Source organism: Phaethon aethereus (genome assembly GCF_964289735.1).
Source record: "Phaethon aethereus genome assembly, chromosome: 5".
Taxonomy (NCBI): Eukaryota; Metazoa; Chordata; class Aves; order Phaethontiformes; family Phaethontidae; genus Phaethon; species Phaethon aethereus.
The window spans coordinates 50163378-50307556 of NC_138579.1; the positions used below are offsets into that span (position 1 = coordinate 50163378).

At 42.9% G+C, this 144179-nt stretch overlaps 1 protein-coding gene across 4 annotated transcripts; it reads left to right on the plus strand.

Moving 5' to 3' along the window:
* Positions 1-25863: 25863 nt before the first annotated feature.
* Positions 25864-83287, plus strand: PAMR1 (peptidase domain containing associated with muscle regeneration 1; the record flags this gene model as incomplete). Of its 4 annotated transcripts, none has more annotated exons than XM_082001093.1 (12): positions 25864-25936; positions 37672-37848; positions 38581-38709; positions 45016-45130; positions 50796-51013; positions 55003-55110; positions 73203-73403; positions 76033-76245; positions 77868-77934; positions 80105-80337; positions 81732-82027; positions 82751-83287. In XM_082001093.1, 12 exons carry the CDS (start codon positions 25864-25866, stop codon positions 83285-83287), a joined length of 2367 nt encoding a protein of 788 aa, XP_081857219.1. The 4 variants fall into 4 exon arrangements, with proteins under 4 accessions (XP_081857219.1, XP_081857220.1, XP_081857221.1 ...); XM_082001094.1 differs by having other exon boundaries at positions 73233-73403; XM_082001095.1 differs by lacking the exon at positions 73203-73403.
* Positions 83288-144179: the final 60892 nt, after the last annotated feature.

The following is a 144179-nucleotide window of genomic DNA, read 5'->3' on the forward strand; positions in this document are numbered from 1 at the left end:
GGCTCCATGTTGTGCTTACCACGTGCTGCACAAAGTGTGTCTTATCAGGAATGATGAAATAAAAAAGCATAAGAGTGAGTCTCTCCCTCAGCATTTCTTGCATCCAGTAGTTTGGCAAGACAGGTAATGTAGGTGTCAATTTCTACAACTGACCCTACTGCATTTCCCCTCTGCTACATCAGCTAAACCACTTAGCTTCCCTGTGCCTCAGTTTCTCCATTTGCAGAATGATATGCTCTGAAGATAAGTTATTTGATAATGTCTAAAGAGGTCTTCAAGTTCTCCTTGAGATCTGAGAAGAGCTGCTGGACACTCAGGAAAGTCAACACAGTAGAATTTTATTATTTTTGTTGCTGATATACACCGTCATTTCACATAACTCCTGATTTGTGTAGTCCTGTGTCCTTCTCATTGATCTCAAACTAAAGATTGGAAAAAAGCAAAAAGTTTTGGGAGGATAAATGAGCTTCCCCATCTTTCAGACCAGCTATAGCTCATTCAGTCTTCATCCCTGCTCAGCTCCCCCTTATCACATTTGAACTTCCCCAATATTTGGTGGAGAGGAGGAGCAGCACAGACATTACAGAAAAGAGCTCTTTTTCCACTGGGAAACATTTTTGTTTTAATTTAGCCCAACATTTTTGTTTTAATTTAGCCCAGTCTCCTTGCAAATTACTTTCTGCCTAGATGTGAAACTTTCTGTAAACAGTTTAGTGAGAGTCATAAAATAAACGCCCCAAAGAAGAGAAAAATAAACATAGTCATGAGTTACTGAAGTGAGTGCTCTCTTCCTCCTGCTTTTTGTTAGCTATCACAGGAGCTGATTTTCCACTGAGTCACAAAAAAACAGACCAGGGAGATTACAGGAGGCAGCACAAACAAACAAAGGCATCATGGAGAAAATATACATTTAATTTTTAAGCTTTGAGATGGATTTGAACAGACATCTGAACTTCCTCAGATACGGAGTGGCACTAGAGACACAGCTTAATGTGATCTGCCCCACAAGAAATGGCAAGTAGTGGTGCTGAGGAGCTGAGCTCGTCCTGGTGTCTCCGGGCTGGACAAGCAGGCACACGGGCATGTGTGCTGTATCAGCCTCCCTGTTCAGATCACCAGGACCAACCCGCACCCCTCTCTGCCTCCCTGTCCTTACATTAAAGGTTGTCTTTAAGGTCTTCATTAGGATTTTGGGATCACTGAGGCAGACACAGGCATTACAGGTCCCTTCACAAGCTCTATATTCTGGGACAGAACTAAGTGTAAGAAATACATTGCATTTCTCTAGTTGCCCCTTTACACAGTTCCTCAAATTAAGAACCAGCATGGAGCAATGCAGCTTTGTAGAGCTTACATCACCACAAACACTCTCAGCACACTGTACTGCAGTGTTATGCCACTGTATGGACAGGCAACTTGGAGCAATTACACAAAATTACTTTTGGTGCTCTCTTGTCTGCCTGCTAGGGTGAAGGACAACAAGGACAAAGCCTATGTGAAGACCTTGGGCCTATGTTCTGTATATCCTCTCACCAGGAGCTGCAGCACTCAGAAGCCCACACGAGGACTTTGAGAACTTCCTGTCTCGTACTGCCAAAACCAAAGAAATCGCAATATTCATTAGATGAAATATGCAGCATGAGGATGATGCTTAGGCTGTGCTTAAGACTACAGCTGTGACATGCTCAGTCAGGCTCATATTATGAATTCTGCTCAGGAAACAAAATAATATTTACTATGCAACACCCATCTTAATTGCTTTATTATCTTAAAATGTCAAGGTTGAATCTGTTCATGGTCAAATACTCTGAAATGTCCAAAGTGGTTAAAATGTTGTCAGTGTACCACTAAGAGTCTCTACCTAAATGCAAGTTATTCCATGATTTATTGTTTTCAGTAGGGCCTAATGGTCAGAATACCAACATAGAAGTAAACAGCTCAGCTCTCTCAACACTTGTCTATATGAGACTTCTCCCGACTCTGGATGAAATGAGGCCAAGGATGCAAAAGGCACATGAAAACGAAGTGTTTAATTAATAAGGTGTTGAGCAAAAAGAGTCACAGAAACAAGGGAGGTCAGGTTCTTCTGAGAACAAGCAGAACAACAATTTGGATCGTACCTCTGCCACATGCAGCTTGCACAGGATTTGTGTTTGTGGCACACAGGGCTATCACTGTGTGTGGTAAAGTCAAAATCACACAATCAAAAACAATCCTCATGATGAGAGCTCTATAGATTAGGATGTCAACTTTGATATGAGATAGTGACTGCCTTCTGTGCACATGTGCACTATATCCAGAAGCCAAGGGGAGCCAAGAGCCAGCTGAGACAATTCCTGGAGCTCAGAGACTTTGACACCCTGTATTCTTGGATGCAGTTGACTGTGCTGACAGCAGTGTAATTGGCAAAAAGATTACACCATCTGGGGTCTGGATCTTTAAAATAAAACAACAGAAGATGGAATCAATCTTTGCTCCAGGAAAGCTGGTTGCCTATAGGAGTTCCCTTCAGGCAGCCTTGGTAGGAGAAGAGTTGTGTTATTAAATTTCCAAGATGTTTCTATCGGTGAAAATCCAATCATTGACTTTAGCTTGGCTATTAACTTGGCTGGTGAGGGGGCAATTAGCTGGGCAATTAGGTTGGCTGGTGAGGAGGTACGTACAGAAATCATCTGTAGCCTGGCACGTACAGAAGGGAGCTCAGGGAAGAGAAGGTGTATCCAGGTCTCCCCCCTGCCAACTTATCCAAGGGGTAAGTCAGGAGCCCTGCCCTAATAAGAAACTTGAGCTGAGGATTTCCTATGTGCAGCTTCAGTACATGGTTGTATGCCTCTAATCTTTGTGAAACTCTATCTGTCATGGATCTTTATTTAGGATCCTCTTTAGGATCCTCTGTAGGGCCCTTTAAAATCCTCCTTAGGATTTTAGATGTAACTGAAGGTTTTCCCCTCTCAAACCGTGATTTGATTTTCACAATTGCAGTTCTGCTGTGCAGTGTCAGACAGCATTGCTTGAATGCACATCTTGATTTTACAAATGTTTTTATACCCGGCTTGGTATTTACCGCAGGCTCTAATTTGACTTGCCCAGAAATGGGCAAGTTCACTAATAGCCAGGGAGCCCAGAAATGGAGAAGATCCAAATTGCCTTACTTAGCTCTCAGTCTTTACTAGTTACTTGTTGTGCTCCTTGTTGGCCAATTGAATAGACTTCATTACAGATCCTGGCAAAGTTAGAGAGATACAATGATGTGAACTGTTCAGGTAACAGAAATCCTAGCTGGGGATCTTTTGAGAAGGTCAGGTGTTGTCCACCAGTCATTTTACTGGGCTGCCCAACAAATGTACCTGTAATCCTTGTTCTGCTGCAGACCCCCTTTGTGCTATGACAGAGTTTATCAACCTCTACTGAAAAGTCTTCACAGGGAAGCCAGACCATTTGCCTGCGCTTTTTCAGAGCAGTGGGTCTTCACTGTCTTCGCTGCTGCTGCAGCAAGTTTCTGCGTTGTTACACAGTGCTCTGGTAGCGAGGCTTGGGGATTCCCACTTGCTGAGGAATGGCACAGCTGATCAATATTTTCTACTTCCCTAACCATTATTTATCCAGCGCTCTCAGTCTTGCTGCTGTCATTAGCCTTCTTTTCTCCCAAGAAAGTCCAAATGAGAGACTTTACCCTGAGGATTTTACTAGTTTCCTGTTTTCCAGAAACATTTTTTTCCTTTCATGTGCAAAGTTAAAAAAAAAAAAAATACTACTTCTAGTGGTAATAAAAATAAATCACGGTAGTATGGTGAACGAGTTCTTTATTGAAATTCCTTCCTTGCAGTGGTTTTCCCTGTATAGCAACATAACCCATGAGTATTAGACAGGAAGTATTCATCCCAAACCACAAGAAAACACAAGTGGGTAGAAACCAGGAAAATTGATTGAATTTAGCACCTCACTTCCCAATTTGTTCTCAATAAAAGTTCCAGGAATGATCTTGAATTTACTTCTCCTCAGAATCCATGAGGCTCATGAATAGAATTTGAATGAAAAAAAGTGTTCAAAATTTAAGAAGCACCGTAGAAAATGTTTGGGTTTGCACAACATTGTTACTTCAAATTTAGTTTAATTTCCCCCACTTTTTATATTATTTGCATTTTTTGATGTAATTTCCTGATACATTACTAGTATGCACTGCTGATTCTGATATTTTACAACATGAAGTAATACAGTAGCTGAAATGTTTTACTATTTTAATGTAATTTAGTGAAATGTATGTTGATAATTAGCTGTAGCTGTTAAAGCTAGTTAAAACGTCATGCCATATTCCCTAGAGTATTTTGTCTTATTCTTTCAATCTGTGCTGCAATGTAACAGATTGACACTTTGTGCAGCATAAATGATTTGAATGCCAGGGTGAGTCAACAGCAATGATTTGCAGAAAGCAGTGTTAACAATGATGTAAGACATACCTTAATATTAGTGGTATTTTCTGCTTAGCTCATATTTTCCATCCCTATATCAGCAGACACTTGACTAAGACAATTAAATATCCATTCATCACTTCTGTTTTCTAGATAGGCAACCAGAGGCTCAGACCAGTGCAGTGATTTCAGGGCAGCGTTAATACTTGGGATCTGCATTTTGTAGGTACTGTCGTGTTTTTTCTATACCATTGTTTTCTAGAGGTTTGCAGGTGCTGCAGGCGTCCAGCACAAGAAGCAACACAGCACTTAGACTATCCAACCAAAATATCCCTCTGAACTCTCTGGTATTCAGGAGAAGATAGTTCACTTCAGAAGGCTCATCTTATCTCTCCTCATACTCTGGCCATTTCTGGTCTCTTGAAGGACCCTTAATCTCGCTCATCCCTGAGTGCCAAGAGCAGACTTGACTCCAGTTTTATGCAGGCGGCAAAGGTGGGATGTAGCAAAGGAGGCGCCTCTGGTGTCACACTTCCTCCCAAGTCCACTGCATGCCAGCAAAGACCTTAATGACAAGCTGGGTCTAACCACAGATCAGCACCTCTTAAAGGGCTGGCTGCGTTTCTAGTGCCTTGGACTTTGGTTCAGGCCTAAACTGAGGAATTTCTTTTGTCTTTGAGTCATCATATTCTTGAGTGGGTGACACATTCTCTCAGCTATGGCTCAGACCAGGCCCTTATATATCAGTCAGCACTTCAGGTGTGGCATGTTGGCCTTGGCCAGCTCTCTTGCAGGTGCAATCTGGCACAAGCATTCCTGACACAAAAAAAAAAAAAAAAAGCATAGCATAGGGATTGCTACTATGCCAAAGGAGGGCAAAGGCCTGTTCCTCTCCCTGTCCTTGAAAGGCCAGGTTGACTCAGAGGAATGAGATGATATGCACAGAGGTCTGTTTGTTTCTTCCTCTCCTCTCTCGTCCACTCTCAGCTGTGCTGCTATTCCTAGACACAGGGACCTAAATCTGAGCCACAGGCATTTACATGGCTTAATATTTTTATAGCAACAAAAACGAGTTTCACTTTAGCCAAAAGTAGCTGGAAGCCCAGGTCTGGAACTGTGCTGATGGGGTAATGTCTGGAAAAAAAAAAAGGAAATCATGGAAACACTAAATGCTATGGTAACCAGAGCAACAAACAGGGCTTAAAGACACAGGCTCAGCATTAATTTAAGCTCTGGGAATTAGAGAGATGGAAATATCAGTAGTTTATAATGCTGTGTTTTATCTAGGATGAGGAGATGGGATCCTATGCCCTTAAACAGTAAGTTATATGTGCTAGAGGTAGACAGACAGGCAGCATCCTGCTGCAGGCTGCTGGCTTTCATCAGAATCCCTTGGCGACTCAGCTGACATTACATGTGGAAACAGCTCTTCTTACATTATCCCTTTTTCCTGAGCCTTCTTTCCAATCATGTGCTGTAAATACAAAGGAGGGAGCATATCTGTGTAATTTGTTAATCCAGTGATAGGAGCTGGCTGAGCTGCTGCTGCCAAACCATCCGCTCTTGAGTCATGGAGAGATTCCTCCCTTCCCCAAAGAGCAGAGATTTATCTCCAGTGACATCTGACTCACTCTGTGCTAATTGACAGCTCCCTGTTGAAAATGACGTATGTGTTCAGGATATGCTGGGTTTTGTCCCAGTTTATCCCGGCCCTAATGACACTTAACAGGTCTCCCTTCAACCCCTAAATCCCTGGCAAACAGATAATTTCCATAGGTAAGCCTTCCGACTTCTATCACATCCTTTGAGGATGTTTTTCTTGTTCTTTTATTTTCTTTTGTGGATCTGAATCTCTAACCATCATGGTACAGTAATTTCCAATAAACATCTGGAAAGGAGAGACAGGTAAAAAGTAGTCTGAAAGTGCTCAGTGGAGGGCAAGGGCTTTTGAAGTTGGGACACAGGCTTCAGCTCAGCAGATCTGATTTTAATGTGTTCGTACTTCTGCCACAAGTTTTCTTGATCCTTGACAAGGCATCCCCTTTCACTATGCCTTCAAGCTCTGAAGTTGCTATGTTAGAGAGGCCATAACCCATATGGGCAAGGAATCTCTCCTGTGTGCATGTACAGCATCTGCCACAATGAGATGTCAACCCAAGCTGAGACCTGGTGAAGCTACTTCCATATAATCACCAGGTGAATTTGTGTAAGGTATTGACAGGCTGTTCCCTTGCAGCACATCACATTGCAAAGCTCACTGCCTGGATTTCCAGACTCCTGGAGCTGCTACCTCCTAATGATGTGTGTATAATAATTCGGAAGTCATCTTTGTGAAACAAACATATTTACTTGTAAAAAATGGAGTAATTCTCCACTGTGTGTTTGACTTTAATTTAAAAAAATGACATCACAAGACTGTGCTTCTCAGCATCCAATGGCAATGACAACTGAATCTCAGGCAAGTGACTCCATCTTTATTATTCAGCTGCTCTGAGCCTCTCTTCCCCAGACTGGCCAATTACCTCCTCCTGTACAATGATATTGTGTTTCCCCACCGTCCTTGCCCTTACCCCAAGGCCTTACCCTGTGAGCCTGTCCCAGGCTGTGAGGAGTCGTAAGGAGGAGACATATGGCCTGAACATCTGCTGCTCTGGGGACAGGACAGGCTACTGCAACACACAGAGACCCCTGTGGGTCACAGTGTGCATGATGTGAACTGTCTGTTTTATGTGTGTGGTACACAATGTTTGTGTAACACACTACCTGGAGCACTGACTGCAGTGCAGCAAAGCAAGGAAAGTCATAGAAAACCTGCCCTAGCTTACTGATGTTGTTTCTGTGTCCTGGCTGCTCAGGGTTTGGAGAAAACATGTGCCAGGATGACCAGAGGGGACAAAGAGCAGCAGCAGCAGTAGAAGGAGAAGATGAAATTTCATCAGTGTGAATTCCTCCCTCTGAAGAGCAGACTGAGGAAGCAAACTCTCACCTTCACTGTGTTTCACAGGGCAGGCTAATCACGGGGGACATGAACAGGACAGTGGCTGTTTCTCTCCCCCCAAGCTATCCTTTGATCGTGGACTAGTTCCTTCATTTCTTCTTGTATAATTTCCCCTTTCCTATAGTGACAGGATAAGAATACCCTCCTTTGTGAAGTCCTTTGATATCCAAGGAGGAAAAGCATCACATAGAATTACAGATTGTCAGATTTACCAGCATCACAGCCATCTTCCTCTTGGACAAAGTCTCTCATTTGAACAAAGAATTGTTGAATAACTCTCTCTGGTGTCACACCGAAATATATCTGCTTTCATTGTACAGAAAGAGAGTTGTGTTCCTTCATTCAAGGACTTTTTAAACTTCTCAATGTGTATCCTGGCAAGGCATCATGAAGAACTGGGTACAAGGGTAAATGAGAATAATGACAACCTTTTTGACTTCTGTCTCAGTGGATTTGTGTTCCCTGAGTTTCAGCAATTTCCAAGTTTAAAAAAAAAAAAAGCAGTTTATGGTTTTCACAATTTCACCCAAGTTTCCTCAGAACTGAGGACCAGTGCATTCCTGACTAAGGGATCCTTTTTGACCAAAGTGCTCAGTTTCAAGTCTGTAATGTTCATTCCATGCAATTTTGTATTTCAGCTGAGCACATTTTACACAGCTCTGTTCAGGACTAGGCTCTCATCTTATGCCAGCTCCTAGAGGACAACATAGTGCCAGAGCTTTCAGCCTCACTCGCCTGCCTATTTGGTACACATGTGAACAGCTTGCCTGTACTAAGCATTGGTAGAGTACTACTCAAGGTGCAATGGAAATCTCTGTGACGCTATTTCCTGATGCAACCCTGACACATGTTGCATGGAGGTAGAACCCAACATTTTTTAAATAATAGCCAGTGGGATCAGAGATTTTATTGTTCACATGAACATCTTCTGAAGACTGAAAGGCTTTCATTTTTCACGACATCAGCTGTGTGCCTCTTGTATCTGGAAAGAAGCCTACAGACCCAGAGCAAGAGAAATCGGCAAACTCTTAGAATCATAGAACCATTTAGGTTGGAAAAGACCTTTGAGATCATTGAATCCAACCATAAACCTAACACTGCCAAGTCCATCCATGTCCTAAGCACCACGTCTACACGTCTTTTAAATACCTCCAGGGGTTTTTAAATACCTCAACCACTTCCCTGGGCAGCCTGTTCCAATGCTTGACAACCCTTTCAGTGAAGAAATTTTTCCTAATATCCAATCTAAACCTCCTCTGGTGCAACTTGAGGCCATTTCCTCTCATCTTATCACTTCTTACCCGTGAAAGGAGACCAACACCTACCTCCCTACAACCTCATTTCAGGCAGTTGTAGAGACAGATAAGGTCTCCCTTGAGCCTCCTTTTCTCCAGGCTAAACAACCCCAGTTCCCTCAGCGACTCCTCATCAGACTTGTGCTCCAGACCCCTCACCAGCTTCATTGCCCTTCTCTGGACACGCTCCAGCACCTCAGCATCCTTCTTGTAGTGAGGGGCCCAAAACTGAACACAGGATTTGAGGTGCAGCCTCACCAGTGCTGAGTACAGGGGTACAATCACTTCCCTACTCCTGCTGGCCACACTGTTTCTGATACAGGCCAGGACGCTGTTGGCCTTCTCGGCCACCTGGGCACACTGCTGGCTCATATCGAACCAGCTGTCAACCAGCACCCCCAGGTCCTTTTCCACCAGGCAGCTTTCCATCCACTCTTCTCCAAGCCTGCAGTGTTGCATGGGGTTGTTGTGATGCAAGTGCAGGACCCAGCACTTGGCCTTGCTGGCTCTTGTGCTGCAGTGAGTGGGCTGTCATTTGTGTCAGAGCTCAAAACTGGTGGCCATGTACTGTCAGGCTAGCCTGGGCTGCGGCATCCTGGTAAGAGTTAAGTTGAGCTTATTTGAATCAAATTCAGCTCTTTTCCCAGCTTTTGGAGATGATCTCAAGAGGAGAACAAATGGTCCATGCCTTATCTTTCCTTTTCTAGCTATAAAGAAATTCTGAAAGAATTTTTACTTTACAGATATTTTGAGAGAACTTTTCAGCAGACACTTTGCACATGAAAAATTCAGATCTTGTCTCTCCTGTTTTTTCTGATAGACTCTCTGGACAGCTTGAGAGCTAATAGGAGTATGATATCTATGATACAGGTATAGCATGAATAGCTGAGAGAGAAAGTAAATTTTATCTAGGCTGTTTAAAAAGGTTTTTTTAGTACATGTTTAATGCAACCCCCCTATAGACAGCTGGAGAAAAAAAAAATCCAATTTGCTAAAGATTCAGCTCAGAGTGCTCTATACAGCCAGTATCACAGATATCCATACAGTTTCACACCAAAAAGCAGTGAAGGTGAGCCTTGACCTTTCTGATGCTTGAAAGGTTAAAAACAAGAAGAGAATAGAGACTTTTCAAGAGGGAGAAAAAGTCATACTTTTCAGGCCTTTTTTTATCTGTCTCAAAAAGGAACAAGAAGAGCATAGACTTGCACTTCCTTTTGCCATTTCACCTTTCTGCTTCTGCTTATAGCTCAAGGAATGTCAGAAAAGAGCCATAGTCAAAGCAGAAAGAAGTTTCTGGCTGGAGAGTCACCAAGTGGCAAGCAGCCCAGCTGTGTGTCTCCCCCTCAGCCTTGAGATGCCGACCTTGCAACTGATTCTGGGCTTGAAATACCCCAGAAAGTTTAAAGCAATTAATAAAAACAAAACAGCAATTGCTTAGACAGCAGGGCTTTCTGGGAGTACTGAAAGTTCTGAACAAAGGCACATCATCCAAACAACCACTTCTACCAGTTGCTTTGCATATCTTGTACAAAATGACAGAAAGGGAAAGCTGTGCCAGATGTTGCCTTATGGTGTTTCACCAAGGGTGGGAAGTAGTCAGACCTCTGCCTTATATCCTGCAGAAATTAGCAGTGTTGTGGAGAATTAAATGAGGGAATACAAGAAAAGGAGGGTGCTTTCCTCATAGAGAAGTGGAATCCTGCAGATTTTATCCCCAGAAGACCCGAACACCTCATCTGAGTTCTTAAGCCAAGCTTTTCAACTGTTTGCATTTAATTTTTCCAGGTTCCTCACTTGCCACCCCAAGATTTGATCAGCAGGAGAGCAGGCACTGACAGCAGTAACAGAAGCCAATGGGAGTCTTCTCTGGTACTATTAGAAGAAACAACAGAATTTAAAAGCAAAAACCTGAAGAAAGAAAAAAAGGTCTAAACTTCTCATTTTGGACCATGGAAACAAATACATTCCTGAGCTTAATCTGTCAGCCCATCTGTCTTAGCCCCTCAAATAAAAAATGAGATACAGTCAACACCTCCTTGCTCAGAGCTGTGAGAAAGCATTAATTGTTATGAGGCAGGAGGGTAGGATACTTATTTGAGTATATTTAGAAGGAAGATATTCACAGTCAACAGCCCGAAACCCACTATTGCCATAAACAGGTTAATTACCTTCATGTCTGCTTTTAGTCAAAATCCAGTTAGGACATGTGCACAGTTATCCCACAGAGATGCTGATATCAAGCACACTTGTTAAAGTACAGTTTACTATGGTGTATGGGGTTTAGTGTAAAGTCATTAACAGAGACTCACACATATATGGCAGCGGGAAGACATGGAAGGAAGCATAATGCATGGGCAACTGGTCAGAAAAGAATGGTCCATTGTAAAGATGTTTAAGTCCCCAAGAAAGTGAATCAATACATATTTTAATGAAGAATGATCAGGTTCCTGCTGGATAGAAAAGAAATAAACTAGTTTCAGAGAGAGGGATTGCATCTGCCTACACCCCCTGGAAGGCTTCAAGGGGAGACCAGGCTTGAGAGCTGTCATGGTCTGCCCAGCCAAGTCCTCCTGTGGGTTAAGGCTGAGGTGAAAGCTATATGATCAGAGACCACCTCTGACAGGGGAGCATGGGGAAAGGATGCAATGAACTGCTGGGAGAAAGGTAGAGAGAAAGGGAAGGACAACATAAGAGGGAGTCCATCCCTATTGAATCTCAAATGTTTTTTTCATTCCATTGTTTTACCTTTACCTTTTATAAATTTTGTGACAACATTTTCTATTTTGAATCTCATGAAAAAATACTTTTATTTGTAACTGATCTTATTCTGGCTTTAATTAAGAGTGATTTCAAGCCAACTGGGTAATAACAAGGCACTTTCACCCAAGGCTATGCCAATTTATAAATTGGGATGCTATGGACACTTCAGTGGAATCCCTCGCTCTCCGTGCATTCTCCATGCTGTGCCCCCAGAGGATCCATACAAGCCCGTTCACAGAGAGAGGAAATAGCTGTTGTTATACCAAATGATATGGCTGGGAAAAACTGATGAGCTTCTGGGCTCACTCATGCTTGTGTGCTTGAAAGCTTGTGTGCTTTTTCACTTGGCCTAATCAAGAATTTTCCTCCTCCTGAGAACTGTGCCATATTATTGGCCATGTGATTTTAATCATGCCTTTTCCCTCTATTACACAAGAATAACATGTTTAAAGAGGCTGAATTAGGACAGAAAAAGCAAAGGATAAGAAAAAACAGTGGCTAATCCCTTATGCCAGGAATATGAGGTAATTACACTTCTGGAGACATCTGAAAACTTTGTAAGCCTCACATTCGTTAGGTCAATTTAAACCAGATTACGACCTTGATATGACAGTTCTTCCCCTCAGGACAGTGCAACAGCTGTGGCTGGTGAATGTGTTTCAGTCCATCCCCATTCAAGAAAGCATTTGAGGATCCATTCAACTGTAAACATTATCCTTATGAAGATAAGCATCTATCTGAGAGCTTTTTTGACCGTGTATGCTCCAGCATAGGATGGGGTTGCCTGTTTCTGGTGCAGTTCCCCACACCAGCCAGCCAACCAGCTTATGACTGCGTCTCCTCATATGGTGCCCTCTCTTCCCGGTTGTCTGAGGGCACTATCTGTAAAGATGCTGGGCTACCCTCTTCAGCAGGCTGCCATTGAGCCCAAACTGCCCTTATGGAAGTGTCACTGTGGCATCTTTGTTGCTGCCATCTGTAGGGTACAGGAACAGGAGCATCTCTCCTGGCATTTCTGCTTGGAGGGTGTTTGGGATAATATTGTAACTCCCATGGCAAGGAAAGTAAACACTCTGGATTGCAGAATACAATGATTTACTTAAATACAAGCAAAAGTACAAAAAAGTAGTGGACAAAGTAGTGCAAAATGCCTGTATCTTCATTTTCTCTGACAGGCATTTGGCTTGAACAACGAATGAAAATTACTTCGTTCTTCAGTCATGGTGTTTCTCTCTCTTTCACTCTTCCTTGCTACAGAACAGCTTGTTTTGACTACTACGTCAGGAGAAGACCTTCTGCTGTGAAAACAGAAGCTGAAAGGCCTGCTTTCCATGGCACAGCAGTTCTGGAAACCAGGGTTCATGCTTGGGACTGAAGCAGCTGCTCCAAAGCAGGGTTTCTGCCTTCAGGTAAAGGTACTCACAGAATGTGCTATGGAGTTCACTGACTCACTGGTCCAGCACCTATTTAGTTCTGTGCTTCATTAATTAAAAGTTATTTTACACAACATGTGAGATGGGTAAATCAAAGGCAATTCGTAATGCTAAAAGAATCTCTCCAATACTGTGTGCCCAAAGCTGCACCCCAGACAAAATAACTGTCTGGCAATTAATACTCAGAACACCCATGTGTTAGTTTCTGAAGAGTCAAAAGAGAGTACAGAAAAGGTAAATGCCTTTCATGGGAAACCCACCATCTAGAGATTAGTCTTCCATAAATACATTCCTTATTCTGGGGAACTGCAAAGAATAAAATAAATAACGATGCATTTCTGTGGAGGCTCAAATTAGATGTTAGTTGCCTGTGATCTCCAGGGAGTTCATATTTATTTTGTTGAACATTTTACTAACACTGGGAAAATATTCTCTTTTCCTGCACATTTGCCCTTTGTCATGTTGCCAAAGCTTTACAGAATGATGAATCATTCTTTAGTGACAGTAGTGCTATTATTTCTCATTTGTAACGTACACAAATTTTTTGGTGCAAAAATTTCAGACACCTCAGTGATGCTGCAATGAGACCTAATGCCTGCATAATTGAGCATATGGGAAAAAAATGCATGAAGCAATATTAAAAAAAAGTCATGACTCCTGTGGTAAAATTAGGCAATGCTTGCACCAATCGCTCATACCAATAGGGCTGCATGTATACCTGACAGTGAGATCCACATCGTAAATAATGGGCAATTGCATGGTGAAGACAGAAGTTCAGCAGGAACCATCTGAGGCTGCAGCAGATGAGGACAGTGGTAGCTGTGCTGATGCTGAGGAGCTCTGGGTATTGTAGGACAGAAATCCAGTGAATTTACATGAGAGTAAAGCAGCAGGTAGCTGGTTAGCTCAGTTAGACTTCCGTGCAGCCCCTTCTGAGGTGCCTTATAGAAGGACAGAAATGAATTTAAACTATCATGGCTGAGAAACAAAGTATATGGGTCAAAACTGTCTGAGAGATAGCAAGAAAGAGTAGGAATGAATGTTTTTTCTTATACCTGACAACATAGGTGTAGTGAAGTATCTAACATAGATGTGAAGCCATATGTAGTTTTATACACATATTAAAGAGGGGTGAGCTGAGATCTAGCAACTGTGGCAGATATAAGGTTAAGCTGATCAGTCCAGCCCAAGGAATGTCTACAAGGAAATTGCAAAGGGTCCAAGCATAGTCTAAACAAGGGTCTAAGGAAGCAGACAACATGACAAGCAAAGCTCAATACAAGCATCGGAAAAGTAAGTTACCCCTGCACTTCTCACTTATAGGTTAGTTTTATCAGCTCAGGCAAGTGAGCTGGGTCCTGCTGTGGGCAGGCGAAAGAGGTGATGGTTGCAGTAGCAAGTGCATCCCAGCAAATCAGCAAGTAGGGACAGAGGAGAGCATGATCAAAAGAATGATGTGATGCTCTGATCTAATCAGCAGGGTGGCCCCTGTAGGATACTCACCTCATCCCAATCACTGTGTTTCAAATGGATGTTGTGGGACTAGAGGATGGAGACTAAAAGGGGAGAGGCAGAGAAAAAACATTAAACTGGTCTCCTGGTAGCAATTAAAAAAAACATGAGAGTTGTGTTACAAAAAATAGTAACCTGTTGAATCAAGAAAATGTTAGAGAGGCATGGTTTAAGTGTTTGCCTTGGTTTTTAGGAATCAAAGCCTAATTTAATGAAATAGAAGGTGGCCAGGTCAAATCTGACTAGAGAAATGATTTTTGGTACAACATGTAGTTTGATAAATTATCTTTGTCACTGCATACCTCTGGGAGAAAAATCTTAGCAAGTTTAAAAGGGGTCACAAGCAGTGTTTCCCGGGGCTCAGTACTGGGGATGGTCTTTTTTAATACCTTTATTTTACCTTTACCTTGTTTAATCTGGATGAGGGAATCAAGTCCTCTCTTGGTATGTTTGCAGATGACACCAAGTTGGGCAGGAGTGTTGATCTGCTGGAGGGCAGGAAGGCTCTGCAGAAGGATCTGGACAGGCTGGATTGATGGGCTGAGGTCAACTGTATGAGGTTTAATAAGGCCAAGTGCAGGGTCCTGCACTTCGGTCACAACAACCCCATGCAACGCTATAGGCTTGGGGAAGAGTGGCTGGAGAGCTGCCCAGCGGAAAAGAACCTGGGGGTGCTGGTTGACAGCCGGCTGAATATGAGCCGGCAGTGTGCCCAGGTGGCCAAGAAGGCCAACAGCGTCCTGGCCTGTATCAGGAATAGTGTGGCCAGCAGGAGCAGGGAAGTGGTTGTGCCCCTGTACTTGGCACTGGTGAGGCCACAGCTTGAATACTGTGTTCAGTTTTGGGCCCCTCACTACAAGAAGGATGCTGAGGTGCTGGAGCGTGTCCAGAGAAGACCAAAAATATTGAACGTGTTTGTTCAAAACAAATCCTTCGTTTTCAGTTTTTACTGTGACCTTATAAAAGAATCTTAAACTGATTAACCTGTTTACTCTGTGCCTACATACAGAGGAAATAAAAAAGTGTTACCAACTTATTTTGGAGTAGTATTTATTAAGGCATCCTGATTTATGTTTTCCCCTCTTTCTACAGTTGATATGTTATACTTCAAAGGGAAAGGCTTTAAAAGAAAGCAGTGGTTCCACCTTAGTTGTGATCATGTGGAGGAAGAGGATGCTATAATATTAAATACACTCCAGATAGCCGGGAATATGAAGATGTCTGTTGACTGCATCTTATTGTTCCCTTTTGTTTGTTTACACTGTGGTCCATGTGGCTTCTTTTGGTTGAGAAAATCATAAAATATTTAAAGCAGCTCGTCTGTGCTGGCCAGTAAGGCTTTACTCTGCTAAAGCAGCAGAGAAGGGCTGGCACTGAAGGTCAGATCCTCATGTGGTACTTATCTGCCACCCTTCTGGCATCTGTACTCTGCAGAATTAGACAATATTTTGCTTTATGATGAATAGTAACCTGAACAAGTGCAGTCTGTCCCATGAAATACAGGTTTGCAATGAAGTCAGTATTGCATTATACTTTTTTATATGGCATGCAGTCCTCACAAAAATTCACCAAATTGTGTTTGGGTTCACCATATCTAACACCAGACATCCTAAATGTCAGTGTTTACCTAAAAGGCAGTAATCTAAAAACCCTTTCTAGTGCATGGAGAAGAATAGAAAATTCATCCTAATGCTGATTTTTAAAAGAGTGCTAATAAATCACATACCAGAAGTTTCTAGTTCTGTCTCCATTTATAATGAAGAGCACCTAAAGCACTAACTCTGATATCTATGTACAATCATCTAACATTTGGTGAGATGGATGATATCCTCATGTCTGAAGTGGAAGATCCATGAAAGAGTACAAAATACTAGAGGCCAGGACTGAGACATGTTGGTTGAATTGCACCTTAGATCAGGAATAGAAGATGAGGCAGGAGAACCAATTTTCACTGATTGAAAAGAAATCCTATCGAAAGAGCAGAAATGCCATGTATTATGAAAAGGAAAGTGATTGCTGTCAACCTTAGTTATGCATTGTAATATACCGCCATATGCAAGAATCGCATTAAGTTGGTCATTGAGTTGCTATTGTAGGCTTCTGCCCAAGAGGTCTTACGTATAATGATGTGTTTAACAGTTGTATGTTTAGAGCAGAGAGATAAAAGCTGCACATGAAAACTAATTAAACATTTCAAGGTGCTGCTGTTGGCTTCAGCCTTGAGATACTACTCTTATTAAAAGCCAATGCTTACTAGGTGACTCAGGAAAGATGCAGACTTTATAAATTTTAACATGCCAAAACATTTGGGAAACACAGCTGAGGACATCAACATGAGAAGAATTTCCCTCAGAGATTAAATAGCTGGATGTACTCAGTTGTGCTCCTGTTTTTGACAGTGCCTACTTCTGAAGGCATAGAAAAAACAACTTGGGATAGTTATAACACAAACAGGAAATTTCTGCTTAATGTTTGTTTTGATAATTTGGGAAAATCCTTGTTTGTGATCACATTTAATACAGGAAGAAATATTATATATAATTTACAATTTTGCCTGTAGTTACATAACTGAGGGCAGCAGCTGCAGTAATGATAGCAATGCTCCACATGTCTGGAGGTGTATGAAGTCCAGCCAGCCCAGGACTCGGGCAGAAAGTTTTCTGTGTGACCCCTGACGTCACTTCTCCCAGTTTCAGTTATGGTTATCCACTAAGACCTTTAGGTTTCAAATACTTAAAAAAGTGTCATTTAGCCCAACTGAATTCAGTGGGATTACTGGTTTAACCAAAGTTAAGCACATGATTAAGTCTTTGCTACATCAGAGCTTAAAATATCATTGCAAACATTGCTATTTAGTATCTTCATGGATATTTTAAACAGAGCTATACCATTAACTTGACTGAACTTTTTAGCTCATGTTTTTTGTGTATAGAGTCTTTTTCCTTGATTAAGGAAATAATTGGCTGATGTAGTTGTCAAGCCACTCTCCATGATACTTGATAAGTCCTGGCAGTCAGGTGAAGTCCTGGAGACTGGAGAAAGGGAAACATTGCACCCATTTTTAAAAAGGGTAGCAAGAAGGACCCTGGGAGCTACCAACCTGTCAGCCTCACCTCTGTGCCCGGGAAGATCATAGAACAGATCCTCCTAGAAGCTATGCTAAAGCACATGGAGGACAGGGAGGTGATTCGACACAGCAGCATGACTTCACCAAGGGCAAAGCCTGCCTGTCCAATCAGGTGGATTTCTGTGATGGAGTGGCTACGTCAGTGGACAAGGGAAGAGCTACAGATGTCATCTATCCAGACTTCTGTAAGGATAGATGACATCTAAATTGGAGAGGTATGGATTTGATGGGTGGACTGTTGGGTGGATGAGGAATTGGTTGGATGGTTGCATCCAGAGGGTAGTGGTCAATGGCTCAATGTCCAGATGGAGATCAGTGATGAGTGGCATCCCTCAGGGGTCCATATTGGGACCAGTACTGTTTTAATATCTTCATCAATGGCACAGACAGTGGGATTGAGTGCAGCCTCATCAAGTTTGCAGATGACACGAAGCTGAGCGGTGTCGTTGACATGCCTGAGGGATGGGATGCCATCCAGAGAGACCTGGACAAGCTTCAGAAGTTGGCCCATGTGAACATCATGAGGTTCAACAAGGCTACGTGCAGGGTCCTGCACCTGAGTCGGGGCAAGCCCTGGTATCAATACAAGCTGGGGCATGAAGGGATTGAGAGCATCCCTGCTGAGAAGGACTTGGGGGTACTGGTGGATGAAAAGCTGGACATGAGCTGACAATGTCTGCTCACAGCCCAGAAGGCCAACCGTATCCTGGGCTGCATCCAAAGCAGCGTGGCCAGCAGGTGGAGGGAGGTGATTCTGCTCCTCTACTCTGTTCTGGTGAGACCCCACCTGGAGTCCTGCGTCCAGCTCTGGAGCCCTCAGCACAGGAGAGACATGGACCTTCTGGAGCAAGTCCAGAGGAGGGCCACAAAAATGATCAGAAGTATGGATGACCTTGCCTATGAAGAAAGGCTGAGAGAGTTGGTGTTGTTCAGCCTGGAGAAGAGAAGGCTCCGGGGAGACCTTATTGTGGTCTTTCAGTTACTTAAAAGGGGCTTATAAGAAAGATGGGGACAGACTTTTTAGCAGGGCCTGAAGCAATAGGACAAGGGGTAACAGTTTTAAAGTAAAAGAGGATAGATTTTGACTAGATATAAGGAAGAAATTTTTCACAAAGAGGGTGGTGAATCACTGGAACAAGTTGCACGGAGACGGGGAGTTGCTGTTTAGCTCAGCAGGTAGCTAAAATAACCACAGAGCCATTCACTCACCCAGTCCTCACCAGCAGGATGGAGGAGAAAGCTGGAAAAAAATTAGAACTCGTGGGTTGAGATGAAGACAGTTTAATAGGACAGGGGAAAAAAAGAGAATAATAATTAAATAATAATGATAAAAGAATATACAAAACAAGTGATGCACAGCACAACTGCTTGACACCCACTGACTGATGCCCAGTTAGTTCCCGAGCCACAGCCTCTTCTTGGCCAACTCCCCCCAGTTTATGTACTGAGCATGGTGTCATATGGTATGGAATACCCCTTTGGCCAGTTGGGTCAGTTGTTCCAGCTGTGTCCCCTCCCAGCTTCCCGTGCACCCCCTGCCTTCTCTCTGGCAGGCCAGCATGAGAGGCTGGACAGTCCTTGACTGCTTGGCAACAACTAAAAACACCAGTATGTTATCAACATTATTTTCATCCCAAATCCAAACCACAGCACTATACCAGCTACCAGGAAGAAATTAACTCTATCCCAGTGAAAACCAGGACAGTGCCCCATCCCTGGAAACATTCAAGGTCAGGTTGGATGGGGCTCTGAGCAACCTGATCTAGTTGAAGATGTTCCTGCTCATTGCAGGGGGGTTGGACTAGATGACCTTTGAAGGTCCCTTCCAACCTAAACTATTCTATGATTCTATGATTAACAACTTGTAAGTCTTCTAAATCTCCCTGTCTTGTATAGCTATAAGTAACAGAATTATACTAAGATGCATTTGTTTTGTGGCATTAGATACACAGAAGAGGATTTCCTGATACAGACATATCCTACTACTCGCTGAGCATGCATTCCTGAAAAATGCAACAGTTAGTGATTTCACAGATAGCAAAACAAATTTTCCCATAAGATTTAATGTAAGCGCAGTGGGTGGGATCTGTGCTTCAGAATTACACATCGTTTAAATACTGAGGGACAGTATGTTACAACATATGATCTTTCTGATTCATATTCTGATACCACTGCCTAAAAAAGAATAAAAGAAAAATTATTAGGAAACATTTTTCAATTTTTTTCCCAAGTTTTTAAGTGAAACATTAACAGTGGTCTAGCATGCCAGAGTTCAAAGATGACATGGAGAATGAATATGTGGAAGCAGGATCATTGGGACTGTCAATTGACACATCAATGTCTGATAGGGACAGAAGAGGTGGATGAGATGCTACTTTTCAGCAATTTGCTTTTCAGCACCTGGTTTTGGACTAGTTGAATATTCTGATGACTTTTTTTTAAATAAAATTAAAGACATGACTGCATATTGGCCTGAGATTTTTGATCAGTTTGTCTTTTTATATCATGAGATCAAATTTTGCAATGCCCTGGTGACCTTGTCCAGTTGTTCTTAGAATGCACTACTGCTCTGAAAGATCACTTCATCTACTAGTTTAAGCAATATTGCTCTCTCTTTCTGAATAATTATATTTTTATTGCCTTTGTCATCTTATTCAGGTCCCCCCACTCTTTGTCAAGGTCAGTCAAGTCAATCAAGGGAGAAAGACAGAAAACCTGGGAAATTATTAGCATAAGAGGATGTTAAATGATGGATGGCAGAACTCACAAAAGATGCATTGGGAAGATACATGGCGTGTTACTGTACATTTCCTGGTTATTTACTTGTATGACTTGTAAGACAACTGTATAAAAGGTGAATGATTTCATTACTCCTTGTAATTAGAATTTCACAGTTGTTCCTAGCTAGACTTTTTCACAGAACATTCATAAGGACATTTTGGCAAATTTGACCTACAGGGACAGAAAAAGTGAGCCTTAATTTCAGTTTTTATGGGGATCAATGAAAGGAGGAGATCACAAAAAACCCTGCACTTCAAACTAAGCTCTTAATTTGTTCGACAGCACTGCTGAAGTCTTACATCACTCCATTAAACTGCAATGCAGTTATAGCTTGTGTGAATCATATTTCCAGAAGTGCTATACTTTTACATTTCCAGTTTGGAAAAACAGATGTTCATCACCTCTGAAAAGCTGACCTTCCACCAATTACTTCCAACATACATTTTTCGGAACTTTATTTCATGCACACATTCATCTGGCTGGACTTCATGCTGCAGTGCTGGCCTTCTAGGTGGAGCATGGTTAGGTTTCTGTCTCATAATCATATTCTCTTCCTGGCATCCATGCTGACTCACATAACTCATACCCAAGATCATAAAACATAAGCCCAACTGAAATAAAAACAAAACAATTGCTAATTTTCTGTGTCTCTGTTGTTTTGGTGATCAGTTTGAATCTGCTTTACAGACTAAGTTTTATTCATTAACCTATAAAGCCTTATTTATTAACCTATGAAGCAAAAATGTATATCAGAAGAATGACTGAACCTACAGGTTGCTCATGTCCACACAGGGCAGCCCTTTTTTGTTACCTCCTTAGACTGTACTATCAGGGTCTGGCTGATTTTTAAGTAAGCTTGACCACTGGTTAGTTTTGATTTCAAACCAAATCTTCCACCTGTTTCTGTTCTTGCATGTTGCTATGGTGAAGATCATCACAGACGATATACAAAGGTGAAACACAGAAGGATCACAGAAATATATGGCCATATTTTGCTGATCACCTGCCCAGAAATGTAATTGGAATCATAAACTTTAAACTACCTCAATTTTTCTGACAAAATCTTTTTAACAAACACAAGCATTACTGTTGCCATTACAAGTCCCATTAGGCCAGGGGCTGTAATGAGTGCTGGCACTACAGCTCCTAGCTCTTTTGGCTTCTCCCGTTCTCACTCATTTAGCTTTCCTGGACTGTGATGCCTCAGTCACTGAGGACTAGCATCCCACACAGAGATGGAAATAGTTTGTGGAGCTCAGGCCAGAAAAAGCTGTACAGTGTCCGTGCCTGTAGGTGCCTGTGTAGATAGGCTGGCACAATTCTACTGTGGTTCATAAATGCTGGATATTGCACTGCACACATTTGGCAGACCTTGAAGTCCAAAGGGCAAAGTATACTCTTAATACTCCTAGAAACTTATAAAATGTTCCTCAGATGTTACAATAAGGCCTGGGATGCCTTTCAAAAGCTGTGTTTAAAGGCAAACACTTTGTAATCTCTCCTCTAAAAGGACCTCCTTTTTTTGACAATAATGCTTTGAGGTGAGAACATTAGTACTAATCCTTTATTAATTGCTCTTGCTGCTACTCTTGAAGTTCCAGGTCTGAGTTTCATTTTAACTTTATTTTCCCTCTGAGATACAAGCCCTTTCCAGCCTCTCAATGGGTCCATTTTCTTTTACAATGTCTTTCAAATGGTTTCTTCAGATTTTGTTTGACTGGGATGGGTATTATTGGGCAGTCACTAAAGTTCAAGACCTACCTCCACCAACCCTGCTGGGAGCACATTTGAGCTCAGATGATCCAAACTCTTTCTTTGTCAGAAGACTCCACTAGTTTCAGTGAGAATCTTGCCTGTGAGAAGAGAGAGAAATGGGCTCCAAAAGTTCTTGTAAAAAGGATGTCCTGTGAAGGCATCCAATCTGTAGTAGCGTAAATGACTAACATTGAAAATCACAGATTTCCTTCCAGCAGAACCTCTCGAGCTTTGGAAGGTCACCAGGGCCATTTGGGATTGAATCATCTAAGCAGAAGTCACAAAAGAAGAAAGTTTTCTGGTGATGTTCCAGTAACAGAAACAAGAGATTTCAGTAGTTTGTGAAAATGGGAGGAAATAAAAAGTTCACTAAAATTTCAAAGGCTGAAAACAAGTCCTTCTGGCTCCAAGACAATGATTTTATTTCGAGTCCAAATTTATTTTATTCAGAGCTATGCATTCATCCCTAGTTATTCTTCACTGAGTCCACTCAGGACAGTCCAGAGCTTCAAGTACCATATGGGGGCAAAATTACTGTGTTCCTTTCTTGACCTGCCATATGAACCTCAGCTCACCTCCTGCATCTCAGTTTTTCCCCACTATAAGATGGTGATTTTCTTTCTGTTCTTGCAGACTGGACCATACAGTGTTTTCATGTCTCAGATTTGTTGGCAGATTATTAGAAGTACAAGTTAGTGGTATTAATTACACATTAATTATTCACTCAGTGGTCAATTATTAATTATCAAAGGGCTCGTTTTACTCTAGGTTGAAATGGATTGCTAGGTACTTTAAAATGACTATTAAAATATGATAATTATCAATTTTGCAACACTCTTTTACAGTTCAGTTTCAGTGGAATGTAATTTTCAAACCTTTACTTAAGTATGTTCAGCAATAGGGCAGATGACACAAACATTGCAGCCAAATGCTACAGTGAGATTCCTCAGCAGCACAGACACATGGTTAAAAGCTTTTAGCTTTCTTTCATGGAGGATTACATACAGCCTGAAATATTTGGCCAGTGCGATCTGCCTGGTTTGGTCCCTGCCTCTTAATAGGAATGCAAGAAGTGCATTCAGGATCACTGTGTAAGTAGCCCAGAGTCATTATGGGGCTAAAGCAACACCCCACCAGACAACCTGTGTAAATAGGCCATGGGCAAATCTGTGGGATCATGGCTGAGTTCACTTCTTTGGCTACTGAGCCATTCTCTAAGGAGGCAGTGGATCCATCAACTGAACTCATTTTGCAAGGTGCCAAGCTAAGTTAAGCACTGTAGAGTAATGCTGAGTGCAATTACATGTCCTGGTGGCATAATTAGCTTCCCTCAGAGACAAGAAAAACAAAAAGATGTCATAGATCTACCAGTTTTCCTCTTTAGTTCACTCCTCCATAAAACAGAAAGACTACTTTTCTACCCTAAAACAGGTGTCCCTGCAGAGCTGCTCCTTGCACAGAACAAAGACACAACTTCAGCTACTCCCGTTCTACTGTGTTGAATGTCTCACCACAAGAACTGGCTCAGATAAACAAATAGTTGTGGCCCTTGTGGGTACGATTTCCCCAAAGGTTCTGGCCTTCATAAGAAAACTAAGTATTAGGCCATGTCCAGCCTTAACACTCTGTTTCCCTGCGTCCAGCCTCATTCAGTGCTCTGGGATTTCCCAGATTTCCCAAAACCAGATTTTGGCTTATGTCCTCATGAGACTCCCCCTCAGAGATATCTAAGCCTCAGATATCTATAAGCCAACTTCCAGTCCTAAAAGGACTTACTAGGTTAAATAATTTAATTGTTTACTAGAAATAAGGGCTAGGAAATAAACTAATCATGATTCCACAGACATTAAAACAGTTTTGTTTTTCTTTGTGAAGAGGTGAGGGCTCCCTGTTTTCACTCTTTTCATCTGGTTTGGGGCGTTTCAGGTTTTTTCCTTAGTTTTTTTCCTCCTGCCACTGACCAGCAATGGCTTGTTAAAGGAACCTAAAGCTAGAATTGGGAAGGAGTTTTGAGCACATGTGTGAGTGGACAGAAAGGATGAGGGGGACACCAAGGCAGGGTTTCTGGGCTCTAGGGCACGACATGCCCATTAACCTCTGGAGGAAAGTGGTAACTAAACCAGTGGGATTTGGAGAGCTTTGGTAGCCTTCTCCTGAGCAGCTGAGCACCCAGAGTGCCAGCCGGGCTGGCTCAGTGAGGACTGCTCACATGCTAGGATTGGCAGAAAAGCTTTAGTCTGCTTGTTAGGAGTTCTGGTTTCAGGTTGCTATGGACCATTGTTGCAATGATTCCTGTGCCTAGAGAGAGATTTCCACTCAACAGGCTTGACATCTATCTATCTCAGGTCTGCTTATATTAGTATTCCCAATGGTGGGTTTGCATTAGTGTTAAGAGATTTAGAAAAAAAAGATGATCATGAATACTTTGGTATTGCTTTGTATGGAAGGTACACAAAGACTACAAAGACTGTTCACAGTTAAAAGTCAATAGCTTGGTAGACAGACAACCATAACCTAGGGAGATGTCTGGACAAAGGAATTCATCCTATGAAAGACCACCTGAAGATGTAATGGATTTTCCACTGCAGTAAACTACTCGAGGTTTCCATTGGCTACTGCTCTCAAATTTTTGAGGTTTCTCAACATGATTAAGAGCTTTACAAACAGCTGTAGGTATTTGTCAAAGCTTTTTGAGATACTTGAGTTTCTACTCCAAAGCAAATGCTAATATTTCAATTTTTTCCCCCTCACAATATATGTAAATTTTGAAAATTTGCTACAGAAATGAAATTGAGAAAGTCTGATGTAGAACTATGAAACATTTCCTCTGGATAGTATGGAAAAATTGTGCAGGAAAATTATTAGGAAAAAAAAGTATACTGCTGTGAAATATGGGCTGAAGATCAAATGAAATCAGTAGCATGTGCTAATAGAAAAGGCAAAACAAAATGCGATACAAAGAAAAAATCCAAATAAAATTATCATCTCCTTTGTTTGGATTGAATATTTCCTCAATAGCAACATGTTCCGACAAAACATTTCAATTTTGCCAAAATTGCACTTCCTGGCAGAAATAGACTCCGTAAAAAGGTTTTGACTAGCTCAAGCATGTGCATGCCAAGTGATTCCTTTTGTGTTTTGTGGTTTTCATCCACTGTGGAGTGAACTTTTAGCGAGCCTCGTTCATTCATCTGCCCCACCATAAAAATGCATGGCTATTTTAAGCATGTCGCAAAGTGGAACATGTCACTTGGCCAGGCTGCCCAGTCATGGAAGTGCGGGCCAGGAATCTCTCTCTGCACCCACCCCACACCCAGCCCTGCTGTTAGGGGCAGCACCCCAGGGATGCATGAACCCCTGCAAGCCCAAAGGCAGCATGTAGGAAGTGCCTCCTTCTGGAGATGTCTGTAACTTCAGCTCACCCACAGCAACTGGGATGACTCATATAAATAGATATTCACATTTCTGTTTTTCCCTCCCTTTACTTTATCTTTCCCAGATGAAAATCACTATCTCAGAGCTGAACACTGCGCCAAAAAAAAACATCACAAAATGGATTGGCTGCCAGAGTCCAGAAAGGGTTAAGGCAGCAGTTGGAGAGGTTTGGGGTGACGTCGTGCTTCTGGATGCCTGAGAAGTCTCTTGAAGGTAGTTCCCCTCTGGTGAGGATGGGAGCGAGCTGAGGTCTGAAATCCGAGATCCCTCGCAGCCTGGAGCTGGTGAGGTCCCAGTAAAAGCTGTTTGCCTGCTTTCCCTTCCCGAGCAGTCACACTGCTGCACTGGCCTGGGCAGTATGGAGCGAGCGCCCTGGACACATGTAGGACTCGCTCTTCTCCAGCTCCTGCTCATCTCCTGCTTGCCAAGAGGTACCGTAAGTAAGTGTGTGCGTTCCTGGCACAGCCGAATGATTCCTTTTCCTTCAGTGTGGTCAGAGGGGTTTGATCTCATGTGCTGTCATGGAAGGTAGAGAGATCTGCAGGGACGGTAATAATAGAAAGAAGGGGCTCTGCTGTATTTATTTTTTTCTTGCCAAGATGGAGTGTGTGTGTGTGGAGGTTTACCCAGAGATGATTTCCAGGCAAACTTAATAGCCTTAAAGAGAAACAACTGGCTGGATTTGTTTGCCAATGGCCATCAAGAAAAGGGTATGCAATCACTTCGCTTACTACTGCTTTATTTTCTCAACACTCAGAGCTAAGGAAGTGATGATAAAAAGAGGCATTTAAGTCTCCGAATTGTAAAGCGTAATTTGTTTAGTTTGGCAAGACAGAGGCTTTCCTCTCCAGCCCCAACACCAAGAATGAAGGCAAGAGAGGAAAAAAGTGAAGGAAAAAAAGAAAACAAAAGCCACACATTGTTTCCGATCTGGGCTTTAGTTCTGCCAATGTTATTCTTTTGAAGGGGAAGCCTCATTAAAGCAGAATGATCTTTTTTATACTCAAGCCTCACTCCATTTTCTGCTGAACCAGCATGTATGGTTTCTTTTTGATAAGGTTAAGCAAAAAACATTTATTGTTGAGTGCAAATTTGCTGTTGTTATGGCCACGATGTGGGCTGTTTACACCTGGAGGTGGCTGGAGCTGCTTGCAGCAGCTAGCTGTCAGCATTGCAGGCTGCTTTCTTGGGAGCTGCAGCCCTAAGGACTGGGAGGTGAGGTGCCCTCAAATCACCCACCCTTCAAGCTGCCACAGATTGTGGCACTCCTGGCAAGGTAAGTGCTTCTTACTGAGGGAACTGTCAGGTACACAGGCACTCCGATTGCGATGGCTATAAATAGTCGGTGTCAGGCATGTTGTTTCAGAGCCCACCTCACCAAGGGGCCATGGTAGAGGGTCTGGCTCTGCAGTGCCCTTCCCTGCCAGCCCCTCGGGACCCAGGGTGCAGATGACAGGTGGTGACCAGGGATGTCTGCCTGCCAGGCTGGTCACCAGCACCTGCAGCCAAACCTCAGAGACTGACCTCCTGCCAAAGTTTCCCCCTGGGGCATGAGCACAGAGAACTTCTCCACACGTCCATCCCACATGCACCAACTTGTCCCCATGGTGGCCTGTCCCTCAGCCATGTGCCACCTTGCACACTAGCCAGGCGAGGTGTCTCCATGGCTCGTGCTGGGGTGGCACAAAAATAGCCCTGCTGGTGGCAGAGCAGCCCTAGACATGGGCTGCGGCTGTCAAGTGGCAAGGTGGGCAACAAATCGCTCCTGCTGCAGGGTCTCTAATGGTGAGAAGTTGGTCTGCAGGGTGGGCAGGCACTGGGCTGGGGACCCCCTTGGCAGCAGTAACAAGGGGAAACAGGAAGAAGGATGATGGGCAATGGGACACAAGGGCTGTGAGCTTCGGAGGGATGATGCCGGTTTCCTGCAACACCAGCTCCTCACACACCATGAGCATTGCAAGAAGGGCCTGGGGGACACATGGAAGAGAACCGCCTCCCTTACCCCCTCTCCTTCCTTACTGTGCCTCCCCTGCCCTGCTTCTGGTGGAGCAGCCAGCGTGGGCATTTGCCTAGAACACAGCTGGCAGCATGAGGAGGTGGCCGGGAGCAGCAGCTGGAGGGGCACTCAGAGACAGGGAGTGATTCAAAAGTGCAGTGGCCTTAGCATGTCAGGGCAGGTTGGAAAATAGCATTTTGCCTCCTCCCCACAGATGTATCCAATTTTTATCCATATTTATCACACCCAGTTGCACAAGGTCTGCTTCAAGAGTTGGGGGCAGGGGTTGGGGAGGTCTGGGAATTGATTTTTGGAATAAACCTGAAGTGCAAGTGACTCATATTTCCTTCAAAATATATGTGTGCTTGTGTGTGTTTCTGCCTATCTAAACCCTTCCCAACCTCTCTTCCCCTCCCCCTCCAGCCTGTCTAGAGAAGTGGAGGCCAGATGCACTCATAGACACATCCAGATGCATTCAATCTCAGCAAATGGGTTACTTCAGTTCACGTTTAGGTTCCTAGCATGGGTAAAGGCAAAGAGACTTGTTTTTTATTTTGGAGAAAAGCAAGTGGGATTACTCACTCTCAACCCTGAGGGCACCTCAAGGGGATCGCAGGAGTTCCTGCAAGCCTGCCGGTGCCCAGGATTTGGCTCTCTGTTGGCCCAGAGGGAGCCCTCACTGCAGGGCCATGCGGGTGCTGCTGGCATCATGAGGTCCCTTGAGGGCATGGATGCTACTCACCTTCCTGCCAGACCAGGGACATGGTGCAGGGGCAAACAGGGAGGGAAGCCGTAGGGCAGGGAGGTAAGCTATCAGCAGGGACAGAGGGCTGGCAGTCTGAAGGCATCTGCAGTCCTTGGTTAGGGCTGGACTACACACCCTGGGGGAGCTGTAAGGAGTAAAATTTGAGATGAAGGCTCAGGAGTTTTGCTGCTGTGTGGACTATTTCTATCTGGGCAACATTAACTGCAAGTAAGCTGCCAACATGTTCCAGGTCTCATACTGTTACAGCAAGCAAGCACTCAAGACAGGCCCAGCACCACTCCTCCGTGTATATAACACAAGCATGTTCTCGTGTTATGCGGTCATGAGTTTCAATACTGCAGCTGCTTCTTCTCCACAGATTCCCAAATAATCTCCCCTGTTGCAGAAGTCTGTCTTTGCCCTCCAGATCCCGTTAGCAAAGGCTTGGCTCTCTGACCTCATTGATGCTGTCACTAACTCAAAATGCTACATTCATAACCTGTTCCTGTTCCTTGTCTTGCAGCACAGAGAAAACAAAATCTCTTCCTGTATAATTTTTCCGGCCAGAATAAGCTCCTCTATCCCAGAAGGAAATCAAGGCCTGAAGGGTAATGTGGCAACCTCTGAGTTTTAGCCTTACCCTTGCTATTTTATCCTGTCACAGCCCTTCTCAGATGAAGACACAGTGCCAGTAATAAGATCACAAATGCCAGCTCATAATTACAGAGAAGACACTGAAGGAGAGGGAGGTTTAGGGCAGACTTCTTCAGGTTGCTTTAGATGCTAAAAACATCCTGGCTAGTGGCATATATAGCCTGTAATTTAAATCCAACTATCACAAAAAGATACAATAAAAGGAAGCTGTGTGGTGTTTTGGGGGCAAGGGAAAGATGCATGCAGAGGAGGACAAGGTTTGGACTGGAATTGGATCTGAAATGTGGTGGAGGCATGAACACCTGGTCTGTGGGCCAACCGGCCTGTCCCTAAAGGTAAAGGAGGGGATATAAGGGTTTGGTACAAGAAAATGGGGACAGGAGCAGAATTTCAACTCTGGAGGTGGGGAGCATGGCTCTGTTTTGCATGTTACAGCTTACCACCAGGGAACAAGGGCTGCTGAAATGTAAGAAGAAAGGGAATGGGAAATTTCCAATAGGAACAAGCATTCTACCCTAGAGCTACTTGTCAGTTATCTTCACAATGGGTAGAGCAAGCAAGAGGAAGGGCTGCAGGGCACACAGGTTTATTGAAAGAGGACCGGCTGGACATCACAACTGAGGCAACCTTGGCTGAGGGGTAGTGGGATTACTGAGGCTGTAACATGTAGAAAGACTGTACTGTTTTCAGTTAAGACTGGAAACAGAAAACCCCAGAGATATTTGTATTAATGCTGGTTTTGCATTAACTCACCATTATAGTGCTTAGATGGGCAAAGTCTAGACCTCACAAATAGGAAGCACAATTTTTATTTGGCTTTCCTTTTAATGACACCGAGATACTTGACTTTTATCATGGACAACGCAAAACAAGACAGTGTGGAAAGAGGTACAAGCTTTGTAAGTCACATGGGAAATCCTGTTAAGGACCCAATGAAGACCTCAAAAATATTATTGCACTAACAATTCTTCTCTCCTTGGAGCAGAAGTGTTGGGAGTTTATGATTTGTTTGCCATAGCCTAGTTAAGAATAGAAACTTACAAATGTAAAAAAAAAGATACTACTGTAGGAGCATGATGAAGCAAACCAATTGCCTATCAGAAACAATATCAGGACTATTTATTTCTGAATTTATAGTTACTAAATGCTATATGACAACAGGAAACCTGGAATAGAGACCCTCCTATTCAAAAACATTAGGGAGACCCCAATTCCTGAATCAAAAGAGAATGTGCATTAGCCTTTTTTTCTGTATGAAACATAATCTGAATTGTTCAAAAGGTAGAGCTTAAGACAATAGTGGTCTCATCCAGCAGAACATGGTTGTACTTCACTAGACAGGTTTTCAAGGCATTCTTAAACAGAATATAATTTCTGTAGTAGTTCAGTCTGCTTTCAACATAACCCTGGATTTGGGATTTAAAAGACAGTTAATGCACATTTATTAAGTGGACAGATTCAGCTTAATATAGCAGATTTCTGCCTGTGTTCACCCACTGCTTTGATTTTTTTAATAGAAATCCTTTCTTTTTTTTTCCCCCCACTCTTACTGCTGTGTGAAAGCATACACTCATGGTCAGGGAAGGATGCTAACTACCTCTGTAGGACAAGCAGTCTAATTATTCAACAAAGGTCTGCAACCCATAAAGTAAGTACACTGAGTAAAACTAAAACAGGGATGCATTTTAGCTCCTCTTTTAATTAGCCCAGCTGCTAAAAAGAATAATAGGTACAAAATTTCTAAAGAGAAGCAAGTGTTTTTAGAGACAGCAGTATCCCTTTCATTATCTTAACACATCTATTAGGAAAACTGGCATCATTTGCACAATAGGTTATCTGAGACAAAAAGAAGTTAAGAATAAAGACATGCACTTTCTTTCATTATTAATGGTTTAGGGTACACTCTTTTCCAAAAGCCCCAGTAAAAGCCTCTTAAAGGGAACATCTCTCTTCCCTTCTGAGGTCTATTCCTCTTGGCCTTACTGAAATCAAATGGAGAGCTTTACTGGTCATCACAGTGGAGCCACAGTTTCACTGAACATGTTCCTCATTTCCACCTGACAAATTCTAGATCTCCTGTGTGTTCAGAGCTCTTCTTGTTGTTAATGTTAACATCCACGTACATGATACCTATGAGGTGGGGCCCAGCTTGCACACTTGCAGAGCTGAGTAAGAAAGGAGCAGGATAAAACAGTAATAAAAATGAGACAGACCTAAAGAAAATGTTAGCTGTTACTAGGTTTCACCTCTGTTGGAACTATTTTGTCTTTAAATGAGAAAGCTTGATTTCAGAATTGTTACATGGCCAATCATTCCCTAATAAGATACTTAAGAAATTGCTCCTTCAAACTCAAATGCTCATTTCTTCTGCAGAAGGCAGTAATTGTTTTTGAGCATCCTGCTGAAAAAAAAAAATGCAATCAAATAAAAAGGGGCATGTTCTCATCTGTGGAACATGAACTGGTTGAATAATCACTTTGAAAAATTAATCCTCTATGGACTCTAATTTGTATATGTTCATATCTGCTCTTATTTCCATCAGTTCAGACCAAGATATGGATGTCCTTATAAAGCACCTTCTTCCATCTTTCAGGACTTCTGATAAATGCATATATCCAGCAGGGTCCCAAGGTGCTCTCTCTTTTGGAGGATTGTAGAGCACATTTAGGTTGTAAACTTTTTTTTCCCCCAAGGACAGATAGAGATGGCAAACTGGTTTTCTGCTGGATCAGTCCTCTGGTCCCTCCACATAGCAGCTAATGCCAGCACAAAGATAGGGAGTGGGAACAGGAAGTCAGGGAGAGAAGGGAGGAAAGTGTCCCATCTCAGCAGCAGCATGGACTTACATCAGCTTTAAAGCGACTGCAGCCTAAAAAGGTCATTCTTCTACAGAAATGGAAGACACAAGAGTTAATTTGTGTAATTGGGCTTGCTTCAATTCACCTTAGTTCTTAGCCATATATTTTTCCTAGCTCTCAGGTCTTTGGAAACAGAAATCCTCTTTCTACCTAGCAAGGTATCTATGACTGACAAATTCACCATGGCAAAAGACAAGTGTGCTGAAGCTGAAGTTTTATCACGATGAGCTGCTTGACCCACCCCTGAGGCAGCAATGTGCTTGTGAATCTGCTCCTGAATCACCAAAGCTTTAAGCCTGACCTAGTAAGACAAACAAAAACTGAAGTAGGTTTACTTGAATATCCCAAGATGCAAACTGCAGTTGGTTAGAAGCTCACTAATACATGGATCATGCTTTATTTGTTTCCACACCCGCAAACCCTTACTCACAGGTTTTCCATAAACAACCTCCTTGAAGGTGAAAGTTAATAACTCACTACATTCTCTACCACAGTCTTACATTTCATCCACAGCCCCATCTCACAGGAGTCTGTCTTCCTCTTTCCTTATTTCTCTTTTCTTTATATGGCTGAAGAACATTTTGCCATTATTTTAGTTTCCTTTGCAAGGTCAAATTCAGCTTGGCTTTTTGGCAGTTCTTCCTTTGTCCTCGAGCTCTAAGACATAGCTTGCTTTGATGATCAGACTTTTTGCCATCCCTGATAGGCCTCTGCTTTTCCCTTCAATGAGAGATTTGACTGGGCTCTTTGTATATCCCACAGGATTCATCACTATCCTTTCCAGCAGACCATATAGCGAATAGAACTAGTGCTTTACGATGGTCTTATCCTTGCAGCTATTTTTTATTATTTGGGCTTCCTTTTTGAACTTACTGGCATAAGAATAAGTAACATATCTCCAGTCTTCAGGGTGAGTGCTAATGGAGCCTTCACTTATCTTCTGACGGGACTTTCGGCTTTTCAGAATGGTCCAGTAAAAACTACCCTTTTGGAAGGCTGCATTTCCACTCAATTTATTTCAAACAATATTTCTGTCAAACCTCCATCACGACCCTTCCCAAGTACTAATAAAATAATTACTTGTGTGGTTTTTATCACCTCATTTTCCAAAGTCCTGCAGTTTGTAACAGGATAGTATTTGAGGTTTAGTGAGGACAGAAATGGCTGAATCATATGTGTGCCCAGAGCATGAGGGTGATTGATAGGAAAAACAGACATGCTTCTGTGAGGGAGATGATGACTACATCACTAACTGTTCAAGGCCCTCTGCTGCATACCGGGCTGCCCAAGTACATCTTGGCCAAGGAAGTGGCATGTTTTGAAAAGGTAGAGCAAAAATAAGAAGCAAAAAAGGGAATTCTGGGCCACAGAAAATGAAGAATGTGTGTGAGCCTGGCAAGTCAAATCAGATCTGGATTTGCTGCAACTTCGTGAAGGAACTGAGTAGCAGTAGAAGCTTGATAGTCCAGTAGATTAAAACTATTTACCCTTTAAAGCTATTGCAGCACCATGAGTAAACTACTTCCACTCCTTCCCTTCACTGGCTCCTGTGGGTTCATGGTATAGCGGCAGGCAGGCAAGCACCACCTTTAAAAAGGCAAACACTGAGCCGAGTCAAAATCAAGAGCAAAGGATGAAAGTTTTGCCTTTGCAGTCTTGAGGATCTGTGGAGAAACTGAGGTCCTGTTACTGACAGGGGAATTCAGTAAGCATTAAACTACTCAGCAAACTGGCTGTACATTTCATTTGGTGCCAGCTCCTCTGTAGATGCTCTTCATCTGCTTTTCAGCAGGTCAGCTTCCAGTGCCAGCTCAGCAGAGGCCAGAGAAGGATCAGCCAGCCCACTCCTCCACATGGTCCTGCTGTATCTTCTCCTTGCTGCGGCTCATCACCTGCACACAGGTTTTCACAGAGGAAGCTCAGGGCCCACCTGTTAGCGGAGAGGGCTCCCCAAAGTGAGGAGCCTTTGGCACCTTCAAAGCCTCGGCTCAGCACCAGTGAGCAGGGGAGGTGGCAGAATCACTGTGATAATTGCCATTGCTGTAACTCAGCCCTTGGACGGACGCTGCTAACAGGGAGGACATTGACAACATGCCCTCCTATTGCCATCTTAAAAAATTAATCGCTGACAGCATTTAGGATCTGCAATGTGCTATAGGGACTAGGTGGTCTAGCTAGGTGCAGATGTCAGTGAAAAGCATGAACATGTTGCCATCCGAACCTGAAAATGCATAAGAATTACCAGCCACCCTGCCTCTGCCTCAGTACTCACCTCCCACTTCACTTGTCCCTCCGGCTGGACTCAAAGCATCGGGTGAAACATTGCATTGTGCTCTGCCAGGCTCCCAAGTTGAGCAGGTCTTCCCGCTGGCACCTTCCCTGGAGGTTCACATGCCTTCCCAACACAGCCATTTCTTGCTTGGTTTCCATGATCTTCAGCTGCTTCCATGTGTGCTGTTTATGCGTGGATTTAATAGGCTTTTCTTCCATCATTAAAAACACATAAATTAATCTACTGTTTATTTGCCTGTCTAGAGACGTGTTTGTTCTTTTCAGATAAATATTTTGCAGCTTCTTCCTGCTTCTCCCAAAATCAGGTCAAGCCACTTTCTGGACTCTTTTTGATTCTGGGAGACACAGCCACTGCCTGCAAGCCAGACTGCCTGCTTTGGAGAATTATCAAAGTCAGGCCCACAAAGCACCCCACAACTATCTCTGCCATAGCTGGCCAACGCCTGGCTTCCAGTATTCTACTCAGTCAATAAATTTCTGCCTGCTCTTCTCTGCCTCATTCTCTTCTGGTTTGGGGTAATAATGGCCAAGTGTGAGTGTGGGGAGAAGCCAGTGGTTACCATTCCCTAAACATGCAAGGGGATGTGGGGTTATGCCTCTTCCTCCCAGGAGCCCGAGGCTGAGCTCAGCAACACAAACAAACATTCATTACACATGCTAACAGCTCTGTACATCTCCCTCATATTTCTGAAGGAAAGGTTTCCTTTGCCTTATGTTCAGTAGCCTGGAGATACTTATGCAAAACAAAAGGAATCCTACTGTTATTAAAGAGGTGCAAAAAGTCTTCACAGAAATTTATTTAAATAGCTTCTACAAAACTTCAGAGTAATAGATCTCATGATTTCTGTGAAGAAAATCCTAGAGAGTATCACTTCAAAAAAACTCTCAAATCCACAAATTTCCTTGTCAAGGCTATATATGTTGCCCGAACTGCAGTACCTGAGAACTGAAAGGGAATTAAATTGTCAGTAAATCAAAACACAGTCTATTTTCATTGTCTCAGTTGAGACAAGGGCAAGAAGTGAGCAAACAGCATTTCTACAAGGCAGCAAATTTATTTTTACCTTTCTCTAAGGGCCAAGATCTGCTGCTTCCATCTTAACACTAAATATTACCTTAAACTCAACTTACGCTACAAATACACCCATCCAGTGCACCAAGAATAAGTGTGACATCTGCTTTTTGTCACTGTTGTGTACACAAGCACTACATATAAAAATAAATATGCATATGCAGACATGTACACTCTCTCTACACACATACAAATACATGCGCAATATTTTAGGGAAGCATAAAACAGTTTAGGTTGAAAGGGACCTCTGGAGCTCATCTGGTCCAGCCTCTCTCTGAGAGAAGTGCTAACTTGGAAGTTACACTGTGTTGCTCACAGCCTTATCTCACTAGGTTTTGAATTCCTGCAAGGATGGAGACATTCTTGTGCAACTTGGTGCAACTTTGCCCGTGAACATTTGGATCTTTTTACAGGCAGCAAATTCTCTTTGGCAATTTACAGCTACAGCCCAAATGGATATAACCATTTTATTAATAAGCTTTAGCAATCTTGAGAGAAATTAGATCTCTAGCTTGAGTTGGGAATCATGAGAATTTGAAGGAAGCTTTGCAAAAACTCATGAGTATTGGGTAGTTACTTATTACTTAGACTTTGGGGAGTCCTTCTTCAACAAGGAGTGAGACTCCTCACCACCATACACCACAGAAACAGCTATTTTCAGTCATGTATGGTGAGATATATCAAACTGAGTGTCAGTTCTACTAAGATAATTAGATACGTAATCAATTTGCTTTGGAATCTGAATCAGATACAGTTCATAGATAAATGGCTTCATTAAAAGACAATAATAGCCATAGGTTAAGAAGTCCCAACTTGGACAAGTTGATTGACTGCTGTTCTGGGAATTAGAAGGCATGAGTTTAATTCCTGGCTCTCCTATTGTATTTCTCTGGGACCCTGAGCAAAGTCACTTCACCTCCCTAGTGCTTCAGTTTTCCATCTAGAAAAAGGCCTTTGTAGAGCATGTTGAGATCTACAGGCAAAAGGCTATGCAACTGCTAAGCACTAAGGTTATTTTGTTGCAAGAATTTATTATCAGAATAAAAAATGGCAGAAACTTATCGAATGACAGATGCAGCTTTCTTTTTCTTTTTGGAATGATTATGGCAGTGGAGGGGGGAATAGAAAGGTTTTAGCACAAACAGCAGCCTGGTTTCCAAACTCAGAGTGGTGGCGGACTGTCCCTGGTCGGTACACCAGGCACAAGGGAAAGGCTCAGTTCTGAGGAGCATGAAAGGTTGAATTTCATTTCCCAGCCAAGGGGGAAAAAAATGAAGAAACAGTTTGGTGGTCTCTTTTTTATGGAGCCAGTAAATATCATTAAGGGGACACGATAAGCTTCCATGAACCAGGCTTCATGAGGCCATGGAGAATCAAGTGAGACAGAGCAGCAAGATTCAGTGGTAGGGAGCTCCAGCAGACACAGTAATTAGGTTATGAGGCACAGTGAAACAAAAAACCGCAGTGTGAGAAGGGAGCCAGGTACAGGCATGGATGGGAGTTCTGCTCCTTAGAGATGCATGGCTTGTTGCAATGACAAGGCAGCCCTGTTACTCAGAGTTTAAGGAAAAAGGATGTTATCTAACCTCAATGAAAAAAAAAAAAGGGAGGAGAGAGGGAAGAAATAGTCTCCTGTTTCCTTTATGTCTCATCTTTCTAGTCTGCTCTCTCTCTCTTACCATCAAACTCCATGAAAGCAGTCATCAGGTCTGTCAGCTCATTAGGAGACATGCTGACAGTGCAGTGCGCTCATTAGATTTCACTTTGTAGGACTTAGCACGCTGGTGGAGAAAGATGGGATCTGCACTTACTGTGGCAGTCCGGAGTCACAGTCTGAGGTCATTTCCTAAAAGGGCACTTCCAGCATAGCTTACATATCATCATATGAGGTTACGCTAAATAGTAAAAAGATATTAATAATGTTACCATATTAGAAATGCCAGACAAAATGAAACTTTAAAAATAATAAAAAATATTGTTTCCTTTGGCAGTGAAGCCGAGTGTAACACCGTGTGCTTTTTGAGCAAAAATAGGGAGTGAGACCCACTAAACTCCAGCCTCAAAATCGGCCTCTCTTGGTGGACACCCTAGTCTTCAACAGTAGCAAATACACAAACAGAAATATGACCAAAGCATGCTATTATAGTTTAAGTAATCTATACTATATATGAGACTCTAAATCATTCCTGTGATCTGAAGAAGAGTTTCTTATGTGACATCACCCTCTGTGTTTTTTTTAAACTTTTTTTCTCACCACAGAAGTGGGAAGGCTTTGCAGAGAAAACACTGAAGTGACTCATATTCCTTCCCTCTGGTCTGTTTGCCTCCTCTGGCTGGCACTGCAAAACTGCCTGTGTGTTCTTTAGACACCCAAACCAAGCTAACGTTTTGGCTGTGTGTTACCATGTAGTTTGGAATTTCCTGGTCCAAAGACCACAGCCAGCCTCATACCATACATGATCTGACAAATCACTGAATAACAGATCCTGTCAATCCTCAGCAGATAATGGATTATCTCCATGTGTCCCCTTTTTTGTCCCCACTTGCAGAGTACACAGTGATCAATGAAAACTGCCCAGGTGCCGAGTGGAATATCATGTGTCGGGAGTGCTGTGAATATGACCAAATAGAGTGTATCTGCCCAGGACGGAAAGAAAGAGTGGGCTACACCATTCCCTGCTGCAGGAATGAGGAGAACGAGTGTGACTCCTGCTTAATCCACCCAGGTATGTTTAGGGCCACACTGTGTTCACACCATATTTTTGGCCAAGGCATCAGCACGTAATGCTAGCTGCTGGGGGAGGTGAGGGCTGGCACATCTCACCGGGGCATGGGATTGCCCCGCACCTCCTCAGGAACTTCCTCTGCCACTCTGCTGACAGCAGCAAGACCCTTGGCAAGGTGCCCCTGCAGCAGGTAGCATTGCTGCCAGAAAAAAACACTTTCTACCAGCAGTGTTGTCCTCAGGGCAACTTGGGCAGGCTTGGGAGCTGGGTGATGTTGCAGCTGGCTTCATACCCGAAGTGTAGGTGCTCTGGGACAATTTGCATCCCCAAAGCAAGAAGCAAGAGATGACTTGGAAGTCTGGCTACCAAGGAGGAAAAGGCAAAGTAAAAGGTGAGAGAAGGAGGAGACAGGACCAGGTTACAAGACATGAAAATCACTTGAGCTGGGCCTGAGTGGCACCAGCAACCACGTTCAGACTCCTGAGACAGGGATTTACAGTCGGAGCAATGAGACTCAGAGGTTTGGACCAGAGTCAGAGTTTGGCTCCAAATCTCAGACTCTGAGCTGCTTAGGTTTTGGAGGTGGAAGCTGGGTATGCTTCACAGCAGGGAAGCCATCAGCACTGCAGCAGTTGCTGTCCTTGGCATTTTTTGTGGAAGAGAGAGGCTGCTCCTCTCCCTGCAGGACAATCCACCTTGGCTTTCCTCTTAACGCAGTGGATCTCCTTTCAGGCTGCACCATTTTTGAGAACTGCAAGTCCTGCCGCAACGGCTCCTGGGGAGGGATGCTTGACGACTTCTACATCAAGGGGATCTATTGTGCGGAGTGCAGAGCCGGCTGGTATGGAGGGGACTGCATGAGTAAGTGTCCTACACAGGCAGGGAGGCATATCAGGGATGGGGAGTGGTGGGATGGAGCCAAAGCCATGCTGTGCTTTTCCAGCTATTCCCGTATAGTGACTTTTGCAAGGGCACAGATGGGACAGAGCAAATACAACCAAGCAGTAAACAGATCCACAGTGGGGAAAACTTCTCTCCCAGTGCTCATCTGCTAGGGATTGGCCCAGGCCTCAAGTCACGAGAGGTTACAACCCCACTAAACTTCTGGTTCATTTTGGTTTATTTTAAAACTTTAACTACCGTGGCTCTGGAAATCTTCTGTTCTCTCCATTTCTCGGATATGTTTCAGTATAACTGATTCCCCAGAGGCCCTCAGCAAAGCACAGATATTTTACAAGGGCAACAGCTATATAAAAGAGCTTCTCCTCTGTCCTCCTTCAACCCCAGGGCTGCAGAACCAGCCCCAAGGCAATCCCAGTACTCCCTCCCTCCTTTGAACAGCTCCAACACACTCCAAGGCAACTCTGGAAAACAGTGTCTTGCAGCTAACAGTGCCATGATGGACCAGGAGTGTTTCAGGCTCTGGTAGCAATATCTGAAGGTTTTGTTACCAACAGCATACAAAAGCTCCTGCTTCTCAGGTTTTGCTAAGCTGTTGGTCCCAATGCTATATTTCAATAACGAATTCCATAAGCTAATTGGATACAGTTTAAGACCAGTATTTCCGTTACCAATTTCCCACTGGTGAAGGTATAGCCTTTCACCAACCTTCTTTCAATTTTTATTGATTGTCTCTGATCACATTTCACTGACAGGGATGGAAGCTGAATCTGCTTTTCCTACTCTGTCTGTCCATTATTCTACACACCTTAGTCTTGTCTCCCCTTTGTCACTGATTTTAAAGCAACAATTGAACATGCTTTCCCCACACAGCCCATGACCATTCAGGAGGTGAAAGCAAACAAAATAAAATCATTGATTCAAACAGCAGAACATGGGGAATCAACATGTTTCAGCAACAGGGCTAACTCAACCTTGGTGCTTCGAAGTTGACAAACCAAGTCCGTTGCAGTTTACAGTGTGATTTCTGATGGCATTTTAAAGTTATGTTTGCTCTGGGTTAATGCTAGAGCTCCCCTGGCACTTTTTATAAGCACAGAGCCCAAAAAGAAACATTAGCTCATCTAATCCTTCCTCCCTCTGCCTGAATAGATTGGTGTATTTCAGCCTGCTCTGCCTACTTGTGTTTTAAAAAAAATACACCCTCACACTGCAGTTTATTTGGACATTTTTGCAATACTGAAATTTTGCAGAGCTTTGTCTTACAGTGTTTTTTCTACTAGTTACTCTTTTGAGGGAAGCAGTGTGGTGCTGAGGATGTGGTCTCTCTTGTGTGATTCTGTGGTACTTCAGAGGCAGGGTAGAATGGGCAGATAGTGCTATTGTCTCTTCCACTCTTAGGACCACAGGGGAGAGTCGTGATGCTGAGCTCCCCTGCTCTGGCTCTCATGACTGTCTCACTTTTGGCCTTGACAATAGGCTCAGGCATGCAGAGTGCATGTCCAGAAAGCAGGCTATAACCATGCTGGGTGCTGGCCTGCAGGCTCACAACTATGTGCCTTTGGGTCTGGAGCGTGGCCAGCTTTTAAGTGACAGCATGCGCCGGCTAACACAACACATTTTAGAGAGCAAAGGAGGAGGCATCTCTCTTTGGTACCTGCAAGCAAGATCACATCTGGAACTTTGCAGCCTGCCCCGGGTGCCTCCCCAGCAGCAGAGTGCCAATAAATCCCTGGAACACGAGACAGAACAACCACGGTAATTGAGGGATGTAATCTGTCAACTTCATCCCATATTGTAAATGCTGGTGCCCTCTGCTAACAAGCACATGGATGGCCCGCAGGGCCAGCCCTGACCAAGCTGGTCGTGTGCACAAGCCACACACAAAGCCTCACCCCCGCACAAGGTTGGTGGCTGGGGGAGCAGCGTTGCCGCAGTGGCTAGAGAAGCAGACTTACAGAGCTGCCCTTGTAAGGCATCCCCAGAATAAGGTTCTTCCCCAGATTTTACCTCCTCCTGCCCAGAAAGGCCCGCGTCTACCTTGCCCCTGCGTCGAGGGCAACCTACCCACAGACTTCGCACTCCCGGCCCACGTTTGAACGCTTTAGGGCAGTTGCCCAGAGCACGGACCGCTGCGGAGGAGAGAGTCGCATGTGCGGGGCAGGCAGCCCACGGCCACCCAGCAGGGCGCCGGATGGACGCGCCGCCGCAGCCCTAGGAGCGCCGGGCTTTGTCTCCCTCTCGCGGGGCGCAGGAGGCGTTTCCGCGGAGCACAGGGCCTCGCCTCCTGCCCCCGAGGCTGCGGGCGCCCAGGCCGACCAAGACGGCGAGCGGCTCGGTAGGGCTCCGCCGTAACGGGCGAGCGTCCCGGCGGCGAGCGGGCACCCCTCTGGCTCCATCCCTTCACTACCAGACCGCCCTAAGAAACCGTCTCGGCGAGGACTCCCTTCCCGCAGCGTAGCCTCCATCGCGCCGCCCTCCCTCCGCGCCATTTTCCTTCCGGCGCCCTGGCCCGCCCGCAAATGCCGCGCGGCACCGCCGCCGCGCGGGCGCTAGGTGGCGCCCGGGGGCCCCGGAGGAGGACGCGCCCCAAGGCCCGGGCCCATTCCCATCAGCCGGATGGGGGAAGGGCCACGCGTGTAGGCGCAAGGGGATGAGTGCCAGGAATAGAGAGGAGCACGCAGCTGCAATTTAGCCAATGAGCAGGATTAATGACTATTTAATACCACAGTGGGGTGGTGGGCAGCTGTGGTCGCAGAGTCTGGTTACTCCAAGGGGAGTAGCAAGGCCTGCCCGCGGGTGCTGCCCGGCAGCCCTGGGGTGGCACATCCATCTCCACGAGCTGGTGGTGCTGCCCCAGCCACAGGGCAGGTGTCAAGGGGCTGCCTGCAATCGCGAGGACAGGGTGACGGGTGGATGGTTTGTACTGTCTGCTGGCATAGCCGGACGCATTGGACATGGCTGAAAAACAGCCAAAGGACACCAGATCATTTGGTAAAAAGAGCAATGGTATAGGGTAGTCCAAAGGAATGTTATTAGGAAAAAACCACACTAAATAGAGCTAATTGGATACTGTGACATTTCCTAACGGGACTGTGTATTGGATTGGTCTATCACGCCCTAATGGGCACATCAGAATCTAAAACCAGAAAAAAAAGACCACGTAGAACCCTTTCACCTGTACCCCAACAGCCTTTGTCAATCTCCAATTGTCATGTCGCTTGACAACACGTACTCTATCAAAGCAGGGGCAAAAGTGATGTTATCTAACAGCTGTCCTCAGCCTTGCTGTCCGAATGTGGTCCTCGTGACGAACAATGGTACATGTAGTTTTTGAGACTTTGTGTACATTAGTGTTTCACATCATACTGGTGATGCAACAAGCAACAGGTAGCAACCAGGCATGATGAGTGACAGCTGCCTTCCCATATCAGCCTGTTTCTGAATACCAGTAATGTTTCTACTCTCATTCACCTCTGTTCAGTCCTCTTGACCTTTGAAGGAGCCCCACATCAATGCTGTAGCACTCAAACAGCAGATAATGGGTTCTTACCGGAGGTCTCCTCAGGATTTCTCCCTCCATTGACCCATGGGTCTCCGTGGGCTACAACTCAGAGGTCTCCTGAATTGTTTTCTTTTCTCTTAGTAACAAGCCTTAGAGGAAATCTTACTGTGGCCCTGAAAGCTGCCTTTTTTTCAGGAACAGGAATGGAACAAGGATGTTGACAGTCCGCCAAAGTGGATTATTTTTTTGTAAATGAGGAAGAATTTGCCAGCATTTGTGTTTAGGATGTAAATTTTCTTGAGACCTTTCCAGGTCTCCTGCAGATTCAGAATGGGAAGAGAAAAGACTCATTTTGATCAACAAATGATTGAACTGTTGGTCTGGGGGGGTCAGCCTAACTTCTGATAGAAGGCCTGGAAATACAAGAGCACAGATCTGATGTGATCGCAAAGGTGCTTCATGAGAAGGGCAGCAGCAAATCTGAAACATTTTTCTGGAGGCGGTCATTGAATGGCTCCTCTTTTAGCCTCTGGACCACCTGCTTTGCTGGCCAAACCTACTTCCTTGGCACCAGTGTTCAGAGAGTTCAGGCTGTACCACTGCAAACAGAAAAGTGCATTTAGTATGCCATGCACACAAGTATCTCTTTGGACCAGTTCTTTGGTTTTCCTTTGTTTAAAGGCATTGGAAACTTAAAAGCCCTTCGAGATGAAAGGGAAACTTTCTTTGAGGTGGTCCAAGTCCCCTGTCAAACCATCTGAAGGTTTCTAGCAGCTTTGTCTTGGGTTGTTTTTGAGGCAGGAGCCAGCAGCAGCACAAGGTCCTGTTTCTTGCTGTGGGAAGGAGCATTATCATGTGCACCACAGCAGATCCTGCTGTACTCACTGAACCCTAATGTGGTTGCTGGGCACAGTCATTAATCCTTGCCTTTTACAGAGGGAACTAAGCGAGCCACAGAGGAGGATGAAACACTTTTGAGGAACACTTCTGAGCAGGATTTCTGTTTCCTTGGGTCCTGCTTAATTAAGGGTAACTGAGCGTAAATGAACAAAGGGTATTTCCTTTGAGCAACGGTTTCTTAAGAAGAAAGAGGAGTAATTGACCTGCAGTTTTCATGTTTCCCCATAGATCAGATGCAGCAGGACTGATTTCCAGACACTAAGATCAATGGGAACTGCAGATGCTTGATACTTCACCAAATCAGGTCACTGTCACCCTCTTTTCCCAAAGGAGGGAAGGGACCTGAGGCGAGTGTTAAAACCCACCATTTCAGTAAGAAACATTCATTCTGTGTTACTGGTTAAAAGTTTAGGGTTCCTGTTTGGAAACAGATGGAAGGAACAGGGCTTTCTGTTGGAGTCAAGAGATAAAAAGAAGTGAGGTAGTTGCTGTGGAGTTCTTTTGGGTCATTTGTCTTTTTGCTTATCCTCATTATCTGTGGTGTGTTATCAGAGTCCACTGATTTGGTGATGCTGCTAGACTTAACTGTAATTTCTGGCTTATGGATACAGCGTCATCTCCCAGCAAAGCAACAGAAGGCTTACCAGGGAATGTAGCTATGTGCAAGACTCCATTCGGAAAGACATAGTCAGCAAAGTAGAAAATGAGAAATTAGCTCTGTTTGGTCCGTAATGATTTAACTGTGCATTTTGCTAGCACTTGGATTTACAGGTCACAGAAGGGTCTACAAAAATCCCTATACAACTTTCCTTCTTCTGTAGAGGAAAATACCATTAACCATATTTTGTAGATGGGAGATGGGGAGAGGTTACCGAAGGTGAGAGAACTGTCTGGGCTAAAAATGTTCAGTATCCAATATGAGGAATTAGGACAACTATCCCTGGACAGCTGCCTAGGGACAGCTGCAGGATAGCCATGAAAAGATATTGCTTCCTCAGTGTGTGACCTTTTCTGCTGTTTGTTCAGGTCATTGTCCTCTGATGGTTTTCTCAGACTGGACACAAATGACCAGAGTACTTCATCTTATTCTGTTGATGCTGGGCACTGAAGTACATTTCATAGTATGGTGAAAAGCTGAGTGACACAAGGCAGAGTGGAACAGGAGACGAAGCATATGAATGAACCTGAGAGAAGGGATGAGGGTTGCATATTGTATATGTGTTACATTCTGTCATTGGTGGAGAAGCTGTGATGGTTATATGTCTCCATTGGCATGGTGGCATTAAATGTAAGGATGATGTGGTGAATCCTGAGGACAAACAGATGTCTCCTCTAGGAATACATCAGCTGATTTTCCTCCAACAGTCTCCTTGTGAAGGATTAGAAATTATGATGTTGGGTGCAACAGCTCCTCCTCTCACTTGAGCTAATTCAAGTGTTCTTTATACCTTTGACACTTTCCCACCAGCCTCCTCAGCTTCAGTGATTACACAGCTCAGCATGAGGTCCATCAAAACTGTTCTCTGAGCTGTAGTGTCACCAGGTGGGTGGGTGGGCTAATCAAGAGTGGGGCAAAAGCTGTAAGAAATGGTTTCATGGGAATGCATTGCAAACCAGGGAGAAGCAATTAATTAAAGCTTTTCTAGGGGTGCTCTTAGCCTAGAAAATACTGTAATAGAGTTATAACTCTTTATAGCCATTGTGTGGCTGTCCCATTATTTTATATACTGCCTTGTAAGAAAGTGTGTATCTTTTTAAGCCACCTTGTCTTCTCATTCCCATGTTGTTTCTACATGTATTTTCTTCAAATGCCTCTTGAAGGTCCCTCACACAGACTTTTTTTTTCTTCTTTTGCTCCCCAGGGTGTGGGCAGGTTCTTCAGGCTTCTAGGGGACAGATTTTGCTGGAGGGTTACCCACTGAATGCACGATGTGAATGGACTATTCATGTTCAAGCTGGATTTAACATTGAATTAAGGTAGGTTATACTGACTTTTAGCCAGCACTGGTTTCAGGTGGATGTTGGGGTATGTGGAAAACCAAGAGTCAATGAGGGTCAACAGCTGAGAGCCCTGGGGCAGTGAAGGTACAGCCACCACTTTGCATTTGGTACCTCAGCTCTTTCCCCTGGTCTAGCTTGTGGTGGGCAGCCACTCCACAAATCATCAGTGCTGTGCTTTCAATTCCTATTTAGGACAGCTGGATGCTAAGGAGACTTTCTCAGATATTGGGCACAATATATCTCTCTAGAGGTCTCTTCAAGACCTTGACATCAAATCACCCAATATTTTCTGAAGAGTGTACCAGGCTGAACTAAGACATTCTTTGAGGAAAAGCTGTAGGAACATTTTGATATGACGTCTCATGCCAGGAGAGAGTTTCCCATGGGACCTGTCTTGCATTTAGCCTACATTTTCCCTCTGTCATTTTTCTTCCACTCATTTTACCAGCCCTGTCCTCTACCAGCCTCAGTTCCTATGTTTGGAAGATGAGATTGGTTCTCCTGCAAGTCATTGCTCCTCTGACCTGTTGTTGTGGTTTAACCCAGCAGGTAGCTAAAACAACCACTCCGCCATTCGCTCACACACACCCCACCCCCATCAGGATATGGGAGAGAATTGGGAAAAAAAAGGTAGAATTCGTGAGTTGAGATAAAGACAGTTTAATAGGACAGGAAAAAAGAGAAGAATAATAAAAATTATAATAATAATGGTAAGAGAGTATACAAAACAAGTGATGCACAGCACAACTGCTCCCCACCCACTGACTAATGCCCAGTTTGTTCCCAAGCCATTGCGCCTCACCTGCCAACTCTCCCAGTTTATATACTGAGCATGAAGTTGTATGGTATGGAATACCCCTTTGGCCAGTTTGGTCAGCTGTCCCGGCTTCCTGTGCACCCCCCGCCTTCTCACTGGCAGGCCAGCATGAGAAGCTGAACAGTCCTTGACTGCTCAGCAACAACTGAAAACACCAGTATGTTATCAACATTATTTTCATCCCAAATCCAAACCACAGCACTATACCAGCTACCAGGAAGAAAATTAACTCTGTCCCATCCAAAACTAGGACACCTGTGTGTGCTTAGACCTGTTAAGCCACTCTGCTGACTCAAGCTTACAGTTCTTGATTGGGTATCCTGCCCAGTGCAGGAGAGCCCCTGGCTGGGGTAATTAATACTGTTTTCACGTCTATGTAGCAGGGAGTTTACACATGCAGCAGGAAGCTTGGCAGGGGATTGTATTCAAAACCCACTAGCTAATATAATAAAAACAGTAGCTAAAGCCTTCACATCAATCTTTCACCAGCTTTGGAGCCCAGGTAAAAGAACTATGCTAGACACAGAAACAGGTTTCTTCCTATATGTTTAAAGAGAGACGTAATAAGAGAAAATCAATTGAATAGAAAAGAAGACCTTGTTGCATTCACACACTAATGCCCTTTATTCAGTCTTGCAAATGCAAGCCTATTGTGTAGTTATGAGCAACTGCAATTATTGCCTGGATAACGTTGGAGCCTCTTGACTCTGGAGAAATGTGTAGGAGACACAGGGGAGCAATGATGTGAGCAGTTTTGTGTTCTCATGACAGAACTTTGCATCAGTCCCAGCAGGTATGCACTGCACCTACCTTGTTTATAAAATGTTGTTGGCTAGGTGTATGATTTGCACAGCACAAGCTCAGGGAGGTGACAACCTGTATTTTTCACATTTCTGAATAAGGCTTTGTCAATTGTAAGGCTTAAAAAGTGCTTCAGGAGCTACAGATGTCACTCTGTCTTCTCTTTTATGGGGGTGGGTGTGAGAGTGAAAATGAACTCTGTGCATGCACATCACTAGTGAATGCACCCATCTCTGGGTAAAGAGTTGGCAGCCAGGTGGCACCAGGCACAAGGTACAAGAAAGGGAGGAAAAGGCTATGTTAACAAAGGACACTAGATCAAACAGCAGTATTTGCTGTGGCTGCGCTAAGGAGATTCTCATCCATTTTAAAGGGGAGTGCTGTAAAGTAAGCTAACAGATGTATTTACTCTCTGGAGAAATCAGACCTCCATTCTAGACCCTGAGGGCCACCCACATGCATGCTAGGAAGATATTAGTGTCACATGAGATCTGTACAGTTCACTCTGTTTACCTTTGCTGTTACCAGAAGATGCAAAACTTTAACACCATGGGCATCCTGTAGAGAGTGCCTTTCTCTTTCTACCCATGTCCAGCCTTCCTACAGTCAAACAAACACAATACTAGGCATGTCCTTGTTGTGACATAATGTTCCATTCCAACTTGTCTCCAAGAGGGAAGCTTGAGCTATCAATCTTCTGTTGTCAGCAACTACATTTATCTGAGCTGGGTAGCATTGGAGAAACCTAAAGCCCTGTGCCCAGGCTGAGCTGAGCTTGATGTCTGGATGCCTAAAGATCCCAGCAGATGACACAGCACTTCTTGGGAAATATAAGGAACTATCCTGAACGTCCACACTTAATTCTTCCACCCTGCAAGTCAGGAGGCATAGGAGGAAGGCTCCAGGGCACACACAGAACATGAGGACCTATATCTACCTCACATAAGGTAACCCTGGAGTGTATTCTGAATTAACTGAGGTTTTCAAGGTGGACCACCTCAAAGCTGGCCATTAAGGTACTTCAGCAGTTAGATACTGTGGAAAACTGATACATTTAGTATAAAATTTCTCCTTTAGGCCATTCCTACACAAAAGGGCAGGTGCAACTAAGCAGGTCACCAGAATCTTCCTCCTGAGTCTGCCATCCATGCTGAATTGTTGCCTTCACTGCATTTTCGTAAAAACACGCCGATACACGCTCTGAGTGCTACCTCTGCTTAGAGCTCTAATGCACAGCTAGCATTGTGCTGAATGAGCACAACTGCTAACAAATCTCCTTTCCTCATTCTCTCTGTGCACAAATCCTGTTTGCTGCCATTCTGATGGCTTGCAAGAGCAGGGATGGGGACAGTGTGATACAGAAGGGGAACAAAGTGTTTTGTCTCTGCTTACATAGGGCAGGAAGTGTAAAACTCTCAGGAGCACAGATGAATCTTCCCTTGCTTCAAGCTGTGCCACACAGTTCTTTGGAGGTTGGCTAAGCAGAGCTGTTTTGATAAATGGTGCCCAGGTTGTGGTGGTAGCTTGTTTTCTCTGCTTTTTTCCAGCCTTGGTTTTCTTTGGGTCAGCCTGAGCCATGTCATACCACAGTAGAAGTAGCTCACAACTTTCAATCATTTTCTTTAATGCCTCAGCAGAGATGCAGTTTTGAATATTTTGCTTTGGCTAGAAGCTTTCCTTAGAGGGGTTGGTGAATATATTCACACTGCAGACACTGATGAAATCAAGACAATAGTTTGCATTCCATTTTGTATCTGATGACCTGTAGCACTAAATTAGCATGCCTAGTTTCATAATATCCAAGAGAATTATGATATAGTTACAGTTTCACAGATGAGGGAACTGAGGTTCATTGCATTGTCTGTACCTGTGATTTAAACAGCAATAGACCTCATGGTCTGTAAAGGGTCCCATCAACACAGCCAAGAGGTTTTGAAAAGCTTTGGCAGGTTTCCTGACCTTGCAATTCTGAGTTTTAATCATGGGATCCCATGTCATCAATACAGTGTATCTGCTTCTATGCTAAGTCAAATAAAATGCAAATCAGAACCCCCTATGCATTTCACATCTACCACTCCGTTTTCATCAATTTTTAAAGCAGAGAAAGCAAACAATTAAAAACAGTATTCTCTATATGGCTCTGATTCTGTGCCTTTGCTCTGTATCTCTTGATATTCTTTGTTTAGGAACACACTGCTAGATAGAATTTACCTTTACATCTATAAATAATATGGGTCCCATTACATGGTGGGCATCCCAGAAACTTTCCTTCTGTACATACACATACTTAATTTTAATCAGAAATGTACCAGTTCAGAGAACCAGCAAATATTTCTAGGATTGAGTCAGGATAAACTGCAGCCTGATAAGTGTGACAAAGATGAGTGGGTTAGTTTGTATTGCTCTATAACTTCCATAAGGGTAGATCCCTGGGGTATGATCCGCTAGTGAAAGAATGTTTTGAAGATGTAGTGTATAACCTAATGTCTGTGAGGATGTCTGTGGCAAACCTGTCAGAACTAGAATTCAATTAATGCATTTCATGCAAAGCTAAGTTGAATTATTCTCTTTCTAATGCGTATTAAAAGCAGATGTAATTTTTTTTCTTATTCTACATTCTGCCAGATGATTTAAAAAATTAGGGTCTCTGCTCCACTGGTGTAGCTTTCTACAACTGCTCATTCATTTCTGAGTATGTAGTGTACTCCTGATGCTCTAAAGCCAACCGTATGACCTGAACAAAGGTGACTGAGTGAAGAGTGACTCTTAAATCAGCTGATGAGTTGTCAAAGAAAGGTCGTTTCACATAACATGGGGCTCTTCTTAACATGGGGGCCAGTGTCCCAGCAAGAGAAGATCAGGAAATAGGCTCCAGTACTTTCTTGCTTCTTCAGACTGTGAGATCCAGCAGCAGATCCAAAGTTTGTCTCACCTCATTGGTGTGAAATGCAGTCTTTGCAAATCACTAGGCCCACACTGGAATAGGCAGTGTGGGAGATTTAGCCTAATCCTAAATACACGTCTGTGGCATTAGGAGTTCTCAGAAAGATTGAGTACAGAAAAAGTTTAATTTATAAAATATTCTGCTGAACAGTTAGTAGTGTGGCCTCTCCCAAGCCCAGTTCTTCTCATTCTTATTTGCCGTACCAAGGCTGGGCCCAGAACCCCTGGTCTGTTCATTCTCCAGAGGCACTTGGTGATTATCAGTCTGTTTCTCATTCATATTCTGGTGGGATGCTTTGGGTCTGTGCCCCACTGAATGCAAACAGCAGTATATAACATTGCTGTTAATGAACGAGAGCCTTACGCAGTGGCTGGATCAAAGCTAGGAAAGACAGACAATGTGGAAAAAGGCTTTAAATATTTCCCTTCTGCACTAACTCCTGTCCCATATTTCTGCCCTCAAAAGAAGGGCAAGTGCCAGACATTGGGGATTTGCTACCATTTTTCTTTCTAATGCAAAACATGTTGTAATGTTTCAGATTCCCTATTCTGCCTATTTCTGTTTCTGTTACATCTCCGAGCTTTCCTTGTACCCCTAATTGCTGACTTCTGAACATCACAATGTAAATAGCTTTTGAGCTTTGGTCTTTGAGCCTTCATGTTTGATACTGTTGCTTTCAGTACTTAGAACTTTATTTAGGGGGAATAGAACATTTTTTTAGCGAATAGCCACAATAGAAATATGCCCTCTACATTATCTGACCCTAGATGAAAGTTCTAACATTGTAACGTGGTTAGGGACCTGATGCGTGTGAACAGACTGTTTGACTTCAATTTAGTCTTCACTGGTCTGGCACTTAAATATTCTCGTGGAACAACTGCATAGAGTTGAGGTGGCGTCCAAGGATCATGATGCAAAAATTGAGATGAAGTGTGGGAGACTTCATGTGATTAGGGACTTTCATTCATTTGGGGGGTGGGGGGGAGGAAAGCACTAACACAGTTAAACATCCAAATAAAACAGAGTCAGGGTGCACAGGTGAGCATATGCAGTCTGACTGTGTGTCCTTGTTGCCCAAGATTTTCCATGCTGAGCCTGGAGTTTGACTACATGTGCCAGTATGACTATGTGGAGGTCCGTGATGGGGACAATTTGGACAGCCGAATAATTAAGAAATTCTGTGGAAATGAGAGGCCACCTCCTATCCGAAGCACTGGGTCTTCACTTCATGTCCTCTTCCAGTCTGATGGATCCAAGAACTTTGATGGATTTCATGCTGTCTTTGAAGAAATTACAGGTAAAATAATCCAAAAGAACATGCCGCTCATTAATTCAGTTTCACTAATCTCTCTCCCTGTTTTGCATCATTAAAAACTTTCATGCTGTGTTGCCAGCAGCAACTTAAACAAAATCAGCGTAGGGAAGATTTAAAAGCCACCAGATGGCATGTGAATGTGAGGGTCTTCTAACAAAGACTGAATTCCTTATACCTGTGTGAAGAACAGCACATCAGCCAACTTTTTCTGTCAATGCTGCTGTTTTGTGGGACTTCTCTGTTTGAATCTGAGAACTAATAGTACAGAAGGAAATAGAGGAAGTGGCACATGTATTTGCAATTGCAGAATTGCTCAATGCTGTGTGCAAGAGGTCATACCATCAGGGCTTTAAAAAAAAGTGTGTACAAAGGACAGATTATTTTCTTTAAGAAAAAAAAACCGAGGCATTTCCTATTCTGTGATGAAGTCACTATTATGAATGACAGAAGCAGGGCTCCAGAATTCCTGTGGTTTTGTTAGTACTTGTGTCCACCACACTGCTTTCCATCATTTCTTTCTGACTATAAAATAACATTGAAAGTGTAGCTGGTTCCTCATTTTGCCATTGCATGTGAAGCAGCCTCTACACTCTTCCTGGATCTTCCTTGTTTAGCTATGCAAGGTATTTTGGTCAAATCTATCCACAGTACTTCTGGCACAGAAGGCTAATCAGAGTGTGCTGCTTTGACATGGGTAAGCCCTGCAGGATCTGTGGCTCACCATAACTTGCCTTCTGCACACCCTGGCGACCCACATCTCATGAGGTCATCCAGGGTATATCTGGCCTAGGAAGTTTAGTTAGTGTATATAAACCTTATATAAATACACAAACATACAGTGGATCAGCTGTTAACAACTATCAGGGGTGTAACTAGAAATCTGAAATGTGCATACCACTGGATGCAGTGCCTATGCCATTTCTTAGCCTGCCCCGTTCTTCAAATGTTACCTTAAGTACCTGTTAGTAACACAGCAGGAGCAGCTAGCTATTGATAGTTCACCTGGGCTTACAGCAGGAGAGGTGATATAGAACAAATTAATGTGGTATGGGCTATGTTGCATTAAGGGCTGCCTACACTCAAGGCAGTTTACTACTAACATTTTCCATATGGTACAAGATGAACTGATTCTGTTTTCTCTGCCCAGCAGGGAACAGTTGGTATTCGAATACTGTTGATCACTATTTCCGCCCCATTTTTAGTGATAATTATTCTGAGGCTGGGTGGCTGCGAGTGTGGTAATCCACACAGACCATGTTGCAAAGGGCTTCCTAGAGTTTGTGAGGAGGTCTTACTCCGCACTTTATTATGAGGCTGTTCTGGCCTAATGTGCACCTGCAGTGAAGGGCTTTTAAAACACTCACAGTGTCTTTTTATGTGAAGCGTTAACCTGTCCAGCAGGACAGTTTAGGGGAAGAATGTGGTGTGCACGGGGCAGTGTAGAATTGAAAGCGGGGGCAGCACAGGATCAAAAGCACTGGCAGCACACTGCAAATTGAAGTACTTCCCCTGAAATTTCCTTCTGTGCATAGCACTGTGGAAAAACCGAGGTCACCGGTACAGATTGCATAGGGGTTGCTAGAGCAATTTCCTGTGCTGCAGGTGAGAGCAGCAGCAGTGCTTGTGTTTACAGGATGTGGCCCATGCCATGGAGGTGATCTTATGTCTCATCTCCAGCACTTAGTGGTGTAATGGAGAGGACTGAGGAAGTGTTTTGTGCAGTCAGAACTGAATTTCTTCCCTTTCTGTCTTCCCTTCCTCTGAGCTCTGTACTGGCTCACAAGTCATAGCTTGCTGAAGCAGTGGCACTGACTGCACAGAGGTCATTGGTTCAAGTGCCAGAAAGGATTTGATTGATAAAAAATAAGCTTCAAAAGCCTAAATCCCCTTTAGGAAAAGTCACTGCATGTATAGTTATTAAAGGACGAAACCACACAACCTGCTGCGCTGCCTGGTCTGGAAGCAGGTGTTAGGTCCCATCCCATGCCAACTGTTAAATGGGAACCAATAATTGGCATGAATGACTAGAAGTCTTCAAATGAGAAGGATGGGGGACCAGATGGGGCGGTATCATGGTCTCTTAGGTATTAGACATATGCTGGGTCTACTTAGATGAAAGCCTGTTACTGAATTTCAGTAACATTTAACGTTCTGTACCCCTAAGCTAGGGATCTTTGACACAATGTAGGGGCTTTAACCTTTTGTAGTACTGTTCCATGTTATTTGACTGAAGCCAGGAAATCAGGACTCCTTTAAAAAGTAAAATATTTAGTGCTCTTGAGTATCAGGCATTTTCAAGGACAATATCTGGCACTTATCCTCATTCACTTGACGTGCTTACTTTTACAGAATCATGAGACAAAGCTGGGGCAAGGACAAAGCTGAAAGTTCACTAGCTTCAAACCAGTGACTACAAAATATCAGTACAGGCTCTTCTCCTTCTCTTTCGCAGTGATATTTTACATTAGTTGGATACAATTGCCACATATATATTCCTTTTAATGAATGAATTGCTGTCCTTCGTTAGACCTTAGTCTTCAATGAGACCTGGAAGATACTCATTGCCCAGCCACTTATGAATTGCTCTTACATCACCACATGAAACCTCCAGTGAAATCCATATGTGGCATCTATGTATTTCTTGTCTTTTGCCATCTTAGTATAAGACACTCAAAGATTATGCTTCAAATGAAGTCTTTGCAAGGAAAACTGCTGATTCTGACGTCTGTCATTCTGGACTGCAGCAGAGAGAATGCTTTGAAGGTACACAACCTCACCATAGGTCCCCAGGGCTGGTTGCTCATGGTTGCAACACTCAACAGCTGGTACAAGGATTCATATTTCTCTTATAACTGAAGTAATCAGTGCATTTAGTGTAGAAGGACAAAGATGATATGTAAATTAATTAGAATGCAGACCTTTCTAGCAATTAAGGTTTCAAAATTTAATCTGTAAGTTCTCAAGCATGCTTGGATAATTATTTAAGATGGCACAAAATATGTTTTGTAGTCAATGTGAACTGAAACTGAACTCAACTTCTGGTATGGATCCAGATATGAACTTTGCTGCAGAGTCTTGTTTTGTTAAGATGGACTTGAAGCAGGGCATCAGATCCTGAACTCCTCAGGTATTGGAGTTACCTGAATCTTAAACTGGATCTAAATCTTGAGATTTTGGCTCTACTTTCTATCTGCTAAAACCTACAATCAGGTTGGAAATTAATTTAAGTGAAAATTATTTCTTTGTATTTTTGAGAGTAAATTATGTTGTACTCACTGATCTCCCTGTAGAGCAGGCACAACAAAAAAGTTTGTGTGTTATTGCATGGTGGAATTTGCTGATATTAAATGGTGCAATTACACATTCTGATATTAATTTATGCTAATATATACAGTTTGATGTGTATCACTGCTATATTTGCAGTATGCAAGATCTTCCCCAGCAGACTTAGGGTCATGATGACCATTCAGAGCTTTCTGAACACAACACCAAAGAAGTGCTGCTCAGGGGCAAAGCACGTCCCAAAGTCTGGGATGACAAGATCTAAGACCCAAAAAATCTGCCAGAACCATTGATCCCAGAACTTATTGCTAAACTCTGGGATGAATGGCAGGAGAAACGTAGGTTGATACTAAACTTTTTAAATTCAGGCTAAGCTCTAAACACTGTTGGAGCTTGCTGTAAATTATTCTTCTTCCACAAACCTTTCTCACCATTTGACTACAGTTAAAGTAAAATGGTAAGGGTAAGTGATGAATGCTGGGAAAAGGACTGCCCATCCCTGTAAGATCCCCTCTCCAGTAAGAAAGACGACCACAAGGCTTTTTGACATGCATTAGGCCCTTTACTCTGTCTTCCTAAGTTTTAACCAGAGTATGTCATTTACCCCAAGACACAACCATCATGAGGAAAAATAAGAGAGGACCCAAATCCTATGAGAGACCATGAATGTTCTTGCTTTTCTTTTATAGCTTGCTCTTCATCTCCATGTCTTCACGATGGAACGTGTGTTCTAGACAAAAGTGGTACCTACAAATGTGCTTGTCTGGCTGGCTATACAGGGAACCGCTGTGAAAACTGTGAGTACAGGCACTGTGTGTATGACCAGCCTGCAGGGTTGCCACTGACGCAGGCCATTAATTGTTAGGAGTGTCATTGATATGTAAGTTAGGTCAGTCACAGTGCCAGAGAACGCACTGAGCTTCTTAAGGCATTTTTAAGACATGCTTCTTGCAGTTTATCAAGATATCCACTGAATAGTTCTGGAGTATTATATCTATGTGTAAAAAGGTAAAACAGAATGGAGAATACAAGAAATCTTGTAATGGACCTGGCTTATCAGACAGAGATATATCTGCCTCCTATTTTCCTTTGTGTGTATCATCTGTTCTCTTTTAAAAGCACATACCCTAGCTGAGCCCTGTGCTTGATGCTCTAGCCAAAGTCAGCTCTAGGAAGTTTGTCTTCCCTCACAGCCACCTGAAAGGTAAAATTCTGGCACCATGAATGACAGAGACTTGGGATGAAAACAAATGAAAAAGGGTAGATTCTGTCCGTATCTGTGCTGGTGGTCCTGACTGTATGTGTAGTCATACACCTGGTTGTGTCCTGCCAAGTGGATTGTAAAATAAGTGGCTTCAAATGAGTTCAAATCAATTGTCTGTTCTAATGATTTAATTCTTCATGCTTGTGCAAATGTTTTCATCTAACAGGGCTTGAAAGAGCAAGAAGGAGTAAGAATTGTGCAATATATGCTATGATAAAGGCTATATCATCTTTACTACCTGAAAGGAGCATTGTGAAATATTTAAAACTGAGCTAGAGCTCCAGCTGACCCTGGAGGATTTCCCTGATACTAATGAAATCTACTTGGGATCATATTTGGCCCGAGACAGAAAGCATGGCTTACTGTGCCCTGCTGTGGCATTACTCTGGCTGTAAGGCATACAGTGCCTTGCCTGCTTCCAGAGCTTTCAATTCTATGTCAGAGCAGACATTATACACCAAACCTCACTACTTCAAAATCTTGTCCCCATACATGCCTTTGTCAGGAGTGTACTTCTTTCCTGGAATTGCTTTTACTTCATCAGGGGAGTTAAATCAGAGTGACATAGTACCTCCTTGCATGGATCATTTTGAGATAAAAGACCTTTCAATTTCTACAGATCCAGAAGTAACTCATAAGATTTGACTTTTCTCCCAGAAGACCAGAGGAGAGGTAGTTCTATGTTTTCTATAAGCCTGAAAAAGTTTTGGTTCTGAACAGCATGCCACATTCTTCCAGATTGCACAGATTCCCGGCAAGTTTACTGTAGGGAAGGGGCTGCTGAAAACTGCCCTCCGGGCTAATGTGGCTGGCTCTTCTGGTAACAGCCTCTTTCCTGTGAGTAATTGTTTAGCAGGTCATTTAGGGACTGGAAACTCCTGAGCTCTTTGCAACTGCTCAGTGAGATTAGTTCCGTTCCTGTCTTAAGGAGAGAGTTAAAAAAAAAGAAAAGATTTCTGTCTGGTTCAAAACCAACTTAAATTTCATATCAATTAAATTTCCAGCAAACCTCAACTCTAATTTTGGCAGGATCTACACTACAGTCAAGGCAAGAAATGAAGCTCACATTCTTTTAGTGAGTTTTCTCACTAGTTTTCTTTTGTAATTCCAGTGTAGAAACTTCACCCATACAACAACACACAGAGCAAACAACAGAGGAGGCAGTAGAAAAACTGAGATTTCTGTTTTATTTTAAACAATGAAGAATATAGGTAGTAGAAGAATGAAAGGGAGGAGACACTTAAAAATATATACAGTGAAATTTTTAACTTAACAGGAATCCTGTAGTTTGTGAAAGACTCGTTTAGGTGGATAAAATACTATTACTTTATGACGTTTGAGGCTGTATGCTTGCCTTTTGCTTATGCTAGGAAATACTTTTTCCAGCACCTATATTGCTGCCTTCCATAGCTAAAGATTGACTTTTTTTCTTGTAGGTGAATAGCAAACCTCTCAGTGGGAAAACATCATGGCAAATCTCTGTTCTCGCTGGCTTCAAGGAAGTTTTTTCTTAAGATATTTCCTTCAGTTTTGCCAAAGCATATCCTAAGTATTTTCCAGTGGGGGAAAAAGGCAGAAAATTAAGGTTCGATTTGTTTTTTAAGAGTGAAAGGAAGAACTGGAAAAAATATCTGTGGCTGTAATTCTTTAAAAATTAGTCATTTAGTTTCCTGAACAGCATTGCAGTTTAAATGCTAAGAGGAGATTGTGTCGTGCTCAGGATCTTTCTGTCTGTTAGGTCTGCAGCAACAGTGCTGTCTTGTCAAGTGGAGCCAAGAGAAATAAATTTACTTTCACAGAAAACAATCATAAAATGGTCACTTTTGGAATATTGAATATAACTTTGGACACTGTGAGCCTGATTCTTTCAGTCTGGTTTTCTTGGAGCAAGTCAGATGCAATCCCATGAAAGTCAATGGATTTATGTTGATGAAAAATAGGTATCAGAGAAGAAAATTAGAGCCCCTTAATGTTAAGTGCATGTAGAAGCTTTGTGATGGTGCAGCAGAAGGTACCCAGAGAGATAGAAGGGTTTTAAAGAAATCCAAGGGACATACATACTTCAGAGGAAGGGAGACTGTGAGATTATTTTATTGAGGAATAATTTAAGGACAAATTAAACAAATTCAGCAATGGACATTTCATGATAGAATCAGAAATCTTCTAAGTTCCTCACCATCCCAATAGAGCTACGTCTTACTGTCTGTTACCAAGTTTTAGTTTTAAAGATGTGGGAATCACTATTGGAATTACAGAAATGATAAACCACAAGGAACTTATTTTTTCATCTGTTAAACTAAATTCCATCTATTTAACAGGACGATCAACCTGCTTTCCTGGGGCTGGAAATTGTGCTGTCAGTTACAATTTGCAATGTTAATAAAATAATTAAAGGAACAGGTTGCTTATAACTAGCAGTCTCTTTTCTCTTCTACTATGACAGCCAGGAAATTGTCTTTATGTTTACAATTTGAGGAGCTAGTATAGAGATTTAAAGGCTTCAACAACATGAAGTGAAATGCAGGCATGTATCTTTCTAACAGATCTTAATATTTCAATCAATCTTGTTTCAGGGCAATAAATATTTTATCTAAATATGTCTGATTTCACTCCAGGAACTGTTTAAAAAAAAAGGATCTATACAAAATTATAAAAGAAGTGCTAAACAACAAAGTGAGATCTTTCCTTCTTTTTTCTGCCCTGAAACACAATAAAGACAAGTTCTAGGGACCAGCAACAAACACCTTGTTACCCATAAGCGTGCATTGTTGTGATGATAATAATAAGTAGAGAAAACTAATTCCTATTTTAAATACTTGGGCTTCTTCCTGATCTTAAACGGAATTTGCAGTGTACCTGCATACCCCTCCAAGTGACCCCTTAGCCATGCTGACATGATTGAGATCAAACTCAGGCTTTTCTGTCTGACCTCTGTGGATTTTAATGCAAATAATCCTGCAATCAGAGGCATTAAAAAAAAAAAAACAAAACTAGATCATCATGTTCCCTTAGCCTGCAATACCCTGAAACAGAGCACCAACTTCCTCAAAAGATGCATGTTAGGGAAAAAGTAACAAGCTGACTAGTAGCCTCATCCTGGTGCTCTGCATGCTGAAAAGCATCCACTCAGGTATCAGACTGTCAATGACTGTGTACAGTGTGACAACTAGTAGTTCAACTCAAACTAGGAAAGGTCTTTTTCAAAGTCTCAGTGTCGAGTTTGCCTGCTGAATATGCAGCTGTAGAGTGAAGGTACTGCTGGTACCCCATAGCAAATGCTTTCCCCCCTGCTTGTCCTCCTCCTAGGACAGGGTGTTCTGACTCAAGAGTCCTCCCAGGGCTTGCTGGCCCCAAAGCAAGAGACCTTGACCTCATCCTGCCCTGAAATTTCCTGTTACCTTTATTTCAAACAAAGCCAAGCAAACTAGAATTCCTACGCAAATAAGAGGAACCAGCTGAATGGGACATTCAGGGCTCAGATCCGATTTCCATTTTTATTCTGTTTCTCGCTCCTGTCTGCCAAGAAGAAGAGGTTTGTTCTGCATCCTAATGAAAAGTCTAATCCAACTGACTAAGCTGTATAAACTAACTCTTTGCTGTAGCCTTTGATGTTGCTAGGGCTGACCTCACTATGTTCCAACAGGCCTCTCAATATAGTTTTCAGGCCCTTCACCAGTGCTGATATAATCCTCTTCCATCCTTCTTGGCCCCATACAACTGTGACTTGGGCTGGTTCTTAGGGATGCCCTCACCCTTAATGGACTGACTGACTGATATTTAAAATAGGGAGAAAGCATTAACACTCCCCCCGCCACTGTCTTGTTCTGCTATGGGAGAAATGAGTCCAGCTGTCAGTGCTTGACATAGGCTGGACAGAGTTTTAATCCCAGGAGAGTCTAGGATGAGGCACTGGGGAAAGATTCTGGACATTAAACCTAGTTTTCGTACTTGACCATGGACATGTAATGCAGAGTCTTCTAAGGGAACACTTGGAGTTTTTAAAAATTTTGTTAGAAAGATTCTTAGTAATAGATTTCAAGGAGTGCCATAATCACTGTCTATAATCACTGGTGTATATTGTGCCATCTGCAGCCCACTGTTAGACCATGCCTATGCTGCATGATTACAGTGGAGAACTTCAGGTATAACCAAATGCCCCTGAGTCCTTTCTTGCCACTCTGGCCTGGAAATCAGTCCTATTCCAGTTAGGGAAATTGTTCCAGAAAGAAATGTGACTCTTAATTTCCCTACTTCTAGCCCTACCATTGCTTTTTTGTTGTTGTTTATTGGGTTTTGCTTATTTTTCTCCAGTGGAAAATAGCTTATTACAGCTTTTTAAAAGGACAGAGTTCTTCCCCACTTGTATCAAGGTGGCTTTTTGGTGGCTATGTCAAATAGATGAGATTAAAGCCATTCTTTCTCCATCACATTTCTACCGTCCTCCCTATAGGCTTGCGTGTATAGGGTGGGAAACAAGAACCCAACTCCTGCTGCTGCCAAAGCACATATATACCTGGAGCTGCTAAGGAGTAAAGGCTAGTGGCCTTTTTTCACTATCACGATCCAAGGGTTCACCTGCCTTCAAACTCACACACTAGCAAAAACATTCAACTGGAATGTGGCAGTTCTCAGGTTTTGCAGACCCGTTAGGGGTTACAGGCTAAAGCTTAAATCAGCCTGTCATACAGCAACCCTGTAGCGTGAACACAGGCAGGGTGCTCTCAGAGGAGGCTTATTCTCCAGAACCTTCCTGGGACCCCCTCTGAGAGGCAACGTAGTATCGCTACTTGTGCCTTGAACGCTATTACTTGGTTAAACTGCTTTTTATGGGCAAGACTTCTCAGAAGGACAGTTAGTTCAGACAGGGTGAGATAATCCTGCAGTGAAGACGTGGCCAGTGCAGTCATACAGAAAGCTTCATTGACCCACATGTCTCTGCAAAGCCAGGTAAGATAATAGTACTGCAGTCCTCAGAGAGGTTTTTAGTAAGTTACCTTCATGGTTCATTTCTGATGGGATAATGCTCTCTTTTTTTCTCCTGCTCTAATCAGAGAACATTGTGATGCTGGCTAGACATTTGCTGGGATGTTATCCTTGGTGCCCCATACTGCGCCATAGTGTAGTACTTTCCAGGAGACTCGTGTTCATAAGGAAAAATCTGTATTGGTTATTGCCTAGTGTGTGATTTTGAAGGGCTTGTCTTGAGATGGAGGTAGAGAATTCTGCGCCCATTTTTCACTTCAGTAACCTGGAGGTTTCTCCCTTGGTTAGAAGGATGCTGGAAGAGTTCACACAGCAACTGCTAAACCACCAAACATTATGTCTGGTGCTTTAAGGTAACCTAACATCAATTTTGGTTTGTCTTAACTAACTGAGCGATAAATTAAAGCTGTTTGGCTCCTGTTACACGAACAGCCAAGATGTCCCATAGGAGGACAGAAACACCTAAGAGAATAATGAGGTTAATGGCTGAGGATGAAAATTACTACAAACATCTGAAGCAATCAGTAAACAGCTGCCACTTGTGAATCATCCTGCAGAAAACTGGTCCCTAGGACTGCTCTTTCCTTCAGCTCTGTCAATACGACTGTTGTATTGGGCAAGTCATGCAGTCTCTGGGAGGAAGTTGCTCATACCATTTAGCAGTGTTTGATCTCATAATATTTTTATAGTGTTTTGAAACTCCAGTGTAGCTGACGGGAAGGCTTAAAGAGACAGAACATCTGCTGTATTGATGACTCCTCTTGTCCCTTTGTTATTTTCTCAGTGTCAATTAACTAGCCAGTTTTTTTATTTTTTTCAGAAAGTGAAACATGTCTGGTAAAAAAACATGGTATTCTGCCCAGATCATAGCCCCAGGCATTGCTATCATCTAAATAAATCAGAAATTGTCTCTTTGTTAACATAATCCACCCAAGGATAGGCCTGCCATTAGCGAGAGAGGTGTTTTCTAAACCATATTTCATGGATTCATAGGGAATCTCCACTTGCCCCACCCCGAAACAATCCTGAGCTTTTTCCTCAGTCTGCTAACATGCCTTAGAGATAAAACCATCCACAGGATTCTCCCTGGTATGACTTGCCATGTGGAAGGATGAATCAGTGTTGCAGGAGGACAGGTTGGACCAAGCTACATTCCAGGTATTCTTGCCATGCTGGATGGGACAAAGATACTTTTCCCTGTCGTTTTATCACTGAATCTCTTAGGATATTAAGTCTTCCTGACAGGTCTGCTCTAATGTATGGCATAAATCATCTCTTAGCACAGAATAACTGCATGCAGGCCAAAAAAACTTGTCTGCATCAGTGGCACACTTTAGGCTCACCCTCAACTTTTGCAAAGGTCACAGATGACATGGGGCTGGTATACAGTTACAAGTTGCTGATGGAGATATTTTCTACCTCCTAGCTGAGGGGGAGAAAGTCTATCTTTTGGTTTCTTTGGAGCTAGAAGAAATGAGAGAAGGGCCTGGAGTAGATTATAGATTTGGGGTCTCTGCCTCTGACCACTTCTTGTCCTCTCTGAAGACTGATACACTGTTCATAGCTTTCGGGGTGCAAGAACAGACTGCACGTTCTTGCAGTGCTTTGGGGTAACCTTAAAACTACTTTGAAACTTTGATGGAATAACCAGCATGCTTAAATGCTAACAGTTTTGTTCTTTTTCCCTGAAAGTTCATTCAAAGGCTTTGTTCCTCCTTGAGGATTTTACAGTCAAGCATCTCTGAGGCAAGCTACCTTTGTAGCTTCCCTTTTTTGTGCTTGTGGGCATGATTTCACTGTCTTGCACACTGTTTACAGCTGATACAAAACACTGCCAAGGCAGAATAGCCCCAGGCAGTAAGAGTGCTCTTTCTTGCAGCTTCTATACTTCTCTTTGGTTTCTTCAAGAGCTCAGGAACTGCATTTCATAGATAACCAAATTGCCCTACTACTACCTTAGTACTCTCCTGCTTTTTCATTCCCTTCATTTTCTTTTTCCCTACACTCTCCTCTCAATGCTTGGTAATTTCCATCTTTTTTTCTTAAACAGGCAATGCCAGATATTCCTTTCTGTCTGAAATCCAGCTCAGATCCCTGCAAAAGGCTGAATAAACTATTCTAACAGCTATGCTAGGGTCAATCTATATCATTAAATGGTGTTTTCCTGTTACAGTTAATGCATGTTTACAAACATTGTTTCAAAGCAATATGCATTTCTTAGAGTCTCTTTCTCATCCAGCATGGCCTGGTCTTGTCCCTCTTTAGCTGGAAAGCTGACATCTCCAAAATGAAACACCTCAAGATGATTTACTCTTCTTTGTAATTTCATATAATAATGAGCATATCAGCTTCTCTGTTGCCCTACAATCTTCCTGCAAGCAGATAGTGCTCTCCTCTGCATTGTGATATTGTGGTGTTTTCCAAGGGACACACTGGGGAACTTACTTACTCTAAATATTACTTCTTGCCATTGATAGAGAAAGTGAATATTGAGGATTGTTAGGTTTTCAGTCACTCCAGTATCCCATGCACAAACAGGTCCAGTTGTATAATTAAATAGGCCATCCAAGTACCGGAAAGGTTGTGTCCAGAGACACAGCTTTCTAAGGGCTAAGAACAATGCTGATAAAGATCAAATGGCTAATTGTAAGCAACAACCTCCAAATTGTGTACAGATGAATAAATCACAGTGGGTGATCCAAGCATATTTTCACATGGATACGGTCTCATTCACAGAAGTGGAGAGCTGGAAAACATCAGGGGTGAGTTCCAATTGGCTGGAAGGGAATGAAAAGATTTGGATTTCAGTAGGGATTACATCATAGTTTTGTGTAATTATTCCTAGCTGGTGGAATCACTGCAAAAGCCAAGAGGCCCAGAGAGCAGGACTAGAAATCTACTATCTCTGATACTTAGGGTTGGCTGATCAGCTGCTCTTGTTATGATTTCCTTAGACATTTCCGGGATTAATGTGAGGACTGGCAAAATGCAGCAATGAGAGGAGATTTGAACTTCCAGGACTCTTTCATGGGGGCTAAATTAAGATCAAAAATCTTTGTGATCAATTGTCTGTCCAGCATTTCTGCATGAGCCGTGGCTGGAGTTGGGCATGGAGCTGGGATAATGTGTCCTGGGGACATCACAAGAAGTTCAAAGGAGAGTGGAGAGTTTCCTCTCTTTTGAAACATGAGTGAGGGCAGAGATAGTTTGTCCAAAAATCCTCCCTTGCTGGCAACCTGGATGGAAGCTACTGCAATGCAGGGGGACACTTTTGGGGAATAATCCTTGTTACCCCTCCAGGACTTGTATTTGATACTGAAGGCCAGTTCCTAAGTGACATTTAGGCACCTATTTGCTCTTTTAGCTACTGAAATCACCATGACATGAGCACCTTTGTGGATCTGGCTGTTAGTATCTTGGCCTGGCCAGCTAAAGTGCCTGTGATAACATAGAGGTTGGAGGTACCTCTGAGACCTCACCCACTTGTTGCTGAGTGTGTGGTGACAGGCATGATGAAGCAGAGCAGTTCAGAGCATCCTTGTTCTTCAAGGTCCAGGAAACTCCTTATTCCAGAAAACACTGTCATCACTGTGAATACCTTTTTATCACAGTGGTTTCCTTGCCCTTTCCTGTACGGGATCTGCTGCAGTGTTTGCATGTATTTGTTCTCTGAGAGTCTTCCTTTAAAAAAAATTATTTTCAACCCAAACCTTAACACTCTTAGCTTTCCTTGTTCACACCCTTCTAATTTCTTTGTAAAAGTTGCAACCACACTCTTTTTTCACCTAAAATGCAAACCCTGCCAGCTCCAAAAAGTAAAAGTTCTGAGGGGCAACAAGGAAGACAAGCAATCATGCCAGACTTCACCAGCCTCCTCAGACATGACCTGTGTAAACACACACCATCCCCAGAAAGCATTTCCTTCAGAGAGTCCTGACTAAGACCACCTGCCCTCCAAAACAGTTTATCTCCCGGCAGTCTGTTCCTGCTGTGGGGAAAAATGGTGATCACATAGCAAGGCTAATGCCATCAAGCCTCTCCTGCTCTCATTCACATCCAGCTCTTGCCAGGGTCTGGAGGAGAACAGCTGGGGTGCTTGTCAGTGTGTGGCTTCCTAGTCAGCAGCGCTCTCCAGCGTAGGAGAGGGGGGAGGTTCAGGGAGGTAGTGACAATAAGGTTAATGTCCTTATGGTGGATCCTTCAGTGTTTGCTATCATTTATTCAGGAGAGCTTGAGCTGAGAGTTGATCTTGAGAGCAGCACCAAAAGATGCCAGGCTCTTTCCTAGTGTAAGTACCATCACTGTGAATTGAGCTCCTTATAGGAACAAAGCCTGTGCTAAAATGATTGCTGGCTCAGGGAGAGTGTCAGCAGTGTCACAGAGAGAACATTCCCACTGCAACTTACACAGCTTGCTCTATGAGGGCTGCAGGACCTCATGAATCCAGCAGATTGGTTTCTGTGAGCAGATTTACAATGTGCCCATGATCCCAGCATGTAGAGAACTCTGATGGCAGACAGGAGCCAGACAAGAACACTGGGACTCCTAAAGTGTAAGTCAGTCTGGAGTCAGGGCTCCTGCCTCATAGTGTGTGTGATGTGATCCATCAAGGTCTGGCAGCCTGCACAGAGGAAAGTGCAGAGCCTCCTGATGCCTCCTGATGCTGGCATGCTATTTCATCAAACCTATTGCCAAAGTCATATGCTTGCCTGAAAGCCCTGCTCGCTGCTTATGAGAAGGAATAAAAAAGCGGTTCTCCTGAGCACTCTGAGCCACGACCCCCAGAAATCCTTCACCTCATTCCCTCCTTGAGGACACAGCCATTCCAAAAACATTTTGATAGCCAGTGTCTTTATGCTTTTGGCTAAAGTAAGTCTCCGTGGGCTTATGTGTTAGGCATTAACTGTTTCTGGGCTGCTATGTCAAGCTGCAGAGGTATGATGTCTCAATGAAAGCCATCTGAGTCCTCTCCCATGTCAGTTCTTTACTGTCAGCAAACCCTGTGAGAACCTGGGGTGTCCTCACCTTGTGGATGCATGCTGGGGAGAGAAGGGATAAGTGTAGGAATAAACAGCATCAGAGATTTCAATGGACTGACAGGGGCCAAGATTAGGAAATAAGTTCTGTTATGAGTGAAGACAACAAATTCTGCAAGTCTGAATTCGGAAAAGCTCTTTACTTCGCGGGACTTTGCAAAGGGCATCACAATACCCAGCAGTAACTGCTAAGCTGTTCATGGATGGCTCCTTCCTTAACTCCTGTGCTTTGCATTCAGGCACACTGAACCATCTGCTCCCATATAGCTCCATCACCTTTGTACAAAACACTGCAGCTGAGAATAATGCACGGATTATGTAATGGTATAATTATTTAATGCTGATTTCTGCACAAAGTTGGGTCAGTTTAAATGCAAACGTAGTAAGAATATCGGGAGATGACAGGACTGTTGCTAGCTCTGCCACTCGCTCACTGTTTGCGTTCGGGTAAATTACTTGATATCTCTGTGCTATAGTTTCCCCAGCAGTAAAATGCAGACAGACATTAACTTTATCAAAAACTTTGGAAATACAGAGATTATAAGCTTTAAGAACTGTTATATAATGATACTTAGGTAGTCATGTAATCAGACTTGCCCTCGAAACAAAAGTTAAACCAAGAAAAAGAATTTGATCAAATCAGAGACTTGCAGGCCAAAAGTCAAACCTGATGGGATTTCCCACTTATTGACTTTGACTTTAGCAGGCTAGGCCATAGGCAGCGACTGCAAATATCAGTGAGCTGCATGAAGTGCATGTAGGTAGAGCTGGCTGGGAGTTTTCTGCTAGAATGGTCTCACAGCAGTAAATTTGCAAAGAAATTTGTATTTTCTGATGGATTTTTTAAAAGTTATTATCTTCTTAATCAGAGAGAAAAAACCCCTACTTCCACATACTCTGCATGTTATTCTCTCTCCAGGAACAGCATCTTGGAGCTGTGATTCCTGGGGCTTCCAGGTTCTCTGCCTCTACAGCAGTTGCCAGCCACTGCCATTCAGCCAGGAACTCCCAAAGCTCAGGATCCAAAATCCTGATGCTGAGGTTCCCTGCACAGCATTTCTCTGGCTCAGGGGCTGCTGTGGCTTTTAGCAGCATGCTGGGTCATGAGAGAATGTCATTTAGGCTTTCTTCTGACAAAATGTCCTCTTTCTGAGGATAATTATTTAATTAATATTTATTTTCTAAAAAGAAAAATAATAATATATATAAAATAAAAGAATAAAATATTTTAATGATTTCATTATTTAATTATTTATTTAATTATTTATCTGGCAATGAATTAATTAATTATTTAATTATTTGATTTTTTAATTATTATTTTAAGAATAAAAATATTTTATAAAAAATAGTTGTCTTAATAGTTATTTCTTCAGTTTCAGTCTCTATCAGGCTTTCTCTGATAGGCATTAGACTGGATTGGCTAGGATGGTGGCACCCAGGGTCCCAAAGCAAGTCCATAGCACTCTCTCTTGCTGCAGAAGACATATGCTAGGATTCATAACAACAGAAGCTGCTCTACTCCCTTACTTGTTACCAAGTGCAGTTTCTGTTGCCATTTTCAGTGTTTGGCCTCCGCTGAGCATGCCAGCACACCTTATGCAAAAACAATATGACAAGTACCTAGAAAAATGTTCTCCAGAGCCACTACTAGAGAGTCAAAATGTGCTATATACATTAGCACAGGTCAGCCTGAAAGCCAAACTCTGACTTGGGAATATGCAACAAGATAAATTTCTTTAGCAGTAGCAGTATTAAAAAATCCTGTAAGCAAATTAAGAACAAAGCTATACAATTACGATCTCTTGCACCTAATATTTCAGGCAGGAGAAAAATGGAAATGTAAACCTTTTATTAGTACCAGCAATGAGAACTGAGATTTATTTCAGGCATGCAATGTATTATTGAAAGGTTGTACAGAATTTAGAGATAATGTATGATATGTGTGAGGGGTGATATATATTATTTAATGAGGAAGTGGGTGAGAGGAAGGCAGCAGAAAAATGGTGTTCATTTAATGAAGGTACCCTGGGACAAAAGCAAGTGATACTTCCATCAGGCAGGACTTGAAGCACAGCGAAAAATATAACTCAGGACATGATCTAATTTATCTCACTGGTGATAAAATGAGCATGAGAACTATTTCTAACTGGCAGATAATTCAGATCTGAGGAATGTCTCTTACATATAATTTAAAAGAGGAATTTGCACTGTTATTAATAATAATTAATAATTAATAATAATAACATTTTACTTAAAAATTCAGGAACTTACTGCTCTCTAGTGTAGTTTTCTCAGACTGTGGAAAGTTGTCTGTGAAATGTGGAGCCATTTTAATGTTTCAGCTGGGACAGAAATGTTGTTTTCTTTTTTCCAAGACACCAAAGTAAGAGGCAAGAAGGGTAATAAGTTTTATCAGAAATCTGTGAGTTTGTTATATAGACACTTGAGGCAGCTGTGTTTTTCATTCTCTCTCTAACAACTTGGGTTGTCACAATTGTCCATTTCTGCCAGAGGTGCCTGTTGTAGCCACCTTGTCTTATACCTTCCTACGCTACTCTCTTATGAACTGTACAGAGATGTATCAGGCCAAAACTTGCCTAAGTGACAAGGGTTACCTATATGCCTGTATAGATTAACTTCCCAGGAGCAACATTGTGTAGCAAAATATAGAAAAATTAAAACGAAAAAAATCTCTCGGCTCATAATGGGCTTGCTAGTGCCACCCTGTTCTCTCCAAAGTCTGCTCCAGTTTTTTTTTAGCTGGAGTTTCAATTTTCAAATGATGAGACTCATATAATTTCCACTTACATTCTATTATGCCTTTCAAACATTTGTCAAGGAGACTTTTATTAAGTTTTTCTTGAGTAAGAATTCTCCTGTTCTTCATTTTATCCTGCCTGAATATACCTCTTCGTCTTTCTTCAAATATTTTACTGTATCCTTTCTGCTTTTAGCTTTCAGATTATTGTAGTTTTTAGCTTTTATATGACCTGGGTGGTCATTCTCAGCTCTTAGTCACTCTCAAGATTATATTTCCCTAACATTAGTTGCACCTTTCCATGAAATCTCTCCAGTTTTCCTATTGCTTTCTAGATATAAATTCACCAGAATCTTTATAGATGTGATGACACCATGGCATGAAAAATGGGATCAGCCTGACCCTCATGGGGTCTCTGGGTTGCTCAGACTTCTTTTGGCAGACCTTGAGTGAATGTCTTTCATATTTGGCTGTGCATTACCACCTCATAGTAGAATTTTGCAGCCACCTAGTCCATTTTCTGGGTTCCTGGTGGCTTTGGTCTTCTCTTTGTGGAGAAGAAGGTGCAGAGACCTAGCACCTGAGATCCTGACACTCAGTTCCATTTTGGCAGGATTGTCTCAAATCTTAGTTTCAGGTGAGTATTGCTGACTTCATGGTACATTTCATAGATAATTCTGCCTGAAGCTCTCTACCTTTGTCTTTTGCTTCTTCCTTTGTCTGCTTTGCAAAGTGCACTGAGAGAAAAGGTAAGGTAAGGTATTAAAAGCTGGGCAGTGACTGCTATTCAGAGGGCATTGCACTAACACTAGGGAAATGTTGAAAAGGCCTTTAGGTAGGATAAGACCTATGGATGACAGTTCTTTCTTTAACCACTGCTGTGTCAATGAGAAAGTCCTCCCATGGGTTATCAAGACAGATTTTCCTACTCCTTCCTCTCTCATTTTGCTATGGGGAAGTAATGCTATTAGCCAAACACAGCACAAATGACGCTTGTCCTTAGACACCTTAAAGGTAGGAAGCCAGAGTCACAGGGCAGTAGGAATCATTTATTTCATGTGGAGCAGAGCATTCTAGCTAGTGGCCTAGGAACGGTTCAAGCCCATGGAGTCTGGGCTTGAGCTCGCAGAGCTTGGGCTTGAGCTTGGTGAGCTTGGCCCCTGGCCAGCCCACCACCTGCTTTCCCAAGGAAGTTCTGTGCAAATGGCTCATAGCCCTGTCTCTGCTGTAGCAGTCAGGCTAGACCAGGCAGAGGTACAGCGGGGGGTGGGTACAAGGTGGAATGGGGATGGCCGTGGGTGGGCGAGGGCTGTGACCTCATGACTGTGAAAGCTGGACCACAGAAAGAAGGAGGACTGATATTCAGAAATACTCAGTAGATGGCAGGATCAGGCCCATCCTGCCTAGGCAAGGGAATATGAAATCATATCAAATGTCTTAAGAGAGCTTAGAAACTGAAGAGAATTGGGTCCGTTCAGGTGGTTGGATTTTATGGCTAATGTGTGTACCCAGAAGATAAGGGCAGAGCTAGGTATGAATGACATTTACAAAATGTTCTTTTCGTTTCTTTTTGACTTCTGAGAAATGTCTGTTGGAGAGTTGGATATAGTCATACACCAAGAGAGAATGTTGAAAGACTTCAATAAAATATCTCAAATAAAGTAGGCTGTCCTAAAATTCAGTGGAATATACTGCACATTATGAAAGATGTAAGAAGCAGTCAAATTCACACTCTTAATGGGAAGCTATCCACAAAAAGAGAAGAAATTGGATGAAGCACACAGGGGCTAGGATTCCCTTCACAAAAACTGTTCAAAACTCCATTGCCTGAAGTGTTCACAAGTAAAATGAAAAGGTGCAGAAGAGCTGCCTGAAACATATTAGGTAAAAGGGTTTAAAGTCAAACTGAAGAGTTAAGAAAGCTATACAGCTCAAACCAAAGCAGTAGAGGCAGGTACTAGAGTAACTGTATGTGACTTTCAGGGTAGATAATATAGCTGAAAACAGAGAGCTCAGCTGTGGTACTGAGATACAGGGAACATCTCAAGATTCAAAACTACATTTAATTTGTAGAGAGAAAGAATGAGCTTACAAAATGATCCAAAGGAAAAATAAAATGAATGGCTGTGCTCCAGTGGCAAATTTTAAAGAACAGGCCATTACAAGAGAAGAGACAACCAGTAGATAAAAGCATGGGGAATAAAAGGGACATGTCTATTAATAATACTTAGCCGTTTTGCCATCAGAGAAACTCCACGTGACTCTGTGAAACAAGTGGGTATGAGCTAATGCTTATAACATCCCTGTGAGGAAAAGAGTGCTCTCATTTGTTAGATACAGCAGATGAAGCAACTTACCCATGGACACACTTCTATAGCTATTGTTAGATCTCACTACCTTCTGCCTCCATATCCTCTACTCTAGGCCATAGTTCCCATACTAAATGAATCTGTGCACAAAACACTGAATTTACATCATAAAAAACCCGAGTTGTTCCAGCTGGTTCACACTGGCACAGAGAATCTAAAAAAAGTCTGGCAACCACAGAAAATCAAAAGGACTAGAAATATCTAAATATCTTATTCACTTAGGAGACCAAACAAGAAGAGATACTTAGAGTTTGTGGAAAAAAAAGTAAGTGTAGCTTGGTGACATTTTTTCCAGGATGGACATAGAACACAAAAGCACCAAAACATTTGTTCTGCAGAGCTGAACTGGACCACAGGAAAAACAGAAAACATATATTTATGATGAAAAGGAGAACTGAGTGGTGCACAGATGTTTCTAATCATCATCTTTACTCATTTGGCAAGCTGAGTGTGACTTTACATTGAAAGAGAGAAATATAGTGAAATGAATTGCTGTTCAGAGAAAGATATGGAGAGAGTGACTGGGAATACAAAGATCATGACTGGGAAGAAAAGTGTTCTGAGAATTTAAAACACATAGAAAGTCTATGCTCCCATTATTTCCCTTTCATTTATGTATGTGCTTGTGTATACACATATGCACCTATATATGCATGTATATGTATGTGTGTCTGTATTTCACATGAGAAATGTTAAGGGCTAGGAATTAATTTTCTTCAATTTTTGTCATTATTCTTTTGCTAAAGATGACACTGATGCAGAACACTTGCAGCCAAGAGGAAATGTTGAGGTCCCCTAACTGGATGTGTTTTGATTTGGAGCAGTGAGTCTGGGCCCTTCTCTAATGCTTAAATGTTAGACAGTTTTTCTTTCCAAGGCTTGTGCTTACTAGTGCACAAATGATTCTACCGACTCATTGTTTCATGTTTGTAGTAATCCATAAAATGAGATGAATTTCTGCAGAGCCTTGTTTTTGTGAATGCTGCTGCTTCAGGACTGCTTCTCAAGAATCTCTTCCTTATGTGAAAAATTGGATGGTTCACAATCCATATAAATAGATGCCTTCATGTGTGTTCTGTGTAAGGATTACAGGGCTAAGGCCTTAGAAAAGTTTTTTCTCTGGAAGTGTAAGGATCAAAATTTGCCTGTAGTTAGTAAGCAGCTAGCTATGAGGCAAAACAGAAAAAGTTAAATACTAAAAGCGTAAAGTACAGGTGATCTCTTTAGCATTCATCTATTTATCTTAGTACCACAGCTCCCAAGTAAAAAACCCATAAGCATATCTAAATCTTGCACTGAATCCTTTCCTATGCAGTTTTCCACAATGAATGGCCAGGCAAAGTCAGAGACACAGACAGATGGATAACTGTGTAGATACTAAAACCTGTGTTTCCTACATTGTTGTAATTTCTACAGACAGAAAACTGGTCTTAAAAAGTGAGTTGGAGAAGGTGAATAGGGCATGGATGTTCTCTGTCTCTCATAATGGAGAAAGCAAAGCATCAAATGGAATTATCAGGTGGCAGGCTAGAAACCAAATAAGGCAGTGTATTTTTCACACAACACTTAGTCTGTAGAACTCATTGCCACAGGATATGGTGAACACCGAGTATGTAGTTGAGTTTAGAAAATACTCAGACAAATTAGTGTTAAAAAGAAATAAGTCACCAGGGTATGTTATACCAAAAATATCATTGTAGTTCAGGTAGTCCTTGAGGCCCAGATTGCTGAATGTTGCCAGAATATGCTGGGAAAGTATTCTATAGACTTGCTCTGTTTTCATATTCCTTCCATCAAATTTAATGATTACCACTGTTGAAGACAGGTTTCTGTGCTGGATGGACCTTTGTTCTGGTTTAGTATGGCTGGTTTGATACTCTCAGAGAAATTTTGCTTACGATGTTTAATCTAATGTTTACTACTTGTAGTAGTTAAATAAACCATTGTTTGTAAGTATTTTCACAATAGAGCAAACCCTGTGGAAAGGGTAAATATCACAGTTTGGTAAATATCAAGGTTCCTTTTTAATGTCATTATGATATTATTTGATCTACACAAATAATGATGTTTTAATATTTCAGTGAGGTTATCTGAAAACCTATATAAAAATGGAAAGAAAAATTTTAAAAAAATACAATATAAGGCTTTTAAGGATCTAATTTTTTCTTGACCAAGCATGGTAGTTCATTCAAAACCCCTCTTAAGATGGAAAGTCCTTCAAGTACTAGTATTTTGAGCAAATGAGCCCTAATGACACAAACACTTATGCACATGATCACTTCACACTTCTGAGTAATCCCATTAAACTGAATGGATCCAGATATGTTTTGAGAAGTGGCTTATATGTAAGTGTGTGTAGAACTTTCTAAAAATAGGCATATACCTGTCATGTAATTTTGACTCCTGTGCCCATTTTAATTGGTTTTTCAATGTTCTAAATAAAGAATCATCCTAACACAGTCCTGTTTTTGTAATAAAGTGGATTTTTTTGAAATATCTGAACTGTCAGTGGTGATGTGTAGGACTCCAGGTGCTCCTGCTCATGGTATTGTGGAAGGAGATGACTTTAAATACGGGGCCCAGGTTTACTTCAAGTGCAACGCAGGTTACAGCTTAAAAGGCAGCCGTATTGCCTACTGTCAGCTTGATGGGATTTGGTCAACACATCATCCTGAATGTGGTAAGGTCACTTTAAGTTTTGATTCTTATCAAAAATTTCGGCCAATGTATTCACATGAAACTAGAATATCCAAGTCTCATTTGAAATTTGGTAGATCCATGGCTTAACATGATGTTCTTTTGTCTTCCTGTCTTTAAGAAGCAGTAGGGATTGTTATTTTACTCTGCTGGAGCCCAAGCCTGCAAGACTTGCTTAAATAAAGGTCTGACTGAAATGTCAAATGACTGAAAAATAATTTCCTCAAAGACTTTAGGCATACATCCTTCTTACACACAGACTGAAAATGTCTAGGACTGAAACCAAAATGAGGGACATATTGTGCAACAATGAATAGCTACTTCCATTACTATATACCTGATATTTTCTCTGCAGAAGTCTGGTGCACTCTATGGAGGTGATTAGGGGCTTACTGCATGAAAACTAGACTCTTATTTCAACAGAATTCCCATCCTAGAGAAAAACTGATAGAAGAGAAATTTCCATTCATTCTGGCTGTGCAAGGTGACATGCCTACCATTCACATTGATTCAGCTGTGAAATTCCAAGACCCTTCTTCTCATCCAAACAGACTTAATTTTTCTTTAGTTGTTTTGTATTGCACAATTTTATTTTCATATTCCAGAATAATTTGTATCAATTGGAAAAGTGCTATTACAAATGTTGTGTGGCAAACAATGTAAATTTGAAGGCAGTGTTGTGAAACAACTGTATGTAAGTTCATCTGAAAGAGCAAGCAATAGGCATTTTTATATCTAAAGAGAATGTCTCCAGTTGCAGTAAATGTAATACCAGGATTGTGCTAAAGTGTCTGCTGCATGATGTCCCTGGCTAAAGATCTATTGAAGGACTTGTCTCTCGACTTGGCTGTCACTGAAGTGCTAGGTGGTGTAATTTGGGTCTCTTCTTCCCAGATGTTTTCTCTTTGTTTTTAATCCATCAAAAATAACCCTGAGCTTAGGGAAGAAGAGAATTACTGTTCAAGTTACTGATAGGCATAGGATGAAATAAGAGGCAGCCTTCATTGACTTACTGGATGACTCCGTTCATCAGATGTAGATCAGTGTAGAAAGCAACTTGCAAATAAAGCATTATACTGCGGGTCATTCCCTGTAGTCTTTAGCTGCTGTCAAGTTAACAGTCACTTGTGGTTCACAAGTGAGAGAGCCTGTGAGACACAGAGAAGAAAAATTGAGCCAAATTAAAAGGAGACAGGGCTCTGCTTCTCCCTTCTCCTGGTTGAGAGGAAGTTCAGATGTCCTCTTTGTTTAGTGAATATGACTCATGTGGAAAAGTATTTAAGTACATATATAACCTTTAGTATATGCTAACATCCAGTGTTGTTAAAGAAAGCACTGAAATATATGCTTATCTTGAATTATATACTCAATGACAAGAGCATATGTTCTTCATTGAACTTGTACTGTTACGCTTAGCTATGTGCTTACATGTGTTGTTGAGCTGGGCTCTGCCTGGTGACATGAGGATATGTGAACAGGACAGGGCCATACCTATGCACTGTTACTGTGCTGACTTCACAGGGTTTTAAATAAATGTTTGAGTGCTTTGTTATGTATTGGTGCTTTTGTGAATTGAGGCTCAGCCCACAGCCAAGTCTGAAGCAGTAACATGAAGAGGTCGTTTCTGGTCAGTTGGTATGTCTCAGTCTTCTCAGCCCTCCATAATCAGAGGATAATCAACATTAGCTGTCTAAACTAGATGTTCACTGGTTATCATGCAATGAGACATCAGACAGAGGAATTAAACAGACTTGCATGTTACTGTCAGTCTGATAAGAAAACTGAGATGAAATCCAAAGGGAAAAAAAGTACCTTTCCAGCTGCTACCTAGAAAGAACAGAGGAGTGAAAAACATAGGGAAAAGCATTTATTAGCATCACATAGGGAATACTGTCATCCAGGCTTAGGCCAAAAATTTATTGACAGAAAAAAACACAACAACAAGTAAAAAGAAGGAGAAAATATTGGGACGGATGAAGTAAAAGGTTTTATAAGCAGAACCTAGCATGAGTAAGATTTCCACGTGAAATTTTTGTATCAGTATCAGTAAATATATTTATCTATATGTTCTCTTTCAATTCCCATATTTCCCTGGATTATTGAGGTCTCTCTCAGTGCTAAGAAACCAAAATGCAACCAAACATAAAATCTAAATTTAAGTAGTCTAGTTTTATTATCCAAGTCCAGTGAAGTATTGAAAGTACAGAAAAGGGAAAAGAACACCAAGGGCCTGTTTTCTGCAAATAGTTCCAGTGCATCCTTTTACGCTCTTGAAGTAGCCCTGTTAATGTTAATGGGACATTAACATCATGTAAAGTCAAAGTTCTTTTTCAGGATTGTCCGCTCTGTTTTAAGGTCTTTTTAACAATTTGAGAATCTTACACTTTCAGTGAAGAGTAAAGTGTGTATTATAAAGACATCTGTATATTATAATTTCTTCTTTAATTTTTGAGCTTTTTGAAGAAAGATATCCCAGATGAGTCTTGAAAAGGTATCTTTAATAAAGTGTAGATTGTGTAGTAACATCTGAATGAAATGCCAAGCAGTCTGATGGGTGAAAATAATGCTGTGAACTTGATAAAATGGTTACTATTTTTTTCCCCTATTGTTAGTTCTAGATGAAAAAAACTGCTCAGATCCTGGTGGCCCACTCAATGGCTACAGAAGAGTAGTAGAAGACACTGGGCTTTTGAATGGACGCTATGCAAAAATTGGCACAGTCATTGCTTTCTTTTGTAACAACTCATATGTTCTTAGTGGGAATGAACAGAGGACCTGCCAAGATGATGGAGAATGGTCAGGGAAGCAGCCAATCTGCATAAAAGGTAGTTTAGAATCTTTTTTACCACAACTCACAAAAGCTGCTATGGTTTTACTGGAGTTTGTTTTATATAATTTATACTCACCAAACAATCATTTTCCCTAAGAATAAACCATCTGACTGACACCTGATACTGATAGATTGGTAGTTTGCCAGCTCTACTGACTGCTAAACTCAGCCAGAGAAGATGCCAGCAATTCCAGAAGATGATTCCATCTTTAAACATGGAAAGGAGTGTTCCCTAAGACCCTTATTACTCTCAGTCTAGGATCAAACCTATGTAAGATCAAAACCAAAGACAATCAGAAGGGAACTGAAATAGAAGGAAATAATCATTCAGATTTGAATGATTAAATTGATTTTGATGATAGTATCATCAGAGTTGCTGTCACAGGGCCCAGCTCTCCTCTCACAATCCTTTTAAGTCAATGGTACCAGTCATGAGTGTAAAAGGCCAAGCCTGTAGATTGCAGCCTTGAAGGTTTGGTTCAGAAAACCAGTTGAGGACATGCTTGAAATGTTTCATCAAAACACTGAAACACATCTTTAAATGCTTTGCTAGAAAGGGAATTATGCTGTTGACCTGGAGCTACTCTAAGCATGTCTGAAACCCTGAATGGATAAATGAATTTGGTCTGGGGAACTGCCAAATTAATTTTCCCAAAGCAGTTGTTTGACACATATTTTAATGGATTTTTTTTAACTGAAGTAATGATAATATAAGAAAATATGTCTGTCCCTTGGGTAATTTGCTTTATTCTGTTATTTTAGATGGAAATACTCTCTCCCTGAAGTGTATAATCATTTGTGGAAAGCATCTTTATTGATGTTAACTTTGATAGTGACATAAAGGTTAACATATACAGTAATCAGAAAGAGCTGGCTATTGTTAGATCCCACAGAATAAAAGTGCTCAGGCATACAGATAAAATACATCCTGCAAGATTCCTTTTCTTCCACTGTGCGCAGCAAGAAGGAGATCCTGGCAGAGTTACTGGAACTGATAAACCTGAATATTTTATCCTGCTCTTAAAGTAAATAAACCAAATATGCAAAATTAGAAATCCTGGATCTCCCTTCTGTTATTTTGTGCACATTCAGATAACTCTGAGGTGTTCCTTTGAATCAGAGTCTCCAGCTCCCTTCCAATGGATGCACAAGCAAACAGAATCTTAGAAGTCTGTAACATCGTGCAGCCTTTCTCTGTATGCCGAGTCACTGGGATTAGCTGTGTGTGGCTACACAGATGGAAATTAAGTATTTTTTATATAATTCCATTATTGCAAAACTTTGCTCCGATTCCAAACCATCAGCTGTAGTGGCGTAAATCTGGCATTCAGCCATACTGATGGACAAATCTTCCTTCATGGCTGAAAGTACCAGTGCAGAAGACACTCAGTTGCTTCCACTGTTGTCAGTGGGATAGATCTAGCAATCTGTGGGGAAGTATTTTTCTAAGGCTTTATGTTTTAGGACCTATCTTTATTTTAATGCACATAATTTACTGTCTCTTTTCTTAATCCAGTCCGCTTTAGCTAGTGAGAGGAAAGAGTGGAAATGTGTATGAACCGTAACATTTGAGCTGTGAATGTGGAAAAGTACTGTGCAACATTGTATTTTTTCTAGCCTGCAGAGAGCCAAAGATCTCTGACCTGGTGAGACAGAAAGTGCTTCCAATGCAGGTTCAGTCAAGGTGAGACTGCAATATCTCAACTACGCTTTAAAGAAAAAAATGTGATTGCTTTTCACCCTCCTCTCCTTTCCACCCTGTGTGTTTAGCCTGCTTGAGCAGCCACTCCTACAACTCCGCTGATAACTGAGCAATGAGAGCTGCTGGGAGGGGCGGTCTGATTTAGCATGCGTTTGCAAGCTGCTAGAGGCAGCCAGGAAGCAATGCCGTTAGAGATGTGCAAGAGAATGCCAGAATTAGGCCTGTAAGCTTGTGACAAGCTATGAGAACAGTCTGAGAACAGCTCCTTGGGGCTAATGATGTGTCTTAAAATATGAACATGTACTATCTTAGTGAAGAAATGAATGGGGAGAGCACAAGGAGAGAAGGGGATATAACAATGTAATTTGCTCCTATTAAGTTTCACCATCCAAAGCAACGTAGAACAACTGATAGGAAGTTGAGTTTGGGGTGGACATGTGGGACAGGAGGAAGTAGACTAGGTGGGGTGAAAGGAATGAAAGATTGGACCCTGTGTGGGCTTACACTTCTGCTGATTTCTTGAAATAAGCCCAATCTGAATTAGTTATGCTGCAATGTTCAGGTTCATTTTTGTCCGAGTAGTACTTTCTTATTTCAGGTTTGGGTTTTTTTTGGGTACCTGATTCATTTATTTTTAGATGCAGTGCAAGAACTGTCCTCACCTTTGGTCTTAAGAACAGCCATACCAGGTCAGAATAAAGGTCCAGCTCAAGCCATATCCTGCCTCTGGCAATGGCCAGTAGCAGATGCTTAGACAAGACTTTAGGAACAAGGCAAGCACATACTTCCGAAATACTCTCCCCCTCTCCACCTCTGTGATGTATGATTATAGGGATGGCCCTGAGAAGCCATCAGGAGGCTTTAGTAGCCATAAAGGGATTTTTCTTGCTTAAATTTCTCAATTCACTTTTCAACACAGGTCTTTTTATGGCAAATGTTTCAGATATTAACACCAGCTGTATGAGAATGCATACATGCTCCCACCTCCATAGCATCATGATGGCATCTCATGTTTGTGGACTGTTTTTATCCCTTGAAGTAGAATCTCCATTTCATAGATTAATAGTGAGGCAAAGTGTGGATTATGCAATATTGCAAGGTCACGTGTAAGTAGGGAATGGGACCCTGGCAGTCTAAGCATGACAACAGCACCTCTCATCCTTCTTCCAAAATATAAGAAACTTGCCACTGCTTTTGTTCTTAATAACTTTACTTTCCTTGAGTGCTGTTATGTATCGCCTCACAGATTCTATATGATGGAGGCAGTCTATGTCTCTCTGTGATTAAACATGGAATTACCATGTGAATAAACATTCTTATGGCTTTTCTGGATGCAGGCACTACCAGAAATCTCAAGGGAAATTAATTTCCTGCTGAATTTTTCAGACATAAATAGTTTTTTTCTGTAGATATATGCTTTTAAGCATTAGAGGAAGGGACACATTCTAAGTGATGAAGATTTAAATATTACTGTAGTCAAGCTTATGGTCCATATCTAGACTGGTGCATATATTTTTTTTAATTATGTGCCATGTTTCAGCTAATCAGTACAATTTCTAAATGGAAGCTTAGTGATTATTGCAATTATGAGATCTCTATGGTGAGGCAATTATCTCTGTTAATTGCTAAATCAAGCAACTTTATCATTTAATCTGAATCAATTCCTAATACTACCTATTAAAATGTTCACTAGAGAAAACATGTGCCTAACTCCTCTCTAGTGAGAATTAATTATGTCAATACCAACTTCCAGTGTAATTTCTTTATTTAAAAACATGGTATCTCAATCCTTTTGCGGATGGCAAAAACTGAGGCAACTGGTTGCAATCCAGAAACTGTAAAATGAAAAAAAAAGAGACACAAATAATAAATTTGTAAACATATGTGTATTTATATATGTGTACATGTATATATGTAAATAAAATAGCTGGGATGTAAGTGGGAGTATTGCTAAACTATGTTGGAACGATATTTTTGCCTTACTATTTGACAAGCAAAGTTAATATGCTTTTAAATGATACTTAACACAGTTGGTGATAAAGCTATGGTAATGATGGCATTATTATTATTATTATTATTATTATTATTATTATTATTATTATTATTATTATTATTATTATTATTACCTTGTGTTCTTTGTGCCTTGAAACAGGGAAACACCTTTGCATCAACTTTACTCATCTGCATTCAGCAAGCGAAAGCTTGAAATCTATCCAACCAAGAAGCCAGCACTGCCATTTGGAGACCTGCCCCCAGGGTACCAACATCTGCACACTCAGCTTCAGTATGAGTGCATTTCTCCTTTTTACCGCCGCCTGGGTAGCAGCAGGAGGACTTGTCTGAAGACAGGAAAATGGAGTGGGAGAGCCCCTGTGTGTATTCCAAGTGAGTCTCCAAGGGAAAAAAAATGCATACAACTCTAGGTTGATGGGGGATCAGGATGTGTATTCATCTTAGAAAATTAGGGAGTCCCAGTGGTGTAGGCTGGCTGTGCTTCCAGCTGGGAGACAAGAACAATAAAACTTGGAGGATATATGGCTTTTTGTATCCATCAGTAAAACTTGTGCAGTTGATGGCAAAGGGATCAAGGTTTCAGCACTCTAATTTGCCATCAATTTTTCTACTCTTTTATTGAGCAAAAGGTGTAGTGAGTTTTTCTCCTAATTTGAAAATATTTTCCTACTATCACTTCATGTTTTCCTGTATTACTTACTGCAAATGTGATTTTTCTTTCATCTCTATACTTTGGCACACAGCTGACAAAAACATCAAAGTTTATGCAATAGAATGGAGAGTCTGCATTTTAAAGAGGTTCTTCCTTTAATACACCCTGCTAAGGAAGATTTCATATTGCAAACTGTAAGTCCAGATAAAATCTTATCCAGAGCTAGTGCACTGGGCAAGTCAGGATAGGAACATCACAAGATTTGGTACAATCCACTACTGACACCAGGCAAACTGTGAAAAGTAGATCCTAACATCAAGCAAACATTTAGATTTCTTGTTTGTGGTCTTGCTTTCAGATCATCTCATGTATTGAAAAGTATTCCATTCAATCCCTTTCACTATGGACATGCACACAAGACATCCCAGGGAAAAAAAATGTCCTAAGGGAGACTAAAAGAAATGTGACCACATGATGTAACTCTTTCCACTGAAGTAAACCTTTCCTAATACAGGAGGTTTTACCCCAGGTCTGAGCCCAGGTAATATATTCCTAGAACAGGGCAGAGCTTTTTCTTTTCCCCAGGTTGGCTGTTGTTAGAGATGCATTTGCATCAAGGTTCTTGTTGCAAGACAAGTCTGTTCTCATAGGCATGAACTCTTCTGTGATAAGGTCAGTTCTAGGCGAGGACCTTACAATTACTCTGTGACTGCTTAGGGTGAGTTTTAGTGTGCTGCTTTACAGCGTTTTATTATAAGCAAGAATCAGAGTTGTTCTTTCCATTTCTTTATGCAGTCATCTCATTATAGTGCAGCTTGATAAGGCTGTCATGAAAATTTACCTGCTCAAGTGCTAAATCCACATTCCTACTTCAGCCAGAAATTCAGATAAACAATGGAAAAATTGAATGTTTTTTTTTTTAAAAAAGCTATATGAAATACTCTTATATTATAATTTTGCAGGTTGGAGACAGAGATTAATTAGAAAGCTGTCCCTCATGCTAACCATTGCAGTTTGGTTTCTTTTGGCACATCCTAAGCAGGAATCAAGAGTGATATTCAGATTCTTTGGTGAGGAAAAAGCATTACCTCATTCTTGGTTCATGTTTCCTCAGTCTGTGGAAAAGCAGAAAACATCACCTTTCAGAAGACAGTGACCTCTACCAGGTGGCCTTGGCAAGCAGCAATATATCGGACAGTTAACGGGGTAAAGGAGAACAGTCTCCGGAAAGGGGCCTGGATCCTTATCTGCAGTGGGGCCCTGGTGAACGAGCGCACTGTGGTGGTGGCAGCTCATTGCGTCACTGACCTGGGCAAGACCATTGTGCTCAAGACAGCAGAACTCAAGGTTGTTCTGGGGAAATTCTACAGAGACGATGACAGGGATGAAAAGGCCATCCAGAACCTGCGGGTAAGTAGGTCTGCTGGGAGTGGAAAATGATGAGCACAGACAGATGCTTATCACATCTGTCTTGCATGGGGAGAAAAAGATTATCCTTTGACCAATATATTGTTTTACATAGTCTTCTTTGAAATGTGTATCTAGAGATTCAACTGACAGAACTGTCATGGCACAAGGAAGGCACATGCTGTAGTTCATTCAATTCCCTTGACATTGTCCTACTTGTACGTTCACCCCCTAACACAGATCACTAAGCAAACAGCTCAGATTCCATAGGCCATAATGTCTTGAGTGGTATTGCCAGAAAAAAAGTAGGAGAGATGCCAGCTACTGTCAAAAGTGATCAGCATAATTTATGAGGGAAACACTTGTGCTCTGGATCCTGGTTTGATGCCATGAGTGCATTTCACATCTCAGCCCCAAGGCTGTACAGCTCTAAACTCAAAAGAAGTTTATGTCTGACTCCAGCTCCAGAAATAGCACCTCAGGCTCACCAGAGTTGTTTGTTGTCTTCATGTAGAACTAGAAAGGTTGAAGTCAAAATGAGGACAAATATAGCAATTTTGGCTGCGCGTCTCTTCTTCTGGAGTGGTGAAAGAATAATTTGGGAATGGAGGGTAGAGGACAACTATGCAAAATAAACTAACATGTATTATAGTAGTATGGAAAGAGTGTTGCTGACTTGCCATTGCTGTTAATTCTACAATTCTTCCTACTCTGTTTCCTCCTCAGATTTCTGCCATCATAGTGCATCCCAATTATGACCCTATATTACTTGATTCTGACATAGCTATCATAAAACTCTTGGACAAAGCCAGAATCAGCAGTCGTGTTCAACCCATTTGCTTGTCATCTTCTCATGACTTGACTGCATCCACAGAGGATTTAAAAATAATGGTTACTGGCTGGAAGGTATTGGCTGACATTAAAGATCCTGGATACAAGAATGACACAATCCGCATGGGAGCTGTTCGGATGGTGGATTCACTGTTGTGTGAGCAACAGTATGAGGATAATGGGATACAAGTCAGCATCACTGACAGCATGTTCTGTGCCAAGCAAGACCACTCAGCCTTTTCTAATATCTGCCCTGCTGAGACTGGTGGGATTGCAGCCATAACTTTACCAGGAAAAGCATCTCCTGAGCTAAGGTGGCACCTGATGGGATTAGTGAGCTGGGGTTATGATAAAACTTGCAGCCTAGAACTCTACAGTGGCTACACTAAAGCTCTTCCCTTCAAAGACTGGATTGAGAAGAACCTGAAATAAAAAGCCGTGTCTGGAAATGGCGTTTTCTAACTATCATAATATCTCTCTCAGTCTCTGCTACTTTAGGCTTCTCATCCCAGTGATGAGCCATATCTGGGATAAGGTTAAGGCAGACAGCCTGGTAATTTGCCCTAGGATCAGATGTTCCATTAGGCTACTTTTAAGTAACCCATGACAGAGGGTCTTAGTGCATGAGAAGTTTTGCCATATTTTGCCTGTCTCCCCTTGTGGAAGGATGATGCTCTGCTCCTGATCTGACATACAGAAAAAAGACAGCAAATTCTGATTGAAATTAATTTGTAGTGTGGAGTCCCCTAGAGAAAGCGACAGCAAGCCTCTCCCAAAGATCTGTGTGACTAAGCAGATTAGGAGGCTGGAAAGAGTAACCTGAATTCATTATGATGGATGAGCTTGTTATGGTATGTGCTGTCTATATTGCCATAGTACAATGTAATCTTTTACCCTCCTAAGTACTTTACACATTTAAATAAACCATGGTTTGTTTTTTCTAACCTACACACCCACGTGTGACATTATTTACATTACTTGTTGCTTTATCTGTGTCACTCTCTACTGCCCCTGTCTTATGACTCTTGAATATGACTCTCTTGTCTTATGCCCCTGCATATAACTCTCACTTGGGACTCTTCAGGCACACTGAAAGGCAGAGTTAGCACAAAATTCAATTACTACATAAATAAAAAGATTTTTTTTTTCTTAATACATCCAGTGCTGCTATTGTACAAGAACCATTGCAGTGAAACGTACACGGGTGTTCTCTCCCACCTTGTATTCTGAAGAGATGAAAACCTAAAAGATACTTTAAAAAACATTTTTCCATGAAAACCGCAGGAAAACTTCTGGTTTCTATGAGTGCACACACTTTTGTGGCAAAACAACTCCTCTGTAGCTCTTGAGGGTGAAGAATAATGTGCAGCTCTCACATTTAGCAGAGTTTTTTCTTGACTGGACTGTTTGACATCAAAAGATTCTCCCACTGGGCATGGAGACACTCATCGCCCTTAATCACTGCTCTTTCACTAAATCATTCTCCATTCAGTTGTGGCTAAAGACTAGAGATGAGCCCTAGAAAAAGTTGGGGAGGAGGGACAGGGAATGTCTACCATCAGTAATGACTCCTGGATAAATCATCTATGATACCCTAGCCTATTGCATGGCTATGGCAATTGTAAGCTAACAACTCTGATTTCAGCTCTGATTCTCTGATGCTGTGAAATCTTAAGAGTTTCTTAGCATTCAGTAGTTTCCACCCACTTTTGCATCTGAAAATTGCCGCTAAAAGGGTAGTTAGTGTGATAAACTGTAAACTGTTTTGTTCATCAAACCTTGTGTATAGGTGTTATACAATTAAGTCCTGTGATATGTGTTAGAACCATGTTTGCTAAAGTTTTCTTAAAGCATTAAAGTTTAGATGGTAATGCTAAGAATGAAAGAACTGTATAGTAAGATGGAACAGCATGATAAGAAATCGGTGCTTAACACCTTGAATACCCCTGGCTACAAGACTGAACAAGCCCGGCAACAAGACAAAACAAGCCCAAACAAGACAAAACATGCCCTGAGGTAGAAGGGGAGGGGGGAGCGGAGTAGATTGCAATTGGAAGATTCGAGAGAAGGCGCGAGTGAAAAAAGGTATAAAGAGAAGACTGAAAGACCTGTTAAGTTGCCGGCCGTTGGTGTAGCAGGAGACTCCCCGGTTGCCCAGCGCTGTTTTGCTTACTGGTCGCTTGCTTTAATAAATCAAAAATTTCTAATTGACTAGCCTCTGTCACTCAATTGGACAGGTAAATTTATAACAATTTGGTGCCGTGACTCGGATAAAGGCAATCTGGCCTGAGGTCCTTGGCAGGGGGGGCGCCCCGCTGAATAAGCGGCCCTTGTCAGGGTGCTTCTACGCCAAATCCTTTACCGACGAACCTAAATTTGACAGTAAGCAAATAAAACCGGTAACCCCACAATCTTTGTGCACGAAGCCCGAACGAAGACGCAGGACGCGTGAGTATAGGCTGGTTAGCCGTTCGGTTGGGGTTGGGTATCCTGAAGCGTGCTTGTGTGAGACGTCCACCGGGCGAAGTGAGTGCGGACCCTCAGTAGTGCGGTTCCCACACCCCGCGAGGGGTTGGGCCACGAACCAGGGGAAGCGAGTGTGTGAGTGAAAGAAGGCGCTTCGGAAGATGGGACAGAGGAAAAGCAAGCCCTCTGGTCCCATGGGTGGTTCTGAGGTTATACCACCGGATAGTCTTAATGAAAAATTGGGATGATTACCCCTCTAGGCGGGGTAAGAATAAAGTAATAATGATTCACTATTGCATGGATTGGCCTGTATTTGGGTCCTTTGAAGATTGGACACTCAAAGGAACCTTTTAGTTTGGAAGAAAGTGAATCTATATCCTTTAAAAAAAAAAAAAAAAAAGGAAACCGAGGGACGAGGAAGGGGTTCCTACCTCGCCTCCCCCTTATATTCCACCACCCTCTCCTCCGCAGCCTTCGGCACACCCCCCTCGGTGGCGCCAGGGTATGAGAATGACTCAGCTCCAAGTTCCCCTGAGGAAAATAGGGTGGTAACCCGTAGCGGAACTAGACGGAGAAAGGAGCAGGCAGAGTTCACAGAATCACAGAATCACTAGGTTGGAAAGGACCTTTAAGATCATCAAGTCCAACCATTAATCCAGAACCACCATGTCCCCTAAACCATGTCCTGAAGTGCCACATCCACACGTTTTTTGAACACTTCCAGGGATGGCGACTCCACCACCTCCCTGGGCAGCCTGTTCCAATGCCTGACCACCCTCTCAGTGAAGAAATTTTTCCTAATATCCAATCTAAACCTCCCCTGGCGCAACTTGAGGCCATTTCCTCTTGTCCTATCACTAGTTACTTGGGAGAAGAGACCAACACCCTCATCGCCACAACCCCCTTTCAGGTAGTTGTAGAGAGCGATAAGGTCTCCCCTCAGCCTCCTCTTCTCCAGACTAAACAACCCCAGTTCCCTCAGCCGCTCCTCATAAGACATGTGCTCCAGACCCCTCACCAGCTTCGTTGCCCTTCTCTGGACACGCTCCAGCACCTCAACATCCTTCTTGTAGTGAGGGGCCCAAAACTGAACACAGTATTCAAGGTGCGGCCTCACCAGTGCCGAGTACAGGGGCACAATCACTTCCCTGCTCCTGCTGGCCACACGACTTCTGATACAGGCCAGGACGCTGTTGGCCTTCTTGGCCACCTGGGCACACTGCCGGCTCATATTCAGCTGGCTGTCAACCAGCACGCCCAGGTCCCTTTCCGCCGGGCTGCTCTCCAGCCACTCCTCCCCAAGCCTGTAGCATTGCATGGGGTTGTTGTGGCCAAAGTGCAGGACCCTGCACTTGGCCTTATTAAACCTCATACAGTTGGCCTCTGCCCATCGATCCAGCCTGTCCAGATCCCTCTGCAGAGCCCTCCTACCCTCCAGCAGATCAACACTCCCACTCAGCTTGGTGTCATCTGCAAACTTACTGAGGAAGCACTCAATTCCCTCATCCAGATCATCTATAAAGATATTGAACAAGACTGGTCCCAGAACCGAGCCCTGGGGAACACCACTCATGACCGGCCGCCAGCCGGATTTAACGCCATTCACCACAACTCTCTGGGCTCGGCCATCCAGCCAGTTCCTCACCCAGCGAAGAGTAAACCCGTCTAAGCCTCGAGCCGCCAGTTTCTCCAGGAGAATGCTGTGGGAGACGCTGTCAAAGGCTTTACTAAAGTCCAGGTACACAACGTCCACAGCCTTTCCCTCATCCACTAGGCGGGTCACCTGGTCATAGAAGGAGATCAGGTTGGTCAAGCAGGACCTGCCTTTCATGAACCCATGCTGGCTGGGCCTGATCCTTTGGCTGTTCTGCAGATGCCCTGTGAGCACTCTCAAAACCAACCGCTCCATAATCTTCCCTGGAACAGAGGTCAGGCTGACAGGCCTGTAGTTCCCAGGATCCTCCTTCCGGCCTTTCTTGTAGACGGGTGTCACATTGGCAAGCCTCCAGTCTTCTGGGACCTCCCCTGTTAACCAGGACTGCTGATAAACGATGGAGAGTGGCTTGGCAAGCTCCTCCGCCAGCTCTCTCAAAGTTATACCCCCTTAGAGAAATTGCGATGGGGGGACCTCAACCTGGCGTGGGGTATGTATCCGTCCCACTTAACTCGGGGGATGTGAGAGAATTAAAAAAAAAAAAAAGAAATGGGGAGTTTGTTGGAAGACACCCTAGGGGTCTCGGAAAAATTAGACCAGTTCCTAGGTCCTAATATATATACCTGGGATGAGCTACAAGCGATTTTGAGTATTTTATTTACGTCTGAAGAGAGAGAGATGATCAGACGAGCTGGAATGAGAATATGGGACCATCAACATCAAGGAGGTCCGGCAGCAGATATAAGTGGCCAACCCAAAAACCTAATTGGAATAATCAGAACGAAGCTGATAGAGGCCACATGTCCGATTTACGGGTAATAATTATACAGGGAATTGAAGAAGCCGTTCCTCGAGGACAGAATATTAACAAAGCATTTAACGAACAGCAAAAGAAAGATGAAACCCCTACAGAATGGTTAGAAAGATTAAGGAAGAGTTTACAATTGTACTCCGGGATAGATCCAACCACTGATTTAGGGCAAGCGTTCAGTTTGTGGCTAAATCATGGATCGATATCCGGAAGAAATTAGAAAAGATGGAGGACTGGCAGCAAAGGGGATTAGATGAGTTACTCCGGGAGGCGCAGAAGGTTTATGTCCGGAGAGAAAAAGAAACTAAGCAGCAGTAAGGGAAGGACAGAGAGGTACTCCGCCCAGACGGAATAACCCATCGGGACCCTCTGGAAAGGAAAGTAGGGACCAGGGAAGGAAAAAGGAAACAAGAACCTGTTTTTATTGTGGGAAGACGGGAAAAGGGGAACCTTTTAAAGTAACTAATAAAAAATGTGGTTCTTGAAAGTGATTCTAAATTAGGGGTGGGGTCCTTGCTGTTAATGCCTGAGGCGGACTATAACTTATTAGGCAGGGATTTAATGATAGAATTAGAGATTGGTTTAGAAGTCATAAGAAATGAACTCCTTTACGGGCAGTTGATGAGGGAAGAATAAACCCTGAGGTATGGTATACTCCGGAGACCATTGGAAAATTAGATATCAAACCTTTTTCGGTGATCGATTAGTGCATGATTTGCGAGAAATTAACAAACGAACGGTTACTAGATTCCCTGTAGTGGCAAACCGTCACACTTCTAAGCCAGTTAGGCCCAGATGATCCATGGTATAGTGTAATAGATTTAAAGGATGCCTTCTGGGCATGCCCCTTAAAGGAAGATTGCAGGGATTATTTTGCCTTTGAATGGGAAGACCCGGACACTCACAGAAAACAACAATTATGGTGGACAGTCTTACCTCGGGGGTTCACCGAGATGTTTGGCATTAGAACAAATATTGTGGGGGTACGAACTAGAAGGGAGGGTGCTGAAAGTATTATCACCCCACAATATCAGAGGAATCCTACAACAGAAAGCTGAGAAGTGGATTACTGATGCCAGGCTCCTAAAGTATGAAGGTATCCTGATATCTTCGCCTCAACTTGAAGTCAGAAATTAATAGTTGAAATTTTGCAGGCTTTACAGGGACCAGTAGGAATAGCAGTGGTTCATTTAAAAGGACATCAACGGGGATTGACTCCGCTGACCCAGGGAAACAACTTAGCAGATCAAGAAGCAAAAAGAGCTGCTCTGATGATTTTTAAGGAGAAGAAAGTTAGAAATCACGGGAATGAAACCCGTCAAAGGTGTATCAATTGCGGGGATAATTTGCTTGAGCCTCCCTGTTATGATTGTTGGAAGGATTCTGGGAGCGATGCGCTCCATTGTAGTTGTGATAATCCCAAGTAGCAAAGGAGATCGAATCAGGAAAGTGGGAACTTCCTGATGGGCGAGAAGTCATCTCAAAGATGATGGCTATAAGAATCATGCGCAAGTACCATGAAAACACCCATTGGGGGGTTCAAGCATTAGTAGACCAATTTGCTATAAAATATGCCTGTATTGGGGTATATAATATAGCAAAAAGAATAATTGGAAACTGCTTAACTTGTCAAAGGGTGAACAAGCACCAACTAAGAGAAAGGCCATTAGGAGGAAGAGAGTTAACCCATCGACCTTTTGCTAAAATTCAGTTAGACTTTACCGAACTACCGAAGGTAGGAAGATATAGATATTTGTTGGTAATAATAGACCATTTAACACACTTTGTAGAAGCATTTCCGACTGCCAGGGCCACTGCCCAAACGGTAACCAAACTACTGCTTGAAAATGTGATACCTAGGTATGGCTCTATTGAAACTATTGACTCTGATAGGGGACCACATTTTGTTTCAAAAATCATAAAGGAAGTTTTTACTGCTTTGGGGACTAAATGGGAATATCATACACCTTGGCACCCACAGAGTTCGGGAAAAGTGGAACGGGTAAACGGTGAGATAAAGAAACAACTGACCAAATTGATGATGGAGACCAAAATGTCTTGGGTGAAATGTCTTCCCCTAGCCTTATTAAATATTAGGACTCAACCCCGTACTGATGTGGGAATCTCCCCTTTTGAGATGTTATATGGAATGCCTTATGATTTGGAGGTTCCCCGAGATCATCCCCAGGTTGAAAGTTTACAACTGAAATCATACATAATTCAACTTATGTCTATGAGAAAACAACTGCGAGATAAGAGCTTAGCAGTACAAAGGCCACACAATATACAACCTGGAGATAAAGTTCTTATCAGGTCATGGAAGGAGTCCTCATTAACTCCCCGCTGGGAAGGGCCTTGTCTTGTTTTACTTACTACAGAAACCGCCATTCGGACTGCTGAAAGAAGGTGGACTCATGTCAGCCGAGTGAAAGGACCCATCTCTGAGGAGCAGTGGGAGAGTTCTGGAGACCCAGAAACTCTAAAACTAAAACTGCGGAAAAAAAGGGTTAATGAACTGGATTGATATTCTGCCCTAGAAAGGATTGTATTTGTTATTCTTTTGTTTGTATAAAATGCAATTTATGTAAAGAGAATTGGTGGGATCATTGTAGCGGGGATTTTCTCGTATGGGATCACTGTGCCATGGGAAGAAAACAATGGGAAAGGGTAATAGGAAACAACAATGGGTACTCCAAACGAGTATAATCGGAAGGAGTTGTTGGCAAAAGAAGAACAGGAAAAAGGAGCTGGAACTAGAATTTGTCCTTTGTGTAGAAAGTGGTGTGTATTTGTAAGATTAGTGTTGCAGGCTAACTGGCAGTTTTCTGTAGCCATGAAGCCTTGCAAATAAAGATGATTGCCAGACCCGGGCAAATGCTCAGGTCTGGACAAACCACTGATCTATCAAAGCTCTGGCCTTCACAAGCAGTGCTCAATTAATTTGGGTACTAAGAAAGCACCCCCTTAAAGGAAAGAAGAGGGCAAGACCGGAGGGGAACTGGTGTTGCGGCTTAAAAAGGGTCTGCCAAGGGCTGCAACCCCTTCGGGCTATGACTGCCGATCACTATGGCCCTGACCGGACCCCTTCTAGTTCTACGTGGGGTGAGTTTCTTGACTCTGACTAACAAGTCGAGCTGGGGTTTACTCCAGAAAAATGGAAAAACTGAGGACCTTTTCTAATAGTACAGCCCATACCTGTAATCAACAATAAAACCTAGTTTTTCCTGTTACCCATAAATTAGGAGATTTTATGGGTGGTGAAAATCAGGACAAATAATTAAGGGGATCCAAGCCTAGTAGGACAAGTAATTTGTAGAACTACAGTGCCTAACATTCCTTGTATACAACCTCAAGTTAAAGCAAAAATTGGGAGGCCTATAAAAAGCAAAAAGAGAAACAAGCTCCTGAAGAATACGTTTGCTGCCGGGAAGATGGTACACCTCGCTGCACTAGGCAAAAGTGTAGGCGAAGGAGGCAGAGACGTAAAGAAGTGGAGGCTGGAAAAGGGACGCTCAAGGAGGATGTATAACATCACTCACCCCCGAGGCCCCAGGTTTTATTGCTTGAGGAAAAAGGAAAAGGCACAAGGGACACAACCAAATTCTGCAGGCTAAAAAGGGAAGTTTCAATTAGAAATAAGAACCCACCAGTCCTCTTTAACATTGGGTACTTGTATTGATAAAAGCCAAGCATGAACCTTTGAGAGGAATATCGGAGGTGGAGGAAACCTTCATTTTAAGCCAGCAGGAGCTTAAGCGATTTGATGAACAAAAATGGTGAAAAGAAAAAGGGGGGATTGTGATAAACTGTAAACTGTTTTGTTCATCAAACTTTGTGTATAGGTGTTATACAATTAAGTCCTGTGATATGTGTTAGAACCATGTTTGCTAAAGTTTTCTTAAAGCATTAAAGTTTAGATGGTAATGCTAAGAATGAAAGAACTGTATAGTAAGATGGAACAGCATGATAAGAAATCGGTGCTTAACACCTTGAATACCCCTTGGCTACAAGACTGAACAAGCCCGGCAACAAGACAAAACAAGCCCGGCAACAAGACAGAACAAGCCCAAACAAGACAAAACATGCCCTGAGGTAGAAGGGGAGGGGGGAGCGGAGTAGATTGCAATGGAAGATTCGAGAGAAGGCGCGAGTGAAAAAAGGTATAAAGAGAAGACTGAAAGACCTGTTAAGTTGCCGGCCGTTGGTGTAGCAGGAGACTCCCCGGTCGCCCAGCGCTGTTTTGCTTACTGGTCGCTTGCTTTAATAAATCAAAAATTTCTAATTGACTAGCCTCTGTCACTCAGTTGGACAGGTAAATTTATAACAGTTAGTATTGGAGGTCATTCCATGTAATTTATTTTTTGCTTTCCTGGGCAGAAAGACTTAAAGCATTATGCTTTTGCAGTTTTCTTACTTTCAGGGCTACAACCAAAGTATATTATTTCTCTTTATCTTGTTTGTCTGTCTCCTCCTGCCAGGAGATTATGCTTGGCTGACAAACTGCATGGCAACAACAGCAACAAAAATTCTGAATTAAATGCAAAAAATAAGATGTATTTCTCTGCTGGGAGGAACATGTGCCAGTGAATGTGTGGTACTCCCCTGCTGACAGAAGGGGTTAGAGGAAATTAGGTGACAGTTTTGGAGAAGGGCAAACTTGCAGAAAGTCAACATGTTTTTTTTCCTGTTGGAAATGGGTGATTTAGGCTGCATAAAGAATCACCGCCAAAGATACTAGAAAAAAATAATAATATGAATTTGTAAAAAGTGCTGCTTAACAGAATTAGATGGCAAGGTTCACTCTATCACCTATTCAACATGGAAAAAGCATAAAAAGGAAAATCAAATTAGAATTGGGCTAGAATGATTTACACATGGATCAGAGGAAATGGTTTATACAGGGTCAGGGAAATTGGGTCAGAATTGGGTTGGTGTGATTTATATATGGATTAGGGAAAGAAGATGAGGGAGACCCTCCCATTAAGTCACCAGGTTCAGAGTGGACCCCCTCGCTTTCTAAAATCCTTCTCAGAGAGGAGACTAGGTGTGGCTGAATCCAGTCTTAGTCCCAGACTTAATCAATGGTTTATATCTAAAGGGATTAGGGGCAGGGATTTCAGTGTGATGATTTAATATATGATTTTGTGTTTTGCATAACTTTAGCAGCAATTTAATGTGTGTCGTGGTTTAGCCCCAGCCGGCAACTAAGCACCACGCAGCCGCTCGCTCACTCTCCCTCCCACAGTGGGATGGGGGAGAGAATTAGGAAAAACCTCGTGGGTTGAGATAAACACGGTTTAATAGGACAGAAAGAAAGAAGGGAACAATAATGATAATACCAACAAAGGAATGTACAAGAACAAGTGAGGCCCAATACAGCAATTGCTCACCACCCCGTGATTGACAGCCCGTCCCCGAGCAGCGATTTCCGCCCCCCGGCCAACTCCAGTTTATGTACTGGGCATGACGTCGGATGGTAGGGAATATCTCTTTGGCCAGTCTGGGTCAGCTGTCCCGGCTGTGTCCCCTCCCAGCTCCCCGTGCACCCCCAGCCTGCTCGCTGGCAGCCCAGCACAAGAAGCTGGACTGTCCTTGACGGCTCAGCAGCAACCCAAAACATCAGCACATTATCAACAGTTCCTCATCCCAAATCCAAAACACAGTCTCACACTAGCTTCTGTGAAGAAAACCAGCTCTATCCTGGCTGAAACCAGGACAATGTGGAAAGCAGAAATTTAAAATTATTTAACACTATTAAGATAAACCAAAAGATTAGATTATATAATTTTCTAGCAGAACTTCATTCATTGATAATCAACAATTTGTTATGATTAACACAACAACTTAGTTGAATACTTAACAAAGTTTTTTAAAAAAATCAAATTGCATACAGACAGAGAAATATAGATATAGAGATATATAAAGGTGTACCTGTTAAAAATTCCCCTTGAGTTCAGTGAAATATTCACGTTGAATGCCTTTGCATTTCTCAATGAGCAAGGGTTGACGCCCGTCAAGAAGTGGGGGTTTCAGCCCAGGTCCCGTTCATCTTTGGTGACGATCCTCCAAACTTCTCAAACTTGAGAGATCGTGGGCGTCCCACTCAGAGGGAGATGCTGGTTGCAGCTCAGTGTGGTCCAGGAGAGCTCAAAGGGCTTCACTTAGGACCACTCTTTATAGGGTTGTGAGATGACTGATGACTGTAGGCATCTGTTAATTTCCATCCTGGCCACAATCCAGGTCAGTAATTACTGGAATTCTCAAATTTCCAGTAATGCTGGTACCGATCCACCCAAGTCAAGATTAGATAAGATATGTTCCAGGGCTATCAGGGGATGATTAGTTATTCCCGCTCTCATTCCCCACCTTGGCCAGGCAACCGAATTACTGGTATGGTCAGTGCCATTCCCCACCTTAGCTATGCAAGAGTGCTTGGTACGGTCAAGTGATTCTTAACTGCCAAACTCATTGCACAAGGGCCACAGCTTAAGAGGAATTCCTAAGGTCATAGAACAGTCCAGGAGCAGGGCGAGGAGAGAGAATGCACCACCACGCTTCCTAACGCTATTGATGAAGAATGAAATGAGAAAGGAATAGAATTTTTTACTGGAGCCTGGCTTGCCCAGTCAGAGCTCTTCCATGATTACATTCAATGAGAGCCTCTAGATGCTAATGGTAAGAGAAATTCTCTTCTAAAACAGAAACCATAAAGGTCTGTGAGCTGATTCTTTTCTCAGTTAGGACTCTGTGAATGCATTGCTCTCTATTGCATTATTGTTCTCCACTGCTACAATTGAGAGAGAAGAGGCCCTAAATACTTTTTTCTCCCTCTAGGATTTGTCTAGTAGGGAACTAGGCAGTCCACACAGCTGAGTAAAAGCCTTTGTTATTTCCAGCTTTAGCCTTCATTCTTCTCCTTTTACTAAAGATCAGCCACGCTTGGCATTTACTGATCCTCTAAATCCTCCTCGGTGTTGAATCCCATCCCCATTTGCCTTCAAACCACTCACACATCTGTCAACAAATAGCTGAAAGTTTCTGGGCTTGGGCAGCAACAATATAGCTGTTCACTGGCTATATATCACGCAAAAGTATATTCTTGAAGAGAAACTTGAAGGAATTAATGGAATGAAAATACAGGAGGAGGTTGCTACAGCTGTGCGTGCACAGCAGAATTCAACTCTCCTTTTTACAGTCATGATGCTCTTCAAAGAAAACAGAAGCAAGAAAATGGCTAGGCTTCTCTCAACTCCAGGATTCAGATTTTAGCATAGTCCTTTACAGAAAGAGGAATTAGCTGTAGCATTTTTTTCTACATCTGGACCTCAGTGATGTTTGAATCCTAAATTCAATTCTGGATAATCTTTAAAGGCAAATATAATGTTTTATTTCTATTGTTATATGACATATGTATTCACATGTACACGTAGGCAGTCATATCAACATATCCAAGCACCTGTACCATGCCTAGTGTTTGTAGGAATTACAGATCAACTTGTCCATCCTGTCTGGCAGGCTAACCCACAGTAGTTCCATACTTACAGCCTGACCAGAACAGGGGTTAACATCTAACGACAGTAATGAGGAAAAATAGGGGATGAATGTTTGAAAAAAACAGCCTGTGCACTGGAATCACTAATCCCTTTGATAGCTAGGATCTATTTTTAAGATGCAAAACTATTTCAAACATGCCTTTCTAAACAGGTGAGTATCTATGCCATCTGTTGGAGAAAGGGTATGAAATAACACAACATGGACAGAAACACATCTACCCTCCGAAGAAAAGAGCTGTGCATTCTGGAAAGGCCATAAAGATATTGCTATGAAAAAAAATCACAAAACAGTCTCTGCATTCTTACTCACTCCAATGGATTTATACTTCTCCCTTTGTATGTTTTTGGGGCTGGGAATGCATTAAATTACTTCCAAAAGCCAGAGTCCTTTGCTGAAAAATAGCACTCTAAGGAAATGGACAAACTGAAGTACATGCTCTCCTCAGACATACCTTCAGTAACTGGAATGGAATTGCGCTGGTAACTTGTTTCCCTCAAAAACCTAAGTCCATGGTAGGATTACAAGAAAAAATGTATATTTGAATAGGACTAGGGAATGCATACTAAGCTGCATCCTGCCATTTTTAAGGACAGGTACTGGAACAGGCTCAGTTGCAGGAAAGCTGTCCTGGGGGAGCAGAGTTGTGGACAGGATTGGGCAGCCTTTGCTTGGCTGTGCACACCCTGCAGCCTCGCAGCTCCTTACCATGGCAGGGAGCTTCCTCCATGGCTGCTGGCTTTCTGTGACACCTTCTTGGTGCAGACGGAACAGGCTATGGCAGAAATGTTTGTTCCCTGTGAAACGGGACATCAGGTTGGTCAGACTTGGATGGAAGGACAGCACTGATGTTGCCAGGCAGAGCCTCAGTTGGCGGAAACTGAACCAAAGGTGCATGATACTTTATTGACATGGCATGAGTGCCCGTGCCCCTGCACAAGAGTGTGGTTACCAAATTGGAGAAGAACTTCCTGCCCTATGCTGCAAACATGGTCTGGCTGCAGCTTGCAGGCCACGCAGTGGGCTGCCAGGCCAGCTTGTGGCTGGTTGCAGGTTCTGATAAATTCCGGCATAAACCGTGCTGCGGTTCCCAAGAGTGCTGAAGTAAGGAGGAGGGGTCGCACTGTACTCCCCTGTGAGCCCAGCTGCTGCCGAGTACCCGTCCAACCCTCCCTGCTCCGGAGAAGCGCACGCCAGGGCGGCCGCGGCCCAGGCCGTGCCCCCGGCGGCCAGCACGGCCGGGGCCGCCGCGGCGGGATTCGGCCGCGCCCCAGCAGCTGCCGTGAGCACCGCCCTGCGGCCCAGCCGGCAGGAGGCCCCGCCCGCACCTCAGCCTGCCCCGGCCCCCGGGCCCGCCAGGCCCAAGCCACGTGCGGCGCGCCCCGGCGGGGCGGGGCGGTGCTGAGGGGCGCGGTGGCGGCGGGCGGTGCAGGTAGGGACGTGGCGCGGGACGCGGCGCGGTCGAGGGCGGTGTGAGCGGGCAGAGGGCGCGGGGACGCGCTGCGGCCAACCGCGGGACGGCGGCCTCTTGCTGGGGCCGCGGCGGCGCAGGGCTGGGCCAGGCCCGGCGCGCCTGGGCTCTGCTCCGTGATCAGGCTGAGCCTGCGGGGACGCTGCTGCTGGGCCTCGTCGGCCGTCTTGGGGTCCCGCAGCGCCGGCAAGTGAGGCCTCTGCCGCGGCGCCGCTCCGGCCTCCCCGGCAGGGGGCAGCACCGCCCCGCGCCGCCGCCGTGCTGTGGCGGGGCCCCGCGCACTCGGTGCGGCCGCGCAGCGCCGCGCCTTGCTCGTCCCTGAGCGTGGGTGGCCCCTCCCGCCTCCCGTCACGACATTTCGGTCCTGCCGCGGCCGACAGCCAGTCCCGGGTCGCCCCGGCGGGATAGGAAGGCTCTTGCGAAGGGGTGAATCGGGCGGGCCCGGCGAGAGGCAGCCGCCTAGCGCCGTGCCGGGCCGTGCAGCCTCGGGAGGCAGCGGCCGCGGCGTGGCGGGGCAGGTGCCTCGGCTGCGGGGGCGCGGCCCGCCAGGTGGGGAGGTGGCGGCGTGTCCCTCGGCCGGGCAGGCCTCGGGACTCTTTTTCGTTCCGCAGTGCCGGTCCGCTCGCCAGGGTACATGAGGGGCATGAGGTGGCAGCTGGACACCCGCGGGAGGGGGGGAGTGTGTGTGAGATTCGCTTCTTCCCGTCGCCCCCGGCCGGCTCCGCGGAATCCCGGCGGGCCCTCTCGGTGCGGAGGGCCGGGCCAGCCCCGCGGAGGCGGTTGGCGGTCCGCGGCGAGCGGGGCAGGTCGCGGTCGGCAGCGCCCGGCCCTCCCCTTGCGAGGGGCTCGTCGCCCGCCCCGCCCGGCAACCCACCCCCCCGCTTCTGTCAAGGAGCGGTTGGGGGGGATTTATAAGAGTAACAACGGCTCGTGATGTCAGCCCGTGCCTAAAATAGAGAGGGATAGACTGCAAATCCATGGCTCGAGGGCTAAAACCTTCCAATCCAGCCTCAGCCAACACTGCGCCGATGTGAAGTCACCCCCACCTCTCGCACACGCACACACACGCACACGCGTCCCACGGCGAGGGGAGGGCGCCAGGGATCGCAGCCCAGGTGCCAGCGCCTCCTCGCCCCGCCGGCCACTGCTGGGCGGCCGAGGGGCAGCAGCGCCGGTCCTCGGGGCACGGAGAGCCCTCGCTGGGGCGGCGGCGGCGGGTTGGGGGAGAGGCGAGGAGCGGAGCTCCCGGATCCTCGCCCCGCGGAGCCCCCAGGATTACAAGGAATCGCGTGCTCCTTCCCAGGCGCGAGCGAGGGTTATCGCAAAGAGCCAAGCCCCTTCGCGCCCTACTGTCCAAAATAATCCCTTGGACTCTTGAGAAGACGGGGGCTTTCGGGACCATGGCATCGACAGAAGGGTGAGGGGGACCGTCTCTTGGGAGGGAGGAACGGGAGGATGAGGCGGGTCCGGCTTTGTGCTTTTGGTAGCAGTTTCATGTTATCTGCTTCATTGTTAATCCTTGCCTCTCGCCATTCCCTAACGGAGTAATTAGGGAGCAAGAGGAAAAAAGAAGCAGGCAAGCCCCATTTAGGAGAGTGAGAGAGAGGGCAAAAAGAATTTAAAATATAAGCCACTGGAAAGGTTTTGGGTTTGCTCCCATCACTTCTTTACTTAACACCTGGAGGGCAGATGAAGCTTAAACCACCTGCCTGAAAGAAAAGTCCAAGTGAATGGTTAACTCAGAGGTGGAGGGGGGAGCAGCCTCCTAAATATAATAACAATAATCAGTAGTTTAAAAAGAATCAAGGAGCTGTCCCCCCACCTGCCCCTTAAAAAGGCGATGAACAAATCCAACTTCTTGAGGAGTTTTGCAGTTTAGAGCCAATGCATTACAGTGCTAGCAAGAGAAATGCTGGGAAGGGTGAAGGGTTATACAAGAGGCTTCAAAAAAAGCAAACACAGTTCAGCCCTGGTAGCGCCCCTTGGAAGGAAACCTTTCTCCCTACTGGGAACAGGATTGCGAGGGTCAGCTGCTTCATAGCTCTGATGGGGCTGGGGGCTTGTTTGGTTTCCAAAGTAGCTGGTAGTAGGAAAGAAAATAAAATGTTTTTTTGATCTCTGGTTGCCCTCTTATAATACTAGCTAGTATTAGACTGCATCTGGTGTGAGCATCCCCTTTATCCCTGGATGTTGTCAGGTTGTATCAGCATGATCTGCTCTGGATAGGACTCTCTGAGGACAGAGTGCAAAAGGAAGCTGTTTATATTGCTTTTGTGTCTCCCAGGCTGCAAGACTTGTTGAGCTGATTTAAATAACCCAACACATGTCTGGGAGGGTGCGGAAGCAATTGTCCCGTTACCTGGACAAAGGAAGAAACGCTCTCCGCAGAGTCGCCCCCAAGCAGTTGGCTCAGGAGGAGTGGAAAGTTAGAAAGTATTAGGTTTGGTTGCTTTAGAAAAAGGACAGTCCCCCAGGTCTGACAGAGGGCAGATCTGTGGGGCTTTTCTGGTTCTTCATGGGACTGTGACAGAGGTAACTAACTTAGTGTTTGCTGCTGCCTAGCTTTTGCGGGGAATTTCTGCTCCAAATTTGTACATTCCTGTTTTGGTAGCAGCCCAGCAGTTTAATCTGCCCTGTAGCATTTCCTCTGACCATGAAAGCACTTAACTAGATAGTGTCAACAAATAATTGGAACCATGAGGAAGAAGCTCAGAGATGGAGGAACCAGCCTACATCCATAGGGTTGCAGCTCTCTTCTCTGTCCCTTCTGTATCCCTGGACTACCCCAGCTTTTGCTGCCCTCTGGGTGCTCCATAACCTGCTGTTTTCATTCCCACATAAGGCAGCTGTAGAGGTCTGTGCTTATTTCAGACTGGTGGGGGAATGTGGGATCTCTTGTGCAGGGGTTTAATAAGAGGAGACATGACGAGAGGTGGCTGTGTTAGAGGGATTTGTCAACTTTGGATGAAAGGAGGTTTTAAATGTATTTACAAACAGAACAGGTGGGCTAAAAAAGATCAGAGTGCCAGAAACAGAAAGGCTTCAATAGATTCATGCTTTTGCTTTTCTTACTGGACAGAGCTAAATTGTCAGGGTGAGAAAAGAAATAAAAAGTTTAGGCTTTGCTTTCAAACTTTTTAGGAAACTTACCTAGATTAAGACAAACTGAAACTGTTTATTTGGTATGATTCAACTAGTGCTTGTTGATAGCTGATGGAATTGTGGAAAACAAGTTGAATGGGAAGCATTTCACTTGTCAATCCCTTTTCACTAGTGAGAACCTCTTCCAAAACTGATTGGTCATCTTTCTCTCCTCTCAGGTAAAAGGCTGAGGATGGAGATAAGTTTTACATTCTGGCCTAAGGGTCAGCAAACTCAGGCATCATAAGGATCACCAGGGAAAGAGGATACTCACCAGACCTTGTTCAAGAAAGGCTTTCTACCAGCACCAGCACAGTGGCAAAAAGGTAGCAGAAAGTGCTGTTGCTGCAAGCAGAGCAGTGTATCTCAGGCACACACAGGTACATGGAGAAAGACCTGCTGGAGGTGGGGACAAACTGTATGCACTCCATATTTATGTCTGGAGGCTCTTCGGATGTTCAGATAGATACGTTATATATAAAGGCTTTATTTTGTTGTGGCAGAACTACTCCAACCACAGTCATTTTTGCAGTGTGTTATTTCTCCTCTAACAGGGGAGCTTACATAAAATCTCCAAAGTGGGGATGTCAGGGGTGTGACAGGATACTTGGCAAACAACAAAAGGCCCCCAGTATATACACAAATATAGGCAAATCTGTATTCCATTGTTAAGAAGTAGTGCTCACTTAGAGGCACGATTTGCTAGGAAAGATTTCCTTGTCTGCACCTTTCCAGTAATTTTTTTTTTTTCAATGACTTATTTGGTTAAGTTTATCCATGTATGGAAGTTTGCTGCCCAAAACTTTCTGTTCCAAGAGGATGGTGGACAATGGGAAACTTCAGTCGGTTGAAAATGAGAAAGCAAATGTCCCCCAACATGTCAAAATCAGACCCATGTGTTCTTTGGGTCTACCTTGCTGTAGTTCTAAGTAGTGGGGCTTTGGCTTACTGTTGAATATGCGGTCTGTATCTTGATTTTTAATTCTTCATTTCATAAAATCCGCTGATACAGATCTCATTACCAAGACGGATTTTTGGCGTTTAGCTGGTGCTGAAAACAGCTAGTTCAAGGAGGAAGGGCTAGAAGCAAGTATTGATACTGTTCAGGGTTGGTTGGTTGTTTCTGTGATGTTCTCTGTTTAAATGTCCTCTGCTGACCATGACTGCATACAGAGTGCTTCTGGGAGAAGTGGCCTTCTGATCTATGCTTGCATTGCCTTTCGTGAGTCCTTAGTGTGGTTCAAAGATCCAGAGAAATTTGTTTGTATTCACGGATTGTGTCATCTGGCATAGGGCTCAGTATATAGTAGGTTGAACCTATGGAGACTTACTGTAGCAGAGCATTTAAGCATTTCCTTTGCTTTTATGGGGTGTGAGAGGACCTAAAGTTGAAATGAGATTGACTCTGATCCAATTGATGACCATGCTTGCCTTCAGACCTTTGAGCAAAGTCCTGAACTCCTTGCTTCACATGGTTTTGTTAACGGCTCTCATCTGTCCCCCCTTCCCCTATATCAAAAGGGAAAGAATACAATACCTTGCCACCGTTTTTTAAAAAAACACAACATTTCTATAACCTAGGGATAGATTTTAGATACTAAATCAGCATGCCAATTTGTAACTCAGAGTGTTTAAATGATTTATTTTATTTTACCTACTTGAGTGATGCTGTTTTAGATACTCTAAAAATCTAGAGACACGTTTGCATTTTGCATACCTTTGAAGAAGGGGAGTTTCAGCTGTGAAGTTTGGGTTTGGGTCTGTTCCTTCAATAATATAGCCACTAGGAGACACTATCACTGCATCTATAGTAATAAATTAAAGAGAGGCAGAGCAAGGTGTCTGAGCTGAGAGCTCAACCCTCTGTGTGCAGGCCAGCCTCAGAACAGTGCTGCCACAGCTTTGGCCAGGCAGCCCTCTTCCAGTTCATAGGCATGGTTATCAGTATGGGCCAGTGACCATTCCCAGTGGGTAGTTTGGATGTGATCACCATATTTTGAAGATTTTAATAATACTGGTGCAGGTGCTTCCATTTCCATTGGTCTTGGTGCTAGAGAACAGTCCCAGGGCAGGTTTATGAAAAAAACAGATGTTACCCTTACGAATATATGGTACACAGTCAACAGGCAAGTCTGTGTGTGCATATGTGTATGCACCCTGCTACAAAATAAATCTAGTGAAGTGGAATAGTACACTGAAACATGATTATGTTTGAAAATTCAAAAGTCTGGGTAATTGCTTAGTGTCGTGATTTGATCAGTGAAATAGTTGTAAGTGCTTCGCAATTTTATGACACTTAATATAAATGGTGTTTATATAATATGAAATGGCATGGATGCAGAGCTCCCATTTTGTTCAGAGTAGCAGATATACTGCATGCAAACAACAGAGGTACCTGTCTTGATATTTGACTTTTTCATTATCTCACTTAATAGAAAAAAACCCCAACTAAACAACCAAGCTGTGGTTAATTTCTCCTCTCCAAACTTCATTGTTCCTACATTCTTCTTCTATAGATACTCTCTGTCTTCATCCCAAGTGTCACTGTCTCTGAAGCTACAGTTCCATGGTAATGAATACGATTTGTCTGTACTACCTGATCACCAAACAATACAAGTTTGGTCTAGATCAGGGAGCGTATGATTTGATTTCTCTAAAATGAGCCACAGCATATAGTATGGAACATAGACGGGTTTTGTACTAGGTGTGGAAAGATGATTATTAGTCAATTCAACATAAAGTTAACACAGGAGGCACAAATAATAAATACCTTACCTGGCATCAAGCCCTGTGGATGCAAGTTAACCTGTCAACATTTTTTGAACAGATTTGAATGTAAATCCTAAGTCCTAAAGCCATTTACTGTATTGTCAAGAAAAAGCCTGAGAGGGAGATTGCCAACATGTATTGCACACCTAGCCCAGAGACAAGAGAACACACCTAGGTGAGTCAGAAAACCTAGCTTTGCATTTCATGGTAGGATTCAGGCACCTACATAGGAGAGTGGGTTTTCAGGATCTGCCACAATATGTACAACAAGCACACCCACAGATTTCTTGTCAGCTGAGTTTTTACTCTGTAATTTACCCACAAAATTCCTCTAAATGGAAACTTGATAAAATGTGCTGGCACAAATGGTTAGATACTTCGAGGGTGAAATCCTCCAAGAACTCTCACTGTTATTTTTATGCAGGATTTGAACGGCACTGACTCAGGATGGAGATGTTTTACCCTCTGCTCTTTCTCAGACATTTTGTCGGACAGATGGAGTGGATGTAGCCTACTAATTAGATATATTAGCTGTGGCTCTGACCTTGTTTCACTGGTGTCAATTGCAAATCTCTCATCCATTTCAATAAAATAGAATTAGGCTTCACAGAAGATAACCCATGTTCCTTAAAACTAATCTGATGATATGATAGTTCTCATGGCCCCAACTTTCAGTTTGGTCTTGAGCTATACTTTCAAAAAGAAGTTGTCACCTAGACATTAACTCAATTTTCTGCATATCCAGATCCTTATATAGATGCACAAGGACTAAAATACTTCTTATAAAGTCTACAGGGGTTTATTTATTCTGAACTTTTTGGAAAAAGCAGGTTATAGTATTGGATTAGATAGTGAGGTAGTGCTTCCTTAAAAAATGGCTAAAGTTTTCAAAAGTCTTGCCTTACTGTAGTTTTCTGTGAGATTAATAAACACACATGTACCCCCTCTTCCATGAACATACATGCAGATGTGTATGTACAAGTGCAATAAGAACTCAGCATACAAAGCAGTACTGTATTTCTATACTAGCAAATTACTCCATTTAGTTTTAATTCGTCTTCCTGTTTCCCCTTGATCTGCAGGCTATCCCAACCAAGACTGCTACTAACTGTAAACTTGTGAGCAGTGTCACAGGTTTTCAGTTAACAAAGGCTGTCATTAAAACTCTGTCCTGTTTCACCTGCATTGCAGTGTGGTTGGCATGTGGGTTCCTTGGTTTATGTGACAGTGGGAGCTTCAGGGCTGTGTATGTGGGGGGATGCGGAGCCTGCTCTAACCCTAGGCTGCAGTGCCAGGCTATCTCTGTGAAGAGTTGTCTTCATACAGGAGCAAGCTGTGTGTTTGAGGGGGGTGTGGAGAGAAAGTGCAGTACTAACAAGTGGTCTTTCATCTTCAGTACCTTCTCATTTAACAACTTTTCATTTTCTGTGTGATTTAATTCCCTTCCCCAGCCCAACGTGTTGCAATACCTGCTATTTAGAACAATTAATTGTATGAGTTCTTGAAAACACTGTCTGGATCTGTCAAATCCATCATCTCTGTTATTGTCCATCTGCTAATGAAAACTCTTCTCACACCAAGTCAGTACAATATGTCACACTTTCAGCCTCCAGCTTGTTAGTTTAAAATGCTATTTCCAGAGGCATACAAGCAATACAAATAAGTGTGCTTTTATATATTTAATCCTACCTCTATGTTAATTTCAAAGCCTGTCAGTGTATTTAAAGCTTTAAGACAATTAGCTACAATACATGTGCTTGGGAAAGACAGCAGACTAGGTTCAAAGATCATAATATTTTCTAACTTTTATCTAGAACTTATTTGATCCTGTGTAAGGATTTCCAGATTGGGGATCCTAATACGGAAGAACAAAGAAGAAGAAAGGCATAAAAGAATTAAGGAACACTACTGCTAATTACAGGCATCTTTAGGAGAACAGGTGAAATTGACAAAAATGCAGTATTTCAGGTTCACTGACATGTCTGAGAAATCAAATGCATTGAAGTGTTTTAAAAAAAAGAAGGTGGAAGGGGAATTTAAAAATTATAAACATTTAACTTTTACTTTTTTAAAAAATAAGTGCTTAGTTTCAGACCAAACATTTTCATTTCAAACCTATTTTTCAACTGAAAAAAAAGGTCAATAAAAAAGGAAGACTAAATGAAATGGTAGGGGCTTCAATACAAAAGAAAACACTTCACGGTGTATTAAGGAAACATTTTGGTTTGATTATAACAATATTTGTCTTTTTTATGGTTTTTTTTTTAAGTTTTGCTGACAAACTTGAAACATATCATTATTAGTGTGACTGCAACTGATCTATTTCTTGATGACTTTGAAATATAAACATCAAGTAAAAAAATCAGTATTTTTTCCAGGCTGCTTTCTGCTCTGTAGCCTCTGTTACTATTTCTCAACACATGAGTTAAACTCTGGGCTATTCCTGTAGGCATTTAAGTTTATATAGAATCACAGAATCATAGAATAGATTAGGTTGGAAGGAAGCTTTAAAGGTCACCTAGTCCAACCCCTCTGCAATGAGCAGGGACAGCTTCAACTAGATCAGGTTGCTCAAAGCCCTGTCCAACCTGACCTTGAATGTTTCTGGGGATGGGCCATCTACCACCTCTCTGGGCAACCTCTTCCAGTGCTTCACCACCCTCATTGTGAAAAATTTCTTCCTTATATCTAGTCTGAATCCACCCTCTTTTAGTTTAGAACCATTACCCGTTGTCCATTTGCAACAGGCCCCACTAAAAACTCTGTCCCCGTGTTTCTTATAAGCCCCCTTTAAGTAACTGAAAGACCACAATAATGTCTCCCTAGCTTCTATAGGCTGAACACCACCAGCTCTCTCAGCCTGTCCTCCATCACTCTGATCATTTCTGTGGCCCTCCTCTGGACACGCTCCAACAGGTCCATGTCTCTCCTGTGCTGAGGGCTCCACAGCTGGACGCAGTACTCCAGGTGAGGTCTCACCAGAGCAGAGTAGAGGGGCAGAATTATCCCTCTTGACCTGCTGGCCATGCTTCTTTTGAGGCAGCCCAGGATACAGTTGGCCTTCTGGGCTGTGAGCAGACATTGCCGGCTCATGTCCAGCTTTTCATCCACCAGTACCCCCAAGTATTTCTTGGCAGGGCTGCTCTCAATCCCTTCATCCCCCAGCCTGTATTGATACTGAGGGTTGCCATGACTCTGGTGCAGGACCTTGCATTTGGCCTTGTTGAACCTCATGAGGTTCACATGGGCCCATTCCTCGAGCTTGTCCGGGTCCCTCTGGATGGCATCCGATCCTCAGGTGTGTCAACTGCACCACTCAGCTTGGTGTCATCTGCCAACTTGATGAGGGTGCACTCAATCCCCCCTCTATGTTACTGATGAAGATATAAAACAGTACTGGTCCCAATATGGACCCCTGAGGGACACCACTCATCACCAGTCTCCATCTGGACATTGAGCTGTTGACCACTACCCTTCTTCATCCACCCAACAATCCACCCATCAAATCCATATCACTCCACTTTAGAGAGAAGCATATTGTGGGGGACTGTGTCAAAGGTCTTACAGAAGTCCAAATAGACAACATCCATAGCTCTTCCCTTGTCCACTAATGTGGTCACTCCATCATAGAAGGCAACTAGATTGGTCAGGCAGGCTTTGCCCTTTGTGAAGTCATGCTGCTGTCGTGAATCTCCTCACTGCTCTCCATGTGCCTTAGCATAGCTTCTAGGAAGATCTTTTCCGTTACCTTCTCAGGCACAGAGGTGAGGCTGACAACTCAGTAGCTCCCAGGGTCCACCTTTTGACCCATTTTAAAAATGGGTTTAACGTTTCCCTTTTTCCAGTCACCAGGGACTTGCCATGACTTTTCAAGTATCATGGAGAGTGGCTTGGCAACTACATCAGCCAGTTCCCTCAGGACTGTGGGATGCATCTCATCAGGTCCCATAGACTTGTGTATGTTGATGTTCCTCAGGTGGTCATGAACCTGATCTTCTCTTACAGTGGGAGGGACTTTGCTCCTCCAGTCCCTGTCTTGCAGTCCCTCCACTTGAGAGGTGTGGAAAGAGAGATTGCCAGTGAAGACTGAGGCAAAGAAGTTGTTGAATACCTTAGCCTTCTCCTCATCCGTTGTTACCAGTCTGCCAGTCGTGCTCATCAGGGGGATACGCTTTCTTTGACCTTCTTTTTCTGGCTGACATACCTATAGAAGCCCTTCTTGTTCATTGCATCCCTTGCCAAGTTCAGCTCCAGACGCGCCTTGGCCTACCTGACTCCTTCTGTACACAACCGGGCAGCGTCCCTGTACTCATCCCAGGATTCTGCGATTCCGGACCCTACTTCCACTGCCTGTGCATTTCCTTCTTGCCCTTTAGTCTGCCTATCAGGTCTCCACTCCACTGGCATGCCCGTCTCTTGCCTGCCTTCCCTGATTTCTTACACTTGGGGATCAAGAGCTCTTGCGCTCTATGGAAAGCATCCTTAAAGATCTGCCAGCTCTGTTCTGCTCCCTCATCCCTTAGGGCAGTTTCCCAGGGCGTCCTATTGACTAACTCCCTCAAGAGCTGGAAGTTTGCTTTCCTAAAATTCAGGGGCCTGACTTTACTCTTCACCTGCCCCATATCCCTCAGGACTGCAAACTCTTCTGGTGCATGATCACTGCAGCCCAAGCTGCCTCCAATCTTGACGTCACCGATTATCTCAGTTGTGTTGTTGACCGACAAGTCCAGTATGGTGTCTCCTTTGGTAGTGCTGTATATTACCTGGCACAGGAATTTATCCTCCATGCACTCCAGGAGTCTCCTGGATTGCCTACAGCTTGCTGTGCTACTTTTCCAGGAGTTGTCAGGGTGGTTGAAGTCCCCCAGCAGGATGAGAGCCTGCAATTATGATGCATCCTGTAGCTGGAGTAAGAAGGCTTCATCAATAGGCTTTTGTTGCTTTGGTCTCTGATTCTTACCATTCTTATTCATAAGCTTTCGACCTGCTTGTAGCTATTCTTCAAAGACAGCTCTTCACACTCTATGTATTTCCTGATGTAGAGGGCAACCTTTCTGCCCCTTTTTCTTCACCTGTCCCTTCTGAACAGCCTGTAGCCATCGGTAGCTTCATTCCAGTCATGGGATTCATCCCACCAAGTTTCAGTAATGGCAACTAGGTCGTAGCTTTTTAACAGCATGGTGGCTTCCAGCTCCTCCTGTTTGTTGCCAGTGTTGTGTGCATTGGTGTAGAGGCACTTCAGCTGGGCTGTTGGACATGTCACCCTCTTAGAGAAACACCCCCTTAAGTCCTTTGAGGTATTTCACTGTTTTTTCCCCGTTGACTCCTATTACCTCAGGAGCCCCTGGCTCATCTCCGTTATTTTAAGTGTGCTCCAGTGTAGCCAGCATGTCTGAGAACAACAGGCTGAGGGCCCTCGCTAGCACCCCGTCCCTGTAACCTTGTCGTGTCATCCCACAGCTTGACACGGGCAAGCCTGATATTATTCCCCTTCTCCTTCAAGTCTAGTTTAAATCTCTGTCAGTGATCCCACCTAGCTCATGAGCAAAGACCCTGTCCCCCGTATGAGAAAGTGCTCATCTGACACCATGGATATGAATTCCACCTGACATCAGCAGGCCTGGTACCGTGTAGGCCATCCCATTATCAAAAAAACCAGAATTGTGGTGGTGACACCAGCCACGGAGACATGTATTAATAAAATGGGTGCACATGTTTTGTCCAATGTTGCTGCCCGCAACTGGAAAGAGAGGGGAAAAAATAACCTGTGCTCCAGATTCCCTTACCAACCATCCCAAGGCCTTGAAGTCTCTTTTGATTGCCCTTGGACTATGAGTTGCAGCTTCATTGCCACCCACATAGAACAGCAGTAATGGGTGATAGTCTGAGCGCTATACCAGGCTAGGAATTTTCCTAGTGATGTCCTTAACCTGGGCCCCAGGGAGGCAGCAGACTTCCTTAAGGTGGAAGGTCTGTCTGGCATACTGGCCTCTCTGTTCCCCTCAGAAGGGAGTTGCCTACAACTATAATATACATTATGTATATGTATATATGTGTGTATGCTTCATTGCTCCATTTCAGATACTGTCTCCTTTCTTCAACAGTTTTATTTAGTAGACTTTGCTCCTGTTTCTGTCATATTGGTGCATTTCAATTACAACTCTGTCATATATTTCCACAGTAACTTTTGGCTTTCTCTTTTACTATTAGGTACTGGTCTAATTCCTACACTTTCAGCCATCTCTGTTGTCATTCTTTTATTTCTAGTTCTTCATGGCTTCTGTTTCGTCTTTTTTTAATGATAATTCTCTTTCCTGCTCACTAGACACTGACGATTCACCTAGTGTCTCTGTGAAGGCAGCCAGTTGAGAAGAAGTTTTGCCAGTCTCTATGCTTCATTACTATTTTGTTTAATTTGGAATAAAATGTTTCTGTCTTCAGTTGGTTCACTGGTGTTACTTCCAGAATTGCCAGGAAGTTTTGAGCCTTTTCTCTGTCAATCTCAAAACCTGTAAGTGTATTTTGTGGTGTTGATTTTCACAATGGCATGTTTGTAGCATTGGTGTTTAATACTGGTAACCATATATAGGCATAGGGTCTGCTCATTATGAACTGCATCCCCGATAAAAAGATAATGGACAGCACCTCTGAAGTAGATATTTTGGGGCAAGTTTAAATTTAATCAATTTAATCAGTCATCCCTTTGGCATATCCAGAATAATCAGTGATGTATCCAAGTGTAAAATCTGTGTGAGTGAGAAGATGGTCAGTTAGGTACTAGAACTAGAGATGGTAGCAGTAAGACCTGCATTCAAGCTGATACTTGCCAAAAGTGGAAATGCATTCATTTATCCCTGTACATCTGTCCCAGGGAAGACAGATAAACAGGTCTAAGGGGAGTTATATCACCTGCTGGTTCACATTTCTGTGTGAATCAAATTAGTCTCACTTAGCCCCATTGCCAAAGTTGTGCTTCAAATCTGAGAGTGACTGCACCTCTGATTTACTTGTGGCCTCCTCAAGCCATACCATGTGGTTTCCAGATGGTGGACTTCATCTCCCCTGAGGCAGGAACCCCTGGTGTTTCCCTTTCCAGCCATTCACTGGTACTTTCCTCCTGTCATTTACTGTGCTAACCCCAGCAGGTGAATTAAGTTTGGATCTTGGAGATTTGCTCTCTTGCAGGGACAGTGACAGATCACCAGTAAACAAGTCACGTGCACGGCTAAGCTTCTGACACACTGCACATCATTCACAAAGGGTATCTGGCAGGTGCTGTGTGGAAACCTGTCTGTTCCTACTCCTTTGGGCAAGTGCGTCTGATGCACTGACACCTCTGGTACATCTTTCCAACCTGGAGGAGCGACATGATCAGGGACCAGTTTAGATCCTGATGGTGGTGTAACTGTGTTAGCCCAGCATTATATCCAGGCTAATGACTGCCTTTTAGCCAGGCTAACTAGCTTGAGCAAAGGAGAGCGCTAGTATGCATGTCCTGGGCTAGCACAGAGGCAGACATGGGTACCCTTTATGTCCCAGGTCAGGCCCATACAGAGCCCAAAAGCCTGTTTCTCAACAGGTTTCTCAGTGCAAGGAAAAAAAGATCAATGTTATTTCTTCTGGAGTATGAAAATTATGTTCAGCATTTGTGATTTTTACTAATCACCAAATGTCTAGGACCATGGCAATCTAAAAAAATGCCAACACATATGTAACATGTAACTGGGTATATCAGAGTGGACTAGAGGCTCTCCAGATGTCCCTTCTAACCTTAACTGTTCTGAGATTCTGTATACTACAAATACATGGTGTGCAGCTGTCTCCATGTAGTATCTTCATATCTCAGTTCTTGGATACACCTGTGATACTATACGTCCATGTTACTGATTTTTCATGAGATTGGCTTCAGCCTATGTATACATGAATAGTAGTCCAGGCAAACAGGAATAGTTCATCCTGATTAGTATATGGAGAGCCTTAGGTGTGCTCCTAGAGTGCATTTCCTGGTATGGCTTAATGCAAAAGTAGTTCAGTGCATCTGCCCTAACAGAGCTCCGCAATGTGAACCAGAGCACAGCAGGTGAGCATCATCAGGAAATTTGCTCTAGAAGCTTGGTCATGATTCGGACTGAATTGCTGATAGAAGTTTTCCCTCAGTTGGTTACTGATATTTCTCAGGTAAGTGCTCGCCACTGGGCAGGTTCCTGCCAGGCTCTTGTCATCTTCTGGATACTCATGTGCATGCCAGCAGCATGGCCGCTTCTGTGGCCACAAGCTGAGATGCTGCCATCACCTGTTGAGACATTTGCGTCCATAAGCTGCTAGTGAATAATACTTGGCCTACTCATCACAAAGAACACAGACTAGGGCAAAGCATGGCTGGAGGTAAACCATAGGCTCCAGTCATACAGAATGTAGAGGCTTCTCTTGCAAATTCATGTCAAACATACAGAGGGCTCTTGGCCCCATAAAATGGCAGAAGCAGCATACCAAGTATGTATGGTTGTAGCATACTTCTTTTGAGGCAGAAAGCTATCTCATTAATTAAGCATCCCATCCTTATCTGTGTAAGAAATACTCTTGCTATTTCTTAGTTACTAATACTAATACTCTAGTAACTGAGAAAAGATTTGTCCTTAAAAGCAGACATGTATATAAACACATGGCACCCCCCCCCCCCCATGCATATGGGAATTAATTAACAGCTGTCTACTATTTATGTCACAGCAATCTAGGACAGGAAGTGAAAAACAGATCAGAATCCCTCACCTGACATTTTAGAACAGGCAGATGGCAGTGTCCCATGCTGGAAACTGCCAGGAGATACTAATTCCTATTGATATAAAAAGTCCTGGAGGAACCTTACAGCTATGCAGGCCAAAAGTGTTACAAAACCTGTCTCACTGTAATACCAAACCATGTCAGCAGGAAATCTTCCACTGCTTCGAGGATTAGGTGTTGCCTTTCTTACTGCTTCCTTTCCTGTCCCGTTTGCAGGTGTATGTTCTCTGGTGGTCTGCTGAAGGGGGTTCCCTACAGCCATTTTTGTGGGGAACCTGGAGGACCATCTGAGGCACAGCACTGGGCTTGAAGTTAAGTGTAGAAGGGTCTCATAGCAGTCACCATCTCTTCAAGTGAGTTTCTGGAGTACCTTGAGGAGGACATTCCTGTCTCCTCTTTTCTGGGAACGGATTTGTGTCACATGGTGGCACCCTTGCAAGCCAAAAAAAAATGTAACTCCTGCTGCAGGCTCTCTGCCTTGTTCACGGAGGTCTAGGGGTTCTTCAACCCTCACTCAGTAATGGAAGGTTGAATGTCTTTCAGATGTTGATCCCCGGATTGTGTCTGGCTTGAAATCAGTGAACAGGTGGAAAGACTTACTGGGCAGTGGGAAACAGATAAAACCTACAAGGATGGTGTGGTTATGTAAGCCCCATTTTTTTAGGTAACCTGTCAGTAGACGCAAAATCATAGTGCAAAGAATAAAATCCCAATATGCTGGTTGGTATTTATCATACCAGGCTATTTTTGCCAAGACACTTTTTTTTTTCCCCTCAATAATAATTAGTGATGAGACATTACTATCAGTAACAGTTAAGGATTTTGTGAAACATAAAGCAAGAATATACATAGCTAAATTCAGACTGAAAGAATCTCATTCTGGCCACTTGGATTCTTGCCAGCTTCCCACCGTATTCAGTGGTACTGTGTTACCAAGTGCTCTTGAATATTTATGTTATTTCGCCTTTCCACAAGTAAGGTAGTCTGTTGAGTTTAGGTACCTCAGTTTTGTAGTTGAGCATGCTTTGGAAGCCTCTGCATATTGGGAGATCAATCCACTTGGGATCCTGCTGTTCATCGTTGTGCTGGCAGTGTCCAAAAGCCTGGACTGGGAATCAGAGCTGAGCCGTACATTAACTGTTACATACGTTTACAGTAGGCAAGACAGACAGTTGTCTGCTTCGGACAAACTTGCATTCTTACAGAGATCCAGCAAACTGCTGCAGCGAGAGCATGGCAATGTTTATTACTTGAACTTCTTTGTGCACTGCGTTTTTCTAGCTAAAAGAATACTCTATCAGTTGTTATGGCCCTTTGACATAGGGACCCTGGTGACAACAGGAGTAAGGTGGGGTCTGAAACCAATTCAATTTGTAGGTTTTATTTATTCACTAACCTACAGAGAAATGTTTCTCATTCAAAATAACAATGGTCCTGATGTATTGTCCAAATCAGGAGGAAATAATGCATTTCCCTATCTTGAGGGATTAGTAAAGACGTAGTCATACAAATGCTCAAATGCCAGTATCTTTATTCCTGTCCATTTTGACCTTTGGGCTGCCCCCAAAATATCCTGCAGAGCCACCATATGTAGCCCTTAACAATAAAAACATGAAGAACAATAATATTTCATTAGTGAAGTTTTCCCCTGTGTCTGCATCTAGATCTCAATCTAGATTTGCCATTTGCTTTGATAAGTACAAGTGATTTTCTGCTGTATGTCATGCTATTTAACCTGCAGATGGCTGCATTGCTTAGACTGATTGACAAATTGATGTAACGACAGTGTAGGATTGATATAATTAACTTGAAGAAGTGTTAAGTGACAGCTTAATTCTACAAGTGGTAACAGTTCATAATATTTTCTATTCAGGCTCTGCATTGAAGATACAAAATCATTGTGATACCTGAATCGGTGTAGCAGCCATCATATGCCTCCTCCTCATGCAAATACAGGAGGATTTAAGCAGTCAGCTGACAAAAGTGTCTCAGATTACTAGGCTGCTTCTGACAGCCATTGCCCAATGAGTGGTGGAGGTGATGGGAAGAAAGAGCTAGAGCTCTCACCTTAAAGCAGCCAGCTCTACATCTGCAGAGAGAACACTGAAAGTTGTCACTCAGAAGCTGTTCAGAGCTGATGAGAGGAACCTGCCAGAACAGCGCATGGATTGGGCAGGCACATTGAATGGGAACTGCAAATACAGCAGTTGGTGCCTGGAGGTCAGACACGGCCTGAAGCCTGAAAAACTGCATTATCTTGTACCTGTGTGTTAATGCCTGGTAATTACCCTGGGTTACACAGTGACCATACATGATCCTCTAAGTGAAGTATTTCCATAATTTTAGACACCATAAGGAAATCACAGTAGTTATCATATACTGTTTCTTCATTATTTCCAATGGGGAGAGAAAGGAAAGAGAAGGAGCATCTTAACTTCCATCCAGTTTCCCTTATAGTTGTACTCCTCCCATTAAGAAAGATGGTAGTTTTGGCAACCTCCCTTCTCATCCGTGGCATATCAAGAATGGCCACATCAAGGTGTTGTTTTTGAATGCGTAAGATGTGCCTCTTTGGGGCTAAAATGACATGTACAGAAAGATTAATGTCACCTAATTTATCTTCCTGTCTAAACAGAGAAATCAGAGATAGCTTAGGAGAAGTAATGTATTCTCATCTTTATAAATGGAGAGCTAAGGTGTGAGGTTTGCTCCCTGTCACACAGGAATTTGCAGCTGTGGATGGGGCAGTTGTCCTGTTGCCATGGCCAGTCAGGTAATGCAAAACTACCTGTTTCCCATGCTTTTCATCCCAGGTGATATTGGTTGACCCCTTGCTGCCTGACTAGAGCAGAGGGAGGCCAAATGAGGGACTGAAGTTACTTCTTTTCCTGGACCTGCAGTGGCTTCCCTCTTCCTGCGAAAAGAAAATACCAGGTTGTCTTCAGATTTTTTGAATTGTTTGGGAATGCTTAGGTTCTCCTTTTGCTTTCTCTCATTTTTTTTCCCCCTGAAGCTTAAAAAATCTGAAAACCTGACAACGACTATTTATTTTTAGAGGCAGACTGCATTTCTCAGAATTGCTGTTTCTAAGCACTGTGTGTTTATTAATGGTGGCTGATTTGTAAAACTAGGCTTTTAGCCATAGTTAGGACATTTCCAGTGACAGGAAATACACTAATGCCAAATATACGTCAAAAGACAGAACGGAAAGATCCTTATTGGCAAATGACCAGCTTAATGAATTTCACAAACCTTCCATCACTATTTGTTTTGCAGACTGTTAAAAAAACGTACTCAGGAAAAGGAAAGTCAAAACCTATCCAAAGCTGATAGTTTCTTTAACAATTTCTGGCATAGTGTGTCATGTTTCAAGAGGTAGATTCTTTCTCATGACTTATGCTCTTGACGTAACTTCATATTCTACCTAGCAGGACAGAATAGCAGGAGACAGAAAAAAAGTTAATCTGTCAGTTGAATAAGCAATTAGGTAAGCAAGATAACACCCCAACAGGGCATTTTTTACAGGTTAAAGTGTAAAAGAAGGGAATAGTGTGTTTTCTTGAAATGGCCATAAAGAATTCTTGTCAAGTGTCTTCCTTGTTTAAAGAAGATGCTCAACACATCTACTGAGCCATGGAAGACATTTTTTTACATACAGACACATACTAAAAGAAGTACATGCAAACATACAGTCACTATTATGTCCAAGTAGTGATTTGCGACAAAGTTGTCAGGTGTTTCTAGGACATAAATGACAAACATGACATCGTTTTAAATTGCCCCATTTGATATACTGCAAAATTTACATTAAAGTGCAGATGGCATAGCTATCATTTGGTTTTTCTGTCTGGGTATTACTGGCCTTATAATACATTTCTTAAAGATTTATTGGCAGATTCTCTCTACTGTTTCACCATGTTCTGAGTTCAATGTAAAAGAAGTATCTGGGCTCTGTGGAAGTCATCTTCATAGTCCCATCCCAGTATTAGAATATTCTAGCAGGTGGTTTAATTTTCAGCCTTTGGGATCATTTGTAATGGTTAGTGAGTGTACTAGACATCCTTTTCTTGTATTTACTCCTCAACATATCCTTTGTCCAGATTCTCTGGAGAAGGTGGTATAGGAGTTGGCTAAGCCATATCTATATCTTTCAATGTCTTCTCAGATGAGCATCCCTCTGTTCAAGAATTACACTCTTAATTCCTTTTGAAATAAAGCACCACTCAAATACATTTCAGTGGGTTTCAGATGCACAGGTGTACATTCTATATGAAGATTTCAGAGTTTGTAAGTTTTATTTACAGAGTTTGTAAGTTTTATTTAAAATGCATCCTTCCAGGTCAGTGGGATTATGCATTATGAGTTTTCCTGGGCAAACATGAAAAATGAAAAGTTATATTTTACCATCTAGTTATTATTTGCCCATAACACTTTTGTTATGTTTAGTTTCTTTTTTTTCCTATTCACTCATCCACATACAAAGTGAGAGTTCCCTATGGCTTCTTTAAATGCCTGTGTGGATGGAGCGTGTAACTGAAGGCCCTATGTGCACTGCACTCCTTGATGGTCCCTGGCAGGCTCAATAAGCAGACTCTCTTGTGCGAGTGTGTATTCTTAGTGACTGGGAGTACAAATACCAACATTCATGTGGACATCAGTGTTCACATGCAGTGTCCCACAAATTTGCCCGTACATTCTAGCATGCCTTAGACCTGAAAATTTTTCATTCAATTTTTTGAACAGATCATATAGTGACCCCCTGACAAAAACTGAAGTAGGATTTAGCAGTCTGGCTATATCTGTTCTGCAAGCCTCTATATCATATTTTTGCTTCAGACTATTGGCAATAGTTGGTCACCTGAACTAGAATCAGACTTGATAGTTGCTAGAACTAATTCGTGATACAAATGTCAGGCTTTTATTGAAAAGGAAGTGAGAAAAAAAGGGCATTGTAGGATTTTCACAGTGCTATCCAAATACTTTAATAGCTGAAAGGTAGATATTCTGCCCGTCTGTTACTTTTAAAAACTTTACTCATTGCAAGAACAAATAAAGGTTATTACAAAGGAATGTGAGGAAGGTGGTACACATTTAATTGCAGCTCTCCTGGTCAACTATGCATAGTTTATTTGTGTGCCAGTATAGACTGCTCAGACTATTTGCCCATGTTCTGGCAATCACTTCTCCTCAGCTACAATAGAGGAAAATTTCATTTCAGGTTTACTCTTCCTTCAGTGAGACTATTGCGCATGTGGCTGGCAGGAAGAAAGCAGTGTCACTGGAATATGCTGGTCTTTTTGCTCAAGTCCAGACTTTCATAGAATACATGATACATTAGTGTAAATTCTGATGCTTTGCTGGATTACCTGTTGATCTGAAAGTCTTTCTTTAGAAGTCCTTCACAGCTACTCACAAACATGCAAGCAGTCTGTCTGGAAATGTATGGGCTTGTCTACTGTGAAGCAAGCTATTTGGCTAATTGTCTGTGCACTAGCTACTCTGCACTAATTCCTCACATAGATACACTTACCCCAAAGCAAAGGTGAAGTAGCTGACTATACCTTGAAAGTGTAGGATAACCAGCATGGTATCTTTGCCTGCACCACAACAGATTCCCAGTGCAAGCAGGCCTTAGACTTGTAAAGGCTTTGCTGTCCTAAAAAAATCACATCTTCTTTCAAGTCACTAAGTTTCAGCAGCTTAGTTTTCTTTGGCTGGGTTCTGAATGTGACTGCCCAGATGAGGCCAGGAGATGGGGTTAAAGAATTGGTTTTTGACTCTGCTCATTTCTGACTAGCACTATAGACCAGCTAGCAGTACACAAGGAACTCTGCAAATTTGAGCCTGGCAGCTAATAAAATTGCTGGATTTTATGCACAAAATGAATTTGACTCATACTTACTTGTCTTAGAAATATAATGCAGCTATGTCAGAGTGGCAGGCCTTTGCTTGTTGCAGACTTCGCCTTGTTTCTTCTGTGGTGCAGTTCTCTTGCACTGTGGGTATAAAAGGAGTAGGACACTTGTGAAAACAGGTCGTGTGCAATTGCTTGTGGCTCTTTTGGAGAAAAAAACACAGGTAGATCTTAGAAACATTTATGTGATATGCAGAGCTGGGGGCTAAAAAGCTAACGTTCCCAGTTCTCCCTTCACAGGACATTTCGTTAACAGTAAACGCTGCCATGCGGTAGTATATAACAAGGGCACAACAAGGCTGTATAGAAGGGTGTAACTGGCACTAAAAAAAGATGATTTGAGAAAACCAAAGCAAGCCAAGTAGATGCTTCCTCAAAGAGGCTGTGAGGAAAGTGCTCACAGATGGTAAGTGGACTTTTTAAAATGAAATACTATAAATAGGCTAATGAAACTCTGTTTAGGAATGCACTGACAATACCACTTCCAATCTGCAGTTGTGGAGTGACATTTTTTCCTGCCTTAGAAAAATACAAACCTGGAATTCAATTCTGCCAGCAGATGGTCAGCAAAGACTCACCATATTAAAAAAACAGAATTGTTTGTATTGAAATAATACTCAGATCTGCTTTATAATACACAGTATGATGTATTTTGAAAATTATGTCTGTGATTTTCTTCAGGTGCTCCCCAAAGCGGAAAGGAGAGGAGAGGGGAGGAGTGGTGATTCCTATCATCAAACCCAGCTAATCACATCTTTTTAAGTGGAGAAAGATCAGTCTCTGCTCCTCCCTATTTGCTTACTCATAGAATCATAGAATCTTTGGGTTGGAAGGGACCTTTAAGGTTGTCTAGTCCAACCTCCTGCAGTGAGTAGGGACATCTTCAGCTACAGGTTGCTCAGAGCCCCATCTGTAGTGCTGCTGTATCTGGATTTAGAGTAACATGCTGGGAAAAAAACTGGGATTAGGACATGCAGGTGGATGCTTGAGGTACAGAAAGAGCTAGGCTTGGTCAAAATTGGACTTAGAGAGCTGAAACTTTGTTATTTTCTCCTTATATGGTTAGTCTTAAGGTGCAGCTATTTGGATAGCACTTGCGCTGAGGTCGCTCTGCCTGTGCTCTGGGCTAGAGGGATGTGGGGCAGCTTGAGTCAAGGAGAGTTGTGTGGCTGTATTAGCCCAGTGCTGCATCTGAGCTAGGGTACCTTGTCTATCAGCTGAGATTATTAGCCTGTGTCTGGTATCCCACTAACCCTTCTGGTCAGCCTGGGCAGAGGGAGTCTGTTTCTGCCTGCCATATGCTGATCGAGCCCTGGGAGCCAGGGCTGTGGTGCACCAGCCCTCTGTAGGCTCTCCTCAGAGCAACTTGCTAGCTGGAGCAGGAAGGATGCAGTTGTGCAGAGCTGAGATCTGATCTCCATCAGATCTCCAGACAAGAACCTGAAGCCAAAGGCCAACCCACCAACAGCACGCCTTCTCTAGGAAACTAAAATCCTGTCTAGACAATTAGATACCATTTTTAGTGTATTTAGTACAACACTTTTAATGTGGATAGTCACACTCTAGTGCTATATAAGAAGAATATGAATTAACTTTCTCTCACCTGTTACCCTCTTCTCACTACTACCTTATTCACAGCTCATCCCAAATACATACATACTGAGCTTCTCTTTCCTCTTCATTTGCCTTTCAGAGGTATATGCAGTTTCTCTGATTTTCTTTTTTTTCCTAGCCTTAGTTTTTAATCTGAACCATAGTTATCTAATGGCTTTACTTCATGGTAGCATGCTTGTTGTCTACTCTAGGTCAGAGTGAATTCAGTGCTTATGAATGAATGCTAAATGAGCAACCCAGAAGAACAGATTTCAGCTGGTATTTGTCCATGGGTAGGAAGGTCTCAGTGCTGCTTTGGTATGGTCTTCCAGAGAGGCCTCCAAATATTCAAGTGTCTGATTTGTGTATGTTTGAAAAGTCTCATCCTGTGTCTTGCAGGGAGTGAATCCAGTCCCAACAGGCAGTTTATCCTTTGGCTTCTCCCTGCTCTGTCTACCACAATTAATGTTTTTGCTGGTTTGTGGGACTGCTCCCTAGGAACTGAAGTAATTTGTTTTGCATATTATCACACAACTGCCATTAGTGGTTGTGCATTTTGATCACAGCTGAGCCCGGCTGGACTGGGTCCAAGGATAAACCCAGTTCCCCTTTCTACTCACTTGCAACACCAACACCCTCTGCTATGTAATATTCACTCTGCCTCTCCGAAAATAGAAGTCCTCATTATATTACACCATGCTGTTGCTATATCCATCATAGAGGAGTGGCCCTGTTAGGGAAGCAAGGCTGACTACATATATGCAACTCATGCAGTAGTGAATTATATGTTGCTAGTAATAATAATTATTTCAAGCTGGTAAAAATGGCCGAAGCTACAAGACTCTCCCTCTGAAATCATGGGCATCACCACAAGGCATCCCATGTGTCTGTCACCACTCCTCCTAACTTACTTTCATGCTCCAGGGAACTGAAGGAGCTGTGCAAAAATGTGACACAGACTTTTATGGCCAAATGACACAAACTGGAGCTGTTCTAACTCCACATTGAGGATGGTTGTATGTGTGCATATATGCTCACATGCAACTGGTGCTCCTTAGGAGAAACAGATCCTATTATAATGTGAACATGAAACCCAGCAACTATTTTTGAGAAAGTGAAGCGAGAAAGAAAATTGAAACAGAGTATTTATTGTTACTTTTCCCTCAGCCAGGAGACCTTGCAGACAGTGAGATGTATTTTCTGCTTGTGTTCCCTGGTCATGGCTCTGCTTGTCTTCAGTGCAGTTCTGTCAATTTACATCAGCAGAGATGTGACTTTCTGCTTGCCTGAAATTTATACAGACAATCCATCATTCAGTCAGTTGCAGACTGTGTGTTTTATGGGGCAACCTCAGCTTTAGTGTATACACATCTATGCTTTGTCAAGACATGCACTGTTTATGTTCAAAGCAGCCCAAATATGTCTTTATGAATAGAGATCTCAGATATTACTATGGTAACCCAATACTGTCAGTCAGGAGTAAATTATTAATAGTTTTCAGCAGCAGAAAATGCAAAATCCTATTCCTGATGGCTGTGCACTGTGTTGTCATGTGTTTTATTGAGAAAATAATGCAAGACCTTTGTAGTACTGGGATTTCATAATACATTATGTAAGCTATAAGATCTTTTTTCTTTTCTTTATATATTTTTCCTGGAGCTTTGTCACCTACTCTCAAGCTTTAAGCAGCTATAGCAGTTTATCTAATCATTAGCAGACAGACAGAATGGGTTATGTTTAAAAGGGAATTTCTTCCTCTGAGCTTCAACGTTTCAATGCAAAACTCACTTGTTTTATATTTTGTATAGAAAATGCATCCTGACATTTAATAAATTACTATTTTAAATTAGAATCTGAGTGGTAACTATAAAAATCAGAATTTAGAGGAAAAATGTGTCTGATGTCTGCTCGTTTTTGATACAGCTTTTCTATCCAGGAATAGCATGGTTGTGAAAGTACTGCAGAAGTTTTAATTTTTTTTTTTAATACAATCAGTAATACACAAACTTTTTTCTGACCAATACATATGTAGGGAAAGACTGTAGCGTTTTAATTTTCTAAGAAAACAGAAGCTAAATTGAGGAGCTCTGAAGGTTTGATTTTGCACTGTTTATTAAGAATTTTTGTAATGGATTTTCTTTGTTCAGATATGCCCCCCAAACATATTTGTCACAGTTTAGCCCCAGCCGGAAACTAAGCACCACGCAGCCGCTCGTTCACTCCCCCCACATGAGATGGGGAGAGAATCAGAAGAGTAAAAGTGAGAAAACGCATAGTTTGAGATAAAGACAGTTTAATAGGGAAAGCAAAAGCCACGCACACAAGCAAAGCAAAACAAGGAATTCATTCACCTCTCCCCATGGGCAGGCAGGTGTTCAGCCATCTCCAGGGTAGTGATTTCTTGGGAGGACAGATGCCATCACTCCAAACGTCCCTCTACCCCTTCCTTCTTCTTCATCCCAGCTTTATATACTGAGCATGACGTCATATGGTATGGAATATCTCTTTGGTCAGCCAGGGTCAGCTGTCCCAGCTGTGTCCCCTCCCAGCTTCCCGTGCACCCTCAGCCTTCTCACTGGCAGGCCAGCATGAGAAGCTGGACTGTCCTTGACTACTTAGCAACAACCCAAAACATCAGCACGTTATCAACATTTTCTCATCCCAAGTCCAAAACACAGCCTCACACTAGCTTCTATGAAGAAAATTAACTCTATCCTGGCTGAAACCAGAACAACATTTTAAACATTTTCTTTTGTAAAATTGCCTGGATGTTCTTTTTAGGGTTTGTACGAAAAGCATCATGAGGATAAGAGGTCAATTCACTTGGAAATTAAACATGCCAGTGGCGTAATTTGAGGGCAGAATATTTTATATCTTTTATATCAAGATCAATGTATACTTCTGTGTTCTGGTATTAGCAAAGACAGCAGCCATTCTGTGAAGGGTCAGACAACTCCTTTAAGCTTACACAACTGGTTGACACAATGCTTAATTTTTCAACAGGCTCTGAACCAAAGACAGGTTTTATGTGCAGGGTTTGAAATATAAAGCTGATGGTCTAGGACAGATATTATAACCTCATCAGCTGAACAGACCAGAGCTGTATCTGCCTGGCTGTCCATCACAGGCCCTTAATGAGTCCTTTGGAAAAAAGATAAAACCAGGAAATCAGAGTTGTAGGATGCCTCACTTTACTGAGACACCTGGCAGATGGCATTGATTGTTTCTAGGAAAAGCAATAAACTGAAGAGTAGGCAGTTTTTTGCCAGCTGTTCAAGCCAGATCACGCTTCACTGCACCTTTATAGAGGTAAATGTGGGATCCCATTTCAGAGGGAATGGGAAACCTCAGGTGTTCAGCAGAGCTCGGAGCAGATGGGGCCAAACAGCGTACCTCAAATGAGTGGCAGCACAGCAGGCTTCTTGGAGAAACTCAAAGTTCAAAGCATACTCTTGTTTTTTGTCAGATTCTTGTTAGAAGTAAGTTTTCTGTAACAGGCTGCTGAAATTAGAGAGCAAAGCAGAGCTAGCCTTTACTGTTATCACCTTGGGAGAAGAAAGAGTGATTTTAGTGGAAGTTTTAAGTAAGCTGCCTGTGCTTATCTGAGGACATTCTTTTGTTGGGCTCTGAGCTGAGATGTAGTGCTGCATGTTGAGACAAGTATTTGTACCATCAAGAAAGGAAGGAAATTAATTTTCATGGGGATATTCATATGGAAAAAAACAGGGTGAAAATGAGCTTGAATTTACTGAAAAAAAATCCAAATGTATGCATGTATTCATTAGACAGTTTCAGAGATTCTCAGGGGAAGTAGTGGATGATAAATTCCTTAGAACTTTAATAAGCAGGCTGGAAAAATCACTCTAATATATCACAAAGCACACCACCTGAATTGCCTACAAAGTGCCCAGATGACCTACTAGATATCTGGTTTAGAGCTTTATTTGAGAGGGGAAAGGTCCAAAGGCACTAATGAAAATTAACAAAAAATCCAGCCCTCCTTTTTCTGCAGTGGGATCCTGTTGTCCTCTGGGGTTTTGAGACCTTCCACCAGATTCTTTGTGGACATACTCAGCATGCAAAATAGGAAGGAGAACACTTGTTTATTTCCAGTTTCTTTATCACTGCAGCATCTGCACGACTGTCCAAAAGCCACCTTTTAGCAGGAAAGAAAATATTTCTTCCCCATGTAGGGTGCAGTCTGTGGTAGGAAATTAACTATTTATGAAGGCCAAGGAGTGATCCTGAAATGTAATCCACTGAAAACTAGACAGCGGGGCCATAACATCAGCAATGGGGTTGTCCTTAGCAGATATTTTAGCAATTCAGTAAACTCAGATAGAATCATGATTCAGGAATACTCAAGGCATCTCCCTCTTGCTTGTGACTGAAAAAGGAAACACTACAAATCAGATAGCAAAGAAAAGAAGAAGAAAAAGTAAAAAGAAAAAGGAAAAAGGGAAGGAAAAAAAAAGATAAAGCAGAAGAAAAAGAAAAAAGAAATATCAGTAAACCTTCATGAAAATCCACAAGGCTTGGGATTAATATGTAATTTTTGCCTGCTCTGTTTTGCCTGCAGGCTGTAATAGACTTCCCGAAGGAAGGCTGGCGTGTAACAGCGTACGGGTGAATGGGAAAGGCCCGAGCCTGTGATGTGCTTAACATACTGGTTTGGACACAGTCATTGCTTCACGACCAAGAAAAAAATACAGAATTACCAGAAACCCCAGAAGTTCTGATTGTAACAAGAGCAATGCTGCTTTCTGCTATTCCCCACCCATCCCTAACATTTTTATCTTTTCCTCCATCCTGCATCCAGCCTAGCCATCTCTTGCAGGCAGCTGATGGCCTCTCTGCAAGTTGACATGTGTTAAGTCCTACCCCACTCAGCTGATTTCCCTGCAGAGGTGTTAGGGGGATTGGCCAGGGGATTTAAGAGCTGAAATTCATGCCCCAAGAAGGGTAAAATGCTGCAGCTAAAGTCTCATTTATAAGTTTTACTCAAATACTTTGAGACAGTGACTTGCACTTACAAGGCCTTGCACTGCTCAGAGCTCAATAAACATCTCAAGCTGAATAGTACATCTAGGTGTCATTTCACAAAAAAGTGTGAATTACCTGGTGTTTTCTTGTACTTGTATCTTCTTCGTGCCCTTCCTGAAACAGAAAGGAAAGGAGGATTGTTTAAGCATGGGGCAGAAGAGTTCAAGCCTGGTTTCACAATGCCTGGTCTCATAAGCAGTCCCTGTGAGGTTGCTTGGAAGAATAAAGGCTGCATTCTTCCTGTCTGCAGAGCACATTAGGAAGCTAAAACCAAGGGGTTTTTTCTTACTGAAGAAAATCAGACTAAGGTCTGTGCCTGAGACATAGTGAAAGTCTCAAGAGAGACTTCAGGGCTGTAGTATGACTGCTTAAGGGATCAGGAGCACAAGTAGTATTCTTTATACTTCCAGTTGGAGGGAATGATGAGGGAAGAAACAGGAAGAGCCAGCGGATCAATACCTGGCTCTGAGCAGAATTCACTGGCAGAATTTTGGGTTTATTGATCATGGGTTGGTCTACACGACACCAGGACAGCCGTCAGCAGACAGGCTTACACCTGTCTCAAAGGGGGAAAATAATCTTTGCACAGGAGTTAGAAGGGCTCATTGAAAGAGCTTTAAATTCTTTTTGAAGTGGGAAAGGGATAAAACCAGGCTCGCTAGAGATAAGCCTGGGGGTGGCACGCCAATGTTTGAGGGACAGTGTGCTAGTGAGGTCCTTCAGTCTGCTGTCTCAGTGCAGGTAGGGGATGGAAATCCATGCGGCAGCAAAGGCACAAGGATTATTGATGTGTTAGAAACCACAGAAGTGCCTGAGAATGGTCATGTAGGAATTAGGGCTTCTGCCCCCCAAAAGATGGTGGTGGGACAAAATTATAATTATTGATTCTTGGAGAAGGAAGGAGGGGGGTCAGCAGAAGTGCTACCTTGGACTTCCAGAAGGCAGACTTTGGCATCTTTGGGAGACTGGTTGACCGAGTCCCTTGGGAGGCAGTCCTGAAAGGCAAAAGAGTCCAGGAAGGCTGGGCATTCTTGATGAAGGAAATCTTAAAGGTGAAGGAGCAGGCCTGATCAGCAGGCCATGTGCTGGAAGAGGAGCTGGAGGGGAAGAAGACTAGCCTGGCTGAACAGATATCTTTGGCTTGAAGTCAGAAAAAAAAAATGAGAGTTTAATGACCTTTAGAAGAAGGAGCAGGCAACTCAGGAGGACTACAAAGATGTCGTGAGGTTATACAGGGTGAGAGTTAGAAGGGCCAAAGCCCAACTAGAACTTAATCTGGCTCCTGCCATAAAAGACAATTAAAAGTGTTTCTATAAATGCATTAGCAACAAAAGGAAGGCTAAGGAGAATCTCCATCCTTTATTGGATGTGTGAGGAAACATAGTGACAAAGGATGAGGTAAAGGATGATGTACTTAATGCCTTCTCTGCCTCAGTCTTTAATAGTAAGACCAGTTGTTCTCCAGGTACCCAGCCCCACTAGCTAGAAGATAGGGACTGTGAGCAGAATGAAGCCCCCATAATAAAAGGGGAAATGCTTAGGGACCTGCTACACCACTTAGACACAAACAAGTCTATGGGGCCTGATGGGATCCACCCAAGGGTACTGAGGGAGCTGGTGTAAGTGCTCACCAAGCCAGTTTCCATTATTTATCGGTAGTCCTGGCTAACTGGGGAGGTCCCAGTTGACTGGAAGTTAGCAAATATGACACCCATCTACAGGAAGGGCCAGAAGGAGGGTCCGGGGAACTACAGGCCTGTCAGTCTGACCTCGGTGCCAGGGAAGGTTATGGAGGATATCACTCTGAGTGCAGTCCAGTGGCATGTACAGGACAACCAGGTGATCAGGCCCAGGCAGCATGGATTTATGAAAGGCTGGTCCTGCTTGACCAACCAGACCTTGTTCTGTGACAAGGTGAATCGCTTAGTGGGTGAGGAAAAGGCGTGGTTGTTCATCTACCTAGACTTTAGTAAAGCCTTTGACACCATTTCCCACAGCATTCTCCTGGAGAAACTGGCTGTTCATGGCTGGGATGGGTGTACTCTTTGCTGGGTACAAATCTGGCTTGATGACCAGGTCCAAGGAGTTGTGGTGAATGGAGTCCAAAGGGCAACACAACTGGTGAACAGTCTAGAGCACAAGTCTTATAAGGGGCGGCCAAGGGAACTGAGGTTGTTTAGTCTTGAGAAAAGGAGGCTCAAGTAAGACCTTATCACTCTCTGTGACTACCTGAAAGCAGGTTATAGCGAGGTGGGTGTCAGGCTCTTCTCCCAAGTAGCAAGTGATAGGACAAGAGGAAATGGTCTCAAGTTGCTCCAGGGGAGGTTTAGATTGGACATTAGGAAAAATTTCTTCACTGGAAGGGTTGTGAAGCATTGGAACAGGCTGCCCAGGGGAGTGCTTGAGTCACCATCCCTGGAGGTATTTAAAAGACGTGTAGACATGGTGCTTAGGGACATGGTTTAGTGGTGGACTTGGCAGTGCTAGGTTAACGGTTGGACTTGATGATCTTAATGGTCTTTTCCAATTCTATGATTCTATGATTCTACGAAATGGGGAGGTGCCTGCCAGAGCTCCCCTATTTTCCACGTGGCCATTACTCTAGCACAGATTAGGAAAACATAGTATGTTCTCTACCTCTACCCAGCTGGGAGTAGTCCAAGGTCTAGGGTGTCACTTCAGGACGGATGGAGTCTGCCATTTGTCCTTACAACTCTTCTGTGTGTGAAATGGCCTTTCCTGTACCCATATGCCCACTGTGCATATGTGTGTGATTCTCTGCCTCTGGGACCTCTCTCACACTGGAGAAATCCCTTCTAATTATTTCATTATAGCTAAGTGACCTTTACCTTTGTGCCACCTGCAATAATCATACCACCATGTTTCCCAGTACAAGGGAAGGGGGCACTCAGAATTAGCAGCTGCAAGGCTGTGAACAGAAAAGAGGCATGCCTGTCTGTCTCCCTCTTTCTGTCTTGCAGGTTCAGCTGTGGAATTGCCAGTCACAGGCTCCGGTAGAAAAGCTTCAAAGACTGTTGATGGCTTTGGCACTGTCTTTGTTATATATTAAAAATTAACAATAATATGTATCTAAAAATGCACCATTCTGTAAACTGGAATATGTTTCTCCCTCAGCCCTTTTTTTCTAACATCCTAGTTAGAGAGGCTAAGATAAAAGTAAGAAAATTTGAGCAAGCAAATCTGATGCATGTTTTCCTGTCTCTTTGAGATGCAGTGAATAACTGCAGGCAGAGTAGACAAATTCATGTGTTGTACAGTTGCAAAAAAGACCATGGTAAGAAACAGAAGACAACTAAATGCATGTGGCTCCCCCATCTTTTCCAGGCTGCACTAGGATCCCAGGGAAGCATTGCATGCCTTCTGTCTCTTTTCTCTGTCTTCCTTACCCTCTTCTAAGGGTAGATATAAAAGAGGATTAATTGAAAAAGCATTTGGTGTCTTCTTGCAGCTCACCACCAATCTAAGCTAAGATTTATCAAGAAATCATCCTAGTCTATGGTGCAGCAAAGATTAGCCAGACTTTAAAATAAAACTTTGGAAAAAAAGTTCACTAAAAATAAACTGTCATGCTTTTACCCATGAATAGGTACAAGGACTACAAATAAGACACCAGTGCTTAAAACAACGTGGAATCACAATGCAAGAATGAATAATCACCTGTCTCGTGTTGAGATGAGTAAAATATGAATTTTAATACTTCTGCACTAGATGGGGTATGGTCGTACCCTGGGTTTTTGAAGGAAACAGAAATTCTGCATTATTTTTAAACGGTTAAATGGCATCATGTTATTAAACAAGCATACATGTAGACATGTCAGTGGGAATCTTCCCACTAATGAACATCCTCGAAACCTTTGGTGCCTGAAAATGCCTTGATACTTGGCAAGTGGCAGGGTGCTTTACATCCCAAACAACCCTGACACCGTTAGGGATTTAGCACATCAAACTTGGTTCACAGAGAGTAGCCTGACTCCTCTGCGCAGCACAAACTGGAAAACACATTCACTGTCTGAGGCAGACAGATAGTAAGAGATTAAATGCAGTCAAGCAACCAAAGCCCTTTGCTGTTTGTTTGTGTTAATGCTTATTGCATATTAGTGGAAGCAAAACCAACACATTAACCCAACCATTATACTGTGAGGAAATAATGCTGCAAGGGACCTAAGGCGGTCTTCTATCCTACATCTGAGACAGGATCAGTCGCTGTTGTCTCACCTCTGACAGGTTCTTGTTTAAACTAGAGGGTCAGTGAAGGACATCCCTAGCCTCTGCAGGTTACTTCTGCAGAGTAGAAGAGTGGTTGTAACACCTAACCTTAGACTCCTTGCTAAATATTAAGTTCTTGTCCTGTCTACTACAGCCACAGATAGAAAATAGTTTCTGTCCCATAGAGCAGCCTATTTCACAATGGAATGCTTTTCTGATCCTCACTTGGTGTTATGTTGCGGGAGAAGGAGGAACTTCACAACTCTATGAGAGTTATATTCTGAAAACCGTTTATTGTCTTGTCTGACTCCAATATATATCATAATCTTTGTTTAGTCACTGCGCACACACTCATGATTGGTTACAGCTTGTTACACACAGTATTGCAATTGGCTATATACAAAATATCACGCGCTGTCCACGCGCCCCTCACACAGTCAGGATTGCTGCTTGCAGGTGTTCCTGTTTTCCTCACTTCTTCTTAGTTGTTTATCACAGCTCCTTCTCCTCAAGGCCGAGCCGTGCAGATGTCCAGCTGTTTACCAGCTTCTCAGTGCCACAGCTCCTTCTCCTTAAGGTCGAGCCGTGCAGATCAACACCACAGCTCCTTCTCCTTAAGGTCGAGCTGTGCAGGGTGATCCCAACATTATGTCTTAATTTAAATACCTAGCTTTTTATGAGAAGAGTTACATTTGTTATATTAAAGCTTACAAGACATGCAGTCCAGTTCTCAGTTCCCACTGTACAACCACAGAATAAAATGCCCCTTTTGTTCTGACCATAATAAAGCTATCAGTCACTTGGTTTTATAATGTGGTATTTTAGTGATGGTTTGCTATATTCAGCATAACCTGTTTCCATTTCACAAGCAGGGAAGATTCAGGGCCTCTCTTGTATACAACTTGCAAAAAGAACCCTTGTTTTGTGAAAACTCTACTTTTTTGCATCTGTTCAGAGAGTCTACTTTAACTCCCAGATCATAAATGGAAGTTATTTTGCTTCTTCCTGAAGTATGTCAGGAAGATGTCTTTGGGGACTAGCCTTATTTTGTTGTATTATGGTGTTTATGTGTCTGGCACTTTCGGCCAAATGTTGTGATAGTATGTACTACGCACCATAGTGTACACTATCAAAATCACAGACTGGCTTTCAGATATAGAAAAATGAAAAGTGAGGAACTTTGCAAGATGGAATCAATCACAATGTTCTGTGTGATGAAGTGTTCTGCATGCTCACATAAGGGAGTGTTGTCATTAAGACAGTAAGGCCAGTGATGTCTATCTTATTTTTCAATATTTGTTTTCTTTCTAGAAAATCTTACATTATTTGCTCTTCTACATGATAATACTGGCTGCATTTTGAGACGAGTCTTGAGTTGAAACCTGATGATCCTCACTGTGATAAGGGTAACAGTGTCTAGCTCAGTATAAGCCTGTTGCAAATTTAAGTGGCATATTCAGCTTTTCTAATAACATGTTTAATTTTCGTTGTTCTTCTTAGCCACAAATGGGATTTAATTTGCTAGGCTATCTTAGCTTCCTCTTTGTTTTCTCTCTGTAAAGATGCCATTGGGAAGTGTAATTAGAACAAAATAAGAGTTCAGTACATTGTCTGGATTAAAGCACCCTGCTTTTTGATGGAATTTGTCCTAGAATCTGACAATAAAAGCACAATGGTTTATTAAGTCAGTGGTAAAATGAGAGGAAAATGTTTAGATGATTATCCATTGGCAGCAAAGTAAACTAATTGAGCAGACAGCAAAATGCTCCACTGTTGGTCAGTTTAGTTTTATGCTGTTGTAACTCTCTTAAGATGACTGGTATAACAAAATTAAAAAGGAATACTAAAGCCTGTGGTGACTCTGGCCTAAAAGTGCTCCAGGACTGTGCCTTAATTTTCACTTCATGTGCATTGTTAAAATGCCAAGAGTGAATCCAATGAACTGATGGTCCACGTTCTCACTGCAGTTCATATTGACTCCAGTACGAATCGTCTGATGCCAGCGTAAGGAGAATTAGACTCATCAAAATCAGACTTCTCTAAGACTGGTGTAATAAACCTAAGGGTCAGGTCATTTATATATTTTTTCCTAAGGACAATATTTTTAAATGTCATTGATGAGTGACATTTAGAAGTCTGTTCTATGGAAAATGCCTATGAATTATTATCATTGTAACATAGTTCCTGTGAATCATTTCTGATTTTTATTGGGGTGACTGGGATCTAGCATTCCGAAACAGGAAACACAGGATGGTTTGTTATGAAATAAAGTTACTAAGAAGTACATTAAGGTTTGCACTAGCTTCTCTGTATTGTGTCTAGGACTCTGCTCTGGAAGAAAGCACCTAGAGTGGCTTACATCTACACAGGCAATTATGCAAAGTAAGGGTGTATTGACACTCACACACTAGCTTACCTTGCATGACCTTCCCATGTTGATGATCTTTGAGATACAAGAAATGTGAGTCCTATATTAACTTTGTAAAATAAATGCTACCTAGAAGGGAGGTCAGTGCCAAATCCAGGGGAGTAGGTTGAGACAAAAGGTGGTCATAAAACAGGGAAAAATTGTTCTTAAGAAACATCAGAAATTCTCGACAGCATATAATGATGCTTTAGCATTTTCCATACAGGTCTTTAAAATCTGTTTTCCCTCTCAAGGCAAAAGGTGGATAGCATAAAAGGATTTGGATACAAGTTTGCAGAGATTATATCCATGCTTGAAATGAGGAAGATGCATGACAGACAGATCTGCTCTCTGGAAGACTGCTGAGAGGAAGGGGAGGGTAAAAAAAACCACACTGGCTTTTAGTTTATACAGCTAGAATTGTTAAGGGGTGCTAGGCAAGGACCTTGAATATGGTAATGGTCAGTGTTTGCTTTCATTGGAAAACAGTCTGTGGAGAGCTCTGGACTCCGTAAGGACTACCGAAACAGGTACTTTGTCTGCTACCACCAGTTGATGATAAAGGCTCTGCTGCTGAGCTGTGAGGCTTTCTCCTAGGTTTTTGTTTTGAGGCAGTTATTTGTGTGGTTTCAACGCTCAGGAGATTGCCTACAAGCATGAAGTGGCAGAAGCCTCGAGGCTCTGCCATGAGTCTCGCAGTGTTCAGCGCTGCATCGGACAGTTTGAGTCACTGCATTGATGGGTCTCTGGCGTTGTCCCCCAGCACTTGTGTTGCTGGTCGTCTGTGCCAGGGAGCTGCTTCCCTTGTTCCCCTTCAATCAAATTTCCTTACGGAAGCTGAAATAAAACAGCACTAAACCGGCTGTATTTCTGTAGTGGCCTTCGAACATGTTTCTGCATCTTAACAACACTGTTGTGGGCAGCATTACATTTACTGTGCTGGCAGGTGAATGGTGGTACAGAGAAGTTCAGCAGATCACCAAAGTGAACCCCTGACAGAGTCAAGGACAACTCTAAAGGAGTTATAACTCTAAAAAATGCTAGTGAACGAATTCATCATTAACTAGTTTACCTCCACTAGTGTCAATAAAGCTGAGATGGCTTACTCCACTTAAGTTTTCCCTTAGAAGTGCCAGATTGTCCTAATAGTTGCCACTATAATTCAGCTCCTGATTCAAATTCACAGTAGAAGAAAAACACTGATAAAAGAACTGGAGTGTATATCTTGCCTTTTGGCAGCTGTCTTGTCTCCTACAAAGCATTTGTTGATGCCTACAATGAACTGTCTTTGGTTAGGCCTTTGAATTAGTTGCCAGGTATCATAAAATTCCTGCCTATGTTTCTGGTCCAAGATTAGCCTTTCTATGAAGTCTGCCACACAAATTCTTTCTGGTTGGTTGACACTTTTCCCAGGATTCATCAGTTCTGGTTGTTTTTTTTTCTCTTGGCTAGATTTAAAAAGTCTAGGCTATGGGCAAAGCTTCCACTAACCTTAAAGGAAAAAGGGTATGATGAGGAATGTAACTCCTCTGCGTCTTCCTATAGCCACTGTAGTTCTGCCTTTAAAATATGTCCATGTAGTATATGGAACTTACTTAGTTTTTTCTTGGACTGCGTGTTTTTATGTCTCTCAAACTGACAACTATATATATTTTTAATATTTTTTTTTCAGATTCTCATCAACTTTGTATTTTTTCAATGATAAAGAAATAAACAAATGCGGAGAACCTGTTTGTTTTTCAAACCCAGACTGGGAAGTCTAGAAAGAAAGAACATACCAGCAAAAAGCTGTCATGAAAAACATTTCTAAAGGCAAATGTTTTGAATAACCTGCACATTACATGTGTAAAACTAAATAGGATCCTTTCAGTGTATGTGGTCTGTTAGTAAATCATGCGGGCACCTCCTCTTGTTCTGTTCACAAGAGTGCTCCCTGAAACAAGGGGACTGATTGTTCTTCTGAGTTCATTTTAGCTTACGCGAATACTGCATGCTTGAAAAATAAATCTGTTCTTTCATTTGGAGGTAAGCTATACACTCCCCAAAAGTCAGAGGGTGTTCTGCTTAAGGAAGTAGTTAAGTATTTGTTTGACAGTATTATATGGAACCTTTTTTTCCACAAGACATTGCACATGTATGCCCAATATCCCCAAAAGGAACTTGCATAGCTATTTATTTCCATGCTCCAATAACAAAAGTTTAGAGATGGACGTATTCTTTGATGGCATTGCAGACCCTAATTGCTGAAAAAAAGGTTTGAAGTTCCCCTGTACATTATATCACTACAGAATGTTTTTTTTTATTATTACTTGAAAGCTTTCATTACTGAGCTACAGAAGACTGAGCTGGGGAGTATTGTGTAACTCTTTGGAAGATGTGTTACAGGGAGTGAAAGAATGGATTAGTATCTGTGAGATTGTAGGGAACAACTTCCATACTAGACAGAAACAGAATTGCTGCTTTTAACAATTCAGTTAGTCTGCCTTTTGGACAGAGCTTTATGTAACGAAGCCAATAACATGCGAAGGAGATGAAGAAATTGAATTTTTTTCTACATTCTTATTCTTTTTTGTGTGTAAGGGAATGCTAAAGCACAGATGTACATAGAATGCAATTGTTACACAGTATTTGAGTGCAAGAAATGTGGTGGAGGCTTCTCTGTTCTGTGTAGCCTTGGCTTTAAGTATTGTGTTTTTCATTACAAATGCCAGGATACTACAGTTGCCATCATATGTAGCTTACTGAGAAAGAACCTAATTGCTGAGTGTGACAAAATGTACAGTGGGGCACAGCCAAACCTCTGAGTTGCTTGCATCTGGGTTTTTTTCCAAGTAAGATATAAAACAAAATTTGTTCTCAACAAATTCCACTTTAAGCTTTACGTTAAAGTCCATTTTCACAGCACCATTCACACTACATTGAGAAAAAAGCATTTAAAGTGTGAATTGTGAAGTGTGACCCTATTGTAAAGGTTCCTCTTTGGAAGTTTTTTCCCCTTTTACATTGAAGGGAAGTAAGAGAAGCATTTCATATTTAAAAGAGCCAAACCCATGGCCTGTAGGTTGGCCTGCTGGACATAAGGAGGTGGACAAAAGCAAAGTTAATACAAACACTTCACTCTGCTGTGCAGAGTTTCAAAAGCCCAAAGCATTTCTGAATTAAAGAAGACAGAAATGCAGAAGTCACTCTGTAGAAGTGACAGAAAAACCCACCCCAACAGACAAGAAAAAACCCAAGACAATTCATTAGTGGGCTAAGGCCTTAAAAAAAAAAATTGTATAAACCATGTGTACCTGTCAGTGTGTGAGAGGTGGCACCTCAGAAAAGAAGTGAAAAATAAGGAGATTAAGGGGCAGGTGAGTGAGAGACAAAAAAGAGATGTACTGACCTTGGTTAACTTGGAAAAGCTAATTAATAAAGAGGAAAAACATGGTTCAGGATTCAGCATGAAGGTGAGCTTTCTTTTAGGTGATCCTTATTAACAGTCTGGGGCATTACTATATAGAGTATTAGTCTGAGGAGCTATTATTTCTAGTAGAAGTAAGTGGGTCTAGACTGTAACATGCCTGTCCACTGACAGGTTTCTACGAATAGAAAACCTGTGAATACTTTCGTTCTTAGACTCCTTCTAAGCAGAAAAATTTCTCATTGGGGAGTGTGGAGGATCAACCTTTTATATTCCAAGGTGAATATAATGTTGAAATGTGATCTTTGACGTACACATGAATGAAATAAGAGACTTCCCCTATTAATTAGACAGTGTCCATCTTATACAGTCTTAATGACAATAACACTTCTTTCTGTTAAATACAGAACTGGAAACGAGAAGACATAAAAATGAAGTATGTATTACCAGGGGTATTGAAATGGGCATCAGAGGACTAGTTTATACAGAGAGAGTGAGGTTATGCCACAAGGTAGTCACTGCAATCAATTTGCTGCTGTAGAATAATTTTCAGTCTTTGGATCAGTGGCCCAAATGTAGTACCAGCACAGAGGGCTCATAGAAAGTGTTGGGGGGTAGCTGAAATGTAGAAGAATGGGTCATTAATTTCTATTGGCTATCTGCAGTCTAAAGGATAGGCTTATATATAGTCCAGAAGAAGTTCAGAAGACCCTCAGGGGTCCATGTTGGGACCAGTACTCTTTAATATCTTCACCAGTGACATCATCGACAGTGGGATTGAGTGCACCCTCAGCAAGTCTGCAGACGACACCAAGCTGAGTGGTGCGGTTGAAACGCCTGAGGGATGGGATGCCATCCAGAGGGACCTGGACAAGCTTGAGGAATGGGCCTATGTGAACCTCATGAGGTTCAACAAGGTCAAGTGCAGGGTCCAGCACCTGGTTCGGGGCAACCCCCAGTATCAGTACAGGCTGGGGGATGAAGGGACCAAGAGCAGCCCTGCCGAGAAGGACACTAACCACAAGGTTCTCTTGCCTCAGTCCCTGATTCTTACCTATAAACTTTCAACCTGCTCATGGCTATTCCTCAGAGACAGCTCTTTGCACTCCATCCATTTCTGAACGTAGAGGGCAACGCCACCACCCTTCCTTCCTCGCCTGTCTGTTCTGAACAGCCTGTACCCAACCGATAGCCACACTCTGGTCGTGGGATTTGTCCCACCAAGTTTCAGTAATGGCGACCAGGTCATAGCTTTCTAGCAGCACAGCAGCTTCCACTTCCTCCTGTTGTGCATGCTGCATGCATTGGTGTAGAAGAACTTCAGCAGTGCTGTTGGCCATGTCACCCTCTTAGAGGAACCCCCTTTAGTTTCTTTGAGGTCTTTTGCTGCTGCAACAGGCTGAGGAGCCTCAATAGCACCTTGGTGTGTTGTCCCACAGCTTGTCGTGGGTGAGCCTCATATTATCTGTCTCCCCCTTCGAGTCTAGTTTAAAGCCCTGTCAATACGTCTGGCTGGCTTGCGAGCAAAGGCCCTCTTCCCCTTTTGAGAAAGGTTAATGCCATCTGATGCCAGCAAGCCAGGTGCCATGTAGGCCATCCCATTATCAAAAAAAATGGAATTGTGACAGTGGCACCAGTCACGGAGTCATGCATTAATAGACTGGACCCGTCTGTTTCTTCCTATGTAGCTGCTTGCAACTGGAGGGAGGGAGAAAAAAATAACCTGTACTCCAGATTCCATTACCAACCGTCCCAAGGCCCTGAAGTCTCTTTTGATTGCCCTTGGACTATGAGTTGCAGCTTCATCTCCACCCACATGGAATAGCAGTGGTGGGTAACAGCCCAAGGGCCGCACAAGGCTAGGAAGTTTCCAGAGAGGCAGCAGGCTTCCCTAAAAGAAGGGTCTGTCCTCATATTGGACCTTTGGTTCCCCTGAGAAGGGAATCTCCTACAGCTATAACCCATCTTTTCTTCCTCATGGGGTGGTCATGATGTGGGGCCTTTCTGACCTTGGCAGCACCTCTGGTTTATCTGGACTGTTGTACACTTTATCCATGGACTCTCCTTCCACATCCTGAGCCTCATACCAGTTGTACAGAGGCACCTGGGCAGGTGAGGTGGGCAAGGAGGGGTTTCATCTAACACCCCAAGCATGAGATGCCTCCATTTGTTCCTTGCCTTTAAGCTACTGCCTTCAGCCTGGCAGGAGGAGAATACAGGACACTTTTGACCTTGCATTTTTTCTGGTGACTGATCTAGCTTCTGTCTCAGGGAGGGCAGAGCATGGTTCCTCAAGTCAATCTCTTTCTCTGACTCCCTGATGCTCCTTAACCTTTCTACCTCCTCTTGTAGCTCTGCCATCAGTAAGGCTAGTCCACAGTAAGGCTTCAGGGAATGCACAGTGGAAACAAAATGGTATCACCAAGGTACACCTACGGAGAACTGTGGACCTTAGGAATGGTTTGCACTTACCTTTAACTAATATAAATGTCAATACAAATTGTCAAGTTTATGAATAATCCTGCTGGGTCTGTCAGGGTTTCTTTCCAGAACATTGGTGGCTTAAATATGAGGGACACTGGGGTACAGCAAAATCTTCCCTGTACAGATTGTGTGCTAAATTAGGTACGTTTTGACTTTATTGCATCCTCTACTGAAAGCAGAGAGAGAAAATGGCATTATACATGTATACATGCGCATCCTACACTGAAGTTCTTTAAACTGCTTAAGCACTTTAATTGTGCAAAAGCCAGAACTGCCAACAGGATCTGAGGGTAGAGAGGAGGGCAGGGGCAAAGAAGTCAGAGAAAGATTATTTCCTCAAAGATAGAAAATCCAGCATTGGCCTCAACTGTACCCATAGAAAAGAAGCCTGATCTATTGTTGGGTAGCTTCATGCAGACTTTAGTAATCCCAGAGTACAAAGGTGAGCTATAAAATACTTGCTTTGTTCTTAGTTCTGAGAAGATAGAAGGAAAATTTTATAGCCAGCAACGCCTTTAATTTTAGGAAGCCTATTTACTGCTGCACCTGCTTACATCAATGTTTGATGTCAGACCATTAGGAGTGGCCCTGAGGAAGATGCAAGAAACCTTCTCTATAAAACAGTTGTGCAGTACTTAAAAAACATTGTTTTATCCTTTCTCCCAGTAAAAAGTAACTGGCCTGTACCTTTAAGATGTAGGCTTGTCCTTTATCAATTTTTATCTTGCCAGGTGTAACCAGAGTGAATGGTATAAAGTTTCCAGGAATAATGATGGCACATCATTAGGTAGCAGAAGATGGGCTGAGCGGACTGTGACCACTGTGAGAACACTTTTAGCAACAGGCAAGTCAGATACGAGTGTCTTAGCAGCTCTAAGGGCTGTAGAGTGTTTGCAGTATTTCACATTGGTGTAATGGGTGAATGATAGACACCAACTGTAGTGTTCTACTCTTAAAAATTGTAGTAACATTCTGTTGAATTCTTCCAACCATCCCCTTTTTAAGGCTACATGCAGATAAACCCTATTTGAATGTAAAAACAAACCCGGGCTTAACATGTTTGACAAAAATGTCTGTACTAGAAAAATACTCTGTTAACAAAGCAAACCAACGTTCCTTTTAATGAGTTTAGAAGTAGATTGGCTGCTAGTGCAGGTGTGCATTTCATCATCCCAGACAATCTGTAACATACTTTTTGCAAGCATGATAACAAGCCAAGTTGTTTTCAACCCACGTGATGTGTAAGAGGAGGAAGAGCAATAAGAATAATGTTATTTCTTTTTCATATAAACAATACAGGAAACTGTAACAGGCTCAGGCATGAGCCAGTTAGAGTTATTACTGTATGCAGAGGCTTGCAGAATGCAATATAACTCCAGTAGAACTCAGGATCCAAGTTCTGCTTGATACAGATAAAGCCAAAATAGGCAAGGGCAGGAAAATTCATACCTCTGTTCTGTCTGGCTTTAGGATGCATGAGCTAACGAGATCCATGAGCACAAATTATTCAGGGGTTTAGGTAGAAGGAAACTGGGGTAATGTTTGCAGAACTGCTTGGTCTGAACCAGCTCCTTCAGGCATTGCCAAGAGATTTCTGTGGCTCTCAAGTCTGTCTTGACTTTCTCTGGAAATGTGAAAGTATTCAAAAGCAAAAAAGAATGACAGACTGGGAAAGTAATTCTTGGAACAGGGCTAAAGCTTTGTTTTCTCAGGTAAGTTCAAGGCCAGGTTTGGATTGCAGGGCGTTGTCATGTCTTACTAGAACATGTCCCAGTGAATCCAAATGAATGTATTAGCTGGGGAACTTTTTGTATTACATGGTGAGCAAGATGCAAATATGTGACTGTAGATATAGAGAGGATTAGTCATGGAGAGAGTAAGATTTTTTGCTTAATCTATTTCTAATTCAGGAATGTTTATTCTATTTCTCTGAGTAGATTTTGGCTTATAACTTATTCAATGAGTTGTGTGTACCGGAAAGGCCATAGCATGGCCAGACCTTCAACAAAAGGAAGTTAAGCTATCTTAAAGAAACTTCTGAGCGGTGTCTTGGTGGAACTGAGCATGGTCTATCCTCATCTGGCACAGGGTTGGCCTGTGCTCACAACATACAACTTTGCACTCTGGAGAGACCTTAGTGGTAGAAGGATTGCAGCTAGTGAGAACGGAGAGACCATGGTTTGTGAAGGCAAGGCCTGTAAGGTAACTTGGACTCATGACACCAGTAAGTGCGGCGGTGTGAGGTGCTATTCAGTGCTGCTCTGCTCAAGCCTCTGCTGCCTTCTGAAAGTCTGTGCCAGCTCTCAAACCGTGGTAGGGAATCAAGCGTGGAGGTACATCAAGCAAGCTGCAAGGAGTATACCTTCACTATAAATCATGTTTTCTAGCTCCTGTCACTCTAAAAGTGGACTCATCGGAATACCTGGGCCATTTCAGATCAGTAGTCTTTCCTCTGAAATGGAGACCTTGTGCTGTTCAGATTACTAGAAAGAATCATGTTCCTCCTGCTCAGTTGAAGATGTTTTTTTTTTAAGCTCCACTTGCTGGAGAGTTTAAAGCAGAATAAGGAAGGAGACAGAATAGGAATAAATTCAAGCTTAAAATAAAGTGAATTGTATTACAAAATGATTTAATCATCACCTGACAATTAAACAACCAGTTAAACATGTCCTTAACTTTAAGGACATGTGTAAAAGTTGCTGAGCTAAAATGCAGCTGTGTCCCAGGAGACCACTATTTATGAGATTAAAAGACCAGAAGATTGTGTTTGGGTGTAACGTGTGCTGTAAAGTGAGCCTCCAGGTCTGTGTATTTACTCTGACACTGGTGCAGGGACAGGTCAGTTGACACTGAGGAGTGTCATGCTTCACAGTTTTACTAGCCCTTTTCAAATTCACTTGAAGATATCCATTGCTTAGATGTTTAGTGGTGTGGGGTTTTTTTTATTTTCTTGGCAATAATTTCCTCTAAAAATGAATGAGATTTTTCATAGCTAAAAGCCTTAGGATTTAGCTGACGAAACTTCATTATTGGGCTTAGACTTTTTATTCCTTGGACTAAAGCACCCCGCAATATGTCCTCATTTTGCTGGAGATGATGTTTACATAATATGCTTTGGAATTCACCATGGAAAACATAGACATAGTAAATGTGTTTAGGGTTAAGATCCTTCTGTAACTTACGATTTGAGATGCAACTGAGCATAATTCAAGCTAAAGCTATGCAAACTTTTTGCTTGTACAGCATGTTCCACAAAGGTTCCCAATGCCGTCTCAGGTTCTGTCTCTCCTTAAGCAATCTGGATTACAAGTCTCACGAGGAAGAATGGGAAAAATTGCTTGTGATGTGTGCATGCACTTCCTTTTTCTAACTTTGTATTGAAGAATTCTTACAGTTTATGTCCAAATAACACTTGAAATCCACAACCCACAGGCTTCTGAGTGCCAGGACACTACTTTGGGAAATACTGTGCTACATGCTCATCTTACAGTCATGTCTTGGGTGTCTAGAGCTGGTCACTGTCAGAGATTTCAAACTGAGTTAAATGAGCCCTTTAGTTTGACCTGCTTCTGTCTTCATATTAAAAGCCATTAGGGTGAGGAGCGCAGAATAATTTGGATAGTTAACCTTTTTACATCTCCACTACCTTTGAAAAATTCAAGTTTCCATGGTTGAGTTTGGCCAGGGTTAGGAAATCCATCCTAGTTTTCACAGAATCTATTGCGTCCTCATGCGGTGATGGTAGTTGCATCATGCAGAAAACCAGCTGCTGCACCTCAGAGTAATGCATCCTGCTATTGAGTCTCACAACTTTTGGATATAAAGATTTGTCTTCAACACATATATAATAACTGTGCTGCTCTGTCTTCAAGTGGATCATCTTTCACCATCAGGCTGAACTGAAGTAGTACAGCCAAGACTACCCAAAGTGATATACTACAGTCAAGTGGGCAATACTAAATAAGCAGCAAAAATGAAACATTCAAGAAAATGTCTTGCTAGGATAGAGACTTATGGAATGCCAAAAATAAACTTTTTCCTGTCAGTGCTGAAATTCTGTCAACTATTTTGCATCTGTAAAATGCATGTAAGCAGACTTGAGGGAGACAAAGGCAGATCCTTTGACAGAGTGGCACGTGCCCTGATTCTTAAGGTAGAAAACAATCCAATCATCCATCTTCAGGCCCATAATCCTAAATATACACTTCTTTGTGAAAGCTATTTTGTATTTATGAGCTCCCATCTCAATACTGTTGGTTTTCTGGGTTTAGTTTCCTAGCAGACATCTCTGATATGTTGATAAGGAGGGAACAATATAAACGATTCCATTTCATACAGCTACTAGAATAAATTCTTAGTCCATGTGAATAGGAAACTTTTCCCTCTTTCCCAAGAATGTGGTCTCAGTGTGTTTACTACTGTTTTTCATTTGTTTTAAAGGTACGGTATGAAAAAAAGGCTCCAAACCCTAATTACAAAGGCACATGAGACAATGAAGAAGATGCTTTACACTGGATGAAAATTATTGCTGCCTTTTAGGATTTCCTCTGTAAGAAGCCTTTTTGGTTCCAGCAGATGGCATGCACTCATCAAAGCTTGCTCTGTGTGATCATAAATACTGCTCCAAGGAGCTTGCTGAGCTGTACAGCTAAAATAATGTGTCATAAAGGATTCTATTATGCTACATTTGATTTCTATAATCTCTTTAATATACTACAGGAAGTTAGTATGTCTTCAAAACTTTTTCTTTGCTTTTTCAGGGCCCAGCCCAAGTAATTTTTCTTGAGACTGTTTTCATGGAACATGAGCAGAGTTTGGCCAAAGCCATTTTGTTAGAGCAATAGTTGTGATTAAAGCAATCTGAATGTCTGGCTATAATAAAAGCATATTGGCATAAAAAGAGAAGCAAGGACTGTAGAAAAATAACAGCAAAATGAGTAAGAGAAAAGAATGACTAGAAGTTTCTTGAACAGGGTGCATTTTAAGATAGAATGTGCCATATGGTGAGAGAAAAAGTTTAAAAGGTCTTTCAGCTTGTGAGATAACGTACTGGTGAACAAATATGATCTGTTTATAATGTTATGCTATGAGACCTCAGCACTTTCATAGAGGTTTTTGGCACTTAGAGGTTGCAGTGGAAAATTAGCTTTATAGTTGTTTGAAATTTCCTTGTAAGTCGGATTTTGGAGAACAGCTGAGAAACACCATTATCTATAGTCGAAGCAGAATTAACATCTGTTAGACTATGTAGGAGCAAATTGGGACTTCGAGTTTCCATACACTAATACAAATTCTGACATTTTCTGCATAGAAATTCAACTGTTTTCTTGTTGAATTCTTGTAGTCCCTCTAGTAGTTGCTCTTTGTGCAAACAATTTCTGACTCTACCCACAATATTTTTTGGAAGAGAGATCTCCCGCACAGGAAGCACTGAGAAATGTTTTAAAACAGAGTTAGTGCTGGATTCAGTGTTATGTGCTGGCTCATTGACAAACATCCTCATGGAAATGAATGCAATTTTTAGTGAATTGGTTGATTTTTAGTAAGGTTATCTGAAGATCAAACTTGGATCTATTTGTGCCTTTTGCAGGGTCTAGAGGAAACTACTGAAAATGTGAAGGATCAGGTATCTCAGATTTTAGCCACTGGAAGTTGGAGAGGAGCTCTGATTTTTGTAATTTTTTTTTTCCATCTTGATTTTTCTAGTTTTTCTGGTTGAATGTGTATAGCAAACGTAGCACTATCCAGTCACTTCTCAGAAAACATTTACAAACTAAAGGTTTTTTAGTACTTTGAGAAGCAACTAGTTGGTTATATAGCTTCTAGAGCATATTGGAAAAGATGAAGGTTTGGTATGAGAGGGAACCTCTGTTTGCAGGTTAAGGCAGTATCATCTGTGGTCCCTATTTTCTGTTGAAAGATACTTTGGAGCTATATTTCTTGAAATCACCTGGAAGTTTACAGCACTGCATTACAGCACAGCATTAAATAAGACTCCTAATGCATTTGGTGAGTACTTCCATGCTGCTATCAAAGATATAGAAAACTTTCAAAGTGGATACCAAGAACAATAGTCATTACGGGAGAGGCAAGGAGGGTTTTCCTCATTTTTTGTGTTTCTTCTGTGCATTGACATGTATCATGTCACCGAAGGCGACATGTATCGAAGCCACCGAGGCGAAGGGCTACGGAGCGAAGGATCGCGCCGGGGGACCCTTCCCGACGCGGCCAAACCGCGAAGGCGGCAGCACAGGGAGCGAGAGAGTGCCCCAGCTTCCCCCCCCGACCCCCGGCCGGCGGAGCGGGCTCCTAACGAGCGGCAGCTCTGACTCAGCGTGGGCGGGGCCCAGGGCGGCGGCGGCCAAAACCCCTCGCCTACAAGAGCAGCCCCCGGGAGCGTGAGCGACCCGGAGCGCGGCGAACAGGGCGGGCAAACAGGGCGTGGCAGGTCAGGAGGGCGTAGCGCGTCAGTTCGCGCGGGCAGGGCGTGCAGGGAAGGCGTGCGGGCGGGGTACAGTACAAGTAGCCATCGTCCTCCCAGAGGAGGCTGAGCCATGGTCGCCACTCGGCTGAAAACCGGGGCCAGAAAGAATGTGGCGACACAGACGGAGCTCCCGCTCAGGCACGCGGCTGTCCAAGTATCCGGCTGCAAAGAGTGCCTGAGCCTGTCGGTTGTTCCAGAGACCGACGGGGACACCACCTGCGTGCGGTGCGACCAGGTCAGCGACCTGCTCAGCCTGGTGGCAGAGCTGAAAGAGGAAGTGGAGAGGCTGAGGAGCATTAGGGAGTGTGAGAGGGAGATGGATTGGTGGAGCCACACCCTGGCAGCCCTGAGGCAGGGGCAGCTGGTGGAGGCTCCACAAGCAGCAGGAGATCCCCTGTCCTCTTGCTGCCGGGCAGAAGGAGAGGACCTAAGAGATGAGGGGAAATGGAAGCAGGTCCCTCCTCGGAGAGGTCAGCGAATTCCCTCCCGGCCTCCCTCACCGTCCCAGCTGCCCTTACACAACAGGTATGGGGCTCTGGAACATGAAGGACAGGAACATGAGGACCCTGACGAAGGTCCGTCCTAGGGGGTGCCTAGGGTGAGTCAACGAGCCCCACGCATCAAGACGTCCTTAGTTAAGAAAAAGAGGAGGGTGATTGTTGTAGGCGACTCCCTTCTGAGGGGTACAGAGGGCCCAATATGTCGACCAGGCCCAACTCACAGGGAAGTCTGCTGCCTCCCTGAGGCCTGGGTGAGAGATGTCACCAGGAAACTCCCTGGTCTGGTTCGGCCCACTGATTACTACCCACTGTTGGTCATGCAGGTTGGCAACGATGAGGTTGCGCTAAGAAGCCCGAAGGCAGTCAAAAAGGACTTGAGAGCACTGGGGCGACTGGTTGATGGAGCGGGAGCGCAGGTAGTGTTTTCGTCAATCCCTTCAGTGACAGGGAAGAACGCTGAAAGGAACAGGAAAGCACACCTGATCAACACGTGGCTCAGGGGCTGGTGCCGTCGTCAGAATTTTGGTTTTTTGACCACGGGGCGGTTTACACGGCACCGGGCCTCCTCGCAGCTGATGGAATGCAACTGACGCCAAGGGGCAAAAAGATTCTTGCTCATGAG